Source organism: Coturnix japonica, chromosome 2, assembly GCF_001577835.2.
Source record: "Coturnix japonica isolate 7356 chromosome 2, Coturnix japonica 2.1, whole genome shotgun sequence".
Classification (NCBI taxonomy): Eukaryota; Metazoa; Chordata; class Aves; order Galliformes; family Phasianidae; genus Coturnix; species Coturnix japonica.
Window position 1 is genome coordinate 24,666,564 of NC_029517.1, and position 144,179 is coordinate 24,810,742.

A 144,179-nucleotide genomic window follows, 5' to 3' on the forward strand; every position below is an offset into this window, starting at 1 on the left:
TGGTACTTCTTTACTATGGCTTGTTGGATGTTGCTTCTGCTTCTAATTAGAAACTGCAAATCAAAGCCTAATTATGCATCTCATCTATGAAAACTGTGCAATACCAAAGAGAAGGTGGATTCAACTGTTTAATCCTTGACACAACTGGTAGCATAAAAAATAGAACAGTGAAAGCTTGTTCATGGAATTTTGAAATAAGGTTCAGATGGTACAAGCTGGAAATCTTTGTTACGCTGTTTAGACAATGTTGTTATGCTTTCCTGTGCTACTTCTTTTACATCATCCTTCTTAGAAATACAGATTCCCTCAGCTGACTCTGTCATTTAAATGACATGTATCCTCTTTAATTTAATTATATATATATATATATATATATATATATATTGCTACAGCTACCCACATTATCAGTATAAAAAAAATCATAGTGCAATTTTACCAATGTAGCTTCATATTGGTAAAGATGATTTGAATTAGTCTATCTAGAGATTGCTTTCAGTTGAATCTTGGCATGTGTTGATTTAACCTGAGATGAATATGACTTTAAAAGTGTCTGTGAAGTGTGAATTGAATTATAGAAGAAAACTTATCACATCTCTTGTCTTATGCAGTTGAAATCACACCTTTAATTAAAGTAGAGCATGTTTGACTAGAGAGAAACCTTCAGATATAGTATGGACCATCATCAAATCTGTCTCAGAAAAATAATGTGTTGACTTAATGGCTCAAAGAAGAGTTTGTGGAACTTATACTATGAGCACATAAAAGCATGACATTGAGGTGTTAAGATAACATTTCTGTGCAGGTAAATTCCCAGAAAGTAGAGGATAACCAGAAAAAAAAGGCCCATAAGTTTTCTGATTTAAAAAAAAATCTCATTCTAACTTTCTCTGATTCTTAATTTTCCAAGTTATGAAGAAATAAAGTTGTTTCCTCATTTTATTTTTTAGGTTTAGTCTAATAGTTGCAACATACAGGATTTAGAACAGCTTATAGCAGAGGAATGCTAAATTGTCTTTCCACAAATAAGAAAAAAACAGTTTTGAATGTTTTTGCCTTTTTGATGAATTCTTACTTGCTAGTGGATCTCACAGAACAGAAACTTTAACTACTTTAAGACGTGGAAAACAAAATTTATGTTTCTTGTTATGCATGCCAGCAATATTATTCATAGATTCCCAATTTTGGCACATCACTTTTGCTTGTTATCACTGAATCTAACATAGTTCCAATTCCAAATATGAGAAAATTCTATTAACTTCTTATAAAATACCTCTCAACTCTCAAACAAAAAATCTTACTTCTTTATAAATCAAAGTGAAAAAGTAAAACTTAACCAAATTATTTTTAATGTATTTGTGGCAATATTTTGATCTCTCCTGGGTCAAACTGTCCAATGTTTTTTCAAGTGTGACAAGTATGCTTATATTTTTTGATAACATTTTTCCGTCTTGCTGACACAGAGAGATTTTTCTGAGTGAGAAGTATGTAATTAGGTTATTTTGTAACATAGGATTTAGTAATTACCTCTCTGACCAGAATTAACCCTTCCAGTACTGAGACTTGTATATCTGTGTCATGTTATGTAAGCTCTGCTGAATGAGTGATGATATTCTTTCTTATGTTCAGTTTCGATTCCTCTGTTTGGAGTGAGAAACTGTTAATTCTAAATTCAGAAAAAAAAATAAAAATAAAAATCAGATGTTATTAAAGAGGAATAGAAACATATAGATTTCTTGTTACTCTATCACTTTGTATTAGCATCAAATGTAAGTCAGTACGGCTGTCAGAAATCAAGAATACTGTTTTAATCTGAGTGAAGACTAGGTTAACTGAATGACTACTACTCAAAGGACTAGTTCTGAGTTTTGTGTCATTGTGACCCATGACATTCTCTTTTCTGAAAAATATCTAGCTCTATGTTTTACTGTCAGACTCACTTGCACTCCTCGTGCCTCACTGACTCTTAAATTATATTACATACAGTACCACTGCTTCTTTTAAAAGGATGGGATATGTTTTGTTTTTTTTTTTTTCCTCCTTCTCCCACACATGCTGAACAGTATGTGAACTGAAACTTTCCTAAATGGAAAACAGGCACAAACCCTTCAGGATGAGAATGAAATTCATGCAAGGCTCTTAATTTCAGGTGGGAACTGACTACTTGGAAATTGAACAAAATATGAAATATAAATACTACAAATTTTTCCTTTATAATATAGAGAAAAATATATTAAAAAAAAAAATATATATATATTAAAAAGGACAAATTCTCTTTGTTCCTGTAACTAGTAAAACACCCTTCCCAGGCCTTCACAGCTGACTTGCTCAATCTGAACTGTGTTTTTTTTCATCCCTAGTTTGAATGTAATCCAATAAATGTCTTTGCTTAGTGTTTATTAATTAACGCTCCATTGATAAAGTCTTTACACTTAAACTAAATAATATTTGATGGCCTGATAGTCTCTTGCCTTCTGCTTTGATAACATCCAGTGAGTATTTTCATCTGTATTTCTTTTTATTTTCAGACCACTGCTGATAGTAACACAGAGCTAATTTGGGTTTAGCACCAAATCTTCTTTTCTGGTTTCATTTTTTCTCACTCTAAAACAGCACTTCTATTTGATAAAAAATTGCTACTGATAACACCGAACATTAAGTTAAACAGTGTATCTTCAATTTTTTTTTTTTTAAATATATTTTTATCTCTGTTGGCTTTTCATACCTTACTTCTTGAATATTTAATGTGGAATCACTCTTTGAATGCCTTTTGTATTTCTGCTTCAAAGAGAGTAGTCTTGTCTTTTTTTGTTTTGTTTTGTTTTAATGGCTACTGAGGTTGATGAAATTAAAAAATTATCTTGGTTGAATTCTTTTAATGAAAGTTATAGTTCTTTTCTCCTCAGGTTACTGGTGCCAGTGAGACTATGTGCCTGGATCTTCTGTCATTTTGTCTTCTTTTTCCAAACTCATGGCTCTATCTGTGCCAGTGATAGAAAATTCACATGAATCTTTCTGCCTGCTGTTTTCAAAAAAGCATTCTGATTCCATTTGAAAACATAGTTTGAGCAAAAAGCAAGTGTGGGGGAAACCACAACTTGGGGCTTGTCTTGACTGTTATGATCCTTAGTCTCATTTCCATGGGCTGAGTCCTTCAGTCATGTTTGTTCTAGGAGCATTAAATAACTCCTATAGATCATCACTCCAACAAGGGGCATGAAATCTCTTTATCCTTAGTTCCCTTCTACCATGTTCTGAGCAGAGAATGGGCAGATTGATTTGGAGGGACACAAAACATCACAGATATACAGTAGCACTGATGCTTATGCTGCTATATTTTAATACTGTGCACACCTAGAAGAACTTTTTTGTTCTTGTTGACTCTATGTATCTCCTATTCAATGCAAAATCCTGACAGACATCTGTCATCTACTTGTGAACGTCCAGACATCAGCTTAGAGAAAGCTTAACAATTTTTTGAAGTCTGTGCCTCCTTTCCATTGTTGTTGTGAAGAATGTTAGCCATCTGTCACTTAAGTCTAAAATCTGGAGATCATGTTGGCTTTGGCAACTCTTTGCTTGTATTGTAAATCTTCCTGATCCAGCTTGTATAGTCCTTGTAAAGTATAATCCTATCTCTTCCTAAAATAAAATATTTATTTTCTGTTATACCCCTGAAATCCACCTAGTTTGTGTTCTAACACCAGAGACACTCAACTCAACTAATATTTTCAGAGGAAATAGAGAAACAAACTGTATCACCCTCCTTAGGAAGAGAACTGGTCATTTATTTCTGAAGTACAAGAGAAAAATGTCCTTTTGTACTCCAAGACAGCATTTAGAAAAGTTGGGCAGTTCTGAATTCAGGCACGTACCCATCTTCCTCGCTGTTCTGAAACTGTTCACACCTAAATCTCTCTTGTCTCAGGAGGACCCCACTCATGAGGGTGTTAGTGATCAGTAAGCTGGTGACTTACCAGAAGAAGGACTACAGTACACAAAAGAAAGCCAGCTCTGTGGGCTGGAGGAGAATAACAGCATGAGGCTCGATCGGTGCAATCAATTAAGAACCACTGTTAGCCTATTTCATATTGGACAGTTACCTGATGAACCACTGAACCAATTTCTAGAACAGGAACCCACATCTAGAACTCTCCCACCTGATTAAGTACACTAATCACCAAGTTTGGAGTCAAGAACTTTAATGTGAAAACGAGTGGGGTAACTGAGTTCTAGCTATCATCTCATGTAGAAAACTGTAGAGTAATAAAGTGAATTTTTCTGTAAAGACATCTTTTGAATAGATTTTTTTTATTTCAAAAGATAATTCTAAGGTATGGATCCCAGGTAAATAAGGGTTCTCATGTTTCTGTGCTTCACATTTCCTAAACGGTATTTTTTAGCAACTTTCTTCTTAGCCAGAATCTTTCTTTAGGTTTCTGCCGTGGGGCACTGTCTCTCCTTGGCAGCAGATTCGATCTAAAGCTTAGGCATTATGCTCTGCATTACAGAAGAAATGTTTATTGGTTCTAGGTTCATGACCACACATTGTATAACTTTAGTAGTAAGATGAGCAGAAGTGTGCAGCAGCACATTTCTCTGAAGTTAATCTTGCAGGTAGTTTTTCTTATTTCTTTACTAGCATGGCTTATGGCTGATTACATATTTTAAAAATTATGAACCAGAGTTTTGCTCATATGCCAACTTTCTGCAAATTACTTTAGATTTAATTAAAGTTTACTGTTCTCTAGTTTTGTCTGATTTAGATCAAAATGAAGACTTATCATGTTCTTCCTGCATCAGTGAGTGGATTAGCTGTTTAATCTATTACTTAAAGTACAGTGGCTTCTGAAGACATGCTATAAAGGAAGTATTTATTAAATTATTTATTTGAGTTCAGTCAGTTCCAAACTGTCTTAGCTTGTGGTTTAGGCTTTAGTATTATAATCAAAATGTATCTGTTACCTACTTCAATTATGAATTCATTATGTAAGTGCGGAATGAACTTTTCCCCTTTCAGTTTGCTAATGTGAGAGGGTAGGATAGGAAATTCTCACAGCTGGCAGACAAAGAATTACTGTACTTGTAAAGTGGTTGGAAACACAAATGTTGATTATTTCAATGAAAGAATTTAATTAGTGTTCCTAAAGAACAGGATATTACTGACATCACTGATTGGCAAAATGAGGAAAGTAATACAGAATTTACCACTGCAAGAGCTCTCTCTTAATGATGCCATTATTAGAATTTGGCTGGCATCCTGAAATACATACAATAGCTTGGCAATAGAGTAACGATTTAGGAATTGCAGATGTAAGGCAAAGATGTGAAAGCCAAAGGATTACTGAAAAGAAGTCCAGATCAAGCATTTTTAGTGCCTTTCAAATTCATGGATCTGTAGTGGACTGGTTCTTACTCAAAAAGATACATAGGATAATTGAAACAAAACAAAAACAAAGCAGCCAAGTTTTCTTAATTTTCCATAGACAATCTTATATTTATTTTAGCTTTCTATTCTCCTGTATTTTAACAGTTCTTCTATCTTGCACCGTTTCTGAAATCCAGATTTTAAAGGTGCTCTGAGAAGTTTATTAGATTCATTCTGTAGTAACTGAGCATTTCTAAAGTCCAGTAGGGTCTGATTCATGTAATGTGATCTAAATAGTTCTAACTTACAAAAATATACTCACACTGGAAAAAAATGAATAAAATAATAAAATAAAATAAAATAAAATAAAATAAAATAAAATAAAGCTTTTTTACACCGAATTTGAGTGGGCAAATACAATTCTAAGCATTTCTATTTCCAATTCTTAAAATAATCCTGAAGAGGATATAAAGCATTGAATTAAAAATAAAGATATTTAGATGAATTATGTGAAATTTGAGAATGAAGAGAGGTTATCTAATTTATACTTGGAGTTTTTAACTTACGCCCTCTTATGGTCTCTTTTTTTTTTTTTTCCTGCCCTGTATAGGAGATGTGGGTTGGTATGTTGGTATTTGAAACAACTGTCTTTAACAGAGCCACTTATAGAAGAGATTGGATTTGGGGCTTTGATATTCCTATGAAGATAATATTGGCTTTAGTAACTAGGAAAGGAGAAATGTTTTGAAGAACTTCTTGTGGTACGAACATTCCAAAATATTTTGGATTGCACTTTGCATTGAATAGATAGCAATGATTCTTTGAATTTAATTTCAGTCTAATTATAAATTGCAGCAAATTCTCCCCTAACACATAATTGCTGAGTGTACGGTAATAGCAGATAGCAAGCTCTCTGTTCTTACAGTATCTGCACTCTGCTTCAAATTCCTTTACATGTTTTCTGTCTCTGAGATTATCCAGACTCTGTCCATGCTCTGTTTGAACTTGCAGCCTCTATTTTTGGGATGGAATAGAGCTGTTCCCTTCATTCTTTTTCCACATGCAGCTTTTTCTCTCTTCATAGGGTTCAGCAAGACCCTGCTTTTGCTGCTCCTTCCTCCCTCTCTGAATCTGAAATGAATCACCTTCAGGATGATCCTGGCTAACCAGTTCCCAATGCTATACTTATAGGTAGTTCCTGATTAGTCAATGAAATAATTGGTGTTGTCTTTCCAAGAACTAATTAATAACTTGTATAACAGTTAAGCATCTGTTTGTCAGCACTGTAGTCACAGAAAAATTGGATTAATAATGAGTAATTTCTCAAATTTTATGTAAATAAAATCATTTTTACTCTCACAGACAGCTACACAGTTCTTGCTGAGGAGGTGGCATGTAAGGTAGAATTTGGACCAATGTTTCTTTAACCTCTGAATGTATCTGAAACAATGGCAAGTTTTCATTACTTCAGTTCTTTCAGTAGAAAAGTTGGTAGAATTCCTACATTTTCTTATATATGAATATGACTCTCAGCAGCTGGATTGCTTGTTATAGTTCGTTGATGCTGGCTCTGATATTTCTGCTCCTTCAGGTGGGTCTTGCTCATATTTCTCTTTGCCTTGCAACTGTCTGAGATGTCTAACAAATATTACTACTCTCCCCTATGAAGTGAATCTCGTCTCTGAAACTATTACGTTAAGAAACATTTTCAGAAAGGTCTGTAGAGATGTTGGGTCACAGTGCTTTGCCACCAATGAGGCCATACAGTTCTAAATAAAGTAAAAATATCTATTGTAATGTTTTGTTTTCCTTAAAAAAAAAAAAAGAAAGAAAGAAAAGGTAGGGCCTTGAATCACGACTTATCTGTTTTAATACTGTTACACAGTTTTAATACTGTGACCAGCAAAACATCTCAAATGATCCATATAATAGTTTAATGCATGCCTATTACAAAAGCTCTTGTCACACAAAGTTGATTTTTTAATGAATTTGACTATTGCTGCCATGAACTGTAACCAAGTTTTCAGTATTGTTGTCTAGCTAAGCCTTGGTACTTTCCTCATACTTCACAGACATGTAAAAGCTGTGCAGTTGAACAACTGAAAATAGACATTGCTGGTTTTCTAACATTTTGAAATAATTCTGTTATTTTCATGTGGCAAACTTTCTTACACTCTTATGGCACTACATTCACCAACATGTCAATAAGTCAGTGCTGCCATTGATTGAATACACCATTTATACATTCTGATTTGATTTCCAGATGATTCATTCTTATCTCTTTTTGTCTGGGTTCCAGAGGTCCAAATTTATTTCTAAATGGTTCTCTCCTAAGAGATATGTACAGTTCAGACTTTATCTGAATGGTTGTTGTTAGGTATAGTGGGCAGTTTTTTTTTTTTTCCAAATGAATTAAGCTATATTATTGCTGTAGCAAAGTTTACATTGTTCTTAAGATTGTTATTAAGATGTTGTAAAACTTAAATACATCTTTATGATGATTTCTTTGTCCTGAGTCATATTTAGAAGACTGAATAGAAAAATGAAAATATGTGGTAAATATCATATGGTGTTTTGAATAATTACCTATTTCAAGAAAGATCTCTGAATGAATCTTGTTATGAACCGAGGTTTTGGATTTTGATTTTTATTCAAATATTTTTAAGCCTGAATGAATTTGAAGTACTACATTTACTTGAAAGAATGATCTTAGAACTGCTTTTGTTTTCTAGAGTTCTGTATCCTGGACTATACCTGGAGACATATTATCTGCTTTAATAGTGATGAAGTTAGGTGTGATTTTGAGTGCAATTGCAGCTAGAATATCAGCTGTTAAAAGTTATAAACATTTTCTCTTTTGGATTGCAAGACTAAAAATAACCCCAGAAAACAGAGTTATTTCTGTGAGCTGTCATTCCACATCTGAGGCTCAGTTGTCCTGGGGCTTTCCATGAAGTTTCCAGCCTCTGCTTGGCTGGAAATGATTTATGTTTGAGGTGAATTAATCCCACCAGTGGAGAAAAGGGCAAAGAGTTTAATTATAATTTAATGCATGCAGCTTTTCTGTACTTTTCCTTGGTTCAAATTTTATTCTGCTCTCTGCCAGCTGGTATCTGGTATGAAACATGCATCCATATCTTCTTTATTCCTCCTTGGACTTACTTTATGATCATCCCATGGAGCTCTACCTCCACAAGCTTGTAACCTCTCCTTTCATTTAATTTCATACAGATGTTCAGTTGAAACTAAATATTTCCATAATATCCTGCAGTGCATCTTTGGAGGTGCAGTATTGGTAAGCACTATGAAGTGAGACTGACTAAACTAACTTTACTTGCCCATATGTGCTTACAAGCTTAGGTACATGATGAAAGATTAGGAGATTTTTCCTCAGTGAGCAAGGCAGGGAGGAAAGGAAGAAAAGAGACCCTAGCTCAGTGAAGCTTTCCAGGGACTTGGTGTCAAAGAGCAGTGTGAGTCCGGGACATGGGTTTTCCATGGGCTGCTTGCACAGGGCCTCACAGCCAGCCTGCATCCCATCAGCAGGCTAAGGACAGCAAAGCAGCATCAGCCTTGGACACTGGGCATCCCCCTGGGGATGGGAACAGCTGAAGCCAGACTGGAGCCTCATCTTGCGTACTAGGGCCCAGGCCTGGTTGTGATTCATTGGTATTGTATTGTGGTTTTATATGATGAATGACAACCAAGCTGTCATTTAAACATAATAAGTGTTACAGGTTACGATAGGAAGGGGTGGGACTGGGAGATGACCTAGAGCATGGCTGAAATAAACAGTTTATCTTCAAAAGGTATTAGCAGTAGGAATGACTTTAAGGTGAAATTTCTTGTTTGTGTTTTCTCTCTGCCATAAAATGTGCAACAGGGCTTTGTATGAAAGGTGACAACTGTACCAATTCAAAGCATGTTTCAAGGCTACTGCTAGAAGAATGTAAAATTTCAAAAAAACAGATTTGCAAGCTGATTTTTCCCAAATAGTGCAAAGTAATTTCACAATAAAATTAACAAGTGAATATTCTGCAGTATGTCTTAAGGAATGACAAGGCTACTGATGATTTCTTGCAGATGACCTATTTCACAGATGTCTACAATTTGCTTTCATAAACTTTTGTGTATATAACACAACACCGTCTGAGGCAGATTGGATATCAGTCTGATAGGGAAGTTCTTGGTTTGTCACAACATGCACAAACTTCTGTCTGGCCTCTGTGTTCCCCTTTGCTGTTCCATTTGGGCTTCCAAGGCATGCTATAAAATGAAATTCGGGAGAAAGCTATCAGATTTATTGCTTATTATTTTTATAAACTAGAAAAATTAAACAAAAATGCATTTTATTGAGATAAACATATTAATTGAATACCTAATTATTCTATGAACCCAAGTGCTTTCTTCTTCTTAAGTTCTCATGGTTTATACTTGATTTGTTCAGTTGAACTGTATTTGATTTCATCTTAAATTTTCTAGTAACTTTATCTTTCCAGGACAAAGGCTGGATTTGTCTGTGGTTTCGAGATCTTCCAGAGAAATGCGGCTAAGAACCATTAAGTTCTACTTCAGTATGAGGAGAAATTGATTGGGATGAAATCAGGTCAGTGTTTTATTACCAGTCAAGGGAGAATTTCATGTCCTCACATGTTAAGCTTCAATAATGTATAGGATACCTTAATCAGTAAATAACATTTTGCCTTTCTTACTGGAAATAATACAAGATGCTACAAGTAAAAAGCAAAGAGTGGTAGTCTGTTAATCACTTTCATTTGCAGAAATTTTAAATATTTACAGATTTGCTGTTAGCATCCTGAAGAATATTTAAGTCCAGCAATGATGCTCATCCTTTCTACTTCATATAGGTTTTATGAGTATTTCCTTCTTTTCTATTGTTTGTCAAACATGTAAGTGACATAAGGCATTGTGCTGTGCTTCTACCAATCACTTTTAGTGCTTTAATATCAAATGTATACATTGATTAGAATGACGTGGTAATTCAGAATTAAAGAAGAGAGTTCCTCAGAGATAAAACCCATTAATACCTAATCTTTGAGTAGAGCAGGAAACAGAATGGCTAATACTGTGCAGTATGCTGCTGTGTTGTGAAAAGGCAGAGATCTGAGGACATAATCATATTTAGATTGTTTAACCGAGTATTCATAAAATTATTTGAAAATTATCTGAGCACTAAAAATCGAGTTATTTATTTCCCCCTTTTTACTTTGTGCATGTGTATTCTTAACAAGAAACCTTTGAAGGTTTGTAGCAAAAGATACATGACAACTAGGCTTTCTGTATCCTATTCTCATTTACTGGCCTAATGTAAATATAATCACTTATACTCGTTTTTTGTTTTTTTTTTTAAATATTAATTTATTGAATGTAGGCTTGATATTGCCAGACATGTAATAGAATAAGCTCCAGGAAACCATCCTTCTAGTGGGAAGGTGACAGATGAAAAAGAAAATAAAAATGGATTTTGCAATTTAAAACATGGTATGTTCAGAAAATAATTCATGGCTACCAATAATGTGTTATGATTCATTTCTATATATGCATGGAAGGGTTTTGCACAAAAGGTTTATGGGAGATATGCAGAATTTTTAAAGTAACACAGATACTATTCTGCATAGCGGAACTTGACTAATCTATCACGAGCTAGAAGTAGTGTTTGAATACTTGTATTTGCTGTCTCATCTTTCAGTACAATGTCACACTATGCCTTGTTCCATTACCTATGTAATCATCCTTGGTTATGAGTTATACATGTATGTTAGTAGGGACAGAATGCATTTAAAAACCTGTCATCTAGGTGGTTATGTAGGGCGGAAATTGTATAAAAACTTCTGGGTGTTTTCATTACTAGGGACATGGCTTGGAAAAGTTCTGTGGTTGATAGCGACATGATGAGCTAAAAATTGACTCAATTCGTCCCTTTCTTGCTCAACGGCTAATGATACAAAGCTTTTCACATATAGGGCCATCATAGGCATGTTTGTTTTTTTTTTCTCTGTCAGACCTTTTCCATAGGTTAAGCCTGAATGTCATTATTAGTATTCAGATTTGTCTGAACAGTATTTATTTTAGCTTCATTCAGTTCCTTTGCATGATTTAAAAAAAAAAAATATTAAAAAAAATAAAATAAAATCACACTTTCCCCAGTAAAGAGGCTGAAACTTAGATACATTGAAGGAATAGGTAGGAGTGCTTGATACTTTTTGTATTCACCATTCTTCTACTGAGGAATGAATTGATTTGGCCTTCCAAAGAATCCTGATCTCTCTGTGAATTGCCTGGGGAGCTGAGACCCCTGTGTTTGGTCTAATGAATTGCAAGGACATTTTCCATGTAGTCAGTGAAGCCTGCTCAATGTGATAGTCCAGAAAGAAAAATAACCCAGATCCGCTGGTTTCTAACTCTGAGCTTTGATTTTGAGACCAGGTCAAGCTGTAATCTTCCCAATCTCAACTGGATGGATTTTAAAGTATGGCATATGTCAGTGGATTTGGTCTTGTGCTTTTTGAAGCATTTCTGTTATAATGTGTTTTATTGTATTGATTGTTGTTGGAACATTTCTTGGAGTACAGCAAATGGCTAAATCTGGTTATATAATTTATTGTTACATATTAAGCTTTTTAACTGATTTTTCATCATCTGAAAGTAAATAAATCACATTACTAAAGTTGGGGGTTGAACACCCAGGGTTTGACTAGCAGTCATGAGCAGATATATTCTTAAATGTGTTGAATAAATCATTACAACTAATGACAGTGCACTCTCTGTGCAGGATGGGAATTTCATACTAATAGAAGTTACAACCACCTATTTTATCCTCAGTTAATGCTACTTGATATACATCAGCCAAGGCAGGCAACAGAGAGTGAGAAATGCTTGCTCTCAGTTCTCTGCTGTGAGGGTAACTGGAACAGGCTGCTCAGAGAGTTGTGGGATCTCCATCCCTGGAGATATTCAAGATATCTGGACACAATTCCGGGCATGGTGCTCTAGGTTACCCTGTTTGAACAGGGAGGTCAGGCTTAGACTGTCTCTAGAGGTCCCTTCCAACCTTGTCCACTCTGTGATTCAGTGACCTGAAACTTGAAATATCTTCTGAAATATTTCTTAATAGTCCAGACAGTGACAGATGGAAGTGATCTCTTTTGTACCTTGTAAGCACATGTAGCCTCATGGAGATATATTTTTGTTATATGATTCCTGAGTCCTTCACTTTAATGTTTTGATTATGGTGGTGAGTTACAGAGGATGAGCTGCAGAGATTGTGATATGCTGGAATAACACATTGAGACAATAAATCATTAAGTCCCTCGAGCGTACTTAGAGAAAGGCAGCAAAGCTGGTGAGGGGTCTGGGACACAAGCCTTATATGGAGTGGCTGAGGGAGATAGAATTGTTCAGTGTGGAAAAGAGGAGGCTCAGGAGTGAGCTTATTGCTCTCTACAACTACCTGAAGGGAGGCTGTGGTGTGGTGGGAGTCAGCCATGTGACTAATGATAGGACTAGAGGGATTGGCCTCAAGTTGTGCTAGAAGAGATTCAAGTTGGATGTTAGGGAAACCATCTCTGGAAGAGTGGTCAAGTACTGAAGCAGGCTGGCCAGGGAGGTGGTGATAACCCTCATTATGAGGGTTCAACTTCACTGATATTTCTGTCATATCTTGGGCAAATACACTTGATCCTGGAAAGCACATAAATGAAAATGCCTAAGTAAGACAGATGGGAATAATTCTGAATGGATGAATATACTTTGCACTATAGCAAATTTGATTATGCTACTTCATCACTGCCAAGAGACAAAACACAAGAACAAGTACTCTGCTGTTACGTAAGTGTTGTGTCCTGATTCTTTTCTGCCAAGAGCAGTTCAGACTAAGTGCACAGCTATACATTAGGTTTGAGGCTCCCACTCAATTTGCAATTTTTACACTTTGGTGCACCTGTACATGGACACAGTCTGTGCTTGCTCTTTGCTGGACAGTGTACCAAGCTGTGTGTTATGGCTCTTAATACAATTGATTCAGTGTTTCTTTAAAAGGCAACAAGAAGAAATAAAAGCCTAGAGCAGTCTTTGGCTTTCTGTGAACTGTGTAAACCCTGAAGGACATCTTCTGCTCAGTTGCACTGGGTAAATTCATCTTCCTTGAACTTGATTTTTAAGACTGTTATTTACCCCGAGAATTCCTTTTGCTCATTCCATACTCCTTCTATGCATAGAAATTTAATCAATCTCAGTAGGATTTCTGTGTTTCAGGCATCATCAGGAGATACTGCAGAGACCAGTTATACAGATAAGAGATGCACAGTGCCAACTGGAGAAAAAATATTCATCCAAAAGATTATTCATCATGAACATTTATCTAACTTTTTACATGGAGAGTGGCACTGAGCGGCTTAGCTTATGTCTCATGGCAGTTTCAGGTTCCATTCATCTCTGCTTCTGCGTACTAGCTAGGTTCTCTTCTGCTTCCTTCAAATGTTGGTTCTCTGTTTAACATCTGCTGAGAGAAGCATCAAACGTATGTGCTGTACAAGTGTGTGGTAAGGTTTATGAAATTTGTTGTAGAGACAGAAAGGGACATTACATTTGTACTTTAATATTTCTGAAAATTATTTATTTTCTCAGGGCACCATATTCTGAAGATAGTAACTGGTGATGCTACTGTGTAGTCTTGTGTTGTTCCAGTAGTGCTGTGCAGAAGACTATAACAATCAGCTTTGCATCAGAGTTGGGAGCTGGCAAATTTTCAGTGATAAACATTATTTACTTGCAATGAACACAAAAGTCTTGGTAATGTACTGCTATGATAATAGTGAGTGATTCATGAGATATCATGCTGTAAGTAGTTCCTTTTACCATTATCAAAATATTAAATGCTGGGTTAGAACAGTTACAGGAAGTGGGGGGGGGGGGGGGAAGAAAAAAGGAAAATATTCATAGTTAACACTACACATGCAACTTTTTTTTTATTTAAAGTTGAAGATCATGTGGCATGGCTTAAACTGCAAAAGACATGAGGGCAGGTAGCTATCAGTCTTACGATTAAGGAAACTCATTTTTGAACAGCTTACAACAAAACATGAAAATCATGCGTTTCAGAAAAATCTGGATCTAGACCAGCCTCATTGCTCTCTCACTGCTACCAAATATATACTATAAGCAGAAATAAATACCTGCATAGAATATCTTTGCATTAATATAGAGGAATAATTAATAACTTTTTTCTAATGTGGTAGGATGTGCCTGTTTAGATGACTTACCAGAAAAAGAGTGCAAATTGTTTATATTAGGTATATGTTATATTCTATTTATTTGCAAATGAGCTATTCAAAGGCTATATTTTCTCAGTATATTGGCTCCTGAATGAAAACAACAGTGTTTCTTAGCCAAAGAATGAAACCTCATTGTTTCTGAACACATTTCAATGTTCCTGAACATGAGGTTGAATTATGTTGCACTCCAAATGAAAGTTGATTTTTACTATTTTTCTGCTTATTTTTTCACTTTTCTTTTATCAAGAATTAGCATCTGTAATTCCTCAGGACTGTTTTTGTGGTCCATTATTAAAATATTTCTCAAGATGTCGGAATATTGACAGAAGTTACATTATTTTTGGACAAAGAATAGTGCCAAATATTGTTTTATGTTTCTGTTGCCTCTTGTTTCATAGTTCATAGTCATAAACACTTTGGTTTTAGAGAACACATTCTTTTGCATTCCAGTAATTCAAACTCATATTAAGAGTGAGAGCAATGATAGGATGTAGGTCTCTTTCAAAAATAATCTGTGTCTTAGGCTTAGTTTGTTTGTTTGTTTTTGTTTGAGTCATTTATCAGATCCCTGACAGAATATAGGAATTCTGTTCCTTAGAATGGATCCTGTGTTATTTTCCTGGTTTTGCGTGAAGAAGTAGTAAACAAATTTTGGGGAGTTGATCAAGAAATAGAACAATGGAGGAAAGATCGTTAAGGAGATTGCTGATGTGGCGTGTTGCTTGAGCCCCCCAATCAGTATATAGGAGATTGTATCTCAGACCAATTGGGGATTGACGAATGTACTAGGGGACTATAAGAATAGACGTGTTGCTACAATAAACACCTTTGCTGCTCACCAGATTGGTGTATGCTTGCAGTTACTGGCCCTGACCAAATGGTTGGTCAGATACAAGGGTTAACACACAGGCTTGAAGAACCAGATGCAACAGATTTTGTTTTATTGCAACTCCTTTTAGTAATATATGTATTTCTTTTGCTGAAGTTTTACTTTAAGGAAGTAATTCTAGCCTGAGGTAGAGGAACTGAGGGAACAGGTTTCTGTGTATACAATACTCACTCATAGCTGTATCCAAGTGAATGACCTTCCCTTAGGGCAATCAAAAATAAGGTTCACATTTGCCAGAAATACTACAGTAGGTTTTCGAAAAGTACGTAGAGAAAAAATAGTTTGTAGAGGAGTATTGCATGAGAAAATATATAGAATCTCTGACAATCACTTTTTGGTAAAATACTTCAGAGATTTGAGATGCCTCTGCTCTTTTTCAGAAAGCAAAACATCACTTCAGAAATGTTAAAAATTATATTTGCTCACCTACCCAGGGATTACTTGATGAAGTCAGAACTGTTTCAGCTATAGCCAGAAGGTTGAATTCTATTTAAAATCCTGGACTTTTCTCTGCAGGTTACTGCCAGACTTTTATCAACAAAGAGCTCCCTTAAGAACATCACAACAGTGACATTGGTACTAGTCTGTGGGAATTTCCCTGACCTGATGTGCATAAAAATACCTGAAATCTTGTCTTATTTTTGAGTGTATTTCTAAACAGTAGAACAAACATATGTAATATTTTGTATTAACTTACCAACCTGAAAAATACTGAGGTCCAATCATCTTGATATGAAAACACAGTAATGGAAATTAAGTGCATTTAATTCCACTACGCTTATTCAAATCCCACTAGAATATTTTAATGTTTAAAAATATAAAGTAGGTGAAGATTATGACTTCTCAAAATGTATTGTCAGTGGCAAATATATACTTCTTTCCTCACCTGTTATCTTTTTTTTTTTTTTTTTTTTTGAAATATTTTCTTTGAGCAGTTGAAAAGTGTGTTAAGGGAAAACTAACCAAAACTAAAATAACCCAAAGCAACATTCTTTCTTAATTTTCAAAAACACCTGAGCCTCTCCAAAGCAAATATTTTGGTGGCTTATGTATGTGAGAAAGTGCAAAGCCCAACAACTTAAATTATTAGAAATATTTCCTTAAGCTTTATGTTCAGGACCATTTCCATCCCTCACTCCCCAGCAATGTTTTGTAGTGTGACTTGACTGTTTTCCAAGATTTTAACAGTCCTTCTGCTTAGAGTAATCTCTGGAAAATAATAGTTTCTTTTTATTTCCCTCCATTTACACATGCTTAACAGAGTGATTCTGAACTCTTGGCAGTAAGATCAAAGAGATTTTCTACAATTCAGCTCTCTCACTTAAGAAATTTACAGTAACTTCTGAAGGTTAACTACTAGCTCTGCCTAATGAAAGTACAGACATGGAGAAAAGGGGACTAATTGTAAATAAACTTTGTTCCTTTTTTTCCTCTTAATTTTCACAGTGAGAGGGAGCTGCTAACAAAGTTGTCAGTTTTTGCCTTTCCAGAAAAATGTTTGTCTAAAGTATGTTTACACTGTTATCTTTCTTTCTTCTTTTCCTTGCTCTCCATTATTTTGCTGTAAGAAGACAAAATAGCTTGTATTTTATTAAATGCAGCTCAGAAGTGGCTTGTGTTCTCATATCTATTTCTTGCCTTAAAGAAATTGCTTGTAGTCTTCTATTCTGGTCCCTTGTCATGCCTTCATTTTATTCTCGTTATGTTTAAGAGTTGAAGGTAATTCACACATATATATACACACACACACACACACACATATATATATATATATATATATTTTTTTTTCTGATCAAGTATGTTGTTCCTTTGTTATAAATATATCAAATCTTCTTTTTACTGATCTCATTACACTAGTGTAATTAAGAAGCCTGTGTTATATGGAATCTGAATGTTGGCGTTATGGGATTCAGTCCTTTAAAAACCTTGAACTTATGTAAATTTCAGAAGCTGTGTTTGAGTATCTCCTTTAGATATTAGACTCCGCAATGTCTGACTTATACTATACTTCAGCTTGGAAATCCTAAGAGCCTGTGTAGAATGGAGGCCAAATGTCTTGGCAAGGTTGTGCATAAGAACACAGTTCATTTTCTTCTTTTGCACTATAGTGCAGACTTAATGGGGTAAAAATTCATTGTATCATCTTCAAAAGATCTCATCTTTTAAGCTACCAACATCCACAGAGGATGGGATACAAAAGCATCTGTGTTTAACAGCATTTGTTTCTGATAATGATAGTTATTTGCTGCAAGAAAATGCCCATTATCAGTTCCTGCTTGAAAAGCCTGAACAGCAAATGAGAGCTTACTCGGTAATTACAAGTATTGTAGGTAGCCTAGAATTGTCTTACCGTACAGTTTTTTTCCTAGCTCCCAGAGTGTTATCTGCCTGATTGTTAGTTTTTCACAAAATCGCTCTTTGCTTTGGATTTTGAATTATTTTTGTTAGTTGCATTCTGGTCTAGGGTATATAAGCAGCTGTATTTTTCTAACAGTAACTTCTTTGGGAGTCACATATCATAGTGTCTCTGAGAAGATGTAGTGTACATACCACAAAAATATAGGTTAAATTGAGACAGAATTGTAAGTAACTGCAACTTCCACTTAACTTTTGATAACTATGCAGCTTTTCTTAAGACATGTTTGATACATGTGATTGTCTTTAGCAGCCTCTATCCAGTCCTGCAACATCGTGAATTTATTCATTTTCACTGTCTGATGGTTGTGGCCTTAAGTGAACTTAAGGTTGTGACTCTTAAGTGGCCTGGGCTCCTGATCTCCTGTTTGTCTAAGTAGGCGATCTCAACAGAGCACGTTATCTCTCTCTTGCGTTGCCCACAATTGAGTATATACCCTGTGGAAGCAGAGCATAAAAGATGTGACAGCACAGACACAGACCTTATCCTAATCAAGATTTAGGGCACAGAAAGGTAGTGCATGCAGACATGTCAATTGTGTTTGGCTGGTCTCTGTTGCCTATACTACTTTGGTTTAGAATAGATGGTTTTTAAACCTTTAAAGCTATGTAAAGTTAACATCACTCTAACTAGCGATCTCATGATGTCTTTTCCTTTGGGTTATGGTTGGAATTTGGAGCTAGGATGTATGTTTTACTCTTTTTGCCTTGTTATGTATGAGTATGAGAAAAGATCTCTTGAAGATCTAAGATCTGATTTCAATTCTCAATATAATCAAAGCTGATTGAGATCTCATTGTAGTGTGAGTCCACCTTTGGGATCCTGCAACTGAAAAGCTTGGTCTCTGGTTCAGCTCTCTGATTCATTCTATTATCACCCCATCCATCTTCAGGTTATGCAATATAATTGTTATGATTTTATCTTTTATGTACTTAGCTTTCAAATATTTAGGTGTTAGGTGCTATCACTGTACAGTTGGGTGGGTTGATTAAGTATGTTTCCTTTGCACAATAAGGTGAAATAATAAATTTTAATAACATTCACTAGAAAATGGCTTTTCAGCTTCACTCTGTATTATTTTAGACTGCCAATACTTATCCAATGTTACTGTGACCTATAGCTGACTTTTATTATTATTATTATTATTATTTTTGTATATGGGTCTTTTTAGCTGTGAAATAGGGAGAAATATTTTAATACATAAAGATATTTTCTTGGATAAAGCTTCAGCTCACTGAAGGAAAGTACTGCAGGATGGACAGAAGGGCCTAGTGTTTTACCAGGAAGTTGTCAAATAAGTAGAAATTTTGCATTGTATTTACAAACGTACATTTTGGAAAATGTTTTGTCTTTCAAAGTTTATTTTTTTTTATTTTATTTTACTATTGTTGTGCACATTTAGCAGCTTTTGTCTTTCCAAGATGATTTAAACAGTTTATAAAACCCTCGTGTTCTGCTAAGAATGGAACTGCATGAACATTACTGTGTAAAATTCAAGCTGGGATCACTGAAATCTGAGGCAGACTATTGTTTTGATACTCTAAGTGAAAGACAGAATCTCAGATATTCACATCATTTTAAACTTTTTTGAGGCAGAAAAATGAGAAATCACCTCTTGAATGCTTTTTTTCTTCCTCACATTCTAATATTTTAGCACAGGAACTTGTCCCTCTCTTTCAGACTCTTATTTGCCAAGTATTCACTTCACCCTTCTTAAAAGAAGAATGCAGCACAGAGTGACAAGCATAAAACCAGTTCTGTACAGTCCTTTCAATCTGTCAAGAAGTAGCAGCATTGTGTTTTGATAATAAGTAGTCCTAGACATTTTGACAGAAGTCCATGTAAACACCTTGCCTTTATCCTAGCTTCACAGCCCTCTTTTGGAATCAAGCTTTAGACTGTTGAGGCATTTATTCCAAGGCACCCCAAAGGCAGTTATTCAGCAGACTCTCACATCAACTCTGTCAGCATGAAGTTTTTCCTCTTACACTTGTAAAAAAAAAAAAAAAAAAAAAGATGCATACATAATTACTTTTCTTCAAGTGACAGAAAACAGTGGAACCCTGTGACAATTATAAAAAATAGTTACAAAGGAAATCAGTAAAAGAACATAGCTGAAGTAGTTTGGTAATGAAATTTAATAGCTCAAAGTCCAAAATGTCTAATCTGTGTGATGAGCCAAGACTATTCTGATTAACTTCTAAGTATTGTTCAGAGTCCCAAATATAGCAACACAGACCCCTTTTCATTCTGTATTATTAAGAACAAGACATGTCTCCTACCTATATACCTAGCTAGATTTTAATTCTGAGATGGAGGACCTACAATATAAATAATCATTTCATTTTGTTGTCTGCTCCTGAAGTTTACTATGCTCCAGTACTTACAATCGGCTCATAGCTTACCATTCATTTCTGCTACTCTTCTGTAGAATTACACAGTGAAGAGAAAGGAAAAGACAAACTGTTTATTTCATGTAAATTTCTCTTTCCTGTCTCCATATCTTTTTATATCCTTACCCATGTAAAGATGTATCTGAGATTCAGCTCTTTCTTATTTCTCTGTGTGTGCCCTCCAAACCACTATCTTTCTGCCTGTCTTTGTCATTTTTCTGTCTTTCTTCCTGTCTTGTTTGCTGTTCCTTTTGCTTTTTTTTTTTTTTTTTTTTTTTTTGCAAGTCCAGTGTTATCATATTCACAGAATGTCAAATATGCATCTATTACCTCCATATACTAGAAGCAATATTCTTTGCAGCTGAGCCAACAATGACAAGGAGCAACCAACCACTTCATTCTCTTGGGATTCAAACATAATATATCTCCTTTCTTTGCTGTAATCTGATGATCAAAGTGAGTTGATTCTGCATATTGTGCATGTAATAGTCATAGAGTCTTGAATCAAGGAATTTGAAGGAGATAGGCACTTTCTGAATAGATTCCAATGTATGCAAATGCTGTATGGAAAAGCATATGAAGTTACAAAGATTTGAGAGCCTCTAAAAGAATGAACTTAGTCTGTATCAAACAAATAATCCCACTTTAGCAGTTTGCTAGAAACAGATAAAAAGAATAAAGAACTTTGTTGTTTCTTGGGAGAAGATAACACCCTAAGTTATCCAGTTAGTTAGTCAAGCTGAAATGATCAATAATATATCAACCTACCAAATACTGAACATTTCTTGATTTTGGCTGAAACTACTAGTCTTTAGACTGCTAGAGCTAAGAAGTCTGCATACAAAACCAGTTCTTTGATTATGTTTCAATTAACTTCTCCCAGAAGTTCATTTTTCTTAATTTCACTATTCTTACATGCATGAAATTGATAACATTTATTATGTGCAGCTTAGAGATAGTGCTATCCATAATTTCTCAAATGATAGGTGAGATGCTTGAAATTCAGCACAGCGTAATTGCAGAGCATGAATTTATAAACAACTCTCTCCAGTTATCTTTGTTTTAAAGGATCAAAGCACACACACACACACAAATATCTTTCAAATCACTTAACTTAGGAAGAGTCTACCTAATGAAGAGTATTCATTTTCTAGACATAAATGCTTTCATTAAATTTTCTGTGATGTGATGCTATAAAAAAAACCAACTCTTACTAAAACAGTGAGTGCAGATGCAGAGGTCTTGTGTACTATGTCATGTTTGCAGTGTTAAAATGAACTTCTGCAGTAGTGTAGGAATGATGAAATAACACTGGAGCTATTGGAAAAGTATTATTATCAGTTTTCAAAAGCAATATTGCAAAGTCTAAAACAATGTAGTATTTTGTAATTTCATTGCAAAATCATGAAATAGCTGAAGTACAATTTGCATATACAATTTAGAGAACATGAAGGAAAGGGTCTTTGCAGGGGAGGAAAGTCTATCCCATCTTTAAAAAAAAATTAAAAAAATAAAAATAAAAAAAAGCAGGTTAGGATTAGAATAAAATAAATGGGGGAATTCTGTTGTGAATTATGTTTGCAAGAAAATATGCAGAAGTTGTACTAATAGGGATTTTTACAGCCTTCAAAAAATACATTAATCTTAAATTAGGACTTTTGCTTGGCCCCTTTGTTTTCAAAGGAAACATCCATCTACGTCATCTAGTATTTCCTTATTCATCTTACCAATTTATCTTTTCTTGACTTGAAAGTAATTTGTTTTTTAAAGTGAAGTTACCTTTGTTTATTCATGTAGACATCTATGACCTTGAAATTATGAAAGAGTGGGGATGAATTTTGAAAAGAAATAGTAAAAATTAATAGATTAATTTTATAGATAAATAAATAGATAACTATTAATAGATTATTTTTTAGGTGAAGCAGCTGCCTGGAATACAGTGCTTGGAGCAGTATTCTGACATAAAGCTTAAATAGCATTTACTCCCAAAGAAGACCCATGTCTTGCCAGCATTTCCTGTTATATATCACAGTAGTCCAAACTTTTTTTTTCTGCTTCATTTTCCTATGACTATGGAAGAAAACAGTTTTAAAAGCCTACAGACATTACTTTCTACACACTTGCTTCTTGTGTCTGTGGCCGTTTCCAGGGATGCCTTTCACCTACATGTAATACAAATTGATGCTTTGTTCCCCAAGCCTCTGGTCTGCATTTATTTCTTGTGCCAGTGGGAAACCCAGACATTCTCAGTGGATTATCATTAATGTAGTTTAAACTGCTCTAAATCTTAATACAAAGAATACTTGGTTCATTATAAACAGCACAAATGTTCATATTCAGAGTAGTATTGTTCCCACATTCAAAACATTTTTTGGCATTTTCCACTGCAAAAAGCTCTTTTACTCAATTAAAGCACAGGCGCATTTAGGCTTAAAATGTGCTTTCTTGCTTTATAAATTCAGGGAGAGAAAACTTGTTATTCATTAACTTCAAGCTACTAACAGACTTTTGCCCATTTCTCTTTGAAATAAACCATTGGTTGAGGAATCATGCTTCTTTGCTTTGAAGCTGAGACTTAAAATTTAACTTTGTTAATTTCCAGAATTTTGATTCTACAGATCACAAAACATTCTCTGAAAAATCAGAATTGACGAAATGGGGTTCTTGAATTAGGTTAAGTGCTAGTGGATTTGCACTCAGTTGCCAATAAGAACATTTAAAAAAAATATATTATTATGTTTATGGGTGTAATGTCTCTTTAACTTCCTTCTGATGTAATCCTATTTTAAAAGCAAAAACTTCATACAAAAATTATTAACTTCAGCTTCAATGAGTATTTGAATTGTTGGCTATAAATTAAGGTTGCACAACACGTAAACAAAATATGAGATTGGTGCCCAACTAAATACAGTTCACCTGCACAGTGAATGAGACAGACCCATGAAATAGCTTGTGGTCATCTAAATAAAACTTACTCAGTCTAATGCAAACAAGATAAGGGATTGATTGTTTTCTCAGTTTCTCCAATTTGCTGAAATTGAGCCTGTTTTTTTGAACTTAATTTCTTGTAATAAAACTTGGCTGATTTATATAATCTCTCTCCCTCTGCATACATGCAATATGCATACAAATTAGGAGGCCCATACATATATGTGCTCATAGTGCAGATTTATATTTACATAATGGAGATTTATATAATGAATATGATTTTATAATTTATGATTACTGTGGTAAATGCTGTTCTGTGCATACTGTGTATTCTTTCTATCTCAGAGCCACATGAAAATAATTAACATTTTACCTGAGCAGTATCAAAAATTTATTTTGGATCTTGTGAATATAAATGTAGAAGTAGTATTAGATCTTAATAGTGTCTGTCTCAGCTTTTTGGTTGAAAGGACTCTTCATCTTAAACACGCGCCTATTGTGTGAGATCTTATTAGACCTGTATAGACTTGAATGTTGAATTGTGCTAACACATGCATAGTATTCAGTAGACACAATTTAGACTCAACATTTCTGAACATCAAAGAGTAGGTTGGAAAAGATACAGGTGGCTATTTGGGAACAGAGAGATATAAAGCATGCTAGCATTTTTATTTTTTTATTTTATTTTATTTTTTGAAATATACATTGTTTTCTAGAAGGAACATTCAGTTGTATACTAACATGTTTTTATATTTGGTTTTCTTCATTTGTATTAAGGATGTGGTTGGAATGTATTCAGTTGGATGCTCAGATCTTTTAGTAAGTAGCTGTGTTTATAACTAGCTTATTCAGTACCTAGATTTCTCTCATCACAAGAAAACCCTTAAACCAAAAAGTACAAAAGAATTCATTACCTTATGATTAAGATCAAATATGTCACTTACTTTTTCTTACAACATCAAAATGTAGAGTTATTTGTTCTTCAGACTGTTAAGTAACTGTTCTTGAATGTATTCCAGATTTAAAGGGTTATTCTTAGGAATGTGTTCAATGTTTACTTGAATAAAAGGATGTTAGACCTGATTCTTTTAAAAAAGTTTTTTTCATATCCTCATACTTTTGAAAAATTCCAATGAAAATAAGCCACTAAGACAGGGCAAAGTCTTGTTCTATAAGTGGATTTGACTAGGTGAGCCAAACCATCTATTGGAGGGAGAAGAGTTGATGCTCTCTGTTTTCATAATGAAAAGATGGATCACATACTGAAGTAGAGGTTCACATTAAAATCAAGACATATCAGTTCCTGATATTTGGTTCCTTTTTTATGCTTTATTCCATTACATTTTGTTGTTGAAAAAAATAAAATAAAAAAAAAGATAAGAGTTGTACCCTGAAGAGAACTCAGGCAGTACAAGTGAATTGGTCAGTATTTGTCCTTGTTTTTGATTCTGTCTGACTTGTTGCTATGTGATTGTAAACAGCAAAGCCATTTTATACATCCCACATTAGCCTGCAGCAGTGGGCAAAAAAGAGAAGGAGTACAACAGGTCCATTTCAATTCATTGCTTTATGTTCAGCTATTACCTATTTACCTGATCAAATAACAATATTTATAAACCTTCAAATTCTATAGCACACACCCTGACAACTCCATGTGATTTTAATTTGTTTTACCTAAATATTTACATGTGCTCAAGATTGTTATTACATAGGCTGGACATTTGGATGATCATGACCTTTATTTCATTTGAAAAATGTGCATGTTTGACCATCACTCAAGTCCTCTACCTTACATACTGACTCTAGAAATCAGATAGCAGTTTAGAGGGAAGAGATCAAGGTTGTAGATGTCAATCTCACCTTCAGGCTGTAAGGAGACATAAGAATTTTAATACCAAGTCAGTGAAATTGTTCTACTGTTTTGTATGTCCTTTGTTATCACACCATGGTGACTAGCAAGACTCCAGTATTTCAATGCTGCTATGTATTAATAATGCAAACATGAATGTATGTATTGGATTACTAAGTACAGCAAAGTGTAACACATGAATTAAGAGGCAATAAGAAGGACAGGGACAGACTTTTTAGCAGGGTCTGTAGTGACAGGGCAAGGGAAAATGGTTTCAAATTAAGAGAGAAGAGATCTAGATTGGATATATGAAAAAGCTTTTTACGATGAGAGTAGTGAAACACTGGAAAAGGTTGTCCAGAGGGTAGTGAATGCCCCATCCCTGGACATGTTCAAGGCGAGGCTGGGCAGGGCTCTGAACATCTGATCTAGTTGTAGAAACCCCTGTTCATTGCAGGGGAGTTAGGCTAGACTAGAGTCACCAGTGGTAAGCTGCTACAGAAACTAACTATGTATTTTCTCCTTCATAGTAATATTCTGATCCAGGAGTAAATTAAAGACAGCTTTGTTTGTTTTTTTGTTTTTTTCCAGTAGCAGACTGCCTTGTATTATCTTGCAGGGGTGGAACAGGTCAATTCAAAAATTACAGAAAGTTTCCATCTGGACATAATTTCCTTTTTTTAAAGTTGTTCAGTATGTTCACCCTGTTCAGTATGCTCGGTATGCTCAGTTTCTGAGAGCATCTCTCCTATACACACACACACACACACACACAAACACACACACACACACACACACACACACACATATATATATATGTGTATGTATGTATGTATATTTACATATATATACTTTGTGACACTTTGGGTTCTTTCATCACCAGTCTGTACAAATATCTTCATGTTCTATCTGCAAAAGTATTCCCCTTTCTTGATATATTTCAGTCTGAGTTGCAGGTTCGTTAGGGGGGCGAGAATTTGGAGTCCTGAAAAACAAATAAGGAAGTATATTTTATATTAAGAAAACCGTGTAATTGGGATATCACTACTGTTTAAAGCTGTGAAAAAATGCTTGTTTTAATGTGGCCTAAACTGTTTTTGAGAAATTGTAGTGAAATTTGTGTCTCTGGTGTCTTGCTCTCATGACTTTGAAGTAAATTGCATGGTTTTTTTTTTTTTTTTTTTTTTGTGTGTGTTTTGTTGTTGTTGTTGTTGTTGTTGTTGTTTAAACGCTGTAAGGTCAGATCTATGCACTGAATATAAAATGGATATATTTACTTTCTTTGGTTTTGTGATCGAAAAACAAATGTTTTAATCACGATGGGGAAAAGTTCTGTTTATTTATAATGACACCTGTTCTTGCATAATAGGAAATACAGCTTTAGCCTTGCTTTCCTGGAATTGTTGTCTGACTTGTGCAGTTGTTCACTCAATCTGATACCCTTGTGTTGTCTTTCAAGGGATGTTTTAACTCTTCTGCTGTATTTAAAATGTCTGGCATGTTTTTATTTACATTAGTATCCTAGTTATGTTTCCTGATCTTCCTCTGTGGGAGTCCTGCATGCCTGGACAGTAGCATCCCATGTCCTCACATTTGCATTCCATTATGATGCTGCTTTAACAGACAGAGGAATGTTGTTGTTGGCCAACTTGGAGGTAATGAAAACTATGCTCTGCATGTTGTAGGAGCAGTCTGAGAAGCTTTTTTGATTATTTAACCTCCTTAGAATATTTTGTTTACTTTCTATCTTAAAATTTGTAAACCATCCTTATCATTTTAACCACTTACAAAAATTATATCCTTGCCTAGTGGCATTTCCTTCCCTCACTCAGAAGGTCTCAGTTTTAGAAGTTTCCAGGAAATATTAAACATAGTCCATGATGTAAACTGTCATGACCAAATAAATGGCATTTAAGTTTCCAACACTTAACTTTTAAATCTAGAAACTTTAATACATTTATCTCTGTATGGGAGAGCTGCTCATGTTCAGTCAAACTCTTATTTAATTCCATTAGTAAGAATGCATTGAGCAGCCAAGCAGAGAATTGGAAGTCCTGGTGGATAGAAAGCTGGATGTGAGCCAGCAGTGTGTTTTTGCAGCCTGAAAGGCCAGCTGTATCTTGGGCTGCATCCATAGAGGAGTGATCAGTCGAGAGCGGGAGGTGATTGTCCTCCTCTACTCTGCTCTTGTGTCTATGTAGTAGCTGGAGTTACTGCATCCAGATCTGGCCTCTCCCCCCCCCCCCCAGTAAAGACACAAGCAATTACAGTGGGTCAGGAGGAGGGGCACAAAGATGATCAGAGGGATAGAGCACCTCCTAAGAAGAAAGGCTGAGGGAGCTGGATTTGTTTAGTATGGAGAAGACTCTGAGTAGACCTCAGTGTGGCATTCCAGTACTTGAGGGGAGCTTTTAATTAGGAGGGAAACCTTATTCAGGGTCAGATAGTGATAGGACAAGAAAATGTTTTGACAGGGGTTGTAACAAAGTCATAATAAGTTAGTGCAGAACAAAAGCAGCATTACTTTATGGTCAGGCCTTTGGACTGCTTCATCAGGAAGATGAACACTGTTCTTATATTGCACACTGGCTGCTAGGGCAATTAAGGCAAGCTTCTTGATGTCTCTTAATATGGCATGTAGTGATCTTTATCTCCTTTGAAAGACAATTCGATGAAATTCTACTGATGAAAAGGCTTATTAGTACCTATTTTTTTAATGTTATATTAATATTAATCAAGGATAGCATTTTCTTCTGTTTGATTAAAAAATTAAGTTGCATTATTCTTAAGCTTTTTTTTTTTTTTGAAATTCTGTTCCACTGTAAAGTAACACAATATTTAGCTTTTTGCGCATTTGTAGATTTAGGGGGAAAATGTATATACTAAACAATTTAATCTCCATTAACTAGACAGTCACTTTAGCATTGAAAGACAGCATCCAGTGCTATACTGAACAATCCAAAGTACTTTTGCACCAGGCTTGTTCTGTAACCAAATTGCTCATACTGTTGAATGAGGAACATGTTCCCTGATGTGTTTTTTGTGCTCTCTCAAACAGTGTTCAGTTGGAGAGGAAAGGCACATAATGATAGTTACAATTTCCAAAAAACATTTGGAAGTTGCAACAGTGTTAATAAGAACTAGCATGTTGCTGTGAAGTTTATGCCATAATTCATGTCCAAAGTTATTTGACTAACACCATCTGCCTAATACATATCTGGCTCATTACAATTTCATGCTTAGGATACCAACATTTGTATGGATGTTTTTGATGCTTAGAAAGAGTCCACAGCACTACAGTGCTGTCAAAGAAATGAGTTGTCTTCCTATTAGAGATAAGTTTGCTTTACAATATGAAATGTTAATTGGAAATTAGTTAAAATAAACCCAAGTCTCAGCAGTGAGGTATAACTGAACAGTACATTGACTAAATCACAAGTATGTGAACTTTGCTTAGTTTTGTTTGTTCATTGCCATTCCATTGATGCTATATGGTCAGCAGGGCAAATGGTCTCCAAAAGGACAAAGTGAATTAGAAACGGTGATTTTCATAGCCAAGGTAAAATTTAGAAATGTTGTAATCTGCAATTAAGGGCTCCACAATCCTATCTGGAGACAACATTGCTATAGAATATATTTCTAGAGATGGGAAATATATAAATCTTCTCTATAAGTGTGGGAGAACTTTGCCTGTGTAGACCTTTAACATTTAGCTGTGATCCCTGGATAGCTGTTGCCCGCTGGACTGCTAAACAGTGAGCCAGTGGTAGAATTCAGGGAAGTATGGAGATACTGTGGGCTCTCAGTAACTTCAGTGTAGTCTGAACATTTTCTTCTCTGCTCTTTGATCACAGTAAGTGAATGGCTGTCACTTTGTGGAGCTGGCTAACAATTTACTACAGAGACTTTTTGCTGGCTTTTAGCGAGGGCCCTATCATCTTGAAACGGCTGCTAACTTAGGCCTATCTTAATTTCTGGATTTTTGTTGTTGTTGTTGTTCTACTTAACTCCCTAAAAAAGAAACCCTTTTTCTCCATCTGAATTAGGTGCTGTTTAAAATCTTGACCTAGAATTCAGAGTGATTCACTGCAAAACAGTACTGTTCTCTATTGCAATGTATACTTAGCCTTCTCCTCTAAGAGAAGGGCTAAGTACAAGAGCTGTGAAGTGATCTTCACTTTGCTAATAGTCATATGTAAAGAATTTCTGAACATATTATGTCCTTTTTGTAGCTATGATGACATTTGGAAATTTTTGCTAAGTAGCTCCAAACCTCAAATTATACCTGAGTAACATTTTTGCTAGAAAAAGGTTAAATATTCAGAAAAATAGAAAACCAAGTGCACTGAGTTTCTTCAGCTTTCTAAACTGAATCTCTCATCAGAAAATAAGAATAAACTGAATCTTATAAGGATGCAAGTCCATCACAGAATCACACAGAATCACAGAATTACCCGGGTTGGAAGGGACCTCAAGGATCATGTAGTTCCAACCCCCAAGTCTACATACCAGAGGAAAGAGGATTATCAGAATGATAGCTTGGGTCAGGACAAATCTTCATGAATTTTTTCTTTTTCTAAAATACACAAAAGTTCTACCTCAGACATGTCTGTTGGGCATGGAATTTGCTGTAACCTCAGGCAGGGTTGGTTTATATAACGTGCAGAAGTTCTGTACTGAAGTGTCTTGAATAGGTATTGCAGCAGTTCCCATGTCTTTGAAATACAGTGGCTTTTCTCCATGTACAAAGTAGACAAACTAGAAAAAGAAACTACTGAGGGCAAAAACTTATCTAATATTTTATCTCATTTGATTTCTTCAAATTGCATTACAATTTTATGAAAGAAACACCCCCCAAAGCCCTAAAAAATTTACGGCAATATTTCTTTTCAAAATGGGAACATTTTCTTATAATCAGATTATTTTACTCCCAGCATTTAAGATTCAGTTCACCGCACTGGGCCTCATTTTCTCCTTATCCAACCAGGCTTTAGTATGATATTGTAGCAACTGAAATACAAAGTCCCCTGAACTGCACCATGAGTATACGCTGAAATGTTAAATTGTCATGTTTAAAGTGTGAGGCAAAATGTTGTGTTGAAGTGCTCTAGGCTTGAGGAGAAGTGACGTCAAAAGGGGAATTCAAACAAGAATGCATAACTTCTACATTTCCTGAATTTGTGTGATATTTGTAGTATTTCTAAATATGCGTGGCCAAATCTTTAGGTAGCATCCCTTTACCAGGGCTATTGGATTCTAATTGAGAGTCTGATTATATGAGGCTGTGGGAGAACAAAAAGAAAGAACAGTGCACACACAAAAAAAGTGTTACTGTTGGTAAACATATCACAATGTGCCTTCAGCTCTTGCATAATCTGAGATTATGTGATTTTCCAACCTGTTTACTTATGGATTTAGGGATTTTAAAAGCTCACTTGTAATAATGGAAAGAACTGAGAAAAGGTGATCAGTTTTGTCATGCTGGTATAATGAGAAACAATGAAAGATGGATCTGCAGGTGTAAAATGAGAGTTCACTTTTAATGGCAGATACTTCAGATGTGCTGAGTAACAGGCATGATGTCACAAGCCAGTATCAGTTTCAAAATCTAACTATTCAGCAAGACATCACAGATTAATTGGAGTGTTTATTTTAGCATTCAAAGCAACAGAGTAGGCTCTTTTCTTGCCTTGTCATCATTATGTAGATGTGCTTTCTAACATCTGCAGATTTTTTTTCTAACATCTGAGGAAAGCAAAGACTTTTAGAAGAGTTTGATACTTCATAGGCTTGAATTATAAAAACAAAGAAACAGAAACCTGACAAAACAAAAATCCTCTTTATTCTTCAGGTAAGACTATTCAGTTATAAACAGATTTGAAAATGTATTATTTCTCATCTAATGAGAAAATTATAGTAAAATACAATTCATTGACTTGAGTTGTACTGGCTTTTTATTGGCTTAGAATCAAGTCCTTGGAGAGAATCTGTGCTTTCTTAACATGCATACTCTTGAAGTAATATCTGTTTCTTCCTTGTATGTTTAGCTTTAAAATTTTGATGTAGATTCTGTCTGTATAGTAAATTATAAATGTTTTTCTTTTGTAGGGATCTCTGTGAAATAAGTGATTGTCCTTACATTCTTTATGAATGTCAAAAGATTCACTGGCTTTTCTATACAGCATTGTTTGACCAAGAGATTTTTAGCAAGCTGAATTCAAACAGGCTGAGTATTCAGAATATATATATGACATTACAAAAATTACAGTGAATTTCCAAAATCTTTTTATTTTGCAACTTCAACTAATATGCAAAAACAGTGTAGAACTCTCAAAAAAACATAAATTAATTGTACTACTGAATAAAGTTGCATTACTTTAGAGTATTAGTAATTAGGAGTTAGCCAGGCATCAACTGTGTGCTGTTCTCATGCAGTCCAGCCACTCCTGTGACTAAAATAGATAAGATAAATAACTCATTAAAAAGATGGAGAGAAATATTTTTGTGTAAAAGCCAGACATAAGACAAAGAGTTGTCAGAGCATGCAAAAACCTCCTGATTCCTATCTGCTTGGCACAAGTAATAGTAAAGGTGGCAGAAGCTTAATGGTATGATGTAGTGCCATAGACATGCCAGTCAGAGTGGTGGGTAGATAAAAAAGTGAAGGGGGAAGTGAAGCAGGGGGAATATCAGCTGTGCTGGGAGGAAGATTGAGTGTTGCAATGAGCTGTAGATACTAGACGCAGGGTGGGGTATCTGATGTCAAACATGAAAGTAATGCCTGAAAGAAGGATCAAGGGAGAAATGCATTTCTGATTGCTACTGAACTGTGTCCTGCTCAATGATGTAATTAAACGTCTGTAAGACAAGACAGAGTGAAGTCTGGACTTTTTACATTTTATAAGTTACTACAGCATATTTCAAAAGGCTGAAGAAGACAACTAATAATATGTGTTGGTGCTGTTTTTGCTTTAGTGGCTGGAGCAGATGGAAGATGTGCTGTGCTTTCGGGATAAAAGATAAAAGAAAGAACAAATAGCTTCTGTGAAATGAGATATGTTATTTTCTTGCATCTGGTCCTATGCTGATCACATTGTATCCTGAATAGTTTTGCCAAAAAAAAAAAAAAAAAAACAAACCAAAAAAACCAACACAGTTCCAATTGTAACTTGAATTTCCATGTAAAAGTGCTGGTTTCTGTGTCTGACAATGTCTCAGATTAAATTCATGGTCAAATCTAAGAAAGATATACCTAAGAGCAGCCCAGCAGTAAGTAATGAGAAAGTCAAGAGAGTTAGAAGCTCTACTATTAAACTCCTGGCTTGAATCCAGCATTGTGAAAAATAAAATCTGACTTTATTTTATATGAAGTCTTTTGCCAAGTGATAAAACCATCTACTCAAGGCTGGGATTTCTCTGCTTTCTGATAGGAAACAGAAGTCTCAGATTTACACAGTGCAGCTTGGAAATGTTTCTTTTGCTGATTTTGCACAATATGTAGAATTAAGCAACAATTCTAACAAAAATAAGCAAGGCAAAGAAAGATGAGAACCCTATTATTTCTTGAAAGATAAGAGGTAACCTACCAGCTTCTCTAGCTCTCTTTAAAAGAAGTACTTTGCAGACATATATATTCAATAATAATTAAATTAAGAAATCACTAAAAAATTAGTTTTTGATGAGTTTGTTAAATATCAGAAAGTTCCAGTTCTAGAATGTCCTTCACTGTCTGGCATTGCCTGATTTTCCTGCTTAGGCCATCTGCAAATTTGGAGAAGAGTCAATTATTAATATTATCATGTGTTCATTAAGTCATCACGGTGTATCTTTCCTTTTGTAATGCAGAATTGAAATGTGTAGTTTAAAATCAAAACAAAACAACAAACAAACAACAACAACAAAAACCAAGCTCTGAAAATTTCCTTGCTCCTTTCTTGTTGTCCAAAGTGACAAGATAGTCATGATGAGACCTGCTGATACCTGAAAACTCATTAGCATTCTTACCCATGCATTAGGCTTCTAGGGAAAATAGAAAAGATGTGATGATCCTAAGTGAATCTGACACCAAATTCTGATAGTGCAGGTAGCAATTCTTACTGTTATTAGACCCCTATGTCCCTGTACTGCTCCTTAGTTAGGAATGTCAACAACATTTTTAGAACATTCCAGTAAAGAAACACTGTCCTTTGAGCAGTTATGATTGTAGAAAATGTTCCTGCAAAGCAAACATTTCTAGCAATGCTTGGAAAGGCTTGTGAATATGACAGAAACTTCCACTGTTATCAAGCACTAACTGTAACATTTCCTTCACTTAGCCTTTGACTAACCTTCATCCTGAACAATCTTTATTCTCTCTCTCCATGCCTTAATCAGTTTTATGTCCTTATGTTTCTGAGGGAATATCTTAAATGACATTTATTAGAAGAGATTTTCTATTTCCTTACTGAAAAGTTACAATGCTCAATATCTTCCTAACTTTGCCCTTTCTTTTTGGTGAAGCAAAGAAAACATCTGGAGCCAGATGTTATCATGTGGATTAAACAGAAAAAAATTTAGGTTGGCCAACAAATAGATGTTGATGAAAACTATTTTGAAAATAAAAAAAGGATTTAGTTTTCTTTGCTGCGTTAAGATTTGTCATTCAAGGAAGCACAGATTAGAGGTCAGGTTAATAAGTTTCTGCTAGTTATGACACTGGTAGCCAAGTAAGTCTACTAACTAGTTAGATCATTGTTCTATCATTTTTTCAGCACTGTAGTACAAAACATGATTCAACGGTCTCATGCCCATTCAAGCAAAGTGAGAAAGTATATGGCTAGATAATACTGCAACCCCTCCCATCTCTAGCTTTATACCATTTTCAATTCTGAAAAGACCTTACTTTTAGGAGTACTTACGTATTTTATCTTACCAGTGTTTTAAGTTTGCAGCAAGCAGTAAGGAATCACAAACTAATTTTTCACAAAAATAAGAGAATCTTTAAGGAAAAAAATACAAAATATTGTAAGAATAAATGAGAAGTCAAAATATCTTGTCAGAAAAATCCAATTCCTTTGTAATTATGCCTAGTTATAAAATTGCATAATATAAAAATATATGAACTAAACTAACACAATCTAATACAAAAAAGAAAAAAGAGAATGATCTACATACAGTAACAAGTCCCTTTAATGTCCCTTTAATTGCTTTGTCTACAACCCATGTAGCAGCAACAGAAACTTGGTAATTTCCAAGTGTTGAGGGGAAAGGATGTATGGGAAGAGGTGAATTGTCCTGTTTAATCACTGTTAGTCTTTAGATATATAAAATATTAATTCCTCACCTTCCGTCAAATCCCTAAGAAAAACTAGTAAGCAAATTGAATTATTTAGCTTAGTAGAATAATCAGTGCTCTGACACATTGAAAGGAAAGACATTCACTTTTGTCTTGTGCATTTTTATATGTGAATATGTACATATACATGCACACAGAACAATATTAACATAGGATCCCTGCTGACTTCGTTTTTTGATTTTAGGTACTTCTAGGATCCAGCAAACAAATCATGCTGATACACTTCCTGGAGGTCTCAAATCACAGATCTCTTTCTAGTCTCAGGCTGTGGAATTGGTTCTGTTCATTAATTATTGACTGAAGATTTGAAGGGGGAGTTGCTTGTCTGACATCGTTATGATAAAAACAAGTGAAAAAACAGAAGGGGTATGTACATTTCGTAAAGATTACAAGTTTCTTATAAGCAGGAAAATAATAAGGAAAATGGCTGTCATGAAGTACTCCGGAAACAGCTCAGGCAGGCAAAGGCTGGAAAAACTGGAGAAGGCCCTGATTACTCTCTGAAATGAGCTTAAGTCTTGCATTAATTAGCATCTTTATAGCAGTCTTCACTGAATGTTGCAACAAAGTGCTTCATGCTTATATTTTGTTTGGTGACCATCTTGGTTTGGCAATCTATACTATATTTGAGAATTACTGACTACTTTATTCTATCTGTAAAGCCAGTGAGGGGTGAGCTTTAGCAAGACTCTGGGATTCAGCGGAGCTCTGAGAACCATTCTCAGAGTTCCCCTCACTGCTATTCCTAGTGACGTGCAAACTGTCTTTTGTTGATATTGCCTTCTGAAATATGTTGAGAGGAGACTCCTAGTGAATAAGGTTAATCAGTCCTTTTCTAGTTAGTCAAGAAAACACATTTTTTCTCATTTGCTAGCAGGCAGTACATTCATTTTATTAATTCAAAACAACAAAGCTAAACATTTAGCAGTGTAATACCTTCCTTACATTGTCAACTTCAAGGGTGGACCTCCCACCACATCCTCACTTACTTCTCCTTCAAGTTCCATACCCTCACACCTATAATGTAGGGGCACCTGGGGAACTGAGGTAGGTCAGTATGGAGGTTGCCTGTGCCAGAGGAACCTCTGCTCAATGATGGGAGGAGTGGCAGTCCATCATCATTTTGATGGTATTATCCTGGTGCTTTTAATGCAAGTTTGAACTCCTGTTTGCTTTCTCTAATAGTTCTTAATCTCTCCACTTCCTCCTTGGGCTTAATCACCATGCTGAGAAGACCATCCACCTGCTCACACTTCACACAGGTAGAATCCTTGCTGGCCTTCACCAACAGCAACAGGCTTAGGCACTCATGGCAGCCAGGGTCTTGAATTATCACCTTTTAAAGTGGGCTCTCTGAGCCACCTATCAACTGTCTCCCAAGTGAACAGAGATACTCTGTGTTCCTTGCCCTCGCTGCTTACCTGCCTGATAGGAAATGTCCATGCAAGCTAACGCACCACACTCTTCTGTTTACCCATCCTGTTCGAGCTGCTTCTGGGTCTCTGCACTGTGTAGTGACAGGTTTCATACACATGGGGGGGCCTCCTGGCTCTGCTTCTGTGACATCAGAATGCCATTGCCATGTGGAGCACAATGGTATCATGCAGCTGCTCCCTGACAGGGCTACCCGTCAACCAGCCCAGGCAATTCCCTACTTCAACATGGAATGCTTCAGTTCCAGAGCTGAGTACCTCTTCAAAAGGTTATATACATATAAATATCTGTGTAACATATTGCATATTGTATATGTCATTTAATGTCATATGTTCTCATTCAGTTACATGCACTTTTTCCCCACTTTGGCTATGGAGCTTTGAAATGTGTCGTATTCCATGAGTAATATCAAGATAAATGAGCAGCCACACCAATGAGGATATGGAGTAGAGGAAATGCTGGAAGACATGGAGACATGTTAAATTAGTGTGTCATTAGTAATATTAATTATATCTGAAGGAAGAAATCCCTCAGCCAGTAACTGTTGTTAGCTGCTTTATCCATGATCACTTACATCCAAAAAAAACCTCTAAAAAACCTGACAAAAGTTTTATAAAGCTGTAAGAAACTCAAGCACATACACATATAAAATCCAGTATATATAATCACAGTACATGTGAGTTACACAAGCAATTGTTAAATGATTTCAGTGCTCTGAAGAATCATAAACAACATACTGATAAAAAATAAAAAGATCAACCACAAACATTGTTGAAATATATTGCCTCTGGGACTTGTAAGAAAATCACTACTACTATTATATAGTCCATTAACTGTAAATTACTGTCTTCACTGGGCAGGGATTTTATCCTTTTTCATTATTATTAATTAAAACTAACAACATTTCTGGAGAAAAAAAAATATGCAGAAAAACTATACCATTTCCTTGGAGAGGTTTGTATAGCAATACTACAGTTATTTCCCTTGAGAAACATTTTACACATATGAGAATTGTCAGTGATTAGAAATCAGTGACTTTATTAGCTATTAAAATGTATTTTTATAATAACAGCTTGAGAAAATGTGTATATGAACAAGTATGAAGAGTCTTGTTTTACTTCAGGTGAACATGAAACTGGGCTGGGCAAAGTCAAGCTTTGATCTTCAAGCTGTACTCCTGTGGAGCTTCTCCTGAGCTAATACAGCCCCAGAGAAATAGAGTATATGTTAGGATATGTTCAGTGATATATTAAAATTGTTTTATGCCTTAAGCTGAGGGGGGAAGTCAATGGTGTTCTTCATACTATTCTGGTCATTTGTAATATGCTAAGATTTTATCAGACTACAACATTTTTGGCAATTTTGGAAAGTAAATAAATACAACCAGACATGTTGGTGTCAACTGTATGACTTTGAACTTGGAGAATTCCCTTGCCTTCCCTATAAGATGAGGAAATGTGATTCTGCTGTTCAGTGACCAGAAGAACAGTACACAAGGGTTATTTCGGGGTTAAATAGGTCCCATTCAACATGTGAAAATTTATCCCAACAAATCCCTGTATTTTGTGCAGTTTGACTGTTGCTTGTGGATGGATCACTATAAATATCACCAACCTGGACTGCCACATGCCACATGACTTTGTGCTTTTGTGTATCTGAAAATTCAAGTCAGTTCTGAATCTGCTGATATATATTGCTGGATTTATAACAGTATTACAGTCCAAAATCTGGTGTGCTATGTGGAAATCTGCTATTCATTTCCCATGCAAACTAGGAATCACATTCAACATTTAGCATAGGTAGGTCAATTCCTATTACTGGAAATAACTACACCACTTACCAGTACAGAAGGTGATAGAGCTATTCTGTTTTATACAAGGAAAAGCATTTGACATACTTGTGAATCTCAGATATGGTTTGCAGAAACACAATATCTTTGCAGTCTCAGTGGAATTTATCTTTCGTTGGTGTGAATGATCACTTCATTGACCTCTTATTCCAACTTTATCCTCTGTAAGACCATAGATAACTTTCTATTGATTAATATTTTTAAAATGATTTTCCTTCCTTGCTTGCTGTTTCTCTTTTGCCCTTGACAAGTGTGGACCTAATGGTAATGGTATAAATAACACTGCTGATATGTATGTAGCATTCCAGTAACAATTTTTGTCCTAGATTAAAAACCAGATGTGAGTAACAGCATAAATTTCTCTTTATAAAAAATGGATGGGAACTTATAAGGAAAGAGTAAATCCCTTCACTGTGAAAAATGAGATGCAAAGTTGTCCTCTGCATGCTAATCCTTACTTTACTCGGCATGTAAGGAATGTCTCCATGCTTTTTCCAGTACACATGGGATGATTTGGAAAAAGACCATCTGCCCTGTGGCTTAAAAAAAATAAAGAGGGATGCTGCACTGCACAAAATACACAACTAAAAGAATTTGACCCCCCTGAGATGTACTTGGAAATGCGATTGTAAGGAAATTGGATTGCTTTGCAGTTATTAACCATTGCAGAGAAAAGGCAAGAGAGAACATTTGATCAAAAGATAGATTGAAAAGATTACTGTAGGACTCAGAAGTTGGAAAATATGTTTTTATTAAACTTTTTATTTATTTAGTTAGTTAGTTAATTAGTTCTGTGTGCATTGTATTTTGTAAAAATGTCCACTCTGTGTGTTTATGTGGTGGTACCCACTGTGTGTAACTAAGCATTGTAGATGGATGCTCCCTCAATGGAGTAGACATCTCTGTTTCATTGTGACTACTCCACATAGTTCTTCGTTTAGGTTTGTGATGTCTTGGTCGCTTCTTCTATAACACACACAATGTGAAGTGTATCAGAAGTCTGGCCATATTGTCCCTCCAAATAAGGGCTCCTGGACTTGAAAGTGTACAGAAATCATAATTTTGCTCACAGATTTATCAGAACGTACTCTAAAATACACTAAAAAGACTAATAGATTAAAAAGACTGCCCTGATTCAGTCAATCATTTGCATTCGGATGGTGTCTCAAGTCCATCATTCTTTCTATACCACTACACCTCTTTCTGTTTTTCATTGAATTTATACTGCAAAGATGGAATACACTTGGACCCTCTGACTATGATTGTTCTAGTTAAGCTGACATGCTTTTCATACAAACATGCTCACTGTGCTGCAGAAGGCAGATGGTACGTATCAGACCACATCTACACTAGTAAATTTCCAAGTGTACGTTTGTACCAACAGAAGGTTGCTAGCAAAGGTCATGGAATGGAATATGTTTTTGTGCCTAATCATCTGTTTGTCTGGCCATTATATGCTCCTTTTATCTTTGCAGAATCATAGAATCATTTGAATTGGAAGGGATCCTTAAAGATCATTTAGTTCCACTCCCCTGCAATGATCAAAGGCATTCACTGCTAGATTACCTTGCTCAGAGCCTCTTCCAGTCTGGCCCTGAATGTCTCTAGGGATGGGGTATCCACCATCTCTCCAGGCAACCTTTTCCAGTGCCTCCTTATCATAAAAGTCTTATTCCTTAAAGACAATCTAAAACTACTTTCTTTTAGTTTGAAACCATTTCCCCTTGTCATGTCACAGCAGAACCTGCTAAAGAGCCTGTCCCCTTCTTTCTTATAGCCTCCCTTTAGATACTGAAAAGCCAATATCAGTCTCTCTGGGGACTCCCCCTCTTGAGATAGAACTATCTGCTTAAAGCATAAAATACTACTGTGCCTTTGATATGTAAGAAAAAGCTCTGTTCCCAGTGGTTTCAGATCAACAGTCACTATATAGCAAATTGTCAATATATACTGTTTGCAGCAGCTACCAATGGACTTCAGGATGCCTGAGCACCTGAAACCGTGCTTCTCAAGTCAGAAAATTTTGACATCTTCTGCTGGTCATTCTGGGGACAATTTTCTTTCCTGCTGAAGCTAGAAGAGCTGTTAGTCTTCATATGTAGATCAGGCCATCATGTAGGTCATGTACCTGGTTCTTATATTAAGATATACAGAGAAGGTCTTGGTAGAATTCTCAGCTCAAGTCACTGGCAGGATGCAGGTAACAAATGCTGATCCCAGTAAGAAGCATGAGAGAGTGGCTACACTGTGAGATACAGGCATTTCTAAACCTCTTCACAGAGCTCAATGTCCCTTTCCACATGAGCAGGCACCAGACATACAGCACCAAGGTATTATATTCTACAAGATCATCACCACAGACAAGATTATTTCCGTCTCTTTAACCTTGCTTTTGTGCACTGTTATAGCTGACTAGGCAACAGGTTTGGAGCTGGCACGTTTACAGCAGGTAGAATTTCACTGGGACATCTCTGAGGGCAATAAGCAGACAATACAGTAATCAGTAGTCTTCATTAACAGAAGAGATGACTCATGGGCTAGGAATAGCCACAAAATAAAACCTGATTCTCTTCAGCCATTGACACTTTCACAGCATTTGAAAATCAGACTGCCTGTCTAAGAGCTGTATGGGTTTTATCTGTCTCTAATTTCTCTGTCTGAATTGCACACTGTTAATCTGCTTCTAGCAGACACCCACAGCCCCTTCCCTCCAGCACTTTAACACTCACTGACTTTTACCAGTCTGCCACAGCTCTTGTTCTGTCTTTTTAATGTACTCTATTATTCTTCTCGACGACATCCCTCCATTTTCTCACTCCAGACTCTAGTGAGATAGGATTTTACGATTTTTACAATTTTAGTGATTTTTACATGCTTTGTTTATATATGTTATATAAAAATATTTAAAAATATATAAACATATAAATATACGTGTACTTTTTAAATTAAGGATAAGGACCAAGAACATATCCTCTCAGCCATCTAACTGTACCTGGCAAGAGTGGGCCAGTGTTCAATCAGATTATATCTGCTCAGCTCAGTACCTTCTCCTAAAAATGAGAAAGGAGAACTGGCTACGACAGCTAAGAAGGCTGAGGTACTCAATGAGTTCTTTGCTTCGGTCTTCACTACCAGACAGGATTTGCATACTTCCCAGTGAGATGATGCAGAGTCAGATCCTTCTCTCATCTTGCCTTTATCATTTTGATGGTACTAAACACACCTCTTTCCTGTGTAAGACATCTTGGTTCTCGTTCTCTGAGTGCAGTCATGTTGAAAAATAAGTAATCTCGGAAACAAAATGCTTTTATATATCACAGTGCAGTGCCTCCTGCATTGTGTAAGGATAGACGTGAGGATGCAGGTGTGACTTTGCTGGCACAATGCCGATGGATTGTGCCAGAGGAAGTCTGTCAAAATTGCATGGTTTCATCTCCGTTGCTTATTGGAAACATTATCTGAAAAACACCACCACCACCTAGAAATTGTTTGGGAGACTATAATTGTGAGTTATAAATGTGACAAAGGTTTTACCCGATTTTTAATCACGTAAGCAATGACCTTTCAACATCTGAGCACATTCTCTGTTTGTATTAACTTACCAATACAATCTAACTTCTGTTCAGCCAACGTTTTTGTTGTTGTTGTTGTTGTTGTTGCTCTTTTTTTGTTATGTTTTGTTTTGTTTTTGTTTTTTCTGAGGTTCTTTATCATCAGTGTTTTGCAAGTTTTACCTGACAGGAAGCTACTAATCTTTTCCTGTTTTATAGCTGTCACGTTTTAAAGATAGAATAAGAAAATTCAACAGAATTTTCAACATAAAATTTGAGGAAAGAAAAAGCAGTGTTCCTAGACTTAAATGGAAATGTCAGTCTGCAAAGATCTTGGACACTGAAGAGAAGCACTACTTGTAATTAAGAATACAAAGAAACAGCAGAACAACACAATTCTTTCATTGTAGCCAGGTTCATATTCATCTAGTCAGAGAGTGAGAACAAAAAACCGATTGCTGATAAACATTCTTCTTTATATAATGATGAATTTTTAGTGCTGGTAGATAGGAAGGCATGATGATATATCCACCACACACATTTTTTCGTTTTGCATATCCAACTGTTTGATCTTAAACAAAATAAAGCACTTCCAAAACTTCTTTCCATTTTCATTTTAGAAAATAACATTCAGGTCCTTTCAAGGCATGGGGGTTATGGCATACATAGAAAATATATCCAAGTGGATTTGAAACTACACTAAAGGGTGGGCAAGAGTAATGCCTAGAAGGCATTGTCTCCTGCAAAAGGACATATTTCGGTGGCCACAAGCAGCTGTCTTTCTGAAAGGGTGCTAAGCTTTGTGGGCTATTCAGTTTCCTGTTAAGTAACCTCATGACAGGTTAAAACATGACAAATTACTTCCGATATATTGCTGGTCATAGTGTTGTAGCTAATCTTGTGATAATATGGTTACAGGAGTATCTCAGTACTCCAGATAATGTGATCCAATAATATATAGATTGTGTAGGTTAAGGATGCATGTTTATCCCAGTCGGCGTCTGGATAAGTGTTTTGAGAGATTCCAGTATGACGCATTGACAAAGTGCTGGGGAGGTCATTAAAAGATTTGGTATGTGTGAAAATAACAGAAAGTTTTTAATGTAACCTTATTAGCATAAAAACTTGAGTTAGAGAGGAGTCCAAAATACTGGCAAACACCAAATGTTGAGGAGAGACGCAGGCCTTGGGAGCAGCTAGGTACCAGCTGTTTCCATAGGGAAGCTGCCAGCAAAGTCACCATGGCTGGTGAAATGGATTATTCAGACATCCTTCTGACAGAGTCTTGTAATATCATTGTATATTAATTAGTTACATTTTTAACAGGTAAAGAGCCATTCTAAGCTCGATCAGGGTCTAACTTTCTGATGTATAAAAAAATGAACAAACGTTTCTCTGAAAAGGATGTTTATTTTGATTTTTTTTAGTCTATTGGAAATTTGGTACTGCATGATATTGATTGTAAGAAGTTTTGAAGTACAGGTTTTTATCAGTGGTGTAGTTGAGTTTACAAATAACTGCAGTGGAATGTGGATGGCAGATTGCCATAATGAGCGTGTGATCCTAGGCAGCCAGCACGGCTTCACCAAGGGAAGGTCATGCTTAACCAATCTTCTATGATGGAGTGACAGCGTTGGTTGACAAAGGAAAGGCGACCAATTTCATTTACCTGGATTTGAGCAAGGCCTTTGACATGATGCCCCACCACATCCTCATCTCCAAATAAGAGGGATATGGATTTGATGGGTGGACCACGTGATGGATAAGAAATTGGTTGAAAGGCTGCTGACAGAGGGTGATGGTCAATGGCTCTATGTCCAGGAGGAGGCCGGTAATGAGTGGAGTCCCCCAGGGGTCTGCCTTGGGATCAATGCCCCAAATAGTGTATGAATTTTATCTGAGACTTACCTTATCCCTTCCTTTTGCACCTTGTGGTCTATGCAGCAGACCCAAGGACAGAATGCAAAATATATATTCCCTGTTCATAGCATAACTTTTAGGATGTTTAGACTGAGAAGGCTGAAATTTCAAAATGTTTCAGGAAGGATGATTTGATGTTTTCAGTTTGTTTTTATCAAAATATTACTATGCCATAATGTTGTCTAAATGCTCAGTACTAGAAAGTGTCAGCTGTTCTGCTTCTCCACATTCTGAACTCCAAATAAAACCAGTATAAACCCATGGCATGCCAGAGGTGAGCTTTGTGAACTCATGGCCTGAGCATGAGTAGGCCAAAGGTTTTGAGTCAAATTGGCTGGAAGTGGCAAGGTCTGTCCTGAGATCCAAAAATGAGAAATGGAGTTCATAGTGACAGTGCTGCCACTCCATAAATGTGTGTTTACAGAGATGTTCTTGATTTGTGCTGTTCTTAACTTATTATTATTATTTTATTATTTATTTATTTATTTATTTGTCAGGAAAGGTCAGAGAAAGTGACTGCACAGTTCAGTTCTGGCTTTGCCAAGTGAAGACTGTATCTCCTGATTTTGCATACAGAAATATGTAGTAGCTAGAGAGGGCTTATAGAAAGAACATCACGGGAGGTTTGAGAAAGCATTGAGAGAACATTATGAAAGAGTATAAAATATGAAGCACTGACCTAGTTTCTGGGAAGCTGAGATTTTTCATCTGTGTCAGAGAGACAAACAAAACTGTTAGTATAGAATCAGGTCTTGCTTGTTCTCTGGGTTTCCCAAGGAATTTTTACTTGATGAAAATTATATAAGCACTACTGTGAAAACCAGTAGATATTCCAAACAGATCTCATGAAAAGAGATATTCCGCCTGTCAGCTTGCATACACAGCTGGGGCCTTCACTCATTCATTATGTGCCTTTCATAGTTTAAATCTGTAACAACTGTCGGAACTGGTGTCAAATATGGTGTCAGCAGAGATTTTTGTCTAGGAGCTAAATGAGCTATAGTCCTTTAAACAATGTTAGCTGATATCAAATATATTCATAATCACAGGCTAAAGCTTTACAGGAGGGTGCCATGACATGTCACTGCTGTCATGCTGTTGAGTGAAAACCATATGTTTTAATACAATTGAGTTCTGGGATGCTTACCAACATTAGTGCCATACTTTGGATTTGATCTTATCCACAACTGTATGCGAGGCCTTGGTTATTCTGCGGCATGCCACTATGTGTATTCTGAAGCAAAAGTTTGCTGAGCTGTTTTAAATTCCTTAGCATAAAGAGTTTGCAGCTATTCATAGTCCTACATCTGTGATATCCCATCAGGGTAAAGGCATTCCTGAATATCATGCTCTAAATGCTTTACTTCACAACGAAATGATTAAAAAAAAATAAATTTAAAGATCATTTTATATCTTTAATAATAAAGTATATTCTATGCCAGAAAAAAATAAATAAATGTATATATATATATATATGTATATATGAGAGGGAGGAGGGCTCCTCTTTAAACAGTCATGAAAAGATTTTTCAGTAATTCTTAAAATTGTTCCAAAAGCCATTTATGATATTCCCTTTTCTAACCCCTGACCAATTTCCCAAGTGTGTATATACACAAGAGATAGTCTGGCTGATCTACACCTGTCATTCTGTTGTAATCATACTTTGTATATTATAATGAAGCAAATAATTACCTAATACCTGTATCCAGCATGAGTTTTGTACTTCTAATAAAACAGAGACAGAGATCATTCCCCCTTATGAATTTATATATTCTTTGTATTTCTCCTTGGCTTCAGCCCAAGACAAAATTGTTATTATGTGTGCATTTGGGTGGAGAGAGTCATTTTAAAGTGTCAGTAGCATGAAGTAACATGAGAACTGTGTGAAACTCAGAATGAATATATTATGGGGTGTGGCATACAGGCATATGGAGATGTTTAAGGTATTAAATCTTACTGGAATACTGTTGGAGGATTATGCAGAGAGAAGCCCAAATTTAGTCCTTCCTTTTGTACATTCATTTCTGGGGGCTGCCTTTAGCATATGGTATCCCAGCTGTGCCTGAGCATTATTATGGGGGAAATCTTGTTGAGACAGGTTGATGTAGGAAATCAGGATACAGGCTGAGGCTCAGGAGTTCAGAACCCCATTGATCCACCTTGCCACCTAACTAGATGTGTAATGAGACTAGTTATCTCTCATAGTGAAAGTATAATGATATATCTAGAGAAAGCCTGATATTTTAACAGTGATCATGAGACCATATCTGTTCAGGTAGTATAATCTACCAACATAAAAACTCAAGGTAACTCTTTGAGTATCCTGTTAGTGTAGGTCTTGCAATTACAACTTTGGGGTCTCTGATAGCTTAAACACTTTTAAATATGAAGTGGAAGTATTCAAGGCCAGAATGGACGAGGCCTTAGGCAACGTGATCTAGTGTGTGGCAACCCTGCCCATGGAAGGATGTTGGAAATAAATAATCTTTAAGGTCCTTTCCAACCCAAGACATTCTATGGTTCTATGATCTTGGTGTGGAGTCTAAGAAGAAGTAAAACCCCTAAAACAAATCTGAAAAGTTCTCACGCTGTGTAAGTAAAAAAAAAGTTGAGTCAAATCCTATAGACGAGTTATACTAAAGCCTCATTCTGAAGCTTGTGTAATCTTCATGAGTTGATGCTTTTATATAACTTTTGGATAAACAGAACTCAAGACTGGAATTGCAACATTGCTATTTTTCCAAAGTAGAAATGCATAATTTTGAAAAGCTCTTGCTCTTAATTTTCTGTGTGCTTTATAGGTTTCATGCTGGGATAATAGGCTCTCTGAATACTCTAGAACTGAAAAGTGCCCAGTTCTTTCTCATCTGAAGATAAGCTTTGTTGGATAAAAACCATATTGTGTGATTCCTGAGAATCTATCTGATTGATGAAAGTGATTTTCAATCATAGCACTGTGATTTAAATATTGTATGGTTTTGTTTGTTTGTTTGTTTTTTCCTGTGATTTAAATCAGTAGCGAAGGCTGGTGACTAATATGAACTAAAAGGTGTGACTAATAGTTCTCCTCTGCTACTTTTTTCAGACTGTTAGCAAAATATTCTTGAACAGAGACCTCAGCAGATGAGAGGGTTAAGGATCTAAACTGAGAGTACAAGAGGCTTATGGTAGCAAGAACCCATGGTACCTATGTAGACGCCACAGTTACCACAAATTGCTTCAAATCAGTCCAAATGGAAACAAAATGCTCTCATCTGCTTTTTTTCAGTCCAAGACAGTCATTTGGCTGTTTATAAATTATAAAACTCCATTTAAGATATTTTACAATTGTGATTTTTCAAGTTGTTCTAGGTAGAATATTAGAAAATTTTATGACTCTTTTAATTGGATTCTGTTTGTAATTTCTTGTAAATCAATATTATATTAAATCTGGAGGAAACCAGGTTCCTTGGCTGGTATCAGAAGTCAGAACCCTGCTTCTCAGGGTTAATAATTCAAAAAGCTTTCAGAATGGATTTCAGCAGCATAAAGGAAGAACAACTGTTGGGTTATAATGAACATAAAATATAGGAGTATTGATTCCTCAGGCTTTAAGCCTCAGTGGGCCAGCGAAGCAATTTATTTTTATGCCTTTTATTTAAAAAAAAAATAAAAATGTTTTATCAATAGAATTTTGCTAAGATGGTAAGAATAGATTTTTCCTGTGAGGAAGCTTCAGCAATAAGATTAGATTTTGAATCACATAATCTGTTTTTGTTGTTGTTGTTTGTTGATTTCTTTTTCCATAAAAGCTCACTCATGTTAACCAGTTCTAATTGAATGACTGTAGGATGCTCAAAAGCATGAATCAGCCCAACATGTTAAGTGGGCTAGATTTTCAGAGTAACAAATGTAATGACTAGCTTTGAAAGATAGGTTAAGAGATAATCAATAACCCCCTAGGAATGTGTGCTCAGGCTTAATGGATTTAATAAAAAACAATATATATATATTTAGTATTTATACTTACTCTTCACAAAGTTCTAAAGAAAATGTGTGCTGTCTCATGGAGGAAAACAAAGAACTCTTGTGGTCTTATGTATCAAATTATTCACAATAGAAGTTTTAGCCTTCTCAAGTGTGTTTTCTAACATATTTATCAGCAGTGCCAGTGTGTGGATTCAAAACTTTGAGAGCGCAACTTAATGTTAGTGGGGTTGGATTTGTACACTGGCGTGTGATCAGCCTGATATTCTCAAGTAAACCTGTTAGTTGTATCTCTTGAGGCTGGTGATAAGCACAACTCAGCGATTCTGTACACTCTTTTTGGAGACTTTACCCATGCAGAATACCTTTGACTGTGACTCATTCAGCAGTTGTAACCTTTTCTCCATTTATTTTCCTTCCCAAAGAAAATTTTAGTCTTGACTGACATATTCATCTACTGAGGGAAGTAATATTTTTCTTTGCTTGTGCTATCTTCAAGTGTGATCCTTTGACTAAGGAGGCAAGAAGCATCCTTATCTATTAGCCATGTTACATACTGTTGCTGAAAATTAAGTACAGAATATCCAGTAATATTCTACAGAGAAGTAATGTGATTTGGAAACAGTCCTCTATGTCCTAGTGATTAAATTTACTATACTGCAAGTGTACCCCTCTAAAACCCCATTGGTGAATTTCTGTAATTTTCTGTCGTACCTATAGCACTGAATCATGCTTGGAGGATTTTAAGAGTGGCTTGGTTGCTGCAGTATGGATGAAACTCTAGGGCTGTGCAAATCTTTGAGTCTCAGGGCAGTTGAAATGGCAGTATAGAGCTCCCCAGTATGGACTGACTTGAGAAAATGAAGACAAACCACAGTAGCTACAATGATAATAAAAGGACCAGGTAAGAGGCATTGAAATAGTTTATGGGTAAACAGCACAGCTAAAGCTGCATGGATGAGTGTATCAGGCATAGTTTGATGTGGACACAAGTAGGTGTGGACAGAATATTGGGACAGATAACTTCTTAGCAGAACCCAGAGGATACTAGAATTAGTTCAAATAGTCAAGACTCTCAAGTGAAAGAAAAACTATGGAAGTTAGATTTTCAAGGAACAAATCTTTTCCTATTTATTCCTTTACAGATTGTTACTGTTAAATATAAATTACTATAGTATTTCTCAATAATAGACCCCAATAGTATTACTGTAATCTGCCTTAAAAAAAAAAAAAAAAAAAAGTTTTTTGAGGTAATTTCATCACGCTCCTCCTTACATTACTTACCTTACCTTACCTCCTAACTGGTGTTTCATACTAACATTTCTCAACTTGGTTCTTTCTGATTTGCTCCAGTAAAAGGAAATTTTGAGAGGTTATGTCCTCTTTTTCTTTAAATTTGTTCTCTGTTCCCTTCTGAATGTTGGTCTGTTTTGTCCTGACCTAAAACAGGATACGGGATTACAAGGCAATGACTTTTGCTAAGTGCTTTCTAATCTCTGCCCCTCTCCTAAGAGTTTACCACTTGGCCGTCAAAGAGCCTAAGGGAAAAAATCTAATGCCTTGGATTAAAACTTTGCATTAAACATATTTTTAGTTGTTTTTAAAAATACACAAATGCAAAATACTACATAAGCACTGGTAGAACCTGTTATTCCAAGTGTTATTATGTTTCCATAATGAAACCCTCTGCTTATTTTCTTTCTTGTTACCACTTTGAGAGACAAAGCGTGTGTATGGCTTTGAATGGAAGTTAGCACAGAACTCGTCTCATTACAAATGTACTTAGTGTGGTGGACATCTTTCACATAAGTCAGCCATTCAGTGAAGTCTTTCATTTTGCCATATTTGATTCCTTTACATCCTCAAAGAAATATATTACATGTGAAAAGAGGCCAGAATAGCAACGAGCAGACATAAAATATATTAATCCTCATGAAGTCCCCTATTCATTTTTGCCAGTTACTCCACAGGAGGTATAGACTCATTAAAAAACAGCACAGGCTTAAACTAGAATATTTAGAATTACAGTCAGTTTTCACTGCGTACACAGCCCAGATGGAGATCTGGTAAGATTTTATTTATTGATTTGTTTTTTTTGTTTACTTTTAAACAGAGAAAACAATAGACCTGAATTTGGTTTCATTTGAAGCAGAATAATTGTTATTAGCATGAGAACCACAGAATTCAAACCTAGGAGCTCACCGTTGAATTTTTCTCACTTATTCCTTTTAAATGCAAAATGGTTTTTGCTCAGAATAATCAGTGATAGAAGAGAAATGGCTAGAAGCTGTTTGAAAATATCCTGTTCCTTTCATTAAAATAAATAAATAAATAAATAAATACATCTAGTTTTAACTGAAACTGGAAAATAAAGAAAAAGAAAAAATAAGCAACCAAAAAAGCTGAAGGAAATCCTTTTTCTATATACATTTTAACTCAAAAATTGTTGTAACAGATATTTCTATGAATAGATTTTTTGTTAGTTTTACCTTGAAAAAGGGTTCTCCCCTTTAACTGTCTCTATTTTTGAGTATCTGCACATTTCAAAAGTTTTAGAGTCATTCTCCAATGTTATCCCTGAATCACTGATATCACTCTAACTTATGACTGTTTAATAATAACTCAGGAACTTTGCTGCAGCAGAACTGTTCAGAGGATGGCATATCAATCATAGAACAGATTAGAGTTGATCATTTTATTCACCTTAAGTCAATATGTTTATATGACTCATCTTTATTAACTGTGCTGTATCTTGGATTTCTGTTCCACCCTTTTTCTGCTGTGCAATATAAATGTTTTTAAAATTATATTTTTTGACACTATTCATGACTGTTGATGTTTCTGAAAATAATTAATAGAGATGCTTTCAAGAGATACATTTTCATTAGCAAATTATGGCACATTTTAATTTATTTCTGTTAGTCAAATCTTTTAATAAAGATACTTCCTTGTTCTCCAGTGCTGATCAGGCACTAGAAGAGCCTCTATATAATAGGTATTGGTGTTTCACTATAATTGAAACTATGCATGTTAAATTAAGTTTAGAATTAAGTTAGTAAGATCTCAGTGGGATATTTGAGAGAGGAAAATATCCATGCAGGCATCAAAATGATTCATGTAAATAAGAATCCATCGTCTGCAAACAACTCACATTTTATGCTAATAGTATCTCACCCCAAATATGACGTTGGATTAAATATGATAATATGAACTTGGCTTTGCCTTTTCAAATTTATCAGTTTCAGTTTCACTTAGGAGGATTTTTCAGAGATAAACTGTGGTTTTAACAGATGCTTTACTTATTAAATATAAGTTGCCATCCTTGCAATGAACTAATTTAGGGATATGCATGCAATTAATCATGAAAATAATGCATTCTTCCTTAGAATTTACTGGCTACTGCTACATGTTTGATTAACCAACTTAAACTATGAAGGACCCTTTAATAAAACTACTTAATGGATTTTCAGATTATACAAGTAGTTTTCTCCTTTAAGAAATGTGCCTGGTTAAAGAAATATAGAAGATAGACTGTTCATGTTTTAGACAACAATTTATTTTCTTTGTTTCTCTCTACAGTCAATGAAGAGAAGAAGATTCCTTCAGTGAGCAGTCAAGCACAGGTTTGAGCTCTGGTGAAATCTCTCCTTTCACTGTTGATGTGGACATGGGGAGGCAAGCCTAATGCGAGCCTTTGTGACCACCTCAGAAGGCATCAAACTCACTTTAACAAGTAACCATTGTTTTTATTAAAGCTGGTTGGAATTCCTCATAATTATAGGAGGCATGTGTTTGACCAAGTATCTGAGAAACAGAAGGCATTAGATCTTACAAATGGAGTTCTGCTGACTGCCTTGTTTATTTAAGATAGCAGTAGTATTAAGTTCATCTGTACAGGCTTCCCCACATTTCCCAGGTAGCATGCCTGAAATATGGTCTGCAAAGATCATCTCTAAACTTCTAATGTGATTCCTCATATTACTGGCACTGAATATCCTCTAGAAGCTCTGACTTATAAGCACTATTTTGGCAATAGCTTTGAAAACAGTAAAATTGCTGTATTTTTCAGTGTAAAGTAAAATAGATCATTTGGGGCAGTCTAAGATGAATGAAATAATAATCATTTTGGAATTAATGTTATCTATGCTTTGGAAGACCCAAGCTTGATCCAGTGTTACCCAGCCTGAAAGTAGGGACGTTGGGGGACCCATTCTGAAGAGAACACGGGATGGTCTGTCTTATTTGGAGCACAGTTAAGGTTTACTAACTGGGATATTGGGTTCATGAACATCATGCTTCACTAGCTGTGAATTTAATGTGAGCGCATACTGCTATCTCAGGGATCTGCTTGACATGTTGTTTTGTTCTACAGACTATTAACAGTGAATATAAATGTTTTTCTTGTCTATACAATGTTCAGAATAGTTTGCAGGTGACCATAAAGTCAAAAAAATAATCCAATTACTGCTGATTCAAGCACATACTCAGAGCTGGCGTACGATGAAACTATGGGAAAGTGTTATATTGTTTCATTTAATAAATAGATTTATTTCCCAGATATCTTATACCTCTTTTTAATAAACAGAGTCATTATTATAGTCTGAAAAATTATTCACTCAAGCTATATTAAAAATGCTATCTATAAGCATTTTATTTTGATGGTAATCAAAATCTAGATTTACTATTTAGGTTTTGAAGAAATCTCCACTGTAATCTGGGAACATTGTGCATGGTGTCTGGCATAGACAAAAGCCATGATAGGAAGTCTTACGCAAGTGCAAGCCTCTAAAAAATTACAGAAGAAAGACAAAAAATCCAGTTTTCCTGTCTGATTTCTAATGACGAGTGTTGGTAAAGTCCCTGCAACTGGAAAAGAAAATCAGGTATTTAGGTATTATTAAAGCCTCTGCACAATGTTATTCATAGTGCTACCATCTCAGCTTTATCAAAGAAAGTTTATCTGTTGCCAACAGTACATATATAATCAAACAGTTTTGTTGGTTTTTTTTTTTCCTGATTTTTTTTTCCTGTTTTGTTTTAGTTGTTTGCTTATATCTTTCTTAAATGTATAAGTTCTGGTTCTGTAGTGACCTGTTCACAAAAATATATACCTGTTCAGTATAAAGCCCTAGAAAATTATCTAAGGCTGCCTGTGCAGGGAAACTGTCTAAGTGGACTCATTTCTGGAATGGGGTCCTATGTTGATATAAAACCATTCTTGGAACTTCTTCCTATTCAGGTTCATGTCAGACTGAGGGCAGTGTGTCCTCAAATGTTTATCAATGTAATGTTCAATGCAATCCTCAAGTATAAAACTTGGACATTTAGTCTATATATAGCTTCAGATTATTCCATTGCATTAATTTTCACATATTCTTCATCATATAGAAGTGTAAACATCATCTTATCATGGTATTTGCAAAAGGTTGTTTCAAAAACTTCTGCTTCTTCTACCCATTTTACCACTTTTTCATTTGAAGTACTAAATCTTCATTTCTCTGGCTCTGACAGGAGCTTTGTCCCTTAGGAAATACTTTTAAAATGTAAATGAGCTATTAGATCTATCATCTCTCTCAACAGAAGTATGTTGTGCACTTATGAACAAAAGATGGTGCATCAGAGAGTTGGGACAATGCTATTATTTAATTATTAGAATAATCAGAAACTAGCTGTCATTTTTTACTGAATTTCTACTCTTCTACATGTATAGAAGCAGAGTGAAATAATTCATATTCATCAATATTTTTTGGGTATTTTTTTAGCAGTGATTATGTCAGACTATAAAACAGCTCAATCATCTTTAATACTTAAATTTGTTTGTGCCAGGCAGCAAAATTAAGTACTTTTCAGCCTCTTCAAATGTGCATATATACAAATATGAAAATTTCAGTGGAACAACTGTCCAGCCAGAGAGATCTATGTGCTTCTTTGCTTTTACTCCAGGATGCTTTCTGCCACTTAGGTCACTTACAGAGAAAGTCAATGTTTTACCAGTCCTTGTTTGTGACCATTCTCCACTGATCAGGTCTTCAGATTAAGTGCTGCATTAAACTGTTAAAAAAACATTTTTACCAGTTCTCTAAAGATGAAATATCTAATGCTTATGGCTGCTGTCTGCAGTGGGTCAATCTGTTTGGGGAGTGCCAGACCAGTAATGGCAGCAGATACAGAATAGTCTCTGGAGGAGAATGCTGCTAACAACTTTTACAAATCTTTGAAGTCATCTGTCTAGGGAAGTAGCATATGTGAGTGTGTCACACTCACAGAAGAGAAGCCAAAGTGCAAGGCTGTAACAAGGAATTACCCTAATGACTGATGTCCCATAGCATCAGTGCTGCATCCCAGCTCCTCCCTCACTGTCTGTAATACAGAATGCCAGGCAGCTGCCCTTGCATCCAAACAGCTTGGACTGGTATGTATAATGATAGAAAGAGACAGAGGTCCAGGGACTGATTTGGCTGAAATTCTGTACAGTAAATTCCGTAGTCTGAGACTCAAGGATAATGAGCTTGCTAAATGAAAGACAGAATGAAGCTTGTCCCCATCCAGTTACCCTCATGTTATTTGTTAGTTGGTTTCTGAACTGTACAATCAGGACTCATGCAGTACAAATACACAAGTAGATGCCATTGTGATTTTCCTGCATGCTGTGTGTGTAGACACCACAGAGGAGACACTGTTAAGCCAATCTAGACAATATTTCTCTGTTGTTCATCTTTGTAGTTCCCTCCAACAACCATAAACTTGATTGTAAGTGAGGTAAAAATTTGGAGGAAAGATTTTAATTTAGATCTCTTTTTTTTTTTTTGTTGTTAATAGAGAAGTCTACATCTTTGACAATGCTGAGATCAGTGGCCTCATAAAATCAGGGCATTTCCTGAAAGCAGCAGCTTGACCCTCATTGACTTTGAGCAGGAGGGCTCTAGCTGAGTGTGTCTGCCTAAATGAAAGAGCCACTGCACTCAGCATTGCCAGGAGTAGGCCTTAGATAATTGTCTGGTAGCCTGGAGGTTTGTGTCACATTTTAATACTGTCCCTGCTGATTTCCTTGACCTCATTGCTCTCTTTTTGTAGAAACACCAAATGTACTATTTGGCTTGTTTGCATATAAAGTATAATAGGGACTAATGATAGAAAGGTCTTTTTTTCTTCTGTAAAAAAGAACAAGCAGCTGGAAAGTAGGTAAATGTTCCTTAGAGTGTCTACAATTACACAGAAGAGAAGCACTGCTGGCCCTTCCATCACTCCAACTGTCACAGCTGTATCTTCCTCTAATGAAAAATCAAATGCACTTTCCTTCCCGTATTGTCCTCTGGAATCAGAGAAGAGTATTGGAGATAGTGTTCAAACAACTACTGTGTTTTTCAAGTTCTTGTTATGTTGAAAGCTGATGAGTGTTTGCAATTTCAAAGAGCTTTTTGAGCGTATAAGTAGTGAAACACAGATTTTTTTTTTCCTTCTACATTTAGTACGTAAAGCCTGCCTAAGCAATTTAGTTCTTTTTACAGCTTTTCTGAAAAATGGTTGCAATCTGTGTGATGGGTGGGTGGGAAGCAAGAAAAGTGGTTGGGGAATTTTGCTGCTATAGCTCTGCCTCTTTTGTAGTCTTTGATTGCAGTTTATTGCAGAGACAAATCTCCAAGATTTATTTTATTGATATTTAATATTAAAATCACAATCAGACACCCATGCTGAATTCTAACCGCTTTTTGAGAATTGTCCCTGAGCTGTGGCCAACTAATTTTATTTCCCCATGGATGGCATTGAGTATTGGTGCCTATTGGAAAGATTTTTCACATGAGAGAAACATAAGGAAGAAATTATACCTAGCTGAACAATTTTCACCATTTTCTGACCCCAGAGGAGACCACTATTACTACTTTGTTGTTGGCTTTCAAAATATTAAAGAAGGCCAAATATTAATAAGAATTGCAACAAAGACCCCCATTTTAGAAATTACTGAGTGTGGAATTAGGCAGCAGTGCTTCAGTAGCTTGTCTTGGCAGATCTATGCCAGGATACTCATGGCATCATATCCTCTTTGGCAAAGCAGTTGTCAAACCAAACTAGGATTTTCAGCATTAGAGACTAATCAGTTCCACTGTATGAATCAACCTGCTGCAAGATGGGTATACAAGAGCTGTCTAAACTTGCTACCTTAGGCTGCAGATGACTCAGCAAAGAGAACTAATGCAAGATGCAGAACCTGCTTGAGAAGAAGACTTGGGAAGATGGTATGAGCAGTCATCAGGGTTGTGTCAGCTGCACTGTAAGAAGCACAGAATGCCAAAACAAAGATTCAGTTTGTTTGGTGTCTATTCATAGTCAGTGGCCAGAATTTTTAAAGACAAATCATAGAAGGACATAGATAAAGACAGATTTGTTAATTTTCCAAGATGAACATCTCCAGTATGCTCAGATATTCCTCATCCTGATGCTTTTTTATACTCGTGATAAGCTGCAATATTGCCTTCTGTGCAACTTTTTGAAATGGAGATCAGAACTGCATTTTGCAAGATATTTATACAACACAGATTTTGCAATGTAGCAAAATGCTTTGTTTTGTTATCTTTTTCTTCTCTAATAGCTCCTTATTTTTTCATTTGATTTTATGTTAGCTTTTAATGATTTGTCTACTAAATTCAAAGCTAACTAGTATACAGACAAGATGGAAGCAGCTTAGTTTGGACACCACTAGCCTAATGTATTGCTAGTAGTTACAATTCACCACTTCAGTTTCTGTTTATGTAAAAAACTATCCTGCAAAGCAATTTTTTTTTTTCAATTTTTTTTTTTTTTCTTTAAAGGTGAATGTGATTTGTCTCTACATTCATATAATTTTACATTAGGGACACTAATAGGCTTAGAATCAGTACAGCATCAACTGCAGACCATGAAATGAATGAGAACAGATGGCAGACGTCTCAGTGAATTAAATTAGGAGGGAAAAATGTTCTCCATGGATATCTTTTGTGTATTATGTATAAATCTTGCAGAATATGTTGGTAGTCTTGAAGCTGTTTTGCAACAGAATACAGTGTCTTTTTAGCACCAAACGCTATTTTTAAGTGCTTGTTTAAAGTTTTCATCTATGAATACGTTTCACATTGCAAATAACTGCAGATTTTAACCACTACCTGTTTCTTAAAAATGTATTTGAATTATCCTGTTAACACAGATAAGTAGCAGAGTTGGAAGTGGTAGAGCTCTAGCTAGGTTTTTATGTTATCAGAAGGTATTTTTTGCTATATTTTTTCAGAGATTTACTCTGTAATAACAGGGTAATTTCTGTCTCTACCGTATGCAGGCAGATAGCAGCATTTATCAGAGTAAATAAATAGCGGTTAGTTTCACATGGATACATGACTGTATACAAACATTTTTATGAATTCCTTCTGATACAAGGTCTTCAAATTCACAGGCAGATGGCTGTTTTATTAAGGTTCTTTTACACTGGATCACTGGAGACAGTGGATTACATTGGATAGCTAGTATTTTCTTACACTGAGTGTTCTTAATTTCTGTTATCACTTACTTCTTTTTCCTTTTATTTTGTCTTAGGAAAAATGAAGTTAATATTCTATGTACAGCAATATATAGTTGGCTTATTCCATGGCTGATAACCTACTAATAGCTCATAACTATTGAAACTGGTTCACTGTAATTGGCTGGAGTTTTTTAAGGATAAGCCCTGCACAATGTTAATTGCTTTTCAGAAAATAGACTGTTTTCTGCTCTAGATCACAAAAGACAGTGGTGAATGTTCACATCTGTGAGTTCTGATTTGAAGACAGGAGATCTGAAGTGACTATTTAAAACTCCATTCTTGTGCTATTTTTAATGCTTTTGATTAGCTAGTTAATAGAGTTAACTGACCAAGGAGACAGGTGGGCTAAGTGCATTTCCTAATGGTTTTCTTATTGTTTGGTTAGCTTGACCTATTTCTTTTATCCTTTTTATAACAGTTTAAGCTTGACTAATTGGATGGCAGTATTAGCCACCAGCAATGCATAGGAGCTTTTAAGATTTTTTTTTTTGCTTGTACTTGGTCTTTAATGGCAATTGGATTTGATTTGTGTGGACTAATTTTTGTGGCTGGTTCTTCCATCTTTAAAGATACAAAGAATGGATCAGATCTTAGATAATAATACAAAGACATATTTTTATGAAAAGAAAAATTAATGAGAGAATTGGAAATGTGAAATCACAAACAACATTCAACAAAATTCTTTTCTAGCACTACAAATTATAAATTAATTGCAATATAATTTTCTTTCTTAATGGAAAGTGTAATACCAGCTCACTGAAGTGATTCCTCTGTATTGCATGCCTTTAGTTACTCCTGAAATAGAACAGTGAGTCAGATTCAAACAACTATGTCTGAAACAAAGAGATCTGATAATTCAACCAAAAGCCTCTAGCTTTTAACTGAATACCATAGTTCTGGTTCTGCACTTGCAGTGATGACTATAAATATTGCACCACATTTTAGTCTGTGAAAAGTCTTGTCAAAGAAAGAATCTGAAAGAATTACAAAAGGCCAGCATGAGATTTGGCCTCATTAAATGGAGAGAAAATACACCCCTGCTGTATTTGGATCAAGATTAGGCTGAAGTCTAAGTAAAAATACTAAATGTGCAACTGTTTCCGATTATCTAAGAAGAATAAAATAATGTAGGGGTATTTCCATATTCTTTTAAAGTTTGATGATGACATTAGAAACCCAAAAGTCATCCACTCAAATAGTTCTAGATTTCACTTTTTATTTTTTTTTTTTTTTTCCTTCAGATTTCCTCACATCATGCAGATTTCCACACTTACCGTTATCATGACAGGCAGGGGCAATTAAGTTTCTATTTTGTGATTGAACTTACACTCTCCTATTTTGCCAGCAGATTCCTTTAAGTCTCTATACTAGTCCCCAAGTTATTGCAGTTCTCAGTATTGCAATACTGCAGTCTTAGAAATCTGGAAAAATCAGAGACTTCAGTGCTACAGGAATGTTTGTCAGAGGAGAGCTAATAAAATCATTGTTTTGTCCAATATTAGCTACTCCCCATGTGCAGATACAGTGACTCTAGAACTTGCTTAGAAAGATGGAAGATTAAGAAAGCCTTTTGGCGGCAGAGTTCACAGATGAGCCATTTCTCCATTTATTTTAGTTGGAAGTGAAAGAAAGTGATGATTTGATAGTGCATGAATAGTACACCTACTGAAGCATGCACAAACAGTTATTATAATCATATAATCACTTTTTTTCTTTTTCAATAAGAACATAAGGTAATAGACCTGAAAATGTGTATGCTAATTTCTTTTTCTTACACAGTGTAAGTAGTCATTCTCTACCAGTCTGGATCGGTGTGCCAAGGTAGCAACATTAAAAACTTAGGGTGTAGGAACATCCACAGAAAGGTGTCAGATCATCCACAGAGCTTGCTGCTGAATCCTTGAGCAGGTTGTCAGGTTTGCAGCCTGTTCTGAGGTGCCTCTTACTGCAGACTCTTCAGGGCATCAGCTGAAAACTATGGATGATGCTGTGCTTCCAGGATCATAAAACATTGATGCTTCTAAGCACTTCTTAGTTCCTCTGTGAAGCTGTGCCAAAATGTAAATATCACTTTGTGAACTAGGAACCAAAGGCCTGGAACACAGGATATGATGAATGTGCTGATCAGCTCATTGAGTATATTTTAGGAGCTATCCATGAGTGACCAGGAACAATAAACAATTTAATTTTATTAGAGTTTTAGGAATTCTGAACTTCAGTAGAATATTTCACGTGAACTACACTTTTATTCTATGCATGCTTTTAATTTGAAAACTCACTGTTTCCTTGTGGCAATGTAATTATGCCTAGTGAGGAGTAAAAAAATGAAAGCACGCATTTTGTGGGGAATATTAATTTCATGAAAGATTAATAAAGACTATTATAAATGAAAAAGATAGCTTGGCAGGAATTTCTTGGATTAAATAGCTGAATGTTCTCACTATATTTCTAATTGTAGGGTATTCATTATTTCAGGAAATATGGCACATTTGAGATTGTAACTTTTCCTCTGAGGAGCCTTGAAAATATTTTGATTACATTTAACCAGCTGACCTTATATCCATGTATTAGTACGTCATCGGTTTGAAAGTTGATATAAGAATTAGCATGACTGTATCTTCTAAATTCAATTCAGTCTCTTCTGCTATAGCACCAGCACCTGCCTCTGATATTGTAGGCCAATGATATCAGAGAATAACACTCAAGCAACTGCAAGACCCATTGGATGAGAATGGGAATCTGTACGTGATTTCAGGGTCCTGCAGATGTTTCAGGGTCCTTGTTTATGTTTAAGCAAGTACTCAGGCACTCCTCTGTACTGACACAACTGAACCGTGCTCTTTACATGCCAAAGACCTGTCCATATGCAAAGACTGAGTACCTGAGTATCCTCATCCTCAAAAGGTCTGAAAGCCTGGACAAATTTCTAGAACAACTTACTGCAAGATTATATAGTAATTCACTTAAATATGTAGAAAAATAACCTTTTTCATCAATGCTAATAGTCTTTTAAACAGCAATGTCAGAGAACAACCCTTTGTAGTTGTATTCAGTATGAATGGGAACCTTTGGAGGACTTCTTATGGGAAGAATTCAGTTTTCTTTAGTTCCTGTATTCAGCAGGTCATAAGTAAAAGACTGCAATCAGACTGTTCAGACATTGGCAATTTGTTCAGTATGTGTATGAACAGTTTCATCCACCCGGGGAATTTCAGTCCAAGCAAAGAAGCATGCAGGTATCTTAATTGCTCGGATTCATAAGTTGGAACAATTTAAATTGCAACAGTAGGCCAAGTTGCTATTTTCTTCTTTGTCATCAGGTACACAATTTACTGAATTCCTTCTTAACTTCCATAATTTACATTCTAACACATTAAGATAAAACATAACAACTTGTATTGTGTATGGTCCATAAGAACATGCTTAATTTCAAGCATTTGTCTAAACCTATCATTATGCAACAAGGCTGTAAATGTGTGTTCATGTCCTAGAAGTTAGTGGGAGATTAAGAACAGATAAAATGCATGCCTGAACACTTTAAAAAAGCAAGGCTCTTATTGTGTAGTCTTTCTCGTGAGATATAGAGTCTGCCATATTCCAATTCAGTAATTCCATTTTGCTGATAAAAACACATATTATTATTCTCAGATGTAAATTCTCATACCTCTAAAATGTGCTGGTTTTAAAATCAGAATGTAGTAACTAGTATTGTCTTCTTAGTGGGTAGTGGGAGATGGAAGAGGGAAAAATAAATCTGTTTCTGCTTCTATAAAAATGAATGTATCTTTGCATTTATAGTGTCAGATTTAGCTAATCTAAAGTGAAAACCTCAAATAAGATTCATATAGCACTTTCAACCTCTTAAATCTAGATACTCTCATCTTTTAATTTACAAATAAAACAATTATTCTCATTTTCCCTTAACACAAAGATGTGAATTTCTGTAGTTTTAATTTGTTTTGATTTTATTTTTTTACACCAATTCATAGTATAGCATATGTTGTGCAATAGTATTTCTGTATTATTAATGTATTTAAACATCAGATACTAAAATACTTATATACATAATGCGTATGCATAATAATTGAGAAAAATTCAACGCTGATGATTTAGTTTTATGTTGGTACTCATTTGCTGTAATATATTGGCACAAGTATACTTGGCTGAACTCAATGATTGACCATCATCACTATGCTATACGGTAATAGAAGTGAAAATCCTCTAAAATGTGTGATGTGGGGGCAGTTGATTTCTGATTTCTATTAAATTTTTCATTTGTTAAAGGAAGGATGGATTGTAATCACTACAGAGTATTCAGAAAATAATCTGTGCTCCTGATGCTTGCTACATTTTGTCTGGGCCTTTTGGATTATTAAATAAACATACTTTTTGCTGCATTAGTTACACAGTTGAAAGTCTTACAATAGCACTTTAGTGTGTTTCCCAGGTGACAGATCTTCAACTAATTTGAGCAGACTCTTCTGCCTTTGCAGTAAAATTAGCAGAGCTGAAAGTATTTTAGCAAATGTTATCTTTAAAATTAGTATTAAGAAGATATGTAAGGCATAGCTTTGAAAAACACTAACCTTAGCATAAAAAGCAAGATGTCCAAAATCATGTAAGTGAAATATTCCCCTGGGAACTTTCTTGTGTAATAATCAGGCCAAAAAGAGAAATACAAAAGATAAAAAGTCAGCATCATTCAAACAAAACAAAAGCTTAGCAGCACTCCAATACACTTATAAAAGTGGAAATTTGGAAGAATAAAGTTGATGTTATTAAAGGTACAAATTTGGAATGAACTTGGAAAGATTCTCAGTTGTGTGAAGTTCTGTCTGTGGCTGTCATAGTGGGATTCTTTATTTATTTATTTATTTATTTATTTATTTATTTATTGCTTCATTTTAGATCTGATAGATCTAAACATGATAGATCTAAAGTGTATTTAAAGTGTGTAGTAATGATTTATTCTCATTTCCTGTCTTCACTTTGACTTAGCTTCAGGGTTTTCATGTGTAAATAAGCTCTATTGGAGATGGCCAACAAGAGCGAGCTTTGTGTTTCTCTACTCATGAAAGAGCACTTTTAATGAAAGTAACCAACACCACCGGAAGATGATCTGGGCACTGTGTTGTGAGAACAATCCAGACAAACCAGGTCCTGACATGCAAAAGTAGTTAGTGCTTTATAATAAAATACAAAGAATATAAGTAACAGGTTAAATCTTCAAATGTAGCTCTAAGACACTTGTAGAAAACTGTAGAAAACTGTTTTGCCAATAAAAAATCAGTCAGCAACCAGCTGACTTCACAGACCATTTCTAATCTGATACCAACATTTGATCAAAGACCTTTGTGCTTCATCAGTCATTTGCTCACTTACGCAATAGCAGGCAACTTTATTGTCCTTTTTTTTTTTTTCCTTCTTTTTTTTCTTTTAAAACAACTAAAGCATGTGGAATTCTACAGTAGTACCTGACATGCAGACCAGGTGCATGCAGACTTGCTTTTTAGATCTGTTGTAGAATTATCTCTTGCAATTTATACATGTTTCTTCCAGATTCATTCATGTTAGTCTCCTCATTTAAGCCTATGAAACTGTAGGAAACTGTACACCAAATACATAAAAAATGGAAGTTACAATTTACATAGTCAGAAATTCTGATGAGTTTTATGGGCGTGCTGCCTCTGTGTCACTAACCAATGTTAAATAGAGTATTGAAAAACATAACAACTCTCCAAATGTGATAATAGTATGTGCTGATATTAAAACAGAAAGAGAAAAAAAAAATCTCACAGGTAGAACATGATATCTTCAATAATTCCACTGTTTTTCAAGTGGGCAATAAGCAAGTGGATTGATAAATATATCTGAAGAACAACATTTTTTTTAAAGCTAACATTATCATTCTAGCTTCTGGCTGAGAAGGGGAAAACCTTCATTCATACATGGTTATGGGTAATAAAATAGAACAATTTAATAAAAAACTGAAGCTTATAGATGGCTCTGTGCTGTCACCTGTCATTGTACATGTTTCAAAATTCACAATATCCCAGTGGTCTACCGCAGTCTATTTTGAATCCATGTTCTTAACAAAAGGAGTCTGGTTAATATTTCTTTCATTTTAAAAATGTTTTAATCATACATTTAGTTGGAAAACCAATAATATTATTTCCTTGAAACAACTTGACAAATTGATTATATGAAGTTAGGGGAGAAAAATACTGAGCTGTTATGAAATTAGATGAGATATAATAGATTTCAGATGTTTCAGATTCTTATCTTTTTGTTTTGCTCTGTCTTGGGCAGGGGGCAATAATTTTGGCATGACCTTTGAATACACTGCATTAATTATGTACATGATATTATTTCATATGTTTGGAGTCTGTATAGGATGTGGACAAAAAACCTAAAGATTACCAAAATAAATATTTAATGAGTTCATACATTGGAATCAATAAACAAAGCTGTTGCAGCATGCAATTAAGTTTATTATGTACATAGACAATAATCTTGGCAAATAAAATACTGAGTAAGTAAACAATTAGGAACCATTTGGACTGTTTTGCTCTTTTTATTTTTATTTTTTTAATTTTTATTTTATGCCAGAGTGGATTTTATTTTTTATTTTTCTAGAAGGTTTAAAATCATTTCTAAAGTGACCTGCTGTGCTGTCCAACTGGCTAAGTGATTTCTGTTACTATATCAAACAGTGTAATGACATTTAGACAGGAAGAGGAAACTGTGTGCCAGTGCTACTTTACTCCCTCCTGGAGCCTTGCAAAATGTCATTTGTGGCATACTGTGTGCTGTTTATTTTAGAATAAGAGACATTTACAGGTTTGATTTCTAAAGTACTTGGAAACAGCTTACTAAGGAGGTACAAACAAAAAAATAAATAGAAGAATTACATGACTTTAATGAAGCATTACCAACTTCAAGCAGCTGCAGAATGACTTGTTTGTATTTCTTACACTTGAGAAGACTGCCTGAGAGTGAAAGATGTTTTTCTTTGTTTCAGTATGTGGTTTCAAAATAGGTTAAAGCAGAGCTAAGATTTTGATCCTTTCCTAAAGGGCCATTTTAGCTGCATGATGCTGCTGTTCTCCCTGAACCTGTTAAAATGATTGTATACAGTAGGGTTGAACAGCAACTCTTCAGCAAAATATATATCAGATTTCAGTGGGATCAGTGAGTATATTCAACTTCCTTGGTAGCTGTAGAAAACTCCTTTCTGCCCAGCAATCATGCCCCAAGAATACCACATGCTAAACACTGTCATATATTTTAAATTAGAAAATCAATTTCAATAGCCACCAAATGCAGAGTGTGTGTGTTTGATTGTGGTTGTGTGTGTGTGTTTGGGGGGGAGATGGGGAAGGACAAAAGGATGGGGATGGGAAAGGGTCAGAGTTAGGGTCGGGGAAAGGGAAAAGGAAGAGGAGGGGGGAGGGAAAGGGAAAGGGAGGAGGGAGTAGAGGAGGTTGGTGGTGGTTGTTTTTGACTGAATTTAGCCTTCACTTCTTTTTGTTGCATTATTTTCAATAAGAAATGTATTTTTTCATGTGAGGCACACTATGCTTCATGAAAGTTTCAACTGGGAAGGCATTAAACTGGAAAAGCTGATAGATTTGACTCTTTTTCTTTCTTTTTCATACTTCATACGATTACATTTTACATTCACAAAATCAAGCCATTACATTGCTTTATATACAGTCAATAAATCTCAGCATCTCAGGAAATGTTCTTTTACTCTGTTATAAACCATATAATTGGTAACAAAATGATCACTGTTGTTTTTACAATCCTATAGAACCAAGCAAAAAATGATAAGTACTGCCAAACTCATGGCTTTTCAGGAACTTCCGACAGAAACAATTTAGTGAAGAATGAAATTTATCATTGTCAGTCTGTTCACAGTTGATTTTATGTACAGAAATCTCTATGAATATCTCACTGAGATGTCTCTATTTGTATGGTTTCCCCTTAAACATAGCCATCACTTAGTTTCATAATGAGATCAGAATGTTACACATCTATAACTTTCTAGGGCAACTCAGAAAAACTGCATTACCTCTGTGTTCTCTTTGTGTCTGTATTACTTATTAGTTTTTGATCATGAAGTGTTGCTTAGCACCATGTGGAGGTGAAAGCATTTAATTCAAAGCATCACTGCTTTGCATGGCACTGATTGTAACTCTCTAGTTACAGCCATTCTCATCCCGTGCTATGGTCAGCTTCAGACATGATTTCATTGACCTAAGATATGATATTCCTAATTGCTAATTAAAGGAATAAATAGACTTACATTTAAGAGCCTTATTTTTTCACAGTCTGTACAAAGAGGAGAAATCCCTCCACTGCAGGATCATTTCTCTGCTAAATATTCATTGGTTTTTGCTGTTCAACGGTATTATCAGTGTGAGCAATATTAGTAGTGTGACAGGACTGATTCTCCTATTTACAGTCCTCAGTTGTAATTCACCTCAAACTTGTAATGTCTTTAAAGATCCTTGGTGTCTCATAAATGTTTTATCCTGTGATTTACTTGTTAAATTTTAATCACATGAAGCCATGTTCCTTTGCAAACTGTATACTGTATAGCTTTAAAGGGGTTTGAAAATACCTGGCTATTGATTTCCTTCTGGGAGAAAATGAATAATGTCAGAGCAAAGTCTCAGCAGTCAGCATTTTACAATGTAATATCCGGAGTTCTTAGGAAGGATTATGGGGCAAAAATGTTCACAGTTGTTTTATTATTACTAGAGTGGTAACTGATTAACTTTATTTTCTGAATGAGAAGGGAAAGATAAATCTGTTTCTCCATTCATGAAAGTTACTATTTAATATACGCTGTGCAATCACGGTTAATACGTGTGAAGAGTGGTGTGTGTGTGTGTGTTTGTGGGGGGGGGGGGGGGGGGTTTGAAAGGTTTGTAATGAATAAACTCCATTTAAATTCCATTCTATGTGATTACTTCATATAGAAATTGTGCTTACGTTGGGGAGGAAGAAGATGGCATTATAGAAAATTTCATCAAAATCCCACTCTCAACCCAAAATCCCAATAATCTTTCAAATAGTAGCAATATTTGAATTACAACCATCCTGTTTTTTTTCACTGGGATAGAGGTGATGTTCTTCATAGAGGTTTAAATTATGGTATGGTTTAAATCTGTGGTGAAAATAACAGTAACTTGCTTTCTGCTAAGCATTGTTTAGACAGAGTCATGGACATTTCTGCTTCTTGCACTGCCCTACCAGCAATGAACTGGGCATGTACAGGAAGCTGGGAAGAGACACAACCAGAACAGCTGACCTGGACTGTATAACACATGGGGTCATGCTCAGTGATAAAAGCTGGAACAAAGAAAGAAGATGAGGAGGGACTTTGGGAGCAAAGGAGCTTGTCTTCCAAGAAAATATTTTGTGTGGTGAATGAATTCCATGTTTTACTCTGCTTACTCATGTATCTACTGTTTTATCAAGTAAACTGTTGTCATCACAACACATGAGTTCCTGTAAGTTTGACTTTCCAGTTCTCTCCCTGATCCCAGTGTAGGGAAAGTGAATGAGTAGCTATTTGATGTTTATCTGTCTGCTGGGATGAAACCATGTAGCAGTCATAATTATTTATATGGCAATACATGCATCATTGTGGATACAAATCAACCTTGCATTTTTTTTCATGTGAATCTTGGTACATTGCCCCATTCTCAAATAACAGGTTGCTCTGTAACTGTGTAGACACAATATTTTCTTCTGTTTGCCTGTGTAGAAATCTGAACACCTGGATGAATTTGGTCCACCACAGCTGGCCCTCACTTTTCTCTGCCTTTCAGAAACCACTCAACGCTTGCTTGAGTGGTATTATAGCTACCTGCTATTGCAGTAATGAAGGCGTTATCTCACAAAACAAACTCCATTGAAGATTCATGTGCAACCTGAATGTAAGGAAAACAGAGCACTGTGCTGAGATTCTTTAATTGGCATGTGCAGGAAGGGGCTTCCAACTGCATTGGCCCTGATCCATCACATCCAAGAAATAGTGGGGAAAAAAAAAAAAAAAAAAGAGGTCATACAAAGAAAGGTGAGCTTCTCCATCAGTAAATATAAAGCAGGTTGGGTAGGATTTTATTCCCGAGCAGACTCCATAGAAAACTGTTTTTTCTATTAAATTGAATGAGTTCTTAATATTCAAACTTCTGTCTTGCCATTGAGTGTATTTTTGAGTATTATTGAGTGAGAGAGGCATCTGTAGTACTGGTTTGTGTTATCTTTACAAATTAGTGGATTGATTTTTGCCTTCTCAATCTCTGAAACTCAGATATCTGTGTTGATACATTTTTCATTTCTTCAACAGTAAGAATCGTTACACATAAATAATTCTGAGTGGGTGTGTATGTGTAAGTTACATATCTTACACAACGTGTGCTGTGTGAACGTGTTTGAAATTTTCCAGCTTTTCATTATGCATTTTGCCTATAAAAAGAGGCTGAGGACACAACCCTCTGAGATACTTTTCTGTATTTAAATATACTTCTTGGGAGTAGAAACCACTGAGAAAACAGTTAATTTTTTTTTTCACATCTGAATGTCATAATTGACAAAAATTGTTCTAAGATTGTTATTTTTTTCTAGACAAAACAGAATATTGGGACATCTTAGCTACATTTATTACTTGTGATCGTGTCTAAGATCAGAAAGTGAAGTATTACTGTAGCAACTTCTCATATTTCTGCTGGCACGCGAGTCCAAATTAATCTCTCACATTTTAAGAATTGAAAAGTGTCTCAGAATGTATCTGCAGTGCTGAAATGAAAGGAGAAATATTTTGTATGTGATGTATTAGTTGTCTAAAAGATAGATTATTTCTGTGGTTATTCCTAAGTAATTTTATATTCAGTCTTAATAGACCAATATTCATTTCTGTGGCTTTCAGTTTTGTAATCACAAAGCATGAGTGAGATATACATTAAGATAGATGTGCATATTTTGCTGAAATACAAGAATTCAAGTTACCAGAGATAGGAAGGCTTACAATATGAGAGCCATTGTATTGTAGGGTAATCTGTCCTCCATTTCATATATATATATGTATTTTTTCTAGATTTTAATAAGGTGATGTTTCTTGCCAGTGTAGTTTCCTTAACAAGACTGTTGTATTTATATTGAGAACAAAGTCATGTCTCTTACTAAAAAGAAGTACAAAGATAAATGTTTAATAAGGAAAATGTGCTAGGAACAGATAAATTAATATTCTCACATCAAAAAACATCTTATATATTAAACAGCTGCTGACAGATAGTACATGACTTGACCCTTTCTGTGTCAAGAAGAGCAATACAAATGGAATAAATTCATACAGAGAATCACAGTTGTTTCAATAAGTAATTCACTGTTGTTACTGAAAAAGAGGGAAAAAATAATAAAATGAAAATGACGGTGGATAAAGTTATATTCACATTTCAATTGCAGATCTTATTTAGGAATGACTTTTACATCTTCTATAATATTATTCCCATTTGAAGACAAGATCTTGGGAGACCATTCAGTGCCTTGTATTCATCTTGTATTCATTTGATTTCTTTTTCTTCTTCTTCATCTTCTTTTCCCTCTAAAGGTGTCTGGTTAATTAGATATCTGCAAAATAAACTGTAGCCATTACCATAATTTCACCAGAGAATTAATGTGCTGAGATTCTTTGGACCCTGGAGACAATTTCTTCAATCTACAGTAGTGATGAATGAAGAAATCGCAAGGGAGATATCTACTGTGCTACTGCATCTACTGTTTCTCAAGTGAGTATGTTTATTCCACTGTGCTGGAAAGCATTTTGATATGATAGGCTATGAATGCAATACTTTTTGGGCCTGAATGGTGCTTTTTGGACACCTTGCACAGCTGCATTTTCTTCCGGATATTAGAAAATAAAGAAATCCTCATTCAGAAGAGAAATAAGGAGAAAGAGTGGGGATAACACCTTTTTTTTTCTGCTGTCTGTGTGCAAACAGCATGTTGTGCTTTTCTAAGGTTTGTTCTCTCTCTGTTATAAAGCTTGCTGGGTGCACAGAATGGTGTGTGAATCTGACCTCTTTTCCGTGTCTTTAAGACAACATTGTTTGACTAGACTAGTGAGGATACAGTAGTCACCAGTGCTCTAAGCATGAATAATTCAAGATGGATTGAATTTTAAAACACACACAGAATCACAGAATAAGATCACAGATAAGCAGAGACAGAGGCACAAGTCAAGCCCGTGGCACTGGGATACCAAACTGGAGGCAAAGAGAAATACCATGAAATTAATTGCTTTTTCTGTGTCAAGTATGATGTACACATTTACCCACCGTATGAACAAGAGCAATCAAGGGAGAGCAGATACTGGAAGTATGAAAGAAGTCTTATAGATATATTGAACTATCCAGACTAGGTCTCAGGGAGACCAAACAGTTCCCGTCTCTTCGGTCTCCCATCTCACTGATATCTAGTGTGTAACCCTAGTTTTATTTTTCCCAAAACATATGAGAATCTGTCCAGTTTGGGAAATAAAAAAGGGAGCAAGTGATCTCTTCTTGGCACAGTTCTTGCCAGATAAAATATTTTTAGTGTTTTCCCTCAAATGGAAACCAGAAGAATGCTTTTTCTAAGAATTGAGTGAAAAAACAATCCAGACTTTGGGTGTCAGTTACTTTTGACTCCCAATAAAAGGACATAAGACAGATTGTTGTTATTATACAGCTCTATTCCTGTTTTAATAAGAATATATGAGTTTACTCTAGTTTATGTATCTTAAAAAAGCATGGCAAAATGTATCAATACAATAAATTGGGAAAGCAGCCACTGACACGCTACATCAGTGATTTTCCAGTGCATGCAGGAAACCAACTAAATACATTTGTTTCAGCATATATCACTAAAAACCATCAGAATAAAACAAATAAAAGAATAAATCCCAGGGGTCCCCAAAATAAGGCTAAATTCACTCTCAGTCTTCCAAAAAGCCTGAAAACTAGGAGGCTTGTAAGCTTTCATCTGAAGTATTGGCTTTGGATTTTGATTGCTCCGCCTCCAAAAACAAAAAATGCAAACATTCTCCCCTAGGCAAAAACAGAAGGCTATGGAGATTTATTTCTTCATAACCCTTTGTAATACTGAAAAATCTCAGTGATTTTAAGCAGCAAAGTCAGTCTAGGTGTTTTTCCCTCTACAAATCTTGAACTTCAGAACTCTGCATTAGAAGCAATAATTTTCTTCTCTGTAATAAGTTTTATTGCCAGATTTTTAAAGGGTTTAATAGCCACATTTATAAGAGCATAAATATATTAGTGTCAAATCAGTAACTCCAGTTTTCTGAGAGGTTGCTTAATATACAGACATTCATCTAGTGGCTATGAAAAAAGAGGTGCATATTTTTGTAAAACATCTAATACATCTTGATATCAGCATTAAGATCAGTTCATTTATTCCCATGTATCTATACTTCTAGTACAAAATTTAAAAAATAAAATAAAATCTTTTCTAATTAGATACTATCTAGATTATTTTTTAGTATTCCAATGCTTTTGAATATTGACCTTTAAATAGACTGTAGATACAAGGACTGTATTATTTAAGCACCACAGCCTTTGAGGCATCCCTACTACAATAGCGTTATATTCTTTGAGATCAAAAGGCCAACAGTTCTGGAGTAAGCACATCCCTTGTGGATTAATTATAATGAAATTACTCATTTGGAACGCTGTACCAGAGCTTTGACACTATCCAAGCTGCAGTAAAATTTTCACGTGAGCTTTCTATGCAAAGAGAGAAATGCTGCAGTGACAAAAGATGTTTTATTTATAGCAACTCTGCCTGTACCAGAGAGAGAAGAGCTACTGCTCACATTTCAATATCCAATATTTTCACTGTAGCATGTAGCTATCCTTCAGCTATATTCCAGCTGTGATTCCTAAAATATGTGTCAGTATACATGATAGGGAGAATATAAATGTATTTAGTTATTATCTTCATAGCCAATAGCCGAGAGAAAGATCTCTTGAAATCTGGAAATTCCATTTATAAAGATTATAGGAGACATTTTAGTTTCAGAGATGAGAGGGAGCAAAATATCTGAAAATGAGAATATTTGGACTTTCCAATGAATAACTGCATTCTTGAAACTTTCCAAATCATCCCCAATCTAATAAACCCATTGGATATTGCAGCAGACCCAAGTGAACACATAAGCATAACTGGTATATTTATGGGTTAGATTCAAGACACTTCTCCTTCATGTCTGAAGTCTCTGCTCTCAATTTCCAATGCAACTGAAGTCTTGTTTAGCCTGTAAAATTGTTTATGCAATTCAGCAAAGGGTCAAGAATGAAAAAAAAAAAAAAAAAAAGCTCTGGTTCAGACAAAGCACTTGTTAGCATAATCAATAGATTGAGCTGACTGAGTCAAGCTAACTGCAGCACTGAACTTGAACTGCATGCCAAAATTAATGTGTTAGAAATAAAATTTAATTACGGAAGCCCCAGAACAAATGACTCAGTTTTTCTCTGTTTGGAGTTCTCTCACCCTGTATTGAGGACATTTCAGTGTCTTGGAAAGGAAGACTGCCCCTGTGGTGAAAAGAGGAACCAGGTGACAAACCTGTACAGCCAAGTAAGAACTTATCTGGAGAACAGTTAGTACATGAGAGCTGTGTCGTCCTTGATCATACATTGTCTTCCTTCTCCCACCATTGTTTTCCCTTTTTCTTTTTTCCCCATCTTATCACTTCCCTCCCTTTCCCCCTTTCTCTCTGTTTTTCCCCATTCCTTCAATTTTTTTACCCCTTTCCCTCATTTTTCCCCTTCTTTCTTCTCTATCTCCCCTTTTCCATCCTCCCCTTTTTTTCCCTTTTCCCTCCTCCTTCCTTTTCCCTACCTTTTTCTTTTCTTTGCCCATTTCCCTTTTTCCTTCCAATTTCCTTCAAGGAAAGGATCAATTGTTTCAGACTTTTCACTGTCCTCTAGGTAGGGTCTGAATTGGCAAAACAAGAGTTACTGAGAATAGTGCAAAGCAAGAGTCAAAGCAGCCTCAATTTTAGTGCAGTTTTGCTAATTCAGGTAATATATTTGTACTGTGTCACCCCTTCATGAGTAAGTCCTCAGCACAGGTTAGAGGACACACCAGGCCACCAGCATCAGAAAGATGGCATTCATTTTCATTGAGTTTTCTAGTTAGCACTATTTTTGTCCTATTTTCCTAAAAGAAGGGAAATTAAATCATTTTTAAAAGCACTCCAATTAATTTCAAATTCTCTAGGAGGGGTAGTTTTAACTTTTAAAATCTCACCTGGTGCTTCTTCCTTAGGAGAATTCTACATAGCTAAAGTTGAAGATTAAAGAGGAGGAAAAAACAATAATGACTTATCACCTAAGCTATCAAATATTTTGTCCATTCTGCAGTAAAAATACACTCCCAAAATATGTGTGCTTATTGAGAAACTACTTTTTCAAAGCACTTTTTCTTTCTTTTTTTCTTTTTTTTTCTTTTTTTTTTTTTTTCTTCAAAGCAAAGAAGACTCTAATCTTAAGTCAATTTGAAGGTATTTGTTGGCATAACCTGTAGCTCTTTAACATACAGATGCACAGACACATTTTGTCTTTAGATGCTTTGCACCCATTTATTTTGCCCAGGTTAACACATGACCACCTGAGTTAGATCAGAATTCAGGTCTAGGGCTCCAGTTGAAATGGTGAAGCTTTTTGTTAAGATAAATTGTTGCTTTAATGCTAACATTTGGATGAAAAACATTCAATCCCTAAACAATTTCTGTAGTGTTTTTTTGTTTTGTTTTGTTTCATGGGGTTTCTGAGACAGTATTATTGATGCTTCAGTGAACCATCTACTATTGTTTTACTTCAAAAGAAAGCAATAAAGTAATTCTAGACCCTGGGATTGCCTCATATTCTAGGAACCCCCCACTGAACAGACATTCTGCCAAAATATTATTAAAGTGTCTTTGAAAAATTGATCTATTGGAAACAATATTCTATGAAAAGGAAGTTGAGTTTAGTGTATCATGATCCCCTGGGAAAATCATCAGTGAGTTTTGCTAACAGAAAGCCTTGACTGGCTCGTTAAATCTGAAGTGGACATTTGTTTTCTGTACTGTAACTTTATAATGATGAGCACTTCTGGGGTTGAACTCATCTGCTTTATATAGTAGTTATTTGCATAGTGCTCCTGAAAACAATCCCATTTTCAAATTACTTTAAAGTAGTTCTAATCCTGTTTTTAAACCAAAAGATACCTTTTTTTCCCAATACTACCCACTCCTTTCCCCCATAAAGCAAGAATCACAAATTGGTACTTAAACTTTAATTCTATGTGATTTTGATAAGTGAGTTCTGAGAGTTATTCAAAGCCAATATTACATTACTGTTTACAGGAGAACAGTATCAAAGCAAATCAGAAAGCACCTGTGTTTATATGTTCTTGGTGAGAACTAGACTATGTGAAAGGGGAACTTTTAGATGCAAATACTGACAAATAAGCACAATTTCAATGAGTTATTTCAGAATTATTCTCAAAGTATTACTGGAATAATTATATGCAGACAAGTGGTTGTATAGTATAAAGAACACTAGCAAAGGATCACCTTCATAACCAGAGCTGTGGCAGTGTTCGAAGAAATTGTGTTTAATGCTGCTAAGAAACTAGAATACTTAAGTCCCAATCCCTAGGCAGCATATTAGCTGTCACATTTAAACATTTTATTTCTCGATTTAGGGTTTTATAAAGGGAGTTGAATTGCAGTAGAGCCATACTGACACCTGGAGGTTTATCAGCATTACTGGGCAGAGGTGTCAACATGGAAATATTAACGTGTCACAAAATCTGTTAAAAATGCAGTTACTAATCAGAAGAGCAACAGAAAAAGACCTGAAACATCCATTTTCACTGTAAGTTTTTCATCTCATGTTCTATTTTCAGAATAGTCATTCTTCTGTCCTTGGGATTTTAGCTGTGGAACTAATCCTTCACACCATGTACTTGCATGAATCAGGAATAGTCACTTTGACTGTCACAGAAAAGTGGGAGGTATTAATAGAAAAATCTCCACAAGGATATATTTGTGGATCTATTAACACAAAGGAAAGGTGTGTGTGTGAAATTCTAAGTAAAAAAACAACAACAACAACAAAAAACAAACAAACAAACAAAAAAACAAAACACACACACACACAAAAAAAAAAACCAAAAAAAACCCCTATATTTATTGCAAAGGACAGAGCTGATTCTCTTCACTTCCAAGGTTTTTCTTTTTTCTCTCCTGTTAATTCACACGTTTTGCAACTGTCTAGCTTCTAGCATGTATATTGAGCTATTCTCTCTGTTGCTAATAATACTAACTTCCACAAGCTTAAGCTGATTGATTCCAGTGAGATTTAGTGTACTGTATGTATCATCAATTATTTATTTACTGTGGTTTGTGTAGAAGAACCATATGCAAAAGTCTTCTGCTTCTTCCTCCTCTTTGGAGGATGATGATGTAATTACTATGAAATATTCCTAATTGATATTATCATCTGTTAGATATTTTTTCCTTTTCTTTCTTTCTTTCTTTCTTGACACAGATATATAGTTACAAATCAGGAAATGGCAAGAGTTCAATTATTCTCATCCAATGTAATTATGAATGAAGTTTATGTCTGTGCTATATTCTGCTATTATTGTGTTAAATCCAAAGAATAACATGTAAAGAATCCAAGCAGCTGTCTGTCTAACAGATAAGAATAAAGAGGAGCAGCTTTATGCTAGTGCTTGAGTGCTTTTGAGAACATGCTAATGAAGAAAAAAGCAATTGTTGATTTAATATAATATCTGTGGGGTTTTTTTTGGTTTTTTTTTTTTTTTTGTGTGTTTTTTAAAGGAGGCTTATAGTAAGAATGAATGTTGAAAATAACTGCTTTCTTCCAAAATAAGTAGTGTTTCAGTTTTAACCTTCCTAATTTGTTTTCATTTTTTGTTAGTTTTTGTTTGTTTGTTGTTTTTTACTATTTGTCATATTCATCATACATACAATTAAGAAACATTGTCATCTCTGTAAATGAAATGCAATTCAAAATTCAATTCCAAAATCCAATTCCAACATTTGTGGTGTTTTGCCTGTATACCAAGTCTGAGCCTATTGGTAGTAAGATAGATAGACAGAAGGGACATACAAGGGACAGGATCCAGTCCAACTCCTGTTTTCACACAGGACTAACTAAACATTAAACAGTGTGTCTGAGACCATCATCCAAATGCTGAATTTCAACAGATTCATGTCTGTGACCACCACCCTGAGGAGACTGTTTTAGTGCCTCACCATGCTGTATACAAAACTTACTCCTAATAGCCAGTCTGACCCTCCCCTGATGTAACTACATGATGTTCCCTCAAGTACTGCTGCTGTTATCAGCAGTTATTCCCTTATTTTGTTATTCCCTTATGGAACAGGTAGACTTGTTCTAAAGGAATTGTTAAGTTCCATAAATCCTTAGTGACAGTTCATTAATTTTCTCCTCAAGTCCATAGGTTAATTTTTTTGAAAGTTTTCAGAACTTTCTGATGTCTTGTAGTTCTTTTTTAGATCAGACTTAGTTGTCACTGTTTATGTCCAGCCATTTCTTCTTACTTGTTTTGATTAGCCTATACTGACCAAAGTCTAACCAGCAAAAAAAAAAAAAAAAAAAAAAAAGTGAATGGTTTTCTCCTGTCTCTGCAGTCTGAGCAGGATCTCTGAGAGCAAGAATAGGTAGGAAGGTTGTGAAAGACAAGAGGAACCAAATTCCACAAAATAAGGGCAGATCAAGTTGAAATGATAATAAGATCAGAGCTCTGCAGCCCTTGAAACCCCATTTTGGAAATGAAGATGGTACAGCTGATGCTTCTGGTGGTATATTCTACCCTCCATGAGATACAAAGAAAATATCTGGCTTCTTCAATCTCTGAAACACATCAGCGATTGAAGAAGCAGCTTTCAGTCATGAACATAGAGTGAATGAATTAATAAGACTGACAGAAACCCTTTGAAATTTAGAGAAAAGTCCATTTTTTACAGGGGGAACTCTTTCTCATTGAAACAGAAACTATTATGTTGGAGTTTATACTTTGGGTGTGAACACAGCTGTAAGTTGGAGCAATCATCTTAGATTTCTTCACTTAAAAATCATAAATGTTTGGCTATGATATCTTCTCTATGATAGTTCTGTATTTAGTGATAAGCCTAAACACTGCAGTGATGTTTGAAACAAGTCATTTGATTAATGTATTATTGTCAGGAAAATTGAAATACATATGAAGTTGACTTCAGAAACCATGTATGACCAATGCTTTATCTAAAATTTGTTAAATTCAGTGAGATGTTGGAGTAAACATCTTTGAGAAAGATTTGTTGATAAAATCTCATTTCTTACTTCAGAGGCAAATATACTGTATTATTTCCTTTTCATACTGTTTTTTTTTTATTTTTATTTTTTATTTTTTAAGGAAGTTGAATAGTTTAATTTTCAGCTTTTTTAATTTTGTTTTTTTTTTTTGTGTGTTTGGTTTTTTTTTCTAACCTATGGCTATGTGACATCTATGTATTTACACTAAAATGTACACTAATGTACAGAAGGGGAAAAAACATAACAGGAAAGGCTCAGCCAGTTATTTGGATTAGGCAGGGGAAGTACTTTGTCACCTGGAGATAATTAGAAAAGACATAGCAGGGAATAAATGCCAGCCATTAGTGTCTGTCAAATATGGGGAAGGGAGCAATACAGAAGAGGGAGACAGAAATGGAGGAGAAACTTGCACTGAAGTGCAAAATCTGTGCAATTACATAGCCCTAATTCCAGCACTGTGTTGTGGTAGAATATCTGTTCTTCATTGCTGTTTACTTTTTAATTGCCAGCACTTGCTTGAAAAGTTTTACTCTACCACCACTAGGCGGTAAAGTCTGCTAACAGTTTGAAAATGCGATGTGCTTTCATTTGGGATGAAGGGCTTCCAGCCTCGTAAAATGTGACACACTGGCCAGCCTGCTGTCAGGAGGGGCTCATAGATTTTCTGGCTCTTCATTGAAAAACTGAGTCCCGTCTGCAGCAGCAGGCTGATGGTGTGCTTAATCTATACAAAATGAAATGTCAGCTTAAATGTATTTGTTCTGCACTTTTCTCTGATTATTGGAGAGACTCTAAATATCCTGCAGGAAATGAATCATAGTTTAGGTTCTAGGAGAAAAGAGAAAAAGAGATTCAAAGTAAGGCTACTTCCCTCTTTCACAGCAATCTTTTACAATTAAAATCTGTACAGTAAGATTCCTGACCAGAATTTCTGTCATCAGTCTTCTATTAAAAGAACTCCCTGTGTTTTAAAAACCATCTTTCCATTTCAGGTTTCACAGATACTTTATGAAATACGGCCAGCATAAGCCTGATTTATTTTAGCATAAACCAAATAATTGCCTGAAAGATGATTTCTGATAAGACAAAATTATGGCAAACATGTATATAAATATATAGTTCAGCTTTGGGTTTTGATTTAGAGGAGCTGGAACGTGACAAATAATGGCTAATCACAGAAACATTTGCATGGCAAAATGAGCAGTGTCATAAACTAGAAAAAGCAGTTATTTAACTGATTGATAGGTTACTCTTAGTAAATACAGTAGTCTTGTAAGGAAAGCAAACAATATTTTGGGAATAAATTGTATTTATTGTAATTATTTTCTAAATTTGCAGGACAAAATTCTGATTGTATACATCATTTTTCTCTCCTGTCTTTTGTGATACTTAAGTCACATCGTTATATACTCACATGTAATGTCTTTTTTTCCTCCCTCACCAATAAAGATCTTCAGATATTTATTCAAAAATGAACCCCAGTCCTACATAGTAAATGTACAAAGTTTGGTGGGAATTCTCTGTGAAACTCAGCCAGGAGGAGGTTTGGAGGGCTGTGCTATGTTTTTCCTGTAACTTTCCTATAACATCATCTTGTTTTTATAGATTTGAATACTGAAATTAAATTTATATACAGATAGATTCTCTTTCTTTAATTGACATAAAAATAATCAATATACAAAATATAAAAATACAATAACTTCAAGTTCCTCAAAGAGTGTATTCTCCTCATATATACGTTTATATCTTTATGTGGAAAGAACACACAACAATTAGAAAGACTACTGGGGAGAGAGAGAGAGTGGGAGATCTGAAAGGCCAAAGTGTATGATTTATTAGAAGAAAAGAATAAACTAACAGTAGTAACTCTCAAATTACATACATGTATAAACCCATCCTACTGCTGAATCTTTTTTTATTGATTTTTTTCTTATTATTAATTTCCACAAAATAACACAGAAAGTATTGTAATTTTGTTGAGGCAGCTGGCTATACATTCATTGGTTAAATATCTCTCTGCTAGAATACTGAGCACATAGACTGAGGAAGGTTCTGATAGACAGGGGGAAAATGAAAAACACAGGGCTGGAAATGTGCACTTTCCTGGCAGGTGCTGAGATGGTCACAGTTGCCATAGTCCCCCAACAGATCTATCTAAGTAATAGTAACAGGAGATTTTCTTTGTGATTAGCGTACTGTCAAAGCAGGATCTGTACAGATCCCTACTTTCCTTGACATTCTTTCAGGAACAAAGATACCTGGCTGTTTTATTTTTTAGTGGTTTTAGGAGAGAGGCGCTAATAGAGATTCCCAGAGACAGAAATAAGTTGCACTGTTCTTCTTAGCTTGAAGAAAAAATACAGCAAAGCACTTCTGATCCTACAGCTTTTCCATATGTCAGGCACCTCCTCTGAAAAAACAGCTTTCCCATCTAATGCCACTTCCTAAATTTTGGGACATAATTGTATTAGTCGATAGCAGACTTGTGTGATGAGGGAGAAAAGGTACCCATATGCTGAAGCAATGAATACTCATTTGTCAGAATCCATATAGTATGACAGTATAAAGCAAATTATTCCCATTACTAAATCCTATTTCAGAGTACTCTGATAAGTTTTAAAAATGGCCCCATGTTGATGGTAAGAGAGAATGGTTGACTTGTTGCTCTATGCTGACAACAAACAAGTGAATTAAAAAAACACAGTTCTGAGCCCACGTTGATAAGCTATTCCAAAAATCTTAGTGTCAGTTTTGTGTTTGTTTCATTTGTTTGGAGAAGTAGGTATGGGAGGAGAGGGAAAGATCAGTATTTAATTCTATTGTACTTATGTCTATGTTTTGCCATAAAATTCTTGTTTTAAAGATTTCTTAGGTCTAAAAGGATTGTTTTGCCTAAGATAAAGGGGATACTGAAGTAAGGATTTACTTCTCCAGGTTTACAGTGGTATACTGAGATCATGTCCTTGCTTTCACTAACACTTGCTGCCACTGGGTGGAGAACTTGTCTAACAAACTGTCTTGTTATGACAGAGTGAAAATCAATCCAACTGTACTCTGCTGGCTGGGCAGATTTGTCTAATACAGGTCATATATTAGGCTTTTCTTTTTCAGTGGTCAACGTGGTTCAATTTCCAGCTAGGACATAATTTGCACAATAACCTGAAGTTGAAATTAATACTAAGAAACAAGCTGTACTGTGCGTAAGAAAAATCCATTAAGCTGTCTGCATTAGAGGAAGAAGCTGACCAATGGAGTTGAAGCGCATGTGTTATACTGTAAGAAGAAAGGTTCAGACAAATATCACAGGAACCAGGATGACACTCCAATAAGGTAACTTTAGGTTTAATCTTAACTGCAATTAAGAATATTATTATGATGATTTATTTGTAGTACTACCTTGTCTAAAAGACTCCAATGAATGTAGAGCCCCAGCATGCTAAACACTGTGTAATTGTATCCAGAAGATATTACCGTCCCAGTGGAGTATTTTAAGTAGAAAAACTAATGACTGATTGTGAGGCAGAAAAACAAAGTAGTGCGGCCTAAAATCATAGTGTTGGTCATTGACAAAGCAAAGAATAGAACCTAGGTTTCTGATATTTGATCCTGTCTCCTTGTTACGCTATGACACTCATGACCTTACCAGCTCTTACATGTATCAATCTGTTAAGTGCTACTTCAAAACAGAATTTAGAGATGAGCTAAATAAAGATTCTGACTATTGACATAAAAAGTAGGTGAAGATACTTTAATTGGTTAGGCTTCTCAATTGTAGTTCAAGATATAAAAAGCAGTTGTTTTACAAAATCAGAAGTTAGCTCACAAAGAAGAAAGAAAATGCTTTTCCTTCATGACATCAATTTTATTGTCCTGTGTGCATTCTACAATAAGGTTAAAATTCAAAGGAAACATTTTTATCAACATATTGAGTACAGAGATATCATACAATGCCAAAACTTCCATCAAACAAAGAGGGCGCCTGTTATTCTGGTGAATGCTTAGAACTGGATAATTCACAAAATTCAAAATTGCTTTTACCTTTCCGCTACATGTAATGCAAAAGCTCTATGGATGTTTTGTATGGCATTCTTTTCATAACAAATCAGAACACTTCTACCATAAATAAGTTTATCATACCAAAAAAAAAAAAGAACTAATTCTGGCATGAATTGCATCAGCTTTACTCCTGTTAAGTAGGAACTTCTGCTGCTATTCATCTTAGTTGTCAACAAGAGCAAAGAGTGCAGGTCTCTCCAAATGTAATGCCTCCCATTTATTTGCATGGAAACTGCAACGGATGCAAAGAGTACAACACTATTTGATAGTGTTTTGTAATTGAAAGTTTTCACTATTTTTCGGTATAATCACCGCTATTACCTATACATTTTTGCCAGTGATGAACAAGAGCCTGTTCATAAAAATCTGCACCAGTAGAGGTGACCTGTTGTTGCCACTGCTGAAACACACCACCCACTGCTTCACTGTGCTCATGTTCAACATTGTCTCCATTCAGCAAGCATAATTGAATGTAAATGGGTGTCATTTCTTCCTCATTTAGAAGTTCAGTTACACATCTTTACTTCATTTGCACTTCCATGTCAGACACCATTCTGTCAGACTTCTCTCTGCTCCCATCTGAGAGACAGCAACAGAATGTAATGGAATACTAATGGCAAGGTTCAGCCTCTACTACCATGCCACCAACATCCACCTCTGGTGTCATGGGCCAACATAATAAAATTGGATACATTACTTTCAGAGTAACTTTCATAGTGTGGAACTGGCCTTCTGTGGGAGCATCTGCTGCGTGACTTGGATTCTTTATCGGTTTTTTTTTTGTTGTTGTTGTTGTTGTTGTTTTTTGTTTGTTTGTTTTTCATAGATATTTTCTATCAACAAAGATCTCAATTTCAAGCATCCTGGCATAAAATATTAAGTTACCTTTTTCTTTTAACTACAAAGAGAAGCCTCAAGCTTAGTGTTCAAAGATGAACAGTAAATTTACTCATATACATAAGGACTCACACATACATGACTTTGGTGCTCAGTTCAAGTTAGTGACATGATTGCCTTTGGTCCCTTTGAAATCTATGTATGTGTTATTAGCTGCAGAGAGGACAGAAATTCTCTCTAGCTTGTACATTTGTACTGTGTAGAAGTAAGAAATGTAATCAACTTTTGACTTTCTGTGCATGTTCACACACACTCCCCCTTATTCCCCTCGATGTATAGTTGTCACAGTGTAAACATTCTGCTAAATATTTCCTGCACCTGCTTCAAAGAACTAAAGAATCATCTCTTAACGGGAAAAATAAATGCACCAAATGTCACAGTGCCTCAGGGGGGATCGAAAATGATAAAACAAATGTTGTAACATTCTATTTTTGATCCAAAGGTAAACAAGTGAAATGATGTGTGTACATGTGTATACACATATATTCACTCTATCAGTCATGTAATCCATCACTGAGGTTATTGGTTAAGGGAGAAATTGCAGTTCCAACATATTTTCTAAACATTTAAACCTTTCTCATAAAATTATTTTGGGATGAGAAATGTCTCCTGTTCATTCTCAAGCCAGATCTCGGAAGTGAATTTTCTTGGAAGGTTTTGTATAAAAAAAAAAAATAAAATTCAGGGCTTTTTCTTTTCACGTAATAACTTTGAAATACATTAGTTGACATTTTCCAGATGCACTTTTGTGCTCAGCAGCTCAAAAGAAGCTCTCGTTCAGGAGATGGACTAAGTGGTAAAAAGCAGAGAAATGTTTACCTTTAACCCTTCTGAGTGCTATAAGAGAAATATTTTCATTCAATTCTGACAGACAAACTCCTATGTATGATGCATACATGTACTAGTTTCCTTTGTCTCTCTTAATGGGATCAGATTCTGAGAGAAAGTGTAGATCTGTTGCCCTCAATGAAGTTAAACACACTTCATTTTGAGAAGGAAATTAGCTGTAGAATTTGCATTTCACACAATCGATAGGAAATGGTTCAAAGGAGGAAAGAGGAAGGAAATGCCTCACTATTTTCCCTTCAAAGCTTCCAGGAAGGGGTCCTTTGAGTTAGAAGTGAAATAGGATTGCAGACAACTCAAACTCAGATCATATATGTGGATCTTAAACATACACAGACTGATGTTTAAAAAGATTTTTTATTGCCTGGAGGCCATAAATGAGGGATGATTCTTTGGAGTGCCAAGAACTATTCTCACAAAATATATTTATTACTCTTCATTGTTATGGTCAATCTTCTCGTATATTGAATGCATATGTTTGTAATATTACACTGTTAAATCTTTAGAGAAGAGTCAGACTGTGTATTCTTAGCTATTCTTGGGACAGAAAGAATTAACTCATAACAAACCCTTTGAAAATCTCAAGCTAATCACAGCACAAAAGAACTGACAAATCAATTGACCTGGAGCCCACAGCTTGGTGCTCTTTTCAATGTGATTTTGTCAGGCAATTTAGGATATAATTGAATTAGCTTTACAAGAGTTAATGCAAGCACTTGACACACCTTGTATCCTTTCTTCTCCCAAGGGAATATTGACCTGCACCAAGCTGCAGGCTTCTGTAGCTACATTGCTGCTTGTGGTACCAAAGTAACAGAACAAGCTAGGTCAGGCATCCCAACAATCCAGTACAGTCTGTATCTTAGACATGTACTGCCTGCTCCTAAATTAAAAGTAGAAGGAACAATGGAGATATGATTGATTATGAGATCTGTGGTTATTCTGAGTCTCAAGCCTTCCTAGACAGAAAAGGAGGCAATGCAGTCTTGCACAGCTTACAACACTTGTTCCCTTTTGCTGCTGCTCCTAGCTAACAGCATTTAAGATGGTGACATTAGAATCAATAACTAGTTATCCTTTTTAAGAATGGAGATCATAATGGAAATGACAACCAAAGCTAAGGTGGACTCATCCAGCAAAATGAAAGTATTGCTGTCAGTGGTATTAGTAGAGATTTTAGATTTTTTCTCCTCTGTTTTCAGAGTTTCTGCTCTTGTTCCCAAGTGGCCGCCAGCCTCTTACAGGGTCACTGTTGATAGGACTTTTAGCTGCCAGGCTTGATTATCTTATCTGTTTGGAGCATTTTATCAGTCTGTCTGGTTTGCATAAAGAGGATAAATTAAAATCTCATAACACATGGACTTTACTATCAAATAGCATGTACCTGATGCTATTTACTGGCACTTGACATATACTCTGACACTTGACTTCAAATTTATTTGCTTTGCATTGAAATTAAGAAAAGGACAAAACAAAAGTGTCTAGTCGAAAGATCATGTGTCCCTATAATAACCTAGTGAAGTCCCTCTGTAGAAAGTTTCCCTCTGGCTTCATGGAACTTAGATACAGTTCATATGGATCACACAATCATTCCCATATTTACATTTTGAGTTAAAGCTGTGGCCATAGTAATTTCCAGAAGGGCAGGAAGAGACTGTTGTTGTCGTAAACAAGAATGCAAATATTTGTTGCAACTAAAAGCTTATTTCCACTGAAGCTGGTTTGAAGAAAGCAGAACAATACAATGAAGTAAACAAAGATTTCATTGTGAACTGCAGTGCATAAAGTATCAGACTGCAGAAGCAGTTAAAATACTAGCCATTGATAGAAGAACACCAGATTTTTATTATAGAATACTGAAAAGGATGGAAAAATTTTAATACCTTGATGTTTTAGGAAGCACATATGACTGTTTTCTTCTAAGGTTTGGCTATTTTTTTTCTGAAGCTTTAATAGCTAAGATAGTTTTCTTATGTTCATTTGATATTCTACTATATTGCTATTTCTTTCTGCTATTCTGATATTGTGGAAGGACACCATTAAATCTGTCTGTCTTGCTGTTAGAAACTTGTTCAAGGTTAACTGAGGCACAGGGGTTCTAGTTCATGTGTATGATTCTGTTCAAACTGCAGAGCTCTAATTCATAGTGTCTTTAAAACAATGAAAATATAACCAGTAAGTGGGTCACTGAAGTGCAAGACTTCTGCACTAAAAATACTCTAATTTTTATGTTATATGTGATCGAAGCACTTTTCATTTCCTGAACTCTTTGTATTGCCAGGGAGTATGATCCATACTTTTTTTTTTTTTCTCGTCTCATAGCTTTGATGCTTTAATAAGGGCTGCTGATTCAGCAATAAGTAAATTCAATTTAGTATTAATACCCATGTTAACTACCTGAGTAATGACACAGTATTACTCAACATTAATCATTTATTAAGCAGATTATGAACTGAGGTAAACATTTTGTACATAAGTATGTATAGACATACACTCATGAGGGTTGCTCTGAAAATAACACCTCCCTATTTTACTGTGTTGGCCTGTGACATCAGAGGTGGCAGTTCTTGGTGGTATGGCAGTAGAGGTTGAAGATTCCTGCCAATATCCCATTACATTTTGTTGCCATGTGACAGATGGCAGCAGAGGGGCACTCTGGCAAATGGCGTATGACATAGAAGTTTGTATGAAGCAAAGGTGAGTAATTGACTTCCTCCAGGTGAAAGAAATGGCATCCACTGACATTCATTGACACTTGCTGAATATTTATGGAGATAAACAGTAGATATGAGCATGGTGAGGCAGTGGGTGGTGTGTTTCAGCAGTAGCAATAGCAATGTGAAAAACAAGCCACATTCTGGATGGCAATGTACAGCTGTAGCAACTCAAAATTAAAACCTCATTCAGGTGAATGATTTTAAATTATAAATTTTAAAATAGACTGTTTTATGTATTAAAGCGAGGCTGACAATTTCAATTAGAGATCGTATTATTTATGAGTTTCAGGTAGATTGCTGTGCTGTGNAAGATACTGAATGGATGAATTAGATGAACTTTCAAGGTCCCTTCTACTTCCAAACCATTCTATGATTCTGTGATTGTGGTGGTTTCACACAGATGCCTAGGTAAGCTCCACTACAGACCTTGGTTTTTGCAGGGCAGTTTCTCACTCATTTCTCACCCCTCTCTTCAGCTGCTGTTGTGGAACAGTTTTTTCTTCTCTTAAATCTGTTACTCCAGAGGCACACCCAGAGTCACTGAACTCTGGCCAGTGGTGGTCCCCTTTGGAGTTCATTGGAGCTGGCTCTGATCTAATATGGGGCAGCTGCTACATACTTCTTCCAGTGGACTTTCCTGCAGACTCCCACCTCCTCCTCTCACACCCCTTCAGGAAAATCTTTCTAATAAACTCAGGACCATGATTCTGTGATTCTACTTTTTCCCTTGCATGCAACAAGAAGAATGTCCTTGGATGCCAAGACAGTAAATCTTGTCTATGTTCCTACCTTTAGCAACAATCTGAGTTGTGTGCTCCACAATCTAGATGAAATACACCTAAAATATTAAGATATTCCAACGTACAACAGCTGAAAGTGCCTGTTATGGACACACACAAAAAAAAAAAATGCTTATATAGCCACATCTTGTAAACCCAAGAAGAGGTTAAACCATGTCCTCCTAGGCAAAATTGCTTTTTTAGTCAATTCTCAATGCCACAACTTGGCACTGAAAGAGAGACTTGGAAGTAACATGTGAGTGATGATATGTAGTGGCTAATAAATAAGGCTGATCTAAGAATCACTGGAAAGTCTAAATTATGTTTGATGCTTAGTCTGCTTGTACTAGGAAAAGAGAAATAATTGACCCACTGCAGAAGTGCAACAGGCTTGAGCTGTATGCTTATATGTCATTACTAGAAAGAAAAAACTGCTTTCTCAGAGAAGAGTATCTTCTCTGTCTTAGGAAGTTCTTTATTTGGAGAAGTCAGTGATAGATTCCAACCCTGGAAGTTTTCAAGGCTGTCTTGCTTAAAAGCCAAAGCATCCTTGTTTGATCTTACTTTCAGCAGGAGGTTAGGTAAACCTGAGCTCTTCTTCTTCCAACAACCTCAGTCATCCTGTGATCCTAAAGTTATAGCTGGATAACTACAGTGTTATCAGAGTTTACTGCTCTGTACTGGAGAATGTTGCTCTTTGGTCTTTGCATTAGGGTGGCTGATTTTTTACTTTCCGTAAACCAACAAGGAAGTTTTGCAAAAAATTTACACCATTATGTTTTCATACCTATGGCTTGCAACTGACTTTTCAATTGTAGAATTCTTAATTAAAAATTCTTCCCTGCCTGAGAAGTAGCTTTAAAAAAATACTTATTTTTAATAAAGGTCCACTAATGTCCTGCTTTCTTTCCCCCATACTTTAAATCCTAATTTTATTGTGCTTCTTTTTCTCTACATTATGATGATCAAAATAATAATAATAATAATGACATGTAGAGTGGGAATAAATTTGAAAAAAGAAAATTATTTTAAAAGCTTTTAAAATTCCCCAAATTCATAGGAAAAAAAAATAATGTAATGAAAAATGTAAGAGGTATTGTTTTATGTTTTGTTTTGTTTCCATCCAGCTTTTTATTTTAGAAATGTGTATGAATCATGGTAAGTTTTTAATAGTAGTAATCAGAAGGCTTTGCAATGAGACCAGTCAAATTATGTCTTCTAAATGTAGACTTTTTTTTTGTTAAATGTTTAGTATAGCCATTCAGGGAAACATAATGTTGTTTTATGCTAACTAGCACAGATTGAAAGTATTTTTCAGTCTCAATGTTGAGTTGTCTAAGAACCTTTGTTTATGTTGTATCCTATTTATGCAAGAAAATGAACTTCATTTAAAAGCTGATATCTTTGAAATAGAGGATAATTTGCACTGCATGGATTCAGTCTGCAATATCAGCAAAGTTTGCAAAGAAAACTAGTGGTAAAAACAGTAATGTTTAAACAGTCATATCTCTTTTTTCTACTTCTATGTGTCGAAGGTATGACAATTTGTGCAAATGTCATACCAGTATAAATCTTGAAAATTCTTGGTGAAATTATATCAGTTAAGAGGTAAATTTCTATATCAAGCGACCTTGTTTTTATTTTCTCCAAAAATGATAAATGTGGCTCATGCCACTGGAAACTGTTCACATATTTTCATTTATTCTAAAAGTCAGGGTATAACTGCAGTACATTGATATTAAATGCCATTTAAAAATCTTTTTTTTGGGCAATCTTCAGAAAGGCCAAATTCCTGAGTGAAGGATAGTTTGAAGACAAGATTATGAACAGATTACTTAATGAAGTAAGAAACTGTGGAAACTGTGGAAGGGTATATCATGTTTCTCAGGGAAAACACAGTTTACCAGTCTGGGAATGGCTATGTGACATACATTGTGGACTTTTGTGCTTTGGGGTACAAAGCACATGTATCAATAACAGGCTTGTATCTGCCCCATGATATTTTACACCATGAGGAAGAACTGATGATAGAAAACGTGAAATCTAAGCAAAGTTTGAATGTCTTTTAATTCATGGGTGCATGGCTACATCACTGCTATTTTCATTATTTCACAGAAATAATTTGTTGTATTCACAGCACTTCCTTCATCATTTCATTCTCAATGGATATAACTACAATAGTAGATTAAATAGAGATGAGATACAGTCTTAGACAAAGGCACTCAATTGTCCAGCAAATTAACTGTTATTGGCATACTCCTGGGTACAATATTCAACAGAATCATCTCAAACTTTCTCAGGTAATTGTTAAGCATGGTTTCGAAGAGTTTAGACCAATGGATGTTACCAATAAGCAGTTTGGACTGTATAGATAAAGTTTTTTTTAAACAGACTTATAGGATTTAATGAATAGATTATGAAGTCTCCAAGACACAGTTTTTTTAAATTATTTTTTTATTTTTATTTTAATTTTTTTATACTTGCCCCTTATAGGGTCAATTTTCTCACAGTTTCATCTAGCCCTCAAGGAAAGCGGGTGCTCTGCAAGTCTGAAATATATTCCTCATCAGTCACTCTTACTCTTGAGTACTTCCGATGCAACCAGACTGAAATCTGCCTCTCATATTCTGAGTGGTCTGGCTTTCTAACATATTTTAAAGGGTCATTCACTTCAGTGCAAGTTTGCAGCTGAATGAAAAATTCACTTTTTAATTTTTACATTAAAAAGAGAGCAATATACAAAATTATTTTCTTCTATGTACTTAGTACACTGCGATAGAATAATAGACACAGTAAAGAGTTCCATCCTATCTATATAAAATGATACATATATACATACATACATATATATATATATGTGTGTGTGTGTGTGTGTGTGTGTGTGTGTGTGCAAGTTGATAGTAGTATGTTGATATGGATACAGGAATTTTTTCAGAAGTCCTTAACATCTAGATCTCAGTGAGACTGAAGACATAGCTATCTCTGGTCTAGCAGGTAAACCTGGTAGCTGAACCAGGTTTCAAAACATTTTTAACAACCAGTGTCCCCTGAATTTAATAGGAACAGGGGGATGAAAACATTTAGAAATCGAGTCAACTTCTGTACTGGAGGGAGAAGGGTATCGGATATTTCCAAACAAAGCTACATTTGTTAGTACCTTGGAATTACATAAAGCCACTAAGTTATTTTTATATTTTTCAAACAGAAAGAACTTGGTGTTCCCAAAAGGCCAAGTATTAGTCCCCAAACTAAAGGTTAAAACAGTTATTCTGTTAGCTATCATCAGTTGTCTCATTTGCAACCAATTACTGTTTAACTTCATAAATCTCTGGGGATTTTAAAAGTAAAGCTCATGCAGCTTTGAAACTGTGGGGTTTTCTTATCTGATTATTCACAGCTTGCTAATTTGTAATTGGACTTTTACAACTCAAAAACCTCAAGATTTCAGAAAAACTAATTTATTTTTTCTTGGTTTAATTGTGGTATTCACACTCAAAACTGTGTAGTGTGATTGCTTCTAGTGGGTTGTATGCAGTGTTCTGGAACTAATAAAATATATTATTGATTGCTTAATGAAAAGTACTGCGTTCACACAGTTTTACTGTGGCAGAGGATGGATACGACAGCTACTTCTTATTCTGTTTTGAGGATCACCTGCCATTTTACTTGGGTGTATTGCTGCATATCAAGTGTGCTTTTAAATTAAGTTATGGCTGCCTACAGGGCACTATGTTGGGTGGCTCCATTAAGGTATCCTTATACTTTTCCTTCCATGCAGTGCTACCCGCTGCTTTTAATTTAGATTAAGATCATCAAAATTAATTATGATAGAGCATATTAAAAGTTGAAATAGCAAATCAAAGAGTTTTATTAAGTGCCCTTTAGGTTTTCTTATGTGTTTAGTGGCTTTTTATTTTTTTTTTTCCCCATCATTGTCTAATTCATTGTTATTGTTATGACAAGGATTGGTAAAATAGAATAGAAATGCATACCTGTGGCAGGAGTAACTATGACTCTCTCAGTTTTCACTTGAATTATTCGTTACCTCCCAGATAGTCTCACTGGATATCCTTATGGGGGAACTAAATGCACTGTCTTTCCAGCAAGGATGGTGAAAACTTGTACTTTTTGCTTCCCTTGCCCTGTTTGATCTGTGCAGCAAGCAAAGGAGTGGTTCTGCTTCAGTCACATAAAAATGCTCCTGGTCCTCACAGCAAAAATTCCAGAGCCTTGGGACATGTCCTAACAATTGTCACTGCATTGTGATGAGTATCATAATGGGAAATGTCCTCCCATCCTATCTATTGGATGTGACATGATGTGGCCACTGAACCAAGTGACTTGGGCTGGATTTACTGAGGTATTTTGTTTAACAGAGGCTTGTGAAGGTCTACTCGGTGGTCCTTCTGGGTAGGCCTGTTTCTTTACTGTGTTGATTACTGTCCCAGTACACAAACTCAGTGAGGTCCCTCACACAGAAGCTCCGGCTGAGATCCTGATTTTATTTGTGCCTAAATGGACTTTTCATTCTGTGCTTGTAGCACACTTCTTATAAACCTTTAACATATCCCTAAGGCAGAGCAAAATTCTTCACATAGATGCTTAAACTTGTTCAGCCCTCTACATATGCTGCATATGTTTGTGCCTTGTGACCTGGCTTCTGGGCCTGGATGAACTCAAGGCAGTGGCAATTCAAGAAAAAGCTCTGGGATTCATTGGTGAGGTTGGATATAGAAAGCTTTATCCATGGTAGATACACCGCAGCTTCCATAGCAATTCTCAAACCATTCACCTGATGACTTCTTGTCATCCAAACTTGTCTTGTTTGGATGTCCTACCTACTGAATCTAACCTGGAAGAGATACATGTGATTCAACAAATAGTTATTATGCACTCATCTCATGTTGCAAAGTTAGAGATTTTTAAGTGAAAGATATTATTTCCATCCATAATTATATTCAATATTTAGAACTATAGATACTAATTTTGAACACAGAATTCCAGTAATAGTATGATTAATGTCACCTTACCACTTTTATCAAATATTTTCTAGCTTGAAAATCAAAGAATATTTCAACTTACCAGTCTCTTACCTACCATGACAGTACTTTCTTATTAATCTAGAGACAGAATCATTTCTGATTTCCACTTTTTAACATTCCATTTAACATCTTTTAACATTTACAAATGCTTTTTATTTCTAGATACAAGATCTTGCATTTGACTGCTTTAAAACCCATGTTTGCATGTGAACTGGCCTCTCCAAGTGATCCAAGTCACTCTTCACAACTAACTTTTATTTACCAATAATTTATTCCCAATCTTAACTGAAAGTAAAGGAAAGCACTATGTTTTCTTTCTTTTTTTTTTTTTCTTTAAAAACTATTTTAATGTTATGAGGCCATGCCTCAAAGCCAATTAAACTCAATGAAAAAATTTATATTGAATTCAGGGACCTTTTAGAGAGTGTTCTGAATCAGTTGCAATTCTTTTATTTTAGAAATTGTCCTGACTCAAGGACTGAACAAAATGCATTATAAACTTTCCTTGTGGCCACAGAATTTCTTTCCATTTTTCCTTTTCTTTCTTTTCTTTTTCTTCCTTTTCTCCCCCTTTCTTTTCAGTTGACCACAAAGACCACATTCAGGTTCTAAATAATTTTCAGTATCTTAGCAATTAGACTATATGCACTGTTTCTGAAACTGTCCATTTGCATAGTCTTTAATGTGCTTTGCATTTCTTAAAGAGTTGATTTGTTCAATTGTTTTTCCAAATACTGTTTAATGAAAGACTTGATAATCCTGAGTTAATATCCAAGCTGTGAATTTTATTGGAAAAGGAAAAATTTCAGATTTTCACTCAAACTTGGCATGTATTTTTTAAAACACTGATTGATCTTATAGAACAACTGTCCTTGTTATAAGCAACTCTATGAATATAATTAATAATCCTTTAGAGCTCAAAAGTCTTCTGATAGAGAATAAAGATTTTAATTCAACTTGAGTTTCCTGAATCTCATTTTCCAAAGGGAAGGGGAATAAATTTCATATGAATTTCTCTTGCTTATATGAATTACAAACTAACTTTTTTTTCAATTACTGTTACTTAGAGATTTTATGGGCAACCTCTAATGCAGTAAGTCCTTGATTTCAGTTTAGATTAAGACACTAGTATAATAACTAATAATAACTGTTCAATTGAAAATAAGTTCTTACAGAAAGAAAGAGGGGTTACTTTAAGGTGAACATTTTTCAGCATTGGCCTGAAGCCAGGTACATAAAGATTTATTGGTGAGATGACTTTTTAAAAAAGTATATATACACAAAAATTAAAAATCCAGTCTTGGAAATTTGTGTAACAATAAACCCTGGGCCATGTCTACATCTGCATGGGGAAACCTCTTTCCCATGTTCTCTTATTAATATTGAAGATTGTACATTCAAGTTTCTATCAGTAGGTAGAGATGGCTAATTGTTGCCTATGTGCTTTGGCACATAAGACTGTGTCTTACAATATCAAAATAGTTGAGTTGGAAAATTACACTGATCCTAAAAGATTCAATGCCTGCAGACCTTCTTCAGTGCATTATGTATATATATCAGAAATGAAGATTGTCTTGTCTCCTTGCTGTGCTGTGAGTGGGTTCTTAACCTCCTGCTAAGATCCTAGCTATTGATTTGGGTTAGCTCTCTCCATAGGTGCCTGGTATGATGCATGATTTCTCAGAAAGCATTAAATACCTTCCTTGGAAAATCTGGACTTTTGCAAGTACCTAGAAATAGGCACGAAGAGCACATCTTTGCCATCTTCACCAATTAACTGATAGTAGTGCTTCTGTGTTGGAACCTAAAACCTGAAAATTGCTGGTGACATGGAATAGCTGGAGCAATGGCAGCAGATGTTCTGCCCTTTGCTAGGTTGGATGGATTGCATCCTCCCATGCAGTAGATAGTTTGTTTTTACTGGATTGTACTGCAGCTTCTTCTATTTTTTTCTTCAGTGCTTCTTAGTTTCTTACTGAAAAAAGATTTATGTATCAGGAAATAACTAGGTTTTGAGCTTGAGAGCTTATGTAATAAATTCAACATATAGGTAGCATTGTGTAAGCTGTTCTTTCATTGCACTGATAATTTGCAGTTCTGCGGGTGTGTTTTTATTGGAAGATTCTCTGAGTCTTCTATGTAGATACAAGAGGGGAGAGACTGTACTTTCCTTTTGCAAGTGCTCACATGTAAGAAAGGGAAAATTCTAAAAACCCATATTGATTACACTGGGTACTATTTAGAAGTTTTACTGGTCAGTTCCAACAGTTGAAATTTCATGACAGAAATAGCAAGTTATGCAGTAAAAATGAGGAAGGAAAAGCAGGCAGATTATTAGAAATGAGTTCCTGGCTGAATGATAGAAACCCACTCCAATAAGCATGCAGTCATACATAACTACTCATGTGAGCAGTGCTGCTGAATTAAGGGAATATCTAAAAAGAAAATATATTGATATAAATATATTTTTTCAGACTTCCATACTTTATAAAAGTTTGGGTTTTACTACTCAGCTTTGTAAAACAATTCAAAAGCTTGCCAAGCTTAGAGGCAAGCATCTGAGCAATCAAGCAATACAGAATCTTGCATCTCACACTGATATGACTCAGAAGATTCAGGCTATGAGTAGTATGGAGTATTTTTTCAGTTTTATAGGTGATAAGTTTAAATGACAAATGATCTTCCCTTTCCTTTCTGTATTTTAAGGATGAAAAATAAATTAAAGCTCCATCTTTGTTCCTTTACTTAGGAAAGATGGGACAAATTCAAAAAATCTGACTACATTTAGTCTATGTTGTAGGTTTCCACTAGGAGGAGCTGACCACCTTAAAGAGAAGTTATTGGATGTATATACTAACATTTCCAATAAAAAGTATTAATAAAATGAGCTCAATGCTAAACACAATGCTAAGCTAAGATAAAATCGAGGCATTTATATATTACTTACAGTGGTTACATAATAACATATGGAATAAATGCTTTGTTTAATACTAATGCAATTCCAGGCACCAAATATATTCAAGGCTCTGATTTAAAAACAAAACTCAGAATACTGTTCACTCATAAGTAATAAAATCTGAATAAAGTAACTTTCTTAGAAAATGTGCTGTATTATATTCACCATGAGGCTACACAGATAAAGTATTTGATTGAACAATGATGAATATGATTTAGCTGGGAAGTATTGGTAATGGTTGGACTAGATGATCTTCTAGGTCTTTTCCAACCTTGATAATTCTGTGATTCTGTGAACAAAAATAAGAAAAGATCTACATGTGGCTGAATATCTGTGCATGTTAAGCCAGGTAGCCTTGTTCATAAGCAAAGCTCTTAGAAAAAAACAGCTTTTGTTTTTTCTTAATTGTTTTTTTTTTTTGTTTGTTTGTTTTTTCTTTTTCCCCTGCATTATAATCTCTTTACATATTTACTACCATAAATAAAATAGTGGCATAGAAGAGAACTATAAATAAAAAATTGGCATGGAGGAAATATGCCAAAAGTGATCTCTCAACTTGTTTCTTAATATTGGTGCTGTAACTAAAAGAAAACTCTGTTCATTGCCATATTGGATGAGATGAGGGAGCAACTGTTGCATATCTCCCCGAATCAGCAAATGCAAATAATCAAACTGGGAAAGTTACAAAGGAAATCACTTTTACAGATTCCTATCCACTGAAGCTTGGTTTTCCACCTTCTTCACATGAAATTTCTTTGTCATGAAAGATGCCAAAATAATGATGCTGATGCTGTCCTGTCATTAAGAGGTGTTTTAGAAAAGTTTGCATATTTATAACAGAGAGTAAGCACCATAAACAAAGTGTTCCTCTGCTCCTATAATTTTCAACACTGGGAATGTAGATGCATGTTTAATCCATGACTGTAATCACTTGTGCTTATTCTGATGAAATATACTTCATGGCAAATGCATGCTGTAAATAGTGTCTTTTTTTTTTTTTTTTTTCTTTTTTTCCTTTGTTTTATTAAAAGAGAAAATTGAAGCTGGGAAGATAAATGTGAAAAATAGATATTTTGTCACTTCTGTTTTTAATGAGAATCTAGAAATCAGAAACGTAACAGCTGCCAAACTGTAGTCCAAGAAGCTTGGTGAAACAAGGTTATTTTTAGATATCTGAAGAAAGAAGGAATGATAGAAAACAATGATAGATTCTGTGAAAGCAAATTTCAGTGTAGATGGAGATACTATAAAAAAACTGTCCAAGAATACTATTCATTGAAAAGAAAGGGTTTTTTTGGTTTGGTTTTTTTTTTGTTTTTTTTTTGTTTTTCATTTTCTTTTAATATTAAAATGCATGTTTTTGTGAGCTGGAATCATTTCACAGGAAACTTTTTTTTTTCTTTTTTTTTTTTTTAATAATCAAAGAAAAACAAAAAACAGAAATGACAAAGAATAGTTTCAAAGCAGCCCTTTGCGCTATGAGGAGGAAAGTGGCTGCCAGTCAGCATAAGGCTGCTTGTAAGCAGAAAAATCTCCTGTGCCCTCTGAATATACATAGAAGGTGAATATCTCCTTAGCACAGATTGTCAATGCTACCTTCAGAATAGTGTGAGGAGGACTAGAAACTACTGCTTTTACAAACTGCTTTCAGAGAGGTAAGTTCATGATCTGAGGGCAAATCTAGGTATTTGTGAGTTCAAAGTACCAAGTGAACAAGTGATTAGGTTTTGCAAAAAGGCAAGTAGATGCACAAAGAACTTTGAGAGAGTTTATTTGAAGCAGTATTTTACCTGTGAGAGAAAAAACAGACCGCTCAGGTGGGAACTGCCATCTCTTGCTACTTTGTCATCTCTACTGAGGTACTGGCTCTAGAAGATCTTGAAGTGCATAGGCTTTACCAAACTCAAGCTAAGTGAACTAAGTAATTTAGCCTTTTGCTAGAACAAGAGTGGTGATATGGTATTTGGAAGAGTTCCTTATACAGATGGTCCATTAGAAATCTCATATCTTAACTAAACATTTTTGGAATTAGAATGGTGTTTCTCAGAAAGCAGACTGTTAAGTCCTATATTGTGGAGCTTTATACACTTGCCAAACTGGTTAAACTGGCAAATACATTAAGTGCAAGAATAATGGCTAGCCTATGGCCAAAAGTATTCTTTCTTCATGATAACTGAGAAAAGTTGTCTTTGATATTACTTGGTGCATGACAATATGTCGCTCAGTATATGAGGTTTCCACCCATGCTGTTGCCTGACCTCGAGCAGTGAAACACTTTTAAAGTACTTAAATGTATGTCTGTAATGTTATTCTCTCTCTCTTCTGTCATATCTGCCACCATAATGGGAAGTATAAAAACTACTATCCTGTCTAAGATGGCACTCAACTTCTCTGGAATCTCTCATTTTAGAATTCTATTAAGGTGCTTTCTTAAACTGATGGGTGGGTTATTGATGTGCTGTTCAGCTGTGGTGGCTGAAATACTGGCCATCTCTGGCTACTTCCATGGCCAGTCTTGCAGATCAGAAAATTAATCACTTGAGTGCAAACTGGCTTGACTGAAATGTAATTGGCAATACATAGAGCTGCTGAGGCATGAATATGTTGCACTCCGCTGGTATGCAAATTCATGTAGTTTCCTGCAAAACTTCTATGTGTACCCTGTCCTGTATAAAAGAAACAACAACAACAAAAAGGTGTTGGTTTTTTTTTTTTGTTCTTTTTGTTTGTTTGTTTGTTTTTTTCCTCCTTCATGGAGATCACCTGTTTATTGTTATCTGGCATTTACTGTAATTTAGGATGATTAAATAATGTTGTTAGAAAGAAAACTTGTCCTTTTGAGTTTAATTTTCTCAGCTTTTTTATATGACACCACCACTTGTAGACAGCAAAATCTTTCGCACTAACATGGAAGGCTGAAGGAAGTCATGACTTTGTAGCTGTAACAGCAATAAGACATGACAACTCCACATTACTTTTTGAGTAGGGTTCAGTGCTTAGAACATGGTTGAGCTAATTTTACTACAAAAATCCCTGACTCTACTTATCTACATTCTTTATGCAAAAGATTTTCAAGTTATCTATCTCTGCCAGTCCAGTGCAAGGATGTTTCTTTCCTCTTCTCTGTGCCTTATACAGGGTGCCATGTAACTGAACAGTTTTCAGCTAAACATCTTGGCTCTTTTCTACCAGAGAGAGTATGGCAGTTCAGATAAAATTGGCCATAAAATATGCTAAAATCAAGTGTCAAATGTAACTTACGTTACTTCAATCAAGAACTTCCTTTTTCTACTATAAAGCTTGATTTTGCATCTGCTCATAATAGAGAAAAATAAAAACGTTACTCCTTGATGTTCATGTGTTAAAACCTTCCTTGCTTATTAACTTTTACTTGAAGAAATAAAGCTTTTAAACCAAATGTAACATTTACTATGTGAAAGCTGCATATTGCAGCTAATGATCTGAACTGTAAAATCTTTGTGAACCTTATTTACTTAAAGCTCCTACTGATCTCAGTGAAACTGAATTGCTTGCTTATCAGCATTGGTAGTAGCAGTCCTATTCACTTTTTAAGAAAGCAGTGCAAACTCTGTCACAAATTTACCACGTAACTACATAAAGCTGATGTTTTGATGGATTGGGAAGTACCAGCCTTTTCTGCAAATGATCCTTGGTGCCACAGCCATTATTATATTTGAGAAAAGACCTTTTAAGAAGTTGGGTAAACTTGATGCATCCAAAATCATTAAGCACTCAGGTTCATTAGTGACATGGAATTTTACCTGTGTACAATTGTAGCAGTTTCTAACTGATGGTTCATCTGAGAGAATTGGACCTAATAAGGAGGGCAGAGGTTCTCAGCTAATGAGCAAGTCAAGGTTCTGATCTATTAGGTTAGATAGAAACTACCTGTCTTTGAGACTTAAAATAAGACTCTGGCTTTGGACTTGTTTTCAAACACTTATTAATCATCAGTGTCTTAATTCTGCAGAACAAATCACCTGAAATCTGTGAAAGTATTCACAGGAGAAAATACTGCTCTATCAGGCCACAGAAATACAAAACATTCCTTGTGACATCGTTAAATCTTCCTCAAGCCTTCAGCTCCTGTTATTCTACATGCTGGCATGTCATCCAGGCAGGAGGAGTTCAGTCTTCATTCTTTTTTACTGCCCAGCCACCTCTTTAAATCTGTAAGAAATGTAATAATTGACAGAGTGATTCCTTATAGTCAGAATTCCTGACCAGTAGGAGAGAAAGTGTACTTTTCTTTTAATACAAAAAAACTTCTGTTCTTAGTGAAGCCATGGTTCAACATGCTTTGCAGAATCTTTCTTTCCTTTTTCATCTGTCACAACATAAGTAAAAATAATAGAGAATTACCTGTGAAATAACAAGCAACAGGTTTTGAGACTGTGCTGAAGTAATTTAACCCTGAATCTGCTTTGGTCACTTTTATCTTGTTCTCTGTGGTGTGACTTATTTTATGATGTAAATTGACCCCCAGAAAGCTGTGCTAAAATCTGTTGGGGTCTTATCTCTACTTGACTTCTCTGAAGCACAGTTCCCAATACTGTTAATATGCTTATGTTGAGCACCAAGACCTTTGTGTTAACAATATTTTGAATGAGACTTGGCAATTTATTGTTGTCACCAGGTACTCTGATAGAGAGGTGGTTGGAGCATGATGTAGCTGGGATGTCGTAGTACTTTGAAGTCATTAGTATTCTAGAATGAAGAGTGGAAAGAGGAGAATGAGCTGAAGGTGCACATGTGAGTGATAGTCCTTGATGGAGCTGTAGTAGGTAAAAGATTGCAAAAGATTTTTAAACTAAAGACAGATGTGATCCAAAATGCCTCAAAAGAAGTCTTTTATGAATCAGGTGTATGAAGACTAGTGTGAAATACTTGCCCTCACTGAATAATATCTGAACTTCACCACATTCACTATCACAATGAATTCTTCGTTTAAAAAAGTACATGACAATTTATATATATTTTTTAATGGAAAGTAGATGTTCCCCATAAGAAATTGCAGCAGTGTGGCATATGATTTCTTTTAAAATTGGATATAAATAAATATGATTTTTTTTTCCATTAATTATCATGTATTTACATGTAGTATTCCTCTTGTATATACACCTTTGAGCCAAATCTGTTAAACTATATTACCTTCCATTGCCATCACTGCTCAAGATACAGTGCTTTGGGTAGTTTTCCTTTGCTCTTAACCTAAGATCTAGTCAGTTAGTTGCTATGAAGTTTTGTCATAGTTGCCTAAAATTGGTATAATTTCCACCTCCGTAGAACATTTTGTCTGTATAGTTCATGCTCATAGATTTATCATAAGCAGTAGGCCATGTTTTGCCAGTGTAATCATCTAAAATATTTGCTACATAAAAATGTTAGAGTTACCTTCAAATGACATTAAAGATTTTGAGTGCCAGCCTAGATTCAGAGAATTGTTTGCTGCTTGTCTGTCTTAACATTTATTTTCAATAATTACTGCTAAGTTAACCTTGAAGTAGTACCACTAACTCCTGTATTTTTTCTTTGGATAACAGAAGCAGACTAGTCCACTTTACAGATGATAGCTACTCAGGCCAAATAAAGATAGATAATACAGCAGCAAAAGACTGGTTTTATTCTCTGTTGTGCAGCTTGAATTCTTCCCTGTACAATGTGTGACAAAAGAAATCCCATTTTGAGGCTCCAAAGTCTAAGCAGCACAAATTCTATTTTCACTTAGTCTATTAAGTGAGCCTGGTCTCGCAGGGTAAGACAGGATTACTCAACACCGTGCTAATACATCTAACTTTGTTGCTACGCTATAGAAAGTAATATTTTTCATCCTGTCATCTTTAGAAAAGTGTAAGAAATGATTTGAGATCCTGGGCTGTGGAGAGCTTGCTTTCAGAACCTGCTGACTGGTGCTTCTCTGACATCAACTGCAGCTTTGCTAAGGCAAAGTAAATGTCATAAAATGTTTTGTTCTATAGCAGACACTGGAAGATAATTGGCATCTGTTTTCTGTTGTCTAGCTGCCATTCTCTTTTCTGAAGCAGAATCTTCCATTCTCATCTAATTCATTGTTGAAGTCACTCTTCTAGGGGACTGAAAAAATTGTTAAGGAAGAAATATGAAGCATTCTGTAAAAGAAAACATAGTTTCATAGTGATTTCTGTCCAATTAATTGTTCGGACTACTTGGGATTTCTTAAAATAATCCAAATAAATTCTCAAGCAACATTTGTCTTGACAACTGAAAAATTCTTCAGCTAAATAGTTCAATTCCATCTAATTTTTTTTTTTCTTTTTCCTTTTTCTTTTCTTTTTTTTTTTTTTTCTTTTTTCTTTCTGGATAATCTTGAAAATTTCCATTGAAATTCATTAATTTTTGTCGTCAGATTTAAAGAATGCAACTTAAGATCTTTGAGTACAGTAGGTAGACTTTTCATTTGTATCCAGTCCTTGGCTAACAGAAAGCTTATCAAAATACATAGCTCTATTCAGTTCCATACTGGTACTTTTTTAAAGCAGATAAAAGAGCACTCTGACATCCGGAATTCTTTTGTGTAAGCATGACATTAATGCTCATTAATATCCTTTCAAATACATTGCCAGAGTGGTAATAAAATTAACACCTTCTAATTTTTATGTTGAAACTAAGCTAAAGTGTAGTTGGTCTTGCCACTGCATGGCAGTGTGCATGATACTTAAGATAATGGCATAAACACTGAATAAAAACATGATTTCTTTATTTTGTGAAGTCATGTTAAAATTTTATCAAATCTGATATTGTTCAACTACATAAGTAAAATGTATGGTAAAGGCAAGTAGTATAAGAGATGAAATCAGCTTTTGTTTTCACTCTGAAATTTTTTCATAGTTTGATAGTGTTAGATATCAAATAACATCCAGAAAACTAATTCCAGTTTTATTACTCAGTGCTTGCTGTTCAGATAAAATCTTAGTCACTTAAGTTTATGGGCAATATTTGCCTAGAGTACTGCATAATCAGATGCATTTTCCACAGTATTTCAGATCAGACCAGCATACGTACACTAACGATGGAAGCTGTTCACAGCACAATTAGTTTCAGTAATGTTCAAATTGTTCAGCCTTACAAGCTGCAAATTTCATCACTGCTGTAAAATGAAGATACAGTTTTCAATAATGTGAACCTGTGCTTATTCATGAGCAGTATCATGAAACAATTTGAAGATATAAATACATAACTGTAGACAGATAGCTGCTTCCAGAGACCTAGCTCTGCAAGTTTATTTTTCTAGCATGAGCTAATATTTCTTGTGTGGTCATTGTGTTATGTATAGTATCTGTGAAACATTTCTGCCTAAATCCTAAATCATATTCAGTGGCCCATATGCATTACTATTTCTTATACTTTTTAGAATCTGAGTCACCACACAGCTTTATCAGATAGGCTACTACAATATCACAAATATGACCTAAGATTGATAGGGCCATGACATACAGGAGAAAAACACTGTTATTGAGTCAGAGAGACTTGGAGCTATCAGGATAATGTGGAGAAGTTTTGTTTTGTAGAGCTCTTTTTAGCTGTACCAGTCATGCAGCAAAATGACAATAATTTCATCTTGAGAATTGTGAATCTGTATTTTTGAAATAATGAGGTCTCGCTGAAGTAATTCTTTCTCCAAAATGTCACTGTTTTTCTGTCAAGGACATTTGGCTTAAGCTTCATTTTGGCTTTAGCATTATTTACACAGAATCCTGAGATTTGTCCTTCCCCATCAATCTCAGTTACTGTTCCCAGTTTGATTGTGTGCTGCTTAAAACTCTTATGCTATTTTTCTTCTTCCTCCAATAAATCTTCCATTACAAAATCATTATGATGTATCAAGTAAAGTTTTGGTGAAATATTCTCCATATTACTTTCAGCTCCTTTAATATCAGAACATGTACTGCAGTTTTGAGCTAATTTCATATTTTAAGAAATTTTCAAATATATGAAACCTGTGTTGTGATGGAGTGTTAATGCTTCTTCCATTTTTTTTTTTTTTAAACATTTTTCTAGCACGTTGCACTTTCTCACTTCTGTTTGACACCTGAAAAGTTGGTCCTCAATGTTTTTCTAATTTTACTTTTTTTTTTCAAGTTGACCAGTTTATCTATTGGAAATGAGATCTAGTCCCTTTTGTTTTTAGATCCTCATAAGTGCAGCAGCACAAGAGTTTTCTGTATTCTCCTTTCAGCTGCGACTTGCAGCAAACTGTTTTTGAACACGTCAAAGCATAAACATATTGTTACTATTCTCTCTACCACATAAATAGTTACAACCAGGCATCATTTAAAAAGTTTTCCCTATAGCAGAATTCTATCCCATGTAAACATTCTGGCCAATTTAAATTTGCAATTTCTTTTCCATGGTGTGTAAATCATACAATGAAGGCATTTCTTCCTGTGACTCAATGACAATTTTTGTTGCATTATACACTTAAAGCCACATTAAGTAATGGTACAATTCAGTTAAAAGGCAGGGGAGATAGGATTTCTTTAATTTGATGTAGCAGAACTCGTTCTAACTATAAATTTATAGGTATCATTACTTTAATTTTACATTTAAACAGTGTTAGGAAAATTATTTTCAAAATACACAAAGTAGAACTTCATTCTTTTCTCTTGGAATATTATTCAGGTATATATTGCAGTTTTTCTAGAACTATTTTTTTTTTTTTCCTGTTTTGTGGAAAAAAATAATTTTATCAAAAGTTCCATTGATAACGTGTTTTATTTATTTATTTTTTTAACCAGCTATCTTGCTTCACTTCTGCTCTCTTAGGCCAGCTAATATCTTCTCATATCTTCAAGAACTTTTAAAATCGTCTCCAAAAATAATGTTTTTCCCATTTATTTTTCATGGAACTAAAAAGGAACTAAACTTTTAAAATAGACACTCCAATTTTCTTCCTCCAAATTAAAGCAAATTGTTTTATTTTTGAGGGTTATCCACTGCATTTTTGTAGTTTTGATTTATTGTTATTTTATTATCAGACTTATTATTTCCTGCTACCATCTGAAATGAATGAGTGAAGATGTAACTTCATTTCTGTTCCCAAGTAAATTGCTTCCTTTTCTGTGTCTGCCGTTTTCTTGTAGATCAGAGTTCCAATATGACCATGCTCTTGAAAGGGAGGCACTGAATACAGAGCACATTTATCAAGGCAAAAGTGCTTAACTATGACCTTAAGCACATGCTGCTGCTTGTTAGTTTAACTGAAGCTAGACAAACATGATAAAAGGTAACTGACCTTTATCCTGTGCTCTAGGTTTCTATTTGATGACGATCTCACTTTGTCCAGAGGTTTAACAAGTGTTTACTTTTTAACTAGCTCTCTGATTACATGATTCTCTTTTCTCTACTCTCTTCCTTCATCATATGATACAGCTTTTTAAAGTCTCTGACATTTCAAGTGAGGGTCACTGTATTTATGCAGTTCCAAGAACTAGAAACAGTCTTAAGAGCTGTGTGCTCTTCCCCATTGTTCTGCAAATTAGACAACATGAAACCAGATGATAGTGTTAATGTGTTGCTATGATTAAGGTTAATAAGCTACTGATTATCTCCATAGACTACAGTTCCAAACACATTATTTAAATGGATTGTTTTGTTGAAGTAGTTGATAAAAGATCCAAATTTCCCTTTGTGCGGTGTTAAAAGTTACCAGCAGAGGAATAGGGAAACATTAAACAACAGGAGCAGTTCACTCTGTCCAGTATGTTACAGATTTCTTTTATGGTCAGTTCACTATAATTGCAGGATACCCTGATAACATAAAGGTGCCTTGCTGTGTCTTAAAGCCTTAAAAAACCCGAAACACAAACACACACACACACATACACACACACAAAAACCTGTTTTAATCAACCTATGGTAACCTTTCTGATGCATGCAATGATTTTTTTCAAATTGTCATTCAGTCAGCCTCACTTTCTAAATTTGATTGACATGCACGGCCACTAGTTGCATGAAATCTGGTCTTTCCCAGAGAAGAAAAATGTTTTCCATCATTGAATTTTTGATCTAATTTGTACTTTATTAACTAATTTATACAGAAATATAACTGAAGTGTGATTAATATAACTAGTTTCTACCTGAGTCCTTAGTGAGACTACTAGCTTGGAAATACCTATCAGTAAAGAATAGGAAGCTTACAAATCCTTTCAGATCATTTATCTTTTTTTGGAAATACTGACAAGACTATCTTTTACTTCTCTAGCTTTTCAGGGAGATAATTTCCTTTGAAAAATCACTAATCAAACTTAGATTTCTCCTGATGGCCGTGCCTCATGCTATGAAACAACAAAAATGAACACGTACTAAAAAAGCAGTGAAAAACTTGAAAAAGTTTTCTCTAAATTTTTTAGACATGAGTTCTGAGTAACACCAACTGGGTCATTACTGACAAGCTTGTGCTTTTACGCTTTATCACTCTTGTTGACGCTCACACGCTCCAAAGAAAAGCAGCTGAATATTGGCACTTGTTCTGCCAACAAGGCAAGGTGCATTGTGCAAAAGTGCTTTGACAATCAATTATTAAGAATCCAGAGATGACAATTCATATACATGTATATAAGTCAATAAACTTTGTGCACTTAATCCCGAGTGATCACAGTAGACAGTGACAGAATGTATCAAGGTCACTGATAATGAAGTCAAGTGATGATGGAGACCAAATGCAACCTGCTCTAGTCTTAAGAAACAAAATCTTGCAATGGCCTTTTCTAAACTATATAGTGTTCTGTGGGACACTGTATGAAATAGGTAGGTTAAATTTCCAACATCTACTGTGTTTCTTTTCACAAGTCCTGGCTTTTGCTCACATTTTAGTTACAAAGTAGATACCTAAACTACTAAATTCTGAAGATTGGATTGCTCATTCTGAAACCATTACTGCTTACCTTGTTCTTCAGTAAAAAGTTCCATATAACACAAATATACATTTAAAAAAGAAAGAAAAATATGCAAACCTGATGACTGGCAAAAGCATACAAGAAAATATAGGTCATATGCCTGTATCACAGGGCATATGTTTGTGTGAGAGAGAAGCGTGAAGATAAATTCTTTTCTCCTTGCATAGTATTAGAGATGTGTTGCAAATTTTCCCTTTCTTGAGTGAAACTGAAAGAAAATATCTCACTGTTAGTTGAAGAGCTAGTGCTACACATATTCAGTTTCCATATGCAACATAAGCAATTGAATAAATAACTTTGAGTCAGTAAGAGTACAAGTACAGTACATCTCTCTTATTAATTTTATATATATACATATATATATGTATGTATACCTACCTATAGAAGATAATTAGTCCAACAACACACCATGATCAGTGAAATGATCGCTAGTAAAGTTAGGATCAAGGGAAACCCTTTCTAAAAGACCAATTCAAAATTTGCAGGATAAAATCAAGGTATAAAATTCATCTGCTGACAAGAGTTGTAAAAATTATGTTCTGGGTACATACAAGATGCATTTTTACTTGCAGTAATTTCTAAAAAATGTAGCTGATTAGAATTCACTAGCTAAATTGGGTGTCAAATAAGGTCTTAATATCAGACAAGATATAAGTAAACAATCTATCATTTTCCTTAAGATGATTGTTTCATTTCCTCTGAAAAAAAATTATTTCATAGAACCAAGATTTGAAGAAAGAAATTCTGGCTCTTCTGTCCTTAGAAAATACAAAACCCCATATATTTTAAGAGTCAGGAAGTGGGGTATCACTGTGATAAGTTAAAAGAGAACAACTTGTATGTTTGTGGCCTGTGTAGTGACGGGATATTCTATCATTTCAGAGAAGTTATGAGTGTTCTGCATATATGCAATACATCATGAGCTATATTAAGACATGAACTTCACATCATGATCTAAATTGATGTGGTCTGTCAGAATTATTTGGAGAATTATTACATGCTTGTCATGTCCTCACACTTTCTCTAATAGGCTCCCATCATTAGCCTCTGTAAAAATTGGAAGATTGGAGTCCATAGCTGCCTTTGAATTCTTGGTTGACTACAGCCTGTTCTTAGGACTGATCTTGTCACAGGCCTTAGTACAAATGGCAGCTAGAGACACCAAGGCACAAGGTTTGTTTTTGTTTTGTTTGTGAATTGGCAGATTTTTAGTGTATTTGAGGGGAAAACAGTAGTGGAATAAAAATGGAAAAAGATAAGCCTACTACTTGGGCACACTGGGGATATAAACATCTCCTAAAGTATTTCAGAGTTACTCTCTGGAACAAAAGGGTAGCAGGGGAAGGATGTCTCTTGGGAATCATAATTCATGTTCCAGTCTGCTTATTGAATTGGGCAGCTCCTTGAAAGATTCATAGATTTTAAGGTCATTTATGATTGTCTTGCCTGGCTTGTGTGACACAAGCCATAGAATTTCATCCCTTCAGTGTTGCCTTCTCAGCCCATTAGGATTATATATTACCCCAAGTATATATGTACTTAATGATTCTCCAGTAATAAAAGAAATAAAAGATTAATGACCATAAACATAGCAGCTTGTACAGGGCTACTGAGCAGTAGAGACTGCAGTACTACTCATCAAGTTTTAAGTCATGAGAGGAAAAAGAAATTCCTAAGACCACTTTGAATGTTCCAGGTAGGCTTTCTATGTGTAAACTGAAGGCCGTGAAAAGAAACAGCAGTCTGTCCTATTATCTCTCTGTCTTGGGGGAACAGTATCCACTGCCTTGTCTATGCTGGTAGTGCCCTTTGCTGAACTGCTACCACAGATGTAAGCAAAAGGGCACAGAGAAGAAGCAGAAGAGGCAGTATTATCATTGTAGAAGATGAATGTAGTGGCACTTCTAATTTATTTAATACTCAAGATTTTGACTTTAATTAGGATTCTTTTGTCACATCATTCATCAAATGCACTTGAAAGAAATGGAAATTAACACTAAAGTTTCTGTTGCCTCAGGCATGCTTTTAATAATTTTACTAATTTTGGTTTATTGTTGTTCAGTTCAGTGAAAATAGTTGTGAAAATATTTCACTTGGCTACAACTGAATTTCAAAAATGGTAGAATGAATATATACTCTTTAAAAGTCCTGTAAGTCCTAACACGTGTTTTAGCAAAAGTAGGTAGGGGGGAAAAAAAAGGAAAAAGAAATAAAAGGAAGATTTTTTTTTTTTTTTTGAAGGATAATTAAGTTGCATAATCTTGTTTAGTAGACCAACTTTTGCCATAGGAAGCTATCTATCTAGCTAGCAGATGAATGCTTTGTGACTGCTGGAATGCCAGTAAGTCAAAGTCTGTCTATAACTTATAAACTGTACTTGTGTTTGGAGGAAATACGTTGTTTGCTGAAAGTATTCCTACTTAAAATGAATCTCAGTTTATCTACAGTAGCAATGTCTACTTTGGGAAATGTTCCTGCATTAATTATCACTCCAGTTCCATGTCTGCTATTGTAAAATTTACATTATCCTGACATAACAGCAGCTGTGTTGATAAATGATTCTCCTTATATCCAGAGCTTTCAGCTCATACAGCAGAGGTCCAGTCAGACATGTGAATAAAAAGAATGTGAATTAATATAACCATCTGAAACTATGCACCATGCCAGAAGAGCTACTGGTTGTCAGCACTAAAGTCGATGGCTGGACTTTACAATTCATGGTTAATTTAAAATCAAAAGGTTTATTAAGCAATTACATCTGTGAGCTCTGCAATCTGGTGATGAAAGTTTGGGTGCTTATGGAGATGAACTGCAAAAACTAGGCAAGTGCAAGCTCTGACTATCATTTTTCCTGCTGTTTTTAATGTTGAAGATTGCTTCCTTATGAATTCTCTTTGTCTAGTAATATGTGTAATTTTATGTAGCTAGTTAGGACCTTCTCTCTCTCCCTCTGTTTATGTGCATGTTTTGTGGTTGCTTATTAAAAGCCATAAATTATAATAATAATCAATAGTGAAGTTTGAAAAAAACTGTCTTTTCTGAGCCATCTTACGTGTAGCTGAAAGCTACATGGAGAAGGAAGAAATGATTCTACAGACCTACTGCCACATTGTGTTTCCATGGGTTCATGGGCAATCTGATCTAGGACTTGATCTAGCAGCTGGCAACCTTGTCTGTGACAGAGGGGGGTGGAACTTGATTGAGGTCCGTTCCAAACCAAGCCATTCCATGATTCTATGAATATATTCCAAATACCCAAAGGTAATGTTTTGTTGTATTTAAAACCTACATTCTTATTACTAAACATTTCCAGTAGATCCAGAATCTCACTCCATTTTTTCTTCTAGTTTAGATAAGCTGGAGATTGCACTTCAGAAAGTCAAACTTCCCCTTAGAAACATATGGTGATGCAAGTTGGATGCATGCTGAAAAGTAAGAACAATTGCAAGCCTACAACACTGACAGTGTTTGATATTGCAGATAGGTTTCTGCTCTACAAAGCTTTTAGCACAGTTTTTGGTGGAACTTTAAGATAATAAATAATATCCGAGATAACCAGAATTGCCAACAAACTTACCTAGCTCCTTTGGAATCAATTAAGCATTTTAATTAACATAAATGGGAATGAGACCTGGTAAGTTTCTTTACACTATCAAAAAGACAGGACACTTTTTAGTCCATTCTTCAAATACAGGAAACTAAAATGTTTTGGGACCCTTTCTTTGCACTCACTGACTTCTGCAGTAAATCAGTTTCTAAGAGCTCCAAAGAAAATACACATTTAAGTATAATGCAAGGATGGAGTCAACATGTCTTTAAGGTTTGAACAAATATAGTTAATTATAAAGGATTCTTTCCAATAACTGGTTCACTGAAACACAAGTATATTGGTGAAATTATTATGGAGATCAATTTAGTCTTAAGGAAAAACCCTGGCAGCAGAAACTGCAGTGGTGGTTAAAAGAACTCTTTTATAATAGGACATCATAAACCCAGATTTTGTGGGTGCCTAAAGCCAGTTCTAAGTATAAATAAATTGTAGCTCTGAGAATATTATCTATGCCTTGTACTTCAGAGCTGTCACTCAGTATTTTTGATCATTAGCCATCTGTGATTATTTTAATTTTTGCCAGCAGGAGAAGGAACTCTTTTCCACCAGGGAGCTCTGTTATTACAATATAATTTATATGTAAAGAGCTCATTTCATTAGAGGAAAAAAAAAAAAACTTTAAACTTTTTTTTTTTTCCCCCCCAAAGTTTAAATGAAACTTGTAGCTTTAAAATATTTATTTTGCATTTCTTTCTGATGTAATTGGCATGGTCTACATAAAAGCATTTAACATTTTACTGGTAGAGTGAACAATAATTCTTTGTTTTCAGCTTAGGTTTTATTTAACATTCTCTACTGAAGAACTAGAAACTGAGACAGTTGTGGATTTCAAATATTTTACTAGATAAAGTATCATTTTTCATCTCTACTCCATTTTAGACTCTACCCATGTCTTTACTACATGCTAGTTAAAATCCTTACAGGGTCATTTTAGATATACTTCCTGTCAGTCTCTTTAAAGAATGACTTTATAATGACCTTGTTTTTACTAGGAATGACTTGCTGAAATGAAAATGTGGCATCTCTTTGATTTACTGAAATGAAACTCTGCCCAACATTATAGTATAACGTTATATTTTTATTGACATTGTAAATGCTGACATTATGAACTGAGCAAGTTAAATTGGTTCAGAAGAATACTAACGTAAAATAAATTAGTTTATGAAATTTACTTAGATAATTCTGACTTCTTTTCCAAACAATTCTCATTTGTCAATGATGCCAAGTACCTGTTGCCATTAATTTCAGCCTGACTTTGAGCTCTTAAGTTTTGGAAGTATTTGGATTAAATCAAAAATCTGTATCAGAATGGTATTAACTATTGTCTACACATCATGTCTGCCTTTAACATTCTAAAAAGACAATGAAAATTTTTGTATACCAAGATATCTAATTCTTATGCTTTTACAAGCATAGTCGTTCCTTCACCATAACTGTGATGCTGATATTATCTGTACTTTTAGCTTTACTTCTCATAGCTCTGCAAGAAACTGTCTGTAAAAACCATGAGAATTGACTAGTGTGGTTGAATTGTATTTTCTTGATACAAGAAGGCTTTTAAGCTTTAATTACATTGTTCTTAAGGTGACTTGTGCCGTGTGTTCAGTATCTGAATTTTAAACAATTCAGTGATCAGGGCAGATGAATAGTCACTGTTAGTTATACATATACTTCAACAGCTAGAGAGTGTTTCTGTTTTACAACATCCGATTACATGGTTTCATGGTATACAGTTATGCATCCCATAGCAGATCTTCCAATATCTTTGATCAAAACAATGAAGTGAATTTTAGTAAACAGTGTGGGAATTACTTATAATCGTCTCTCCACTGAAAGAGCAAACAATTAAACAGAGCCTGGCATTGTTAGGACATTTAGTTGTCCTCTATAATCACATTATTAAAAACAAAACAAAGCAAAACAAAACAACAACAACAACAAAAAACAACAATACACACAAGGCAGAAAGAAGGAAGAAGATGCATTTAAACAGATGCATTCTGTAATGTAATAATAAATCTGTACTGTAATTAGTTGTTTGTATTAGCAGTTAAAATTGGACTTGTTCAAATCTTGCACTCTCAGCTACCTTGGGATTTGCCATAGGTATTACCTGCTCTTCTACTTTCCGATTCTTTCACAAGGAGATCCATAAACAAAGGAAATAAAGGAAAATGATTTCTGTTCTATTCTTTCCCCTCCTCACTCTCTAGTGAGGAATAGGCTTTTCAGAATCATAGAATGGTGTGGGTGGGAAGGGGACCTAAAGACCTCCAGATTCCAACCCTCCTGCCACAGGCAGGGCCACCAACCTCAGGCATTTTCAGTACTGGCCAGTAAAAAGTTATTTTTTCTTTTCCCAAATATATAGCAACTTATGTTACTAGTGGAACTCAGCAAAAGAAAATAAGGTAAAATAACTGTCTTGTGAATCTAATGACCACACTACAAGTGATGAAGAGGAATTTTAGGAGTATGAATACCTCAGATTACTTCAGCCCATGAAGTGAAACTTTTGGGATCTCTTCTCTCATATTTGTTGAAATTGGCCAGTATGTCTGCTGTTACAAAAATAGGAGTAGGTCAAAAACAAACAACCCACAAATACATATATTAAAAAAACCCTCAGAAAATGACAATTATATTTAATGAAGATAACAGTCTATAAGCTTCTCTGTATCATGAGTTCTGGAAGAAAAACCAACAGTATAACAAAAAACAACTTTTGAATATTGTAAGAGCTAGCCATTTGTACAGTAAAAAATATTATAGTAGAGTCAGCCAGTATAAGTTTCTCCACATTTTTTAACAAAAGTGCCTTCATATACTATCCTGGTTCTGTTAAACAAAAATATCCCTGGGACAACCTGAAAGTAATTCACTTTTTATTTGATTTGATTTGATTGAATCTATATTTATTCTCATGTGGCTCCTGGAGCACTCACGAACTTCCAGTCTATCAGGGCAAATCTGCAAGTAAAAAAACTCATTTTTACCAGCAGGTATTCAATGAATGGCAGGTGGCAAATAAAGCACTTAGTGAATTGTTTTAATTGCATTTCTCTTGTATCTCACAGAACTTGAGAAAGTTTTAGAAAGCAGAAGAGGATCAGGATAGATTTACTCGCTGCTTTCGCTTTGTTCCATCACTGCTTGTTTTCAGAAAAGACTTGCTTACATAATTTCACTGCCTTTCTGCCTCTTCATGGGGGGATGATACTTAAACTGGTACAAGAGGTATGTTACAGTAGAGATGGACATCACAGCTAATATGAAAGCAAAGAGCAACATTTGCTGCACTTATTCAAGAGTATAAAAAAGCTTTTAACCTAAATCTGTTGACATGAAGTGCAAAATGAAATCATTTTCCCCTGGAAATTAAATAGAATGGAAAGTTATCAGGTTTTGCTATTATTACAATTTATGCCATTGGTTCATTTTGTAGAATTACTTGTATAATTTCAAGTGTAGCTCAGTCAAGTTAATACAGTGCTACAAAAAAATAATAAGCTGGAAAGCTAATTTCATTTTAAAAACTTATACTGTTGTTCTTTCTGTTTTCCCTTCATGCAATAAATGTATGGAGAATATAATGCACACCTCTCTATTATCTGATGAGGATTTGAGGTTGGACTGCAGATTGTTTAACATAGCTCAGTCAGTGAAGCTGTTGAAGGCCTGTAATATAGTCTTTGTCTATGGGCAGTTAATTTCACAATAATTGTCTTTAATTTCTTTATTTTCAAGACTTATGATTGGGATTTCTGAAACTGTTAAACCTGGATTGTGAAATATTTACTGTATTTATGGAATATGTGAAGGAATTTTTTTGGAGAATGGATATGGAAAGAAGTTTTATTATATAATAATTAATATTGCTGAAGTAATTCCATAAAATCATGAAGAGCTAGTGTAATTTGGAGATATAAGCAAACTGATGATAGAAGAATGGTAACTGTGCTCCATTCTTTTTTGATCTTTGTAACATAGATCCTAATAAAACTATGTGAAAACTTAGGCAGTAAGATTGTGAAAACAGATAATTAAAGGAAAATATAGGAATAAACAAATCAATTAAAACAAAGTGAAAAGAAAAATTGTTTTCTCAATGTAGTCAGTACATCTGACCATTATATCCTTAAGTGGTCCAGTATTTCACAGCATGAATTTCTGCAACATATGGTTGACTTCAGATGGAATTTGAGAGAGATTAAAAGAGTAATTAAGTACTCTCTGTGAAATGCATTGTTCTGTAGTATAAGAAGAAAAAAAAATGATTTGAGAGTGTTCTTTTTCTAAAATCATGACCAAATCATTGTTTCTGGACTGAATCAACTCTTAGGGGTACTTCTCTCCAATTGGAGATTTTCTGTGAAGATCACTGTCAGTACCACTCTTCAGTATTTCTTCCTTCTTTTCACTTTCCCCACCCCAGCTTTGCAGGTCTCCATGTCTCAAACTATATTGAATAAGCAGTCACACTAGCATTTGAGTTTTTAAGAACTAATCTTAAAGCTTTATACAATTGTTTGAGATCTGTTTCATTTTATATCCTTTAGACTTTAAATAAAAGTGCTTAGGAAAAAAAGCTTCACTACAACTTATCCACTCAGTGCTCATTTTCTCCATACATTTATGTTAGCTGTCATTTGCTTGTAGTTCCAGAGATCTGAAATTCCGTGGCCCATCAAAAAGCCTCAAGAGAGAATTTCTTTGAGAAGCTTGTGTAAGTCCTCCTGCACATCTGAGAGGCATGTATGTTGTGTGTAGGGATGAGGATTAATCTTTTATTCTCCCTTTTAAGTTAGATGTATAACTTACTGACAATAGTTGAATACTTCTCCTGTTATTCAAATGTTAACCTAACATTCAGAAGACAAGTATTCAATGCTCTGTTATTATACAGACAATCAATCTGGTATTTCATTTCTACATACAAAAAAAACCAAAAACACACCCACATCTATTCACCTATACTCCAGGGATCCTATTCAGGTAAATATACATGAATACATTAATATCCTTGAGAACATTATATTTAAGGTACATATAAATAATAATTTCTTAAGGTGTATATACAGTTCAACACCTTTACCCAGCAGCTACAGTCTACATTCAAATCTGAATTTATAGCATTGACTATATTGGGAATTTTGCTTGAGTAAGAGTTAAAAGATGCTAGTTCTCTGAAAGTTAACAAAGTAGCTGCATTCCAACTTTAGGGTAAAGTAGGAAACTTAGTTCCAAGGCCAGTAGCAATCAAATGTATTATTTAAAAGGAAACAAAATACAGCCTTCTGGGCATTCATTTGTTTGAAAGAGTTCTTTGTATTTACAGATCTAGTGAAAACAAAATCCCTGTAATACATTCACTTAATGCTTTAAAGTGTACAACATTCCTTCTTCCTGAAGGGAGGCACCAGAGTGATTATTCAAAGGAAAACTGAAACAAGAAATAACAGGGCATAATGGGGAAAATTCCAGCCACTGGTCCTCTAGAGGGGAGACAATCATCTTTAAAAGATAATTCAGAATTTCAGGGGGCTTAAATCAACATCAGGAGACACCCCGGACATTCAGTTTCTGAATTTTAGTGTTTTGTGTTTTACTTCAATATAAAAAAATAAAAAAATAAAAAAATCACACACAGTATCACACAGTATCACAGTCTTGTGTCATCTGTCAGTTGTCCCCCGGAAAATCCTTGTTTTATACCATTACTTCTTCAAAAAATTAACTAGAGTGAAATAATTAACCAGGATTTTATTTCATCCAAAAAAAACATGTTGATTTCTTTTTCCATGTTTGTTGCTGATGGTTTCATTGATGACTTTCTGTGATATTTTTTTTTTTATTCTGATAAGCTCAGGGTAACCAAGAGCATGAGAATCATATTTATTTCCTGGCATTTTAAATTTTTTTGTATTTTGTATTTTGTAATTTTGTATTTTTATTATTCTAATGAATAAACAAAAATAAAAAGAAAAGAAAAGAAAAAGATTAAATTAAAAAAAAAAAAAACAACTACTATAACACGACAAAGAAACAAAACAGACAAACAAAGAAACAAAAAATGCACCTATCTTCTACATTTCTTCTTTCAGTGTCTTATCAGAAAGACTACAGTCCAAAGTCAATTTTCCTAATAAAGACCTCCTGGACTATGTTGGACAAATGTCATGTCCCCTGGCTCTCTCCATCTTGTAATGAAAATTAGACCTATTGCCAACTACACCTTGCTGATTGCTTCCTACCTGCTGCTAAGGGTAATTTGCACAGTGTAAATGAAGACTTCAGCAGTTGGTGAAAGAAAAAAAAGTTACAAGAAAGGACTGATGTTCAACATTTACAAAACACGGCCAATGAAGACACAGTTCTGCTTGGCTGAAAATGTTAAAGTATAAGAAAGATCTTTATGTTTTCATATGCTTAATTATACCAAACATCATAAATTAGCGTTTCAACTGAAAAAAAAAAAAAAAAATGGATTGCAAATGCTTGTAGCTTTTTATTTGCTTAATCCCATACCAGGAATCTGGGTGCATTTATTTCCTTATTTATTCTGGAAAATATGTTACTGGATGTGCTGTATGTGATTGCCTTTGATTGTTTGAATGTAATTAATGAAAGAATTTGCAGTTGTTACTCTTCAGAATGTAGTGTCCATCCAGAATGTTACTGTTCATATTTGTTAAATTTTACCAAATAGGCTTTCAGATAACTTCTTACCTATGAAAGGAGGCCGTGGCATTTCTGTAGGAAGGTACTGTGAGGGGGGTGAATTAGAAGGGGAGACTGAAATACTATCAGTTCCAGACAGCAAAGCTCTCTATTCCATATGGATTCAAATTCACCTAGCCTGTTCTGTTCCTGTCAGGCAACAGGCCACGCTGCCTCCTGTGTTTGTTCTTTACTATGAGAACGTTTGTTGCTTTTGTGGTAGCAAAACCATTTAGTTTTCCTAGTTCTCCCCCCCCCCCCCCCTTTTTGTTCTTTTTTTTTCTTTTCTATTATTTCATATTATTTCTAGTTATTGAGGGAATGCTTTTGTATTTTCTTCAGACAGACCTGAATTTAATTAGGAGTTACAGGGAATAAAGAAGAAACCAGTTACATTCATCACTAAGAAACTGTACAGTGCTTGAACTGAAGAACCAGCTCACAAATGCTAGATGCTACATTCTGTATATTTTCTAGACTAGCAGTTCTCACTTGTTTGGATAAATATCTAACCTTTTACATGCAAGTTCCAAATACAGTTTTCATCTTTGTCTTCTGTAAGAAGGGCAGCAAAAGAACTGCATCAAGAATTGCTTTATCTTATATACAATGCTACCCATTCTCTTTCTTACTCTAATGAGCTAGGGTCCTGTCGACACATACGTACATACAGACACTCTTTTTTTGTTTCTTCTGAGTAATGTATGAGGAATTTTCTAATAGTGGTTTACAATACTTTCTGTAGTTTGACAGCTAGTGTTCCATATCAATCTCTGCTGCTTATCCTTCCAAAGTTATTGTCTCTTTTCATGCTCATTACCAGTCTCCTCAACAGACTGTTTGGACATTGTAAATTCTAGAACTTCCTAGTTATATTGCTCTTTAACATGCCTAGACATTCTCTCTTCCTCAATTGCTTTAGTTCTTTTCACCTCTAAAGACATAATAATCTAATTCACAATGCTTTATCTAAGATTTACAAAAAAACAAACAAACACAAAAGTCCTTTACGTATGCTACATATCCAACTGGAAACCTTTTGTTCACCTGAGTTCTTGACCAGATGCCGCAGTGAAATGAAATAAAGCAGTAAAATGAATAATATATCTGCACACTGGATTGAGGTGTCTAAAGCCTTAAAATACACAGCTGCACTTTTCAGTAAGAGAAATGTAAAAATGATTTGCATTATAGCCACTGAAGATTATACTGAACTCCTGAAAGACCTGAAAGGTTTTGAAAGACCCCTGCCTTACTCAGGAATTGATAGACTTCCTCTCTTTTCAGGCTTCAGCCCACTCAGCCAATAAGGCTGAAAGACTTAGGATGCTAAGAATCTCACCTTCGTCTTCCTTCATCTTTTAGCCACACTACAGCAAACCAGGCTGAGTCTGAGAGTTTTTCCAGTTAACTCTTGACTTTTCTACACTTCAGAATTCATCAGAAGGTACTGAAAGATTTTGTCTTATCAAAATTAGAAAAAATATTGCTTTTGTTGTTCAGTATTTCCTGGGTTCTGGAAAGGGGACAAAGAAAATATTCACATATTTTATTTCTCTTTCAATGAGCAATCCAGAAAGGACATGGAGTTGGACTCAGTAATCCTGGTAGGTCCCTTCCAGCTTGGGATATTCCATAATTCTATGACTTCACTATCAGATCAGAAATGTTGGTAGCATTGTTCCTGCCTTGAATGATAGAGGTAGTTTATCACTGTTTTTGGCAGTCTTTAGAAGCTCCTATGTCCCAGAAGGCTTAAGGTTTCACGACAGTTCTGGTTTTTTTTTTGGGGGGGGGTTTGTTTGTTTGTTTGTTTGTTTGTTTTCTGTTTGTTTGTTTGTTTCATTCTGGATTTATAACAGTTTTTGTTTGGTTGGTTTTTTAATCTATCTCTTGAAGATGATGCTAGATAGATAATGGTAATACTGAAATAAAGTCAGTGAGTTTTGCAAGCATTGTGAGAAGGACAGCAGCTGTCATCAATGTTAAGAATAATTTATAAATTGTCTGATTTACCCTTCTGGGGTTATAAATGTTGACAAGTTAACATCAGGGCAAAGGTAGATCAGTCTGTCAAGTTCCTATTTTCTGCTTCTTGCTCTTCCACAAAGTGCTGCAACAATTGATTGATTTGATTTTCATGAGTTCAGTTACATCATGATGACACTGTCCTCAATATGAATTTAAAGAGTAAAATTGTTTTTTTAACTTATTTTCACGTTGACAGGATCTTTGTACCCCAGCCAATCACTTTGTTTTTCTTACAGCTTTGCTCTTTAGCCACCCAGATGTTGAATGTCACTCAACTTTGTCATATGTTTTTCTTGATGTTCTCCATTAGTCCCTAACACAGTTTGCAGCAATCCAACAAATGTGGATACCCTTTTGCAAATCAGTGCACTGGTTGTTTGCCCTATTTGACTTTCTTTCCCTATGCTATTTTAAGGGAATTCCTTATTGGACAACGAATTCTATCTGTAAGATTTTTCTAAGCATTTGAAAGAGAAGCTACCACAGTTATGATCATTTAATTAAATTAAGCCACAAAAAATGAAAATTACGCATTTGAACTGTCACCCACAGTTTAATTTCAACTCAGCTCCAACCTTTCTGAGGGAACTGGGAAGTAATAATTCTATTAGGTGTCTCTCTGTGCTTGAGCTCTTTCTGAAAATGATATTTAAATTTCTTCAGAAAAAAACCCAAAAAAACTCTTAAGCAATTATCCAAAATTCTGAGCTTCTTTAACAGACTGAGCTGTCCTACTGAACCTTGTGAATCTCCTGTGTCATGAATACATTTTTACTTTCTCACTCCATCTTCTGTACTTTTTTTAGTATGGCATTCAAATTCACATGTGTATCAGCTATTATTTTTATGTATACAGAAATACAGAAACAAAATTACATAATCCAGCACTGAACACATCAGAAAGCAAAAGTATTCAGGTCACTACAGCTAGAGTTTTGATGATTCTCTGAATTCAGTGTTAATTGATAGACAATGACATAGGAGGACTGTGACATGATACAGTAATCTAGATTACATTTCTAAAACAAAATAAACAAAGCAAGCAATGAAAAAAAGCACCAGAAACTAAAGTTATGTAGAAGTAAAATTCATAAGATTTCTTAGGAGGGGAAATTGTAAGCAAGTAATGACATTTTGCTCTTGATATTAGTGGTTCTTCATATGTGAAAGCTTGAAAATGTACTGTGAAGTCGTCACAGTTAAAAGAAATAAAACTGTTGCATATGTATGAGTCCTTATTCATGAAATTATTGACAAGTGTTTAAATTTCAATGATTTTAGTGAAGTTTAGTATGTCTTTAAGTGTCCTGTATCATGTTGAAGAAATGTAGATTGGTTAGAAGCAGAAATACACAGGCTGAGAGTTAGGTCTGTTCAGCCTGGAGAAGAGAAGGCTCCAGGAGACCTGAGAGTGGCCTTTCAGTATCTAAAAGGGATCTATAAGAAAGAAGAGTACAAACTCTCCAGCAGGGTCTGTTGTGACAGGCTAAGGGGAAATAGATTTAAACTTAAGGAGTGGAGATTTAGACTGGATATAAGGAAGAAGTTTTTTTTTACAGTAAGAGTGGTGAGGCATGAAAACATGTTGCCCAGTAATGTGGTGGATGCCCCATCCTTGGAAACACTCAAGGTCAGGCTTGATGGGGGTCTGAGTGACCTGACCTAGCTGTAGGTGTCCCTGTTCGTTGCAGGGGATTTGTACAAATTATCTTTAAAGGTCCCTACTGATTCAAATGATTCTACAATTCTACACAGTTCATCGTTTTCTTTTCTTTCTTTTCTTCTCTTTCTCTTTCTCTTTCTCTTTCTCTTCTGCTATTCTTCTTTCTCTTTTTCTCTCTTTGTCTTTGTCTTTGTCTTTGTCTTTCTCTTTCTCTTTGTCTTTCTCTTTCTCTTTCTCTTTCTCTTTCTCTTCTGCTGCTTTCTCTTTCTTTTTTTTCTTTTTTTTTTTTTTTTTTTGTTTTTTTTTGAGGCCTTAGATGTGAGGATCTTTCAAAACCACATAGTTGGAAAGAAATTTTCATCCTAGTAAGCTTCTACTCTTTGCAGCTGCAGTTTTGCTGATTCTCTGAAGTCAGAGTTAAGTGGTAGACAATTTGGCCTGTGGACTTTAAATAACATACTAGAAATCTCTGTTTTGAAGGGAGGCGGGTTTAAAGTTGATTATTCCCCTCAATTTTTCAAACTGAGTACTAGAGCTTGCAAAAATACTGCTTTTGAATCAGACTTTATTTCTGCAGATTTTATTAATATATATACTCTCTCTCTCTCTCTCTCTATATATATATATATATTATATATATATAGTATATATATATATATATATATTGTTTATTATCTAAGACACAGAAGATTAGAACTTTTTTTCCTGGCACAGAATACATTTAGCTACCTTAGATTTTCCAGTTCACTTTTCAAATGTAGAAAAGAAATCTTGGTTAAGTAGGCACATGTCCTAAGTAGTTATAGCCATTTACACTTTCCCAGTTTTGTTTCCGAACTTTTTAGGCTCTTCAATATTTTTGACCTGGAATTTCATCCTTGAAAGCAAATAGCTTTTTTATACTTCAGGCCTGCTCTTCCCAATCTTGAAGATAAGTTTCACTGAATGCCTTATACCCTTTATTCTTGTTATGAAAGGTGCTGTTAACTTTGCATTCTTCTAATGTTTTTTTCTCCACTGTATCAGCATTTCTTTCCAACAACTTGCATTTCCGCCAATTTGTTTTGTTCTTCCGACATCTTAAAAATAATTCAGTAATATCATATGCCAGATTAGAATCTCTTTTCTTCATGCATTTACCTGGTAAATACATTCTCAGTAACAGCTGCTTCTTGCTTCAAGATGAGATTCAATTTCTGTGGCAAATACCAATTCTTCCTGGAATGTTTTTTGGCCATCTTTTTAAAGTTAGCTTGAACTGAAAATCCACATCAGTTTTGAGACATGTTCTGAAAATAAATCTTAGTAGATTTTCCTCTAGTTTTTCTGTCGCTCTTTCTTGACTTGATCAGCATGAAGTAAATTCTGGAGCTCTCATGGAGATGGGCCTCTTTTGTGTTGCTAAAAAGATATTTTCTTTGAGGTTTTGCCATCTATTTTCACTGTGAAGTTGTAATAGTGATCCATTTATTTGAAAATTAAGAGGTAATTTACAAACAGGTGTTTCATGAAACCATTACTGGAGGGACAGTGGTTAAGCTTACAAGTGTCAAGATGTTTTAATGGATGTTAAATATTAATTGTCTAGTTTCTAATTTAGTCTGGTAATGACATAGCCCTAAATTTAAAAGATACTCTTACTAAAATACCTATTGACCTATGAATATATTTAGTGTTTTAGCATAAAATAGGAACAATTAATTAAATAATTCATATCAGAAGTTTAAACACAAAATCATCTATCATATTTTACCTATTATCTATCATAATTTTGTTTAAATTGAAAAGGCAAACAATGCTATCTGCTGCAGTAATGATGAATTATTATTTTATATCCTTTTTTTAAAAATATATATTGATAAATATTTAATCTATAGATTAGAAAACATGTATATTCACTTTTAACTGTTGACTGAATATATTTATTAAATTCCAGCTTTTATAAAAGGAGCTTTTGTTGTAAAATGACTATCTGGTTGCTTTTACCTCTACTCACAGGAAAAAAAAAACACCCACAAATCCACACTCAGTAGCATTATCAATAGTTTGCACTGATCTCATTATTAGTCCTTTCAAATTCAATAATCCATATTTTTTTTTTTTGTGGGCATCCATTTCCAAAAATGGGGGGGGAATCCTAAATAATTATTTTCAACAGTTTTTAATTGAATATTTATAAAATGTAACAATTCTAAATTGTCTGAGATTGTATTTGGAGTATATTTATCAATGGAAATCACATAAACAACTCAAGGAGTTTTGTATTTCATGTTTAGCTATCCTGATCTTTTTTTCTAGTTTTGAACCACTTTGGATAATATGTGGCCTGACCTGTGGGCCCTCGTTTCTCAGTAAATCTGGGTTTTTCATATCAAGTCCATGTTTGGTAGAAAAATACATATTTTGTTTGTCTTGTTTGCATCCATTTGCATCGTATTTGCAATTTGTAATTAATTTTGTAGTCTATTTTTTCCTGAAGTACTTCTCAGTTTATTATTATTATTATTTAATATAGCCTGCGGAACAGTGAACACTGATTAAGTGTTGTATGCTTTCTGTTATCTCTGAAGCATAACCAATGAAGTATTGTGAATTTGGCAATGTGTAATGTAGCATTTTCCTTGCTGAGCAGCACTAACAAACAACACATCAGTAGTCATGCCTGTCTCTCATTTAAATGCAATCTCAGAGTTGTGCTACATGTTACAAATATCTGGGAGCTGTGTAATTAGTTAACATATTGTACACAAGCTTAAAATTATAGCAAGTTCCTGGGAAACTATTAGCTTTCTGGATATCTATAGTGAAATGAACTATGGCTGAGCAAGGGTAGGTACTGTGTGTTTGAAGACTCCAAGGAATGGTGGTGTGAAAATGCTTTTAAACTACAGCTTAAATGCCTTCTACATTACAGAGGGAGAGAGATGATAGAGTACTTATTTAGTCTGTGTTATCAAGATTGCATTTGCTTTCTGTCCTCTAGTTTTATACCCTTTCATCTTTCAGCAGCTCTTCTAGTATAAATAAAAGGTGCTCAGGCACCAGCATCCTTTGCTGAAATAAGCTTATCTTTACCAGAGAGTTAGCATCTCATATGATCTATATGTGTAAATAGACTGAATAAATCACTGTTGAATAATCAGGTGGTTATGCTGCAGTGTTTTTCCTTGTGAAAGTCTTGATACTTCAATTCTTTGTACAGATTTAGCAAAATCTGAAGTGTTTTCCACACTTCACTTGTTTCATGAAAGAATCTCCCAGCCATATCCAGGTGGAAACTTTAAAGCATTTGATTCTAATTTGAAAAGCTATTTTAAGCTTTTAGTGTTCAAAAGATTCTCTTCTAGCACCAGAATTTTCTATATAACTTCAAAATTAAAATGTTTTGGAAGATCCTAAATGTAAGCTATAGGTGCACCAGTTAAGAAAAAGCATTGTGACAAAAGTGAACTTTTTAGAGGACAGTATAAATTTTGATTAAATTCCTTGAAAGGCATTTTCTATTTTGAAACAAAGTATCTCAGTATTCTTGAAGCATTCTTCACGCTGGAGTATAAAGTCACAACTTGTTTCAAAATTTATTTCCAATTTCAAGTTTACTAGAGACTGATTTAATACATTATCATTAACTTAAATATTTTTGAAACTTTTCTATATAATAAAAATATTTCTATAGATTTTATTTTATTTTATTTTTATGTTTTAATTTAATTTAATTTAATTTAATTTTAATTTTTTTAGCCCAGAAATTTGTTTTATAGCAAACTCACCCCATGAGACGGTCTCCTTTCTTGAGATAAGCCCACAGAAAAGACTGCTTCCTGGCCATTCATTTGCAGTTTATCTCTCTCTTATTGCCCATGGCCTTGTGCACCTAATCCACCCCTCAAAGGATTTCTCAACCCTGGACCAGTGGGTAGTATATACTTCTGAAAGAAGTAAATAGAAGATACTTCTCAATATCCAGTTGTTTCACTGAGGGTGTCACTGCTATTCCAAGCATTGTTCTGCTGAGTCAAGATTTTTCCCCAAGGATTACAGTTTTTAACAGCAGGTTACTAAAATTTCTTTTGTAGAAGACTGAAGATTTGGTCTACTATTTTTCCTTGTCTTCTACTGATGACATCTAATATAGCATGAAGCCAGATATACCCAGTGGTCCCTGCACTCCAAAGAGGAATTGCTGGCACAAGTATCTATGCTCCTTCCCTGGACACCACAGAAATGACAATGAAATTGAAGATATGTGAGGTTACAGATACAGCTACTTCATGAATGTCTCCAAGCTTTATGAAGCTTCAGGACAGCATGTCTTCTGTGTTCTGAGGCTCAAAATTCTCTTGCAGATAATGTAAGAGCTATTTTGATGTACCTGGTGTGTGCTTCATTTTGGGCTGATGAAATGCAGTAAGATCATAAAGGCCTGCAAATGTCCAAGATCACCTCATCAAATCTCAGAATCATACTTTAGTCTTGGTGTTCTTCAAAGTAGTTTCAATCAATCCTCATAAGTCTCTTCCAGACTAAACAGCTCCAGGTCTCTCAGTCTTTTCTCACAAGAGAGTTACTTCAGGCCCCTAATCATCTTTGTTGCCCTCCACAAAACTAATCATTCTTCATCACCATCACTACTTTTTCTCCTACACTACACAAATTATATGTTCATCTGGTTATAAGAAAACTACTTACCTATTCTTAGAATTAGATTGAATTATGTGACATGTATTAGTTTTGTTGAAAAATTTTTTCATAGCACCTAGAAACTGCAAACAATAGTAAGATAGGTGTTAGATCCTCAGAACTGAATGGAATTTTCCAGTTCTGAAGCAGGATAAGTTCTACAGAAATCCCATTTTAAAAGTTTAAATCTCTACTAGGTCTGAATCTGAGGGCCAGTCTTCCAAAGTTTTCTGATTTCTATTAAAATCACTAAGTTCACCTGTTATCCCTTCTAAAAATGCAATCATTTGTCTCTTCCTCCTGACTTCCTTTTGTATAAAGTGGAAATAAAGGAATATTCCTTTTTAGAGGAATAGATTTAGCTAACTGCGGTAATGGAACCTAAATTCGCTTTACTCAAGCTCTCCACAGAATATGCTGAAGTAGTTCTCTACTTTCTAAAGATGGAACTGAACTGCTAAGTTGAGGAACATGCTCCACTCAATTACAGTCCTACATATTTTACATTTTTGTCAATAAAAACTAAAATGCAGCTAGAGTGTGAAATTCTTTTCTGTATAGAAGGCCAACAAATGACTCATGCCTCACCAGCCTTCCAGAAGGGAGTGACACCTTTGCAGACCACTCAGTGTTAATGGTTAAAAAATGAGACATTCAGAGCATGTGTTCAAATACGTAGGGGCAAATTCTTGTCCCTCACTGAAAATCTTGCCTGGATGAAGACAGAGGAAAAAAAACCTGCCTTTGATTTAAGCAGTTTAATGTCCCAGAAACGGCAGATATTCTGATATTTTCTTCTGTTTATTTTAATTTTAATGTATCTTCCTTTGTAAAGCCTGCTTTCAACTGTTCTTTTTAGAAGACATTCAGTGGCATGACTGTAAAATAGGTTCCAGCATCTCACTAAATAAATCAAAGACAAGACTGGTATGAGTTCCCATGGAATGTTCAATATATGTTTACAGTGACAGAAAATATTTTTTTCAAATTGTTGCCTTAATTTAGCTAAGATTGCAAAATAGTATAGGGATTTTTTTCAGTTTTCCTCTCTGTTATTTAAAGTTACATTTTGGACCCCCTTTTTAACTTCTTTTTATTTTTTCAGGTAAAATGAAAGCAGAAAAAAAATCTTCCTCTGGTAGGACAAGCAATTGTGGCTGAAACTGGACAAGTAAGGCTTGTTCACATTACTTCTTCCACCTTAATTCTGAAGATGTAAGAGAAAAATAAACATTAAAAATAGATGTTCTATATTGGAACAATTCCCTAACAAGCAGTTACAGTTTAGCTTTCATATTACTTGAACTGTATTTGGGGTTAGAAAATGAAGTTAGACAGTAGTTAAGTTTCATCTGTTTTCCTGTGTGAGATGGATGATATGTAAGTACTCTTTCTCAGAGATATTAATATAGATGGTTCTTCTTCATCTTAAATTTGTTTGAATTCTGTAGTAGAAATTAACTGCAGTATTTGCATTTGAGTGACTTAGGTCAGGAACTTAAGTTGAAAAACAAATGAATCAACAAGGGAAACAAAAAGGAACAAATGAGTATCAGATTCAAAGGTTAGCAATACTACACTTTAGTCTGTAGTGTGTGGGCTTCTTTGGAATAGTCAACTGCAACATGTTGTCCTGTCTTGAAGCAAAAATATTTCTGTTCCATGTCCTAACGTGGTCACCAACTGCTCTTCCTGAATAGAATTTCTGCCTTTGCAGTGAAGATGTTGTTTTGACCACTTGTGGAGGAGATGATTCACTGCAAAATGCCACTTATGGTTAATGATCGCCTGCAGTGTTACAGGGTTTTAACAAAAGCACAGCAGAGAAAAAAGAGATGAATTAAAATCACACACTTCTTTTTTACTCTAAAATCTCTAGTTCTGTTGTTGTATGTTTGTTATATTTGCTTTTCTTAAGAAATGATGTCAGATCAAAAAAAGTCACATGGAAGATAAAGCAACTTGCTAAAAGAGTTTTTTAGTGGGATGCTTTGAGTTTCATAACTGATCTTCCCTTTACAGTCCTCAGCTGTTTGAGAATTGGGCTCTAAGTTGTCTTTTCACAATGATTTTGCTTTTGTAAATTAATGATCTAAGTGATTTATTATTCTGTTCTTCCACCACTGCTTTATTTCAGTAGTTCTTTGTTTTTCTGCTTAATTTCTATAAATTACTGTACAGTTTCCCATAAGGTATAATTAAGCAGAATTGCTAAAGTTTTAATTATTGTGTATTATAGATGTTGAAAGCAACATTAGCACTTAGCTTTTAAAAATGTGATAGTATATTTATAAGAGAGCATTTATAAACACATTTACATATAGTTAAGATGAAAAAGGTATTTGAATTGTAGTCATTAGCATTTCTTCAAACATATGGCATACCAGCAGAGGCCATGGGCCATGCCTTCATTAACTGAACAGTGTTTCATCAGTATCTCAGCTTCCTGCTGTGCCACCCTGTGGCGTACCCTTCTGTCCCCGAGGTTTCAGTGACAAGGGACAATATGTCCCCAAGGTGAAAATCTGGGAAATAACGCAGATTAGCCCTTAGAGGAGTTCTTATGATTATTTAATCATGCTTTGGAAAGACATACACAGTATCACAAAAGAAGAGCATTAAAAATCCTACAAGCCTACAATTTTCAGTATTGCAGGGCATGATGGTCTCTTCAGTGCACAAGCAACATAACTGCACTGGATCAGGACAGGATTATGCTGCCCTTTATAACGCTGACCTGTTTCAAATTTGTTCATATAATGGGAAAAACCTACATTGGTACTAGTAGGTATCACTGGTCCATTATAATATTCAGGCAGTGGATAAGGATTTAACTTAACCATAGCACATGCAACCGTTTAATTTTGTTCCCTAATAAGATATGAAAAAGGAATAAAAATACTCATATAAATATCACAGGCATATTTTATTTGGGCATTTCTCAGATATATAAGTGAAGGCTAACATGACAGGTATAGACATCTGTTTTAAGACATTAAGTTTTCTCATGTTTTACCTGTCATAGCCACATGATATTATTGCTAAAAGAAAACCACCAGAATCTATTTGAAAAGTACTTAGCAGGACTGTAAAAACAACATACACAATTTGTTTAACAGTATGAAATTTTAAAAGTAATGTCAGTTTATTTATTTATTTATTTATTTATTTATTTTAAAGAGCTATTTTTCCAGTATCCTTCAAGCTAACTTTTCCTTATTATTGTGACAGCTGAGAGTGGAAAATATCATTGAAGTGAGAAATCACTATTTAAAATATTTCTGCAGTTTGTTCTGGATAAAGGTCTTCACTCTTACATTTATACCTATTTTATTTAAGAAGTGTTAGAGAATCATAGAATCATAGAATATTCTGAGCTGAAAGAGACCCACAGGGATCATCAAGTCCAATTCATGGCTCCACATTGGACCACTCAAAAATCAAACCGTATGTGTAAGGGCATTAGAGTTTTATGGATGTCAGTGAGTGCATTCCCTTTGGAATCTAGACAATAAAGCCTGTTCTTTGATAAAGTGGTGGCAAATATCAACCAGAGTTAAATTATATAAAGTATAATTATAAAATCAGCTATTGCAAAAATCTTTTTTCATATTAAAAACATGTGCTACAAAATGACATATTCTTGCACCTATAGAAAAAGCTACTTTTCAGCATGCTATTAGGTAGAGAAATATAAAATCTAATACAACTTAACATAAGGCAGATGGAGAAACTATAGATTTATAAAGCAGAAGTTGATTCAAATCCTTATCAATCAAAACTAATAAAATGTACATGTTATTAAATATTTTCTCACAGTTTTGATCATGTCTAGGTGTAATTATGAGTGAAGGTTTATAAACATGTTTTTAGATAGTGTTTAAACTGGTGTCAGTCCATTTGTGCCTTTGTTCTTTATATGAAAGAGCAATCTGAAATTTTTTCAATATGGTACCCACTATTAATCAATGGTTTGATGGAAAGCTCTCATTAGCTTTAACCCTCCGACCGTGACATTAGTCTACTCATCACTGCAATCATTAGCAAAATGAAAAACAATCAACTAGGGTATCTATATTCTAATAATATTAATGCTTTCACTCTATTACACACAAATGTCAGATGTGACAAAAATCACTGAACTTCAAATATATACATAACAGATTTTGATGTATATAAAGCACCAGTTTTTGTTGTTCTCACTCAACAGCGAAATTAAAGATACAGTGCCAAGGGGACCCATACCATTTGCAATCTGTAGCATTTCCAATGTATTTCCAACAATATTGTAAATATTTATGGAGTTTTATGAAGACTCTATGCTTCCTTCTGTTTGTGATGCATCAACAAGACTCAGTAGGATATCATAGGCAGATATTTACTTCTGGGAATTCCCTTTTGGACTCTTTTTGGTTGAAAACCGCTTCATGACATACAGTATCGCAAATCCCCAGAAATGTACCATGCTATTATTGCCAGCTGAGTTCTTCCAAGTAAAGATGACATCAGCCATCTGTCACGTTATACTAATCCTAAGAAAGAAAGCCAAGCGAAAAGAAATACCTTTCACTTCTATTAGCCAAATACATGTATTAAATATGTATATATATATATAAATCTCACCAGCAAAGCTAATTATTAGAAGTGAATAATTATTTCTGAGTAAACTATATATCTAAAATGTATTTGTCTTTTTACCTATTTAAAGCAAATTACACCATGAACATATGTTTGAAGTCCTGCTCTCCTGCTATGTATTGGTAGATAAAGAAATGTGCCACCAAGCAATGATTTTCTTCTGGGTCTTCTTGCTAAGCTATTCCAGGTTCCAAACAGCTGTGTGACTGTTCAGCACTTCCCTACTTAAGTAAATGAAATATTTGTAGGACCTAACAAATAAAAAAGTGCATTTGCAACCGTGAACAATGCCACTGATCACTAAAGACAGTGTCCAAATTAGCAATAGTGTCATAATGAGATGTTTTAAAACTTGAATAGCATCAGCTACCTTCTTTCCCAATGAGCAGGGGCACTGACAGTGAGGAAGACCTTTAAGTGAGCTGTACAGCTGGTTTGTGTGGAGTCTAATTCTGAGGGCTTACGCCTTACTTCTTTCTCATGGACATTTTTTACTTTGTAGTAAAATTCTAATGTTTTAAAGAAGAGGACTTAGTCTAGATCACCTACTTCAGACAGAAGGTAGAAACTTTAGTAATCAGTTTATTTTTTTTTTTCCAGCCATGTTAATGGCCTCTATTCTATGTAAATAACATGTTTCTTCCCTCTCAAACAAATAAAAAACAATGTAAATACAGTTATGACATGTGTAAGTAACATAAGGTCAAATTTACAAAAATGAGCTTGCTTTCACTGTTGAACTAAGGTTCTGTGCATCCACATGAAGGATAACTTAGCTGATAGCTTCTTAATAAGAGAAATTTTAAAGTTGGATGAGAGGGAAATATTTGTCTGCTTCATCATGTGATGTCATGACTTCAGAAGAAAACTACCACCAGTCAGGAATTCTTTCCTCATATTGTCTAAAGATGAGAGTGTCTGAATTGTATTGAAGAAACAGTAGCTTTGAGTGGATGCTGAATATCTGACAAGTTCATACATATGGAAACAGGTAATTATTTCAGGGTGACTTCCCCCCCCCCCAGCTATGCAATAAGTTTCTCTGAGACTCATATACCATAAAAACTTCGTTTTCCAATGCTTTTGATATGAGATCCAAAAGAGGGAAAAATATATTTAACATACTGATATTAACTTTCAGTTTCTCCAGATCGTCTTATTTGTCTTGATGAAAATGGGATTTTCCAATTTCAACTGCTAAATCAATTCCAAATTCCCATTCACCCAATCAGAGACTTAAACACATTCTATGTCTTTAGAAGCACTAAGATTTCTACTTTTTAATAGACTCTGGTAGCATCTCTAACACTGACAGACAAAACTTACTTCATGGAGCAATTAACACTATTAAATTCTTAACATTTTCAGATTGTGCATCTATAATAAAAACTTCCTTTCAAATTTGTCTTTAATTTCAGTGCTGAGGGAAAACATGCTTCTAATGGGGAAAAAAGAAATAAAATAAAATAAAATAAAGTAAAATAAATAAATAAAAAGAACCTCTGCATTTATGTCTTTTTTGTATATAATGAGACCCTACTTTAGCAGGGTTCCAAAGGCATTTCTCTTGGTTGGGGTGCCTGAGCACTTTTATGGAATAATATGGGATCAAAATTTTATAGTTCTATGGATTTTGTCCCATGAGGGCTTTTCTCCTTCTGTTCATCTTGAAACTAAGCCTAAAATAATTTCCATTTGCTTCTATTTCTATAAAAATTCTCACCTTCCTGTAGTTTTTAATAACAAGGATTTCTAAGAGGATCAAAGTGATTTTCTGCTCATCTTATTTGAGATGGCTAGAGCAAGGTACTAACTAAGACACATGTTCTAGAGTTATCCCATTGAATTCAAATGGCCATTTTTTTCTGTTATGTAATTCTGTTGTTCCTTAGTTGAAAACAAACAAAGAAAGAAAAAATAAAAAAGTCCATCAATCTTTATTGAAAGTAATTTCGTAAAAAACATGACACATTTTTAAAGTCTGCCATAAAATATAAATGCCCTCACAGCCTTGCACAAACAAACAGGTTTCCTTACTATCCCATGAAACACTAACATGATTGCTGATGATATACCTGAAAAATACCCACCCAGATTCTGTGGTGATGAAGATAAAAATTATAGTGAGCTATAGCCAGTCCATTCCTCCAAGGAATCATATATTATCTGCAGGAGTATTATATAAGCACACATCTACTGATAATCCAACTTAATTTTTCTGCAGGAGCAGGAAATGTTGAGAAAAGGGAAACGTACTGCACTGCCATCTCTTTCTCCTTGCCTTCTGTTCCAAGAATATACAGGAGAGATATATGCAGAGCCTCTGATTATTTCAAGGCAGTGAATTTCTTGCCATTATCAGGTTAAGATATTACTTAATAAACAGTAACAGCAGGACTGTACTTTAATTTCTTTATTCTTTCTATAATTTTGAAGTGGAAGCAGCAGAGGGAGGAACTGCAGGAGTTACTTTTGTCTGAATTGTTTATGAGATTATAAAATCAGAAAAAGATCAACTAATCTTGAGAGACAATGACTGTTGCAGGAAAGAAAAATCTTGCATATATTCCATTCTGCATATCAGTCATAGTAAAAGAATCATAGAATCATATAATTACTCAGGTTGGAAAAGACCTTAAAGATCATAAAGTCCAACCACAACCTAATCATACTTTCCTAATTCTAACAACTCGCTGCTAAATCATGTCCCTGATTTATTTATTTTGGAATAATTTCTACTGCTAATTTCTTTATTGGAAGATGAATGGCTACCTGGATTACCACCACTGTCAAACAACATCATTGTACAAAGACATGTAAGATGTGATGTTTAAAATAGAGTTTTCATGACTTCAGCTTATTTACAGCAACTCAGAATTCTGAAACATTTGAAGACTATCGCCTGCAATTTACTGTTTCTTTATTGAATGTAGAAGCAGAGGAAAAAGGCCTAACTTTTATTAAGGATAAATAAAAAAAAAAAAAAAATTCTTTGATTTACAAATAAAAATTATTTAATTTAAGTAACAAAACAAAAAATATTTTTTTTTAGACTTTCATTTTGGTCTTCATTTACTAATGAGGAAAAATTTAAAGATTAGAGATTTTAACCCTGTCTTTTCTCCTTGAGAAGAGATTTAATTTAAACAGAGTTAAGATAAAATAATAATTTTTTTTCAGTAAAATTTTCATATCTTCGCTGAGAAAATATGAAAGCTATTTCACTAATTGTAGAGTGATCTTTCTCTATTTTAAAATATGTATATTCAGCTACATCTATGGTATTTGCATATATTTTGGTACTGGGTATTGTTATGCATCTTCTAAAGCATGCAAGTACGTCTGTAGATCAGATTGTGTTAACTATTCCAGGAATTTATCATAAAGCAGAATATTAAGGATTTTTTCTTTCATTGTTTTTTGTCTTGTTTTTGTTTTTGCTTCCTTATGTCCAGAACACTGCAAATCTTGAGTTGATCTTTTTTAAATCATCTTGTTGATCTTTTTTAAATCATCTTGGTGAGAACTCACAGTAATTTTCAGAGACTGCATCCTGAGAATGGCTTTCCCATCCTCATGTACCATGACAGCACCTGTCTTCATCTGCTGCAAACATTTCTCACTAAGTCCATACTTGCAGGAATTCAGTATCTGCGTGAAAACAGCTGCTGGGTTTGGTCCCAAAGAAAACAAATTGAGGTATATGAGGAAAGACTGACATATTTTGATCATTTTGAAAATAGTTATTTCCTCAGGTCAGTCGAAGGATTTATATCCTGAGTCTACCTAGATTCCATGCTGTTGATGCTACATGTTCAAATGGGTATGAGATAAAATAACTAAAGCTCTTCAGTAATTAAACAGAAGGCTGATGACAGAATTTCATAAAACCCATTCAGGTGACATTGGAATGGTGAACTTTATCTTCCTAGCTTTCAGTTGTACTTTTTCTTTTTAAGCCATTTTAGTAGAAAAATCTAGAAGTCTAGTTTAGTGCAAAGGGCAAAAGATATTCCAAGTATTCTACTGGTAAAGGAAATTTAAGCTGTCATTGTGGGTATGATCATTATCAAAGGGAAAGAAAAAGTACATTTTTGATTTGTTTTATAATTGTCTATAAAGTAATCAAAATTAAGAATGAAGTGATAAAAATGTGTATGAATGAACTTATTTAGAGAGTTGAGAAAAGGAACCATCAGATAGATACTGGGAAAAAAATAAAAGGAGCTTTAAACAACTGAGTAGAAGTAGAAAGAAGGAGACACCACTTTAGTGTGATTTTGACTATTTACTCATTAGGAGGCACTCACATACTAGAAAGTCACACTGGACAGATAAATAGCAACATGCAAATATATACTGCTGCATAAATTTAAGGGGAAAAAAGACATTACTGAAACCTGAATTTCTATATTGAATAATTTACTTTGTCATCATAAATGTAATGCTATATTGCCTTGGAGTAAAACTACTGGAGAGATGTGTTGGTAAAGCCCAGTCCCAAGAGAAAAAAATGATCAAAACCTTGAATTAAATTTATGATTTTTTTTCTTAGGTTGTTTTTAACAGTTTGTTTTGATTCTCCTGAATTTCTTATTAGTTTTACACTGTCATAGGTGGTTTTTGGAACTTTCTTCCTCTTCACTCAGCTTAATGAATGAATACAACTTTTCACCAAAATTATAATAGTTGGAAAAGTTTGTAAGGCCATAAGCAACAGGAAGAAAATATCCATTCCTGTAACAGGCCTGTGATGAATTTTGACATTCGTGGATTTTTGAAAGCAGAAGTAAATTGACTCTTACCCTATATTTAAAATTGACTGTTTAATTTAAGCAGCTCTTGACTACTGAGGCTTTGATGATGTCATATTCCTGTGCACTTATGATCTGAAGTTATATTAATAAAGTTCACAGGAGAAATGGGGAAAAAATTAAAAAATTAGAATCCTTTTAATTATAGAACTTGCAGAACTTGTTGTGTGGCCAACACTTCCTGTTTCCTGTGTCTTTAATCAGTTCATAAAAACTCAAAAATCATGTTTACTTATTTTCCTAAGCAGTAAGTCTTCAGTGCTGTCTGTATTCTACTTAGGACAGTTGTTTTTTCTAAAAACCTTCCTTATTTCTCATACATTGGAGAAAAATAAATAGGAATGCAAGACTGATCTTGGTAATCTGTATTTAAGCAAAATGAGATTATCTTTGCTTAAGAACATGATAATGGCAAGTTTGCATTGTGATGCAAAGATTTGATATAGAATTATCAAGTTAAAAAAGCTTTAAGCTTGGTCCAAAATTTTCCTACAATTATCCTTGTATAAATTGACTGTAATTAAGGTCAGACTTAAGAACATGTTATAAACCCAATTTGGAGTATTTTGTCTCAAGTTAACAGAATGTAAGATGGCTGGCTCATGCAGAACAACAACAAAAACAACAAATTACAACAACAGCAACAAACAGAAAGAAAAAAGGGATTTAAGCCTCAGAATGTTTCCTAGCCCCGGTCTGAGTACCAGTCTCTGTGCTAACAGGAGTAATTGAATAAGCACATGATCTGTCTTTCGGTTGACAATGTAAATGTATTATTTTATAGCTACATCCTGGTATATACAAAGAAAATAATAAACCTTTGAGTTTCAGAACAACATTTTTTTTCTTCATATTGAAATTACACTCATCTAAAACTTGTCTCAACTCCAATGCAGTGTGCTCCATGGCAGACTGACTGTGTAGCTGATCTACAAGAAACTGTTAGGGAGTTTTTTGTGTGAGTGAAAGAATATATCTTTTTTTTTTTTTTTTTAAATTTTATTTTGATTTCAATTATTGGTTTTGTGTGGGTGTTGTATTTATTTCCGGACATATGGCATTTCATTGTATGTGAAAGTAGATTCTGGTCAAAAATCTTTCCTGAGCTATTTGGATGAAAATAGCAAATAGGGCTGTTCTGTTTGAGATGACAGAGGAGTTTTAATTTAATTCATGCTTAATCGGAGTATTTGTCTTGATTGTCAACAAAGCACTATACTTATTCTAAATATGAAGGGAGCCTTTTTTCAAAGTGTTCCCCCAAAGCTTGCACTCATTGGTTTTCTCTTGGCTAAAAACATGTAGGATACAATAATACTGCACAGTTAGCTCTAAAATATCTCTTTTAATTTTCCCAAATGAAAGAAAAAGTGTTGAGGATTGCTTTTGATAAATGCAGCATACTTACATACTGTAAAATAAAATATAATTCTTTGTATGTAATCATATAACAGCATATATTAAAAATGTATTTCTTGAGAACAGAAAAAAACCCACTAAAATTATCTGCATATTTTAAAAGATAAAGGTGTTCTTATTTTTTTTTTTTCAGCATTTGAAGGAGCTACCTTCATGAAGGTCATTCTCTTGTAGGGATTTTTAAAAAATATCTTTTTACATTTTGCATACATGAATAAGAGGATTCAAATATGTAATTCAGCTTTAATGTAGGGAATCATATAAGAAGCTGTTTCATAATTGAGTGCTGAAGGACAGTGAAATAGTTGTTATAGATAGATAACACTTAAAAGCGAATTCATTCTAACCTTCATATGCTACTCTTATCTAAAGTCTTTAATTTTGAGAGGATGTTTTGAAGAAGATGTAGTCTTCCAACATCTTTGCTATTTAACTTTTGCTTAGCATCTTGTTTCGATTTTGCTATTATATTATATATATATATATATATATATATATATATATATAATTTTACAGGTTTTTAGTAGGGAAAGTTAGGTTAGATGTTACTGTCTTTGAAAGTTGAAATTATGTAGCATTGTTGTTTGTTTGTTTGTTTGTTTGTTTTTGCTTTTAAGAGTGCAAAAAAAACCAACAAACCCACAACTTCAAGTGTCAGAAAATGAAATATGTTTTATTATTGCAAAGAGAAACATGTTAGATTGATCTGATGATAAATGATATTGATTTGACAGGATTCTTGGCCATTTAAATATACCTTCCTTGTCTGAACACTATTTTTATACAAGAATGTTCAGCATTGTTCAGCTTTCTTTGCAATGGAAAACTGATTGCTGTTATTTCAGTGGAAATAATGCCGGTTTAAGACTTAGCAGTTTGGAAAGAACTGCATAGTGAGGGAAGGTTATAGAGATGCATGTAACATGAATGCTTGGGGTTATCAGCAGGCAGTGCCTTTTGCGAGTCAGTGATGTGCCTGCCTTTCCTATGTGTTCATGCCAAGAGATGCTGATTCAGTGAAAAATGGATTTCTGCTCTAGAAAACAGGTGAACACTTCTGTGGTTGTCTTATCACAGGTAAGACTCCTTGAGAGACAGGGCAAACTGAAAGTGTTTGTATTCAATATCTATTCCCAAGGAATAACGCTATAGAGTAAAAATAAGCAGGCCAGGTAAGCAGTAAGTTGTAATTAAGAACAAAGCCCCATATAATTAGATTGTTTAATTTTATGGGAAAATCTACAAAATAGAGAAGACAGGACTTATCTTTAGGACAAAAATGCTAAGCATTAAAGAAAAAGGGACTTAGAAAGAGTCTAGTGCCATTTTATGTTTCTTACTTAGGACTGATAATGTAATATACTAACTAAATAGCCAGTGAAGTTCCTTGTGATTCTTTTTTCTCACTTCTAGAATCAGCAAACCCTACAAAGAATATGAATCAGACCAAACAAAATTAGTAAGAAGACTTTTGGTTTACTCTCTAGTAAATGAAAGGCAGAGCAACTAAAACGTTCACTCCTTTAATTTACTTGGGTAAAAGCAGCTTTAAACAAAAATTGCCAGAAAGGAGAACAGTCATGTAAAAGTTTGGCAAGCATTTTGCTTGAAACATTTGCTATATCCTGCTTATGAAGAAAATCAAGTCTTTGTGCATATCTACTGTGTACATGTTACCAACAGAAGGACATCAGAACAAAACAATAACAGTGTCAGTTATCTTTAAAAATAAAAATGTGTATTTATATATATATTTCTTTGTAAAATAATGTCATACACTACTTAATATTGCATTGAAGTGTTAAGTATGATCTGCAATGGTATGATAGATATGTCCTTCTTCTTTCCTTTGTTCCAGTTCTGTTATAGCTGACCAGATGCTTCAAGTAATTATATGTCTAACACAGACAAGTTACACTGATAAACGGGTGATCTTATCACTCTGACTCTAAAGGTCCATCAAGACATCAGTTGATAGAATGGAGCTGAATTAAAAAAAAAGGAAAAAAAAAAAAAAAGAAAGAAAATTTTGTCCTGTGTAATTTATAAACCCAGACATTTGGTATTAATCTACTTTCTGCAAAATGAACTAATTCAAACTTTCGGGAAGATGTCCATATTAAACAGAGAGATACTCTGTGGGAGCCACAATACACTGTTACAGCCAACTTGGGTTCAAGTCCAAGTGCTAAAATGTTCCTTATCCAGCTAAAAGGGAGAGTTTTTAATAAATTCTGTAACATTTTCCTACAATAATTTCCACATGTACTTTCTGTAAGTATAAACATTAGCTGTTGCTATGCTCTGATTTTATTTTAACCTGAACTGTATTTACCATACCTAAGGATAATTCACATGGAGCAAAGAGCCCTAATATTTGTATTTTAGAATAAATATTATGAATATCTCTCTCTCAGGGGAAGAAAATGTTTAGATAACCTGCCTTTCACACAGAAAAACTGGCTGCTGAACCTTCAAGTCAGCAATTCTTCACTATCTTTCTAACTGAGAGACAGTACTACATATGAAAATTCAGTGCCTCCTGGCCATACTTAAGAAAACCTATTTCTTTGTAAAAGAAGGAGAACTTATGGAAGCTGTAAATAAATTATGATTGCCAAAGATCAGAGGAATTCTTACAGAAGACCAAAGCAACTTAAGCTCATTCTTTGATACAAATCTTTAATAATTCAACACAGTGGTAATTTTGGTATTGCTAGAATTCCAAACAATTGATCTGGTCTCTAGGTTGATAGAAGGTGATTAACAATTGTTTTAAGTCATTAGCAGCTGATCTCTGCAGAAGTCCTAACTTGCAATGTTTAATTTAAGCAATAGGTCTGTCTTTCTTTCTAAGCGGCCCTGAAAACCTCTGTGAAAACATCACAATGCTCATTTGATGAGGATATGCTGTTTATTACTTTAACAAATGTTTTGTACTCAGATGTCAAAGGTAATCATCACTCTGATGTACCCTTAAAAACTACTATGCTGGATAACTATAATACATATATTCTCATTGAAAGAAGTCTCATCCACCTTAAAAACACAAAAATTTTGCATGTGTGTTAGTGGAGATTCACAGTGAAATTTTCACTTTACTCAAGATATGCAGAATATGGAACAGGGACACTGGTTTCTGCTATACAGGATGACTTTTTTCTTTTATGCTTACCTTCCAGGTATCAGCATAGAGTTTGCTGTGTTGGAGAGAATTCCTGTCATGTACCCCCCACATTTGCAACCCCAGTACCATTCATGCCAGTTCACAGAGCACAGCTAGCCCCTTGTAATGAAGCAGTACATGGCATTTTACAAAACCACTAGTATGCGCTTCCTAAAGGGTTCAGAGACCAGGGAGATTCCTTCATCCCCCTGAAATCTATTTTCAGTGATTTGACATCATCCTCTCCTCTGTGATTGAGCTCAGATAAACTCAAAACTATTCTCATGCAATCACCCTGTCATGTGTGTGTCTATATCTTAAGAACAGCCAGGATTGCCTCATATATTGGAAGCTAAGCATGTCATGTGTTTGCGGTGGGTACAGAATGTGAAGCAATCGAGCTTTCATATAAGAACTCAGTAGCAGTACTCAATTCAGAGTGCTATTAAGCAAAATGTTGAACCAGGGAAGTTAGTTCCACTTAACAATCTGATTATCCTTTGATAATGTTATTTTTCTGTTGTTTTTTTTTTTTGTTTTTTTGTTTGTTTGTTTGTTTGTTTCTTTTTCCTCAGTTGATGTAAAAACCATAATTCTATTGAAGCCAGCAGAGTACTTGACTTGTAGTAGCTGAAGATCTAGCCCTAAGGTTATGACATTATGCCTCTACTAAAACATGTTTCTGTTTTTCATTTAGTTACCTAATGCTAATAATAGTCTGCATTTTCTGAATAACTAACATGTAGGTAAAAGCACTTTTAATAAAAATACTCAAATTATCATTACTTGCTTATAAAAGAAAAAAAAAAAAGGAAAAAAAAAGGGAGAGAGAGAAAGAAAAAAGAAATAAAGGAAGAGAAAAGGAAAGAATGAAAGAAAGGAAGCACAAACAGTAATAAGCTGGCAAAATAGTGAAGTTCCAGATGTACATTAGTTTATTTTCAGGCAGAGACAGTTAGCATATTTCTGCTCTGGCATGTGCATTCATCTTCTGAACAGGGTGGAAATTCAACATAATGAGCACCTGATCATCCATTACTAATGAGCCAGATATGCCCTGTTATTTAATTTGCTCTTTCATAATTTCATACACTATATATTGCGCTTAACACTATACCAATCAGTCTAATGGAGAAAGCTCGTCTTCATCCTTTTCTCTGTCCCTGCTATTAAATGGATTTAGAAAAAGAAATGCAGTCTATTATTCAAAGATGGTTTCTAAGATGGTTCACAACAGGTTAATGAATGATATCTCTTATTAGACCAATCATATTAATAACAGAGCAGAGCACATGAGGGTCATAGTGCTAATTGCATAGGAGGTCCAGCCAGAAGGCATCTTTATCTTAGGATTCAAGACGCACCAAGTTTGACTAATCACCCACAGCGTGTTTGCAATTAAAATAACACTGTATTAACCCTGCCAATGTGAGGTATCAATATTTTATGTGTGGCTTGACAGTTCTAAGCTGAACATTTGTGATGCTTGATATCATGCTCACATAGAAAGCTTGCAGCTCATTCCCTGCTTTAGACTGCAACAGAGGAAGTTACACAGGGAAAAATTCAAAGGAGATTTTTCTGTAGAAATTTCATCTTTTTCTATTATTTCTCAGGAAGGTATTAAAATCATCATTAAAAAAAAAAAAAGAATTTTTCAACATCTGCTGCTTTATTCATTAGAACACAAAATCCAGGTTGTTTTGAGTGTTCAATGAAATCACATTAAAATCAATGGAAGGATTCCTCTCATTCCAGTAGTTTTTCTTTCCACTATGAATTGAGGGAAATGGAAATAAATATTTTATTTTAGTATGAATGTCAGACAAAAATGTTCAAAGTATGTGCAAGTCATGTTGCATTAGCAACAGTTTCATGTATGATGCAAATATTCAGCTGATTATATAGATATAAAAGATACTCCAAAAGCCTAGATCATACATCCAGAATCATTGCATAACTTTCTAAATTATTTGTAATAGAAGCATTATATCTGAGAGCCAGGTGCTTTATTATTGCTATTATTATTTCAATTCCACTAAAGTTGTTACAAAACAAAATAAAAACTGCAATACTCTTGAAAATGTCTTTTCTCAGTAAAACAGCACTTGATTCTTTGTTAGTTCTCAGATTTTTTATAAAGTTTTTGCCCAATGGACTTTTTTTATTTTTTTTATTCTTGTTGTTAGCCTGAACACTTTCAACTGTTTGTCAATCGATGGCCTATACATAATGGGTATGATTCATATCTGGGTCAGACCTTCCAGTTCAGTTACAATAGTTTCACTCCCTAGAGCTGTGATTTTTTCATGTAATGGATTTGTAAAGAACTGAAGTGATTCCAAGTAGACTTAAATGCTTTTCTTCAACTTTTGCAAACAGTTCTGCTTCAGCTTGGATCTTCTGCAGTCAAAATTTCTAAAAAGTTATTTTGAGTTTTAAAGAACACATTGAGAGATCTGTGAGACATAAAACTGGAAACAGATTTTTCTGTTAGGTTCCTATATTATCTACCTTTTTTAGAAATGCCTTACTGAAAATCTCTACACTTATAAATGCAATGAAAGTTTTAAACCACAGAAGACACACCATAATATGTATAGATATATTTATACACATATATGGATATATACAAAGTTAGTAAATTTAATAAATAAATTATTTAACTTTGATTAGATGTTTTGAAAAACACATGCTCTTCTCTTTCTCCAGCTTCAAACCTTTTCAGAGTAAAATTTGAAACTATGAAACTTCAAAGGACTATGGAAATATTTGCCCAGACATCTGAAATTGATCAGATGATTTAATTCCTTAGGCTGGTGGAAAACTTTTACCAAATATACCAATTTAAATCTTCATGCTTCCACAGAGGAATAAGATGCAATGAAAGACAGGCAAAATTCAACAGGTAGAAAAAACATGAGGCCAGGTTGGGCACCCAGACCCCAAATTGGACAGAAAGGAAATTCTGAGAATACATTGAGCATCTCTGATCATGTTTTCCATCATCGAATACCTAATTTAGAGCAGCTCCTCATCAGTGGGATCTGGTTCTTTTTTCAGACTTGCAGACTTGTCTTTGTGTGCTTTGGCAATGTAGAAATTCTTGAAACTGTTAGTTTCAGAAGGATGAATTTTCATACAGGAACTAATATAGAGACCGCATATATACACACATATATTAATTATATATTTTATATTTATATATATATAATAATCTTATATATCAAGCAGGCTAGATGGATTCAAAAACCTCATGTCCATACAAAGAGAGGCACTTTAACACCCTCTCAGTTACATTCTTGTATTATGAAACAGAGGAATAGCTCTGATCTTGTCCTTGTTCATCTATGCTGAACAGCCAACGTATGAGTACCAAGTTTGCACATCCTTAATTTCTTCCTCCAAATATCTACTGCCTTGCTGTAGTTGCAAGCCACAACTGCAACAAAAGATATATTAATCTACTAAGAAATAAGCATTTTAAAAAAACATGGGGAATCCAGAACTACATGCAATTCATATATGTAAGTTCATATATTACCTTGAGAAGGCTGGTGGGATTTTTTGCTTTTATGGGATAGGGGAGCAGGGATATTGTTTTATAAGATTTGGTCTAGATTTCTTTCCTTTTCCATTTTAATAAATATTTCATTGAATTGCAAAAGTACTAAAGGCAAATACAGTTTATCCTTGCATTTCAAAGTCATAGGAGAGTCTACAGGACACAGAACTAGGATAGTTTTTCTAGGTGCACTTTGTATTTCCTGCTAATAAGATCAGTTTCCTAATAGTTTTACAGATTTCTTTGTCTTTTTTTATCAATGAATTACCAAATTAAAATGTGAAAGTCTCCAGTATCTCATAAGAAGACTCGAGGTCTACTACATTAGTATACACAATCTAAAGTCAGTACATTATCTAAAGTCAGTAAAAGAACTGAGGCAAAATTTGTTCTCTTTCTGTGTGTATCTGTGAATTTGACAGTGCCTTGAGCTTGATGCTGATGCTGAAAATCTTTCCAAGGAGTCACAGGGAACCAGAGCTTAGCAAACTGCCAGATAGTATATAGCAAGAAAGACACAGCAGACAAAACAGAGAGGACATGTATGCATATATGCAATCATAAAAGAAGTGTATTCAAGCCTTTCCCAAAAACCAACACAGCATTTAGGAATTCTCTAATTAAATCTAATGTGTTGCTAACTGTAAACTAGGAAAGATTACCCAAAGAATGCTTATCAGCTTCCCCTCTCCTCCCCTCTTTGCCCTTCATCCCTTCCTCCCTTCTATCCTTCCCACTTTCCTTCTCTCCTTCCTTTCCTTTCCTCCTTCATCCCTTCCCTCCTTCCTCCCTTACTTCCTTCCTTCTCTTCAGTATTTTCCTTTCACATAATCAAGGACAAAAAGTCCCCCAAAAAGTAGGGAGAAAGAAGTCCATCAGGCATCAGGCCAGTAAGCTGAAGTTTTGTTAATGTTCCATTTATCAACATGCAGTTGATCTACTCAATCTCTTTAACCACAATTGTGCTCAGAAAAGAGAGCATACACCAGCCTTGAGCTAAAAAATTCAGTGTGTGGCTGTTGATGAGTTGATCACACTCTAAAGTGCCTGATGAATTAGGCATAAAGATCCGCATGATGAGGAGGGTTCATTAGCATCAGCTCTCTCTTACCGCTGCAAATCATACAACCCCAGACTGCAGGATGACTAAGGGGAGAGGGAGGGCGGCCAGCCAACTCCTTGTTGAATCAATGGTGACAGTAGGGAACAGAGCTGTGCTCCCACTGTGACCCTTTGCAGGATGGCAGACAGTTAAGTCCTTGATTGTTAACCCTAAAAGGAACTGAGGAGATGCAGAGAAGGTCACAAAAATTATCTATCATTAAAAGTTTGTTTGTTTTTCTTCAAAGTATTTTTTGAAAACTTATTTAAGCTCTGGTTGCCTGAAAATGCATTCATAATATGAATTTGGATATTTTGTGGTTTATTCTGAACAAGAAATCAAGCTTTGGGCTTGATTCCTGTAATAATGATTGAGCATGTATTCTCTGCACTAGAGGATCCTGCAGAACCTTATCTTTCATAGCGTCTGCCAATGGTCTCTTGTGAAAGTGACTTGACATAAGTGTGTCTCCTGAGACCCTGTTCATATTTCTTTTAGCAACAGGAGTTGATATTGCCTTCTGTTGCTGCAATCCAGTCTCAGACCTCTTGGAAATAGTGATACCATTGAATATCTCCAACCGAAGTGTTGCTTACATCCCATATCTTTCTAAAGCATGTTTCCTAGAGGAGTTAGTTTGAAACCTTGTTAGCACTGTGTACGTTTGTTACGTTTTGAAATAGAAGAGGAAGCCAGAATGGTTTGATAATTCCATGCCTTTTTTTTTTTTTTTTTCTTCCTTAAAAATAGTATGGAAGGAAACTAAAAGTTAGGTGAGTTCAAAAATTAATATACTTATTTTGAAAATGTTGAAGAGAAACATTTAAACATTTCAATTCCATTATGAGAAGAGAGTTGTCTTGTAACGTAATGATAAAATGCTGTTATGCCTCACAGAATTAGGATTTTATTTTTTTTTTTATTTATTACCTTTTACAAAGATTAAAATGTTACTCTTGGAACATATAACATGACAAAATGGAAATAGGAACCTTGGGAAAAAATTCAGTGTGCTTGAGAATTGAGGATAGATACATAATCAGCTTGGGATTTTTACTTACGTACATATCCACATTTCAGATCCTGACTCTCCTCTTTTTTATTTTTAATTTAATTTAATTTTATTTTATTTTTTATTTTTAATAATTTAGAAATAACATTGGTTTCTTCAACCTTAGAAGTATCTTAAGACCAAATCATTCCTACCTTCCTTGATGCATATGCCTACAGACTAACTTAAAAATAATCACATAAAAGACCTTTGCATGTTGTCTAGATCCAGGACAGGAAAAATACAATGAAGTATATGGACATGGGATAGTGAGAAGCTATAAATAGCCTTTTTGGCAGAACAGTCTTAAATTGTCTTATATAGGATACAAAACCACTCTTAGGTATCAGTGAATGAATTCTCCCTATCTCTTTTTCGACTCCTTGGAAATGTTCCCAAGGTAGCTAAGCCATCTTTTAAAATATCGTCTCAGGTGTTCTCTTTGTCTGGAGTAAAACACCTAATCATGTACAGTGCCTTTGAAAATGGTTCACTTTTATTTTAGCATAAACTTAAAAAGAATCTCAGTAGAAAACTCCAGGGTCTGCGGGTGTTTTTTATCATGATGACACAGTTTATAAGTCCTGTGTGAGACTCAATTTTCCAAGAGCAACTAGAATGTCTGAGTTATATCAATCTGTGTTTACAGTTGGATATTTTTGTTCCTGGATTTATATTAGCGTTATACTCTGCATAGCAAAACATAATAGGATTTTTTCTATCCAATTTAAATTTACTGGATGAATATGTAAACTTAGCAACCAAGACCTTTTCAAAGCTACCTTTTGCATTTTGAACCATGGGGAGTATTCATACAGTCTCCTGTAGCTGTTCTGAATATCACCCTAGTCATGTGAAGAAGCCTAAACTAGGCTAAAGTTAGTTGTCCATGCTAAACAGAGGGACATGAGCATTTCCAGATTATTATTCCAACAAACTCAGTAAACTGTGTGGAAAAAAGCATGAATATTTCCTCACCGTGTGGCATTTATGTTCACTTTAAACATTCACATTTCTAAGCAAGTTTGGAAGGAAACATGGCAAAAATGTCTATTTTCTCATGTTCAAAGGGGCAGCAGTACAAGTCTACCTTACATTTCCTGTTTGCTGTGTTTTTACTTAGAGAACATATTGTTGTATCTAGCAGGAGTTTAATGTAATTTCCTATGTGCCTGGAATTCAGTCCACTGTATAAAGAACATTATATTCCTGAAATGACTTGCTTACAGAGTGCTCTGGCACTGCCCATAGACACATCCAGTGTTAGTTTTAGTATCAGAGTAGTAGGGTATTGGCTACCCCACTACTTGGAGAAATGATTTGGCAGTC

General features: G+C 34.8%; 2 long non-coding RNA genes across 2 annotated transcripts; one reads left to right on the forward strand and one right to left on the reverse strand.

Annotated features, from left to right (window-relative positions):
• Positions 1-24,931: 24,931 nt before the first annotated feature.
• On the reverse strand, positions 24,932-36,009 carry LOC107309099. The gene is made up of 4 exons (XR_001553074.2): positions 35,889-36,009; positions 34,045-34,110; positions 25,986-26,118; positions 24,932-25,151 (listed from the first exon to the last, which is right to left on the reverse strand). It is a non-coding gene; the product is annotated as an uncharacterized LOC107309099 (long non-coding RNA).
• Positions 36,010-36,077: 68 nt separating this feature from the next.
• Positions 36,078-51,026, forward strand: LOC107309100. Its single transcript, XR_001553075.2, has 3 exons — positions 36,078-36,169; positions 47,908-48,091; positions 50,767-51,026. It is a non-coding gene; the product is annotated as an uncharacterized LOC107309100 (long non-coding RNA).
• The last annotated feature ends 93,153 nt before the right edge of the window (positions 51,027-144,179 follow it).